At 33.1% G+C, this 141,238-nt stretch overlaps 15 protein-coding genes, 1 long non-coding RNA gene, 1 other non-coding gene and 1 pseudogene across 26 annotated transcripts; 7 read left to right on the forward strand and 11 right to left on the reverse strand.

Annotated features, from left to right (window-relative positions):
- Window positions 1-15,423: 15,423 nt before the first annotated feature.
- On the reverse strand, window positions 15,424-15,896 carry LOC112746851 (heavy metal-associated isoprenylated plant protein 27-like; annotated as a pseudogene).
- Window positions 15,897-23,344: 7,448 nt separating this feature from the next.
- Window positions 23,345-31,353, forward strand: LOC112747719 (vacuolar protein sorting-associated protein 35A-like). 2 transcript variants are annotated; one of them, XM_025795899.3, is made up of 21 exons: window positions 23,345-23,750; window positions 23,885-23,981; window positions 24,137-24,260; window positions 24,708-24,893; window positions 25,278-25,365; window positions 25,545-25,601; window positions 25,707-25,796; window positions 25,899-26,021; window positions 26,738-26,872; window positions 26,980-27,096; window positions 27,379-27,618; window positions 27,715-27,780; window positions 27,914-28,003; window positions 28,399-28,488; window positions 29,141-29,230; window positions 29,480-29,548; window positions 29,631-29,711; window positions 29,853-29,960; window positions 30,046-30,149; window positions 30,448-30,561; window positions 30,637-31,353. In XM_025795899.3, exons 1-21 carry the CDS (start codon window positions 23,661-23,663, stop codon window positions 30,860-30,862), a joined length of 2,385 nt encoding a protein of 794 aa, XP_025651684.1. In that variant the 5' UTR covers window positions 23,345-23,660; the 3' UTR covers window positions 30,863-31,353. The 2 variants fall into 2 exon arrangements, with proteins under 2 accessions (XP_025651684.1, XP_025651685.1); XM_025795900.2 differs by having other exon boundaries at window positions 23,385-23,750; window positions 25,466-25,601.
- Window positions 31,354-33,433: 2,080 nt separating this feature from the next.
- On the reverse strand, window positions 33,434-35,944 carry LOC112747724 (rac-like GTP-binding protein RHO1). Of its 2 annotated transcripts, none has more exons than XM_025795904.3 (8): window positions 35,720-35,944; window positions 35,215-35,477; window positions 34,890-34,977; window positions 34,692-34,801; window positions 34,540-34,603; window positions 34,085-34,149; window positions 33,941-34,006; window positions 33,434-33,851 (listed from the first exon to the last, which is right to left on the reverse strand). In XM_025795904.3, the coding sequence occupies exons 2-8, from the start codon at window positions 35,311-35,313 to the stop codon at window positions 33,750-33,752; spliced, it is 594 nt and encodes a 197-aa protein (XP_025651689.1). In that variant the 5' UTR covers window positions 35,314-35,477; window positions 35,720-35,944; the 3' UTR covers window positions 33,434-33,749. The 2 variants fall into 2 exon arrangements, with proteins under 2 accessions (XP_025651689.1, XP_072074589.1); XM_072218488.1 differs by having other exon boundaries at window positions 35,215-35,528; window positions 35,720-35,882.
- Window positions 35,945-37,195: 1,251 nt separating this feature from the next.
- LOC112747718 (beta-galactosidase 13-like) lies at window positions 37,196-42,555 on the forward strand. 2 transcript variants are annotated; one of them, XM_025795898.3, is made up of 19 exons: window positions 37,196-37,478; window positions 38,042-38,137; window positions 38,251-38,363; window positions 38,467-38,533; window positions 38,618-38,710; window positions 38,818-38,961; window positions 39,048-39,142; window positions 39,220-39,325; window positions 39,432-39,516; window positions 39,648-39,766; window positions 39,848-40,012; window positions 40,101-40,279; window positions 40,394-40,500; window positions 40,591-40,700; window positions 40,803-40,910; window positions 40,992-41,093; window positions 41,212-41,357; window positions 41,544-41,889; window positions 41,996-42,555. In XM_025795898.3, the coding sequence occupies exons 1-19, from the start codon at window positions 37,296-37,298 to the stop codon at window positions 42,119-42,121; spliced, it is 2,490 nt and encodes an 829-aa protein (XP_025651683.1). In that variant the 5' UTR covers window positions 37,196-37,295; the 3' UTR covers window positions 42,122-42,555. The 2 variants fall into 2 exon arrangements, with proteins under 2 accessions (XP_025651683.1, XP_072074588.1); XM_072218487.1 differs by having other exon boundaries at window positions 41,544-42,555.
- A 213-nt stretch (window positions 42,556-42,768) lies between these two features.
- LOC112747721 (3-dehydroquinate synthase, chloroplastic-like) lies at window positions 42,769-45,997 on the reverse strand. Its single transcript, XM_025795902.2, has 8 exons — window positions 45,460-45,997; window positions 44,828-44,978; window positions 44,573-44,740; window positions 44,189-44,415; window positions 43,755-43,878; window positions 43,433-43,495; window positions 43,173-43,316; window positions 42,769-43,088 (listed from the first exon to the last, which is right to left on the reverse strand). The coding sequence occupies exons 1-8, from the start codon at window positions 45,774-45,776 to the stop codon at window positions 42,957-42,959; spliced, it is 1,326 nt and encodes a 441-aa protein (XP_025651687.1). The 5' UTR covers window positions 45,777-45,997; the 3' UTR covers window positions 42,769-42,956.
- Window positions 45,998-47,726: 1,729 nt separating this feature from the next.
- LOC112747758 (protein GAMETE EXPRESSED 1-like) lies at window positions 47,727-49,963 on the reverse strand. The gene is made up of 6 exons (XM_025795947.2): window positions 49,641-49,963; window positions 48,826-49,413; window positions 48,627-48,753; window positions 48,327-48,513; window positions 48,072-48,219; window positions 47,727-47,985 (listed from the first exon to the last, which is right to left on the reverse strand). The coding sequence occupies exons 1-6, from the start codon at window positions 49,958-49,960 to the stop codon at window positions 47,727-47,729; spliced, it is 1,629 nt and encodes a 542-aa protein (XP_025651732.1). The 5' UTR covers window positions 49,961-49,963.
- Window positions 49,964-52,119: 2,156 nt separating this feature from the next.
- On the forward strand, window positions 52,120-53,843 carry LOC112747723 (L10-interacting MYB domain-containing protein-like). The gene is made up of 3 exons (XM_025795903.3): window positions 52,120-52,268; window positions 52,765-53,118; window positions 53,186-53,843. The coding sequence occupies exons 2-3, from the start codon at window positions 52,765-52,767 to the stop codon at window positions 53,735-53,737; spliced, it is 906 nt and encodes a 301-aa protein (XP_025651688.1). The 5' UTR covers window positions 52,120-52,268; the 3' UTR covers window positions 53,738-53,843.
- A 33-nt stretch (window positions 53,844-53,876) lies between these two features.
- Window positions 53,877-58,001, reverse strand: LOC112747720 (protein ALTERED PHOSPHATE STARVATION RESPONSE 1-like). The gene is made up of 4 exons (XM_025795901.3): window positions 56,842-58,001; window positions 56,464-56,675; window positions 55,854-56,077; window positions 53,877-55,092 (listed from the first exon to the last, which is right to left on the reverse strand). The coding sequence occupies exons 1-4, from the start codon at window positions 57,581-57,583 to the stop codon at window positions 54,309-54,311; spliced, it is 1,962 nt and encodes a 653-aa protein (XP_025651686.1). The 5' UTR covers window positions 57,584-58,001; the 3' UTR covers window positions 53,877-54,308.
- A 15,604-nt stretch (window positions 58,002-73,605) lies between these two features.
- Window positions 73,606-78,386, forward strand: LOC112747725 (L-ascorbate peroxidase 3-like). 2 transcript variants are annotated; one of them, XM_025795905.3, is made up of 9 exons: window positions 73,606-73,871; window positions 74,740-74,864; window positions 75,082-75,131; window positions 75,219-75,284; window positions 75,411-75,459; window positions 76,987-77,069; window positions 77,590-77,669; window positions 77,785-77,881; window positions 78,066-78,386. In XM_025795905.3, the coding sequence occupies exons 1-9, from the start codon at window positions 73,636-73,638 to the stop codon at window positions 78,240-78,242; spliced, it is 963 nt and encodes a 320-aa protein (XP_025651690.2). In that variant the 5' UTR covers window positions 73,606-73,635; the 3' UTR covers window positions 78,243-78,386. The 2 variants fall into 2 exon arrangements, with proteins under 2 accessions (XP_025651690.2, XP_025651692.3); XM_025795907.3 differs by having other exon boundaries at window positions 73,720-73,871; window positions 78,088-78,386.
- Window positions 78,387-78,405: 19 nt separating this feature from the next.
- Window positions 78,406-78,479, forward strand: TRNAI-AAU (transfer RNA isoleucine (anticodon AAU)). Its single transcript has one exon. It is a non-coding gene; the product is annotated as a tRNA-Ile (tRNA).
- A 3,893-nt stretch (window positions 78,480-82,372) lies between these two features.
- Window positions 82,373-89,115, reverse strand: LOC112747726 (histidine kinase 1-like). 4 transcript variants are annotated; one of them, XM_025795909.3, is made up of 13 exons: window positions 88,138-89,115; window positions 87,800-88,042; window positions 86,853-87,641; window positions 86,420-86,667; window positions 86,172-86,331; window positions 85,964-86,090; window positions 85,757-85,846; window positions 85,372-85,566; window positions 85,196-85,265; window positions 84,949-84,991; window positions 84,703-84,843; window positions 83,280-84,440; window positions 82,373-82,948 (listed from the first exon to the last, which is right to left on the reverse strand). In XM_025795909.3, exons 1-13 carry the CDS (start codon window positions 88,405-88,407, stop codon window positions 82,730-82,732), a joined length of 3,756 nt encoding a protein of 1,251 aa, XP_025651694.1. In that variant the 5' UTR covers window positions 88,408-89,115; the 3' UTR covers window positions 82,373-82,729. The 4 variants fall into 4 exon arrangements, with proteins under 4 accessions (XP_025651694.1, XP_025651693.1, XP_072074590.1 ...); XM_025795908.3 differs by having other exon boundaries at window positions 86,853-87,644; window positions 88,138-88,801; XM_072218489.1 differs by lacking the exon at window positions 85,757-85,846 and having other exon boundaries at window positions 88,138-88,705.
- Window positions 89,116-99,844: 10,729 nt separating this feature from the next.
- LOC112747728 (protein EARLY-RESPONSIVE TO DEHYDRATION 7, chloroplastic-like) lies at window positions 99,845-103,910 on the reverse strand. The gene is made up of 4 exons (XM_025795913.3): window positions 102,903-103,910; window positions 102,484-102,650; window positions 100,791-100,875; window positions 99,845-100,279 (listed from the first exon to the last, which is right to left on the reverse strand). Exons 1-4 carry the CDS (start codon window positions 103,871-103,873, stop codon window positions 100,090-100,092), a joined length of 1,413 nt encoding a protein of 470 aa, XP_025651698.1. The 5' UTR covers window positions 103,874-103,910; the 3' UTR covers window positions 99,845-100,089.
- Window positions 103,902-105,239, forward strand: LOC112747729 (uncharacterized). Its single transcript, XR_003174960.3, has 2 exons — window positions 103,902-104,036; window positions 104,300-105,239. It is a non-coding gene; the product is annotated as an uncharacterized lncRNA (long non-coding RNA).
- Window positions 104,189-110,496, reverse strand: LOC112747727 (alpha-mannosidase-like). The gene is made up of 28 exons (XM_025795911.3): window positions 110,244-110,496; window positions 110,077-110,160; window positions 109,857-109,945; window positions 109,603-109,777; window positions 109,381-109,500; window positions 109,220-109,303; window positions 109,035-109,106; window positions 108,686-108,900; window positions 108,515-108,608; window positions 108,079-108,246; window positions 107,887-107,976; window positions 107,591-107,656; window positions 107,454-107,510; window positions 107,153-107,372; window positions 106,794-106,933; window positions 106,549-106,608; window positions 106,400-106,459; window positions 106,239-106,310; window positions 106,103-106,150; window positions 105,903-106,022; window positions 105,757-105,822; window positions 105,549-105,661; window positions 105,368-105,452; window positions 105,103-105,213; window positions 104,907-105,002; window positions 104,768-104,815; window positions 104,597-104,665; window positions 104,189-104,478 (listed from the first exon to the last, which is right to left on the reverse strand). Exons 1-28 carry the CDS (start codon window positions 110,454-110,456, stop codon window positions 104,287-104,289), a joined length of 3,027 nt encoding a protein of 1,008 aa, XP_025651696.1. The 5' UTR covers window positions 110,457-110,496; the 3' UTR covers window positions 104,189-104,286.
- Window positions 110,497-112,900: 2,404 nt separating this feature from the next.
- On the reverse strand, window positions 112,901-116,380 carry LOC112747730 (MLO-like protein 4). 2 transcript variants are annotated; one of them, XM_025795914.2, is made up of 15 exons: window positions 116,082-116,380; window positions 115,947-116,004; window positions 115,639-115,865; window positions 115,436-115,552; window positions 115,278-115,341; window positions 115,062-115,165; window positions 114,824-114,898; window positions 114,641-114,726; window positions 114,358-114,407; window positions 114,235-114,275; window positions 113,982-114,152; window positions 113,837-113,872; window positions 113,669-113,736; window positions 113,431-113,491; window positions 112,901-113,349 (listed from the first exon to the last, which is right to left on the reverse strand). In XM_025795914.2, the coding sequence occupies exons 1-15, from the start codon at window positions 116,205-116,207 to the stop codon at window positions 113,035-113,037; spliced, it is 1,599 nt and encodes a 532-aa protein (XP_025651699.1). In that variant the 5' UTR covers window positions 116,208-116,380; the 3' UTR covers window positions 112,901-113,034. The 2 variants fall into 2 exon arrangements, with proteins under 2 accessions (XP_025651699.1, XP_072074591.1); XM_072218490.1 differs by having other exon boundaries at window positions 115,639-115,868; window positions 116,082-116,341.
- A 633-nt stretch (window positions 116,381-117,013) lies between these two features.
- LOC112747732 (thiosulfate sulfurtransferase 18-like) lies at window positions 117,014-118,642 on the reverse strand. The gene is made up of 5 exons (XM_025795918.3): window positions 118,170-118,642; window positions 117,958-118,037; window positions 117,789-117,859; window positions 117,655-117,708; window positions 117,014-117,482 (listed from the first exon to the last, which is right to left on the reverse strand). Exons 1-5 carry the CDS (start codon window positions 118,316-118,318, stop codon window positions 117,387-117,389), a joined length of 450 nt encoding a protein of 149 aa, XP_025651703.1. The 5' UTR covers window positions 118,319-118,642; the 3' UTR covers window positions 117,014-117,386.
- An 897-nt stretch (window positions 118,643-119,539) lies between these two features.
- LOC112747731 (protein NUCLEAR FUSION DEFECTIVE 4-like) lies at window positions 119,540-121,846 on the forward strand. Its single transcript, XM_025795917.3, has 3 exons — window positions 119,540-120,063; window positions 120,271-121,055; window positions 121,214-121,846. The coding sequence occupies exons 1-3, from the start codon at window positions 119,728-119,730 to the stop codon at window positions 121,677-121,679; spliced, it is 1,587 nt and encodes a 528-aa protein (XP_025651702.1). The 5' UTR covers window positions 119,540-119,727; the 3' UTR covers window positions 121,680-121,846.
- A 13,702-nt stretch (window positions 121,847-135,548) lies between these two features.
- LOC112747734 (thaumatin-like protein 1) lies at window positions 135,549-137,280 on the reverse strand. 2 transcript variants are annotated; one of them, XM_025795919.3, is made up of 3 exons: window positions 136,823-137,280; window positions 136,051-136,711; window positions 135,549-135,966 (listed from the first exon to the last, which is right to left on the reverse strand). In XM_025795919.3, exons 1-3 carry the CDS (start codon window positions 136,893-136,895, stop codon window positions 135,744-135,746), a joined length of 957 nt encoding a protein of 318 aa, XP_025651704.1. In that variant the 5' UTR covers window positions 136,896-137,280; the 3' UTR covers window positions 135,549-135,743. The 2 variants fall into 2 exon arrangements, with proteins under 2 accessions (XP_025651704.1, XP_025651705.1); XM_025795920.3 differs by lacking the exon at window positions 135,549-135,966 and having other exon boundaries at window positions 136,047-136,711; window positions 136,823-137,146.
- Window positions 137,281-141,238: the final 3,958 nt, after the last annotated feature.

A 141,238-nucleotide genomic window follows, 5' to 3' on the forward strand; every position in this document is an offset into this window, starting at 1 on the left:
ATGTATGAATTACATGTACTAAAATATGAAGAAAAAGATCAAATCAAATATACACCCATAACTTGCGAATTTTTACAGCTTTTGTTCTATATGTATCTATATATGTGTCTATATGTAAATTGTGAATTAACAAAAATACACCCAAAAGAACAGTGCTTTTACACCCATATTCTATAAAACTATACACCCAAAGAGTTATCCCCTGCTGCTGGTACCCGAACTGATAATTCATAACGTGTCCTTGATATTGGCTGGAATTTGAATGCACCGCTGATGCAACTTCAAACAGGTTTATCTGAATATAACACTCACACATTAGCTAAACTATTAACGAGAAAAATAAACTCAATCGCCACAAATTTAAAGAACATTACTTTTACCTCGCTTAAAACTTTCGTCTTCTTCTTTGTGGCATTTGCAATCTGTTTCTCCAACTTTGAACCTAGCCTGTTTTTTGGACGTCCTCTTGTTCGAATTCTTGGCGGGCTTTGAAGCTCGTTAACGGATTCCAAGTTGGCATCTTCGTGGGATAAAGAAGATGTCCCCTTCCTTTTGACTTTTAATGATTCCATCTCGGCCATGACGTTATCGTACGTGTAGCGACCCTCAATTTTAAAAATATAAATATAAATAAGTTATAATTTATTTTATAACATTATAATTCTTTATTTTTAGAAAATTATTTTTATTATTAGTAATTGAACTAATTTTATAATAATCTGAAATTAATCAAAACCATATTATTATTATTATTATTATTATTATTATTATTATTATTATTATTATTATTATTATTATTATAAAACATTGGATATAAACATCATGAGTATTATATGTACTATAAACTTATATAGTTTTGCTCCCTAGTGTTATAAAATCATTGTTGTTATTATATTACACTACGTTGTTGTTATTATTATTATTATTATTATTATTATTATTATTATTATTATTATTATTATTATTATTATTATTATTATTATTAATTATAAAGTATGGAAATGAAAGACGGTTTATGTTTTGGTATTAAGTTACATATATATCATTATTATTATCCACTAAAGACTATGCATAGACGTCCACTATAGTTTATCCTTATCATTATATATATATTATATTAATTTACTTCAGATATTATAAATATAATAATAATATCATTCTTATAGTAATGATTATATTGGTATGCTAACAAAAGGATTATGTAAAGCAGTAAAAGTGAGAACGGGAAAAAAGAAAGAAATGAAGGAGCATAACCGAGAGAGAGAAAGAGAGAAAACGGAAACCTCCACCAAACTTTTGGCTTCAATTTCTTGCCATCCGTAACTCCAATAAAAAATCTAATCCGGTAAAAGTATTCATATCTTCCTCCTCTACACGTTGGCACCACTTTTGGTCGGTAGAAGTTGACGGTGATGTAACTTTTCTATCCCTTGAGTTCGGCCAACAGGAGTTTTAGGAGGCACAGACGATTCTGGACGTTTTCTTCTTCGATAGCTCGATCAGAAAGCTTCTCCGGAGCTTTGAATATTTTGATTACGTACGAAGGTATGGTTTTGGTTTCTCATAGTTAATGTTTAATGTCACGTGAAAACTTAGGCTAGATGACCTTAAGATAGGAATGAACTGAGTGAATAATTGATGGATTGTGTATATGGTATAATATATGTGGTTTAGCTGTTATTAATAATTTGCTATTGAAGTTGGTTGGTTTTGGGAAAAGATTTAATATTGGTATTTGTTTGACTTTGAAATAATTTGTTACTGGAAATAATTTGAATGACTGAGAGGTGTTTGGTTTGGTAGTTGGGACCCTTGAAGGGTGGCAGAAATTCGAGTTTTAGAGGAGGTACTGCCAAAGTTTCTGTAAGAACTGAAGTTTTCGATTTAAAGTGATATTTTAAAAGAAAGAGATTATCATGTAGCTTGTGTATTTGAGATTATTAGTTGACCCTCTGTCGCAAGATGTGACCGGGCACTTTAACTCCCCGAATTCCCCCATGGGCATGCATATATATGAATATTGAATATTACATTTGAGCTTGGAGTTTAACTCCATGGAATACTATATTATTGAGCTTGGAGTGTGACTCCATGGAATATTATATTTGAGCTTGGAGTTTGACTCCATGGAATATTATTGAGCTTGGGGATGCGCGCACAGAGGGACTGTCCAATGGTTAACTACCAGGACTTGTCGGGTTGGCTGTATAACCGACAGATGAGACTTATCAGCCATAGGACAGGCATACATCATATGCATTTGTTTGCTTTGTTTGGGTGTGCATTGCTTTAGTTTGCTTAACTGTTAAATTCTGCTTATCTGCTACTTGTTCTACTTACTGTAAATGCTTCTCTATTTGTGTTTTCCTTGTCTGTAATGTTTGTCTATGTAATTAAGAGGCCCCTTGTCTGGAGAAGGAATGACGAGGGTTGTTCCACCAGTGATTCAGAGGATTAGAAGTGACAGAAAGTAGAAATGTTGGGTTAAAGTTAGATTCAGAACTAGAATACCTTAGACAATTTACCTAACTTCCGGTTTAGTTGAATTCTTAAGCTGAAATCTGAGTGTCGAAGTTCTAGGAATGCCTCTGGCTTTCCCGAGACCTTTTATATTAACTATGTGGGTACCTTTACCATACTGAGAACCTCCGGTTCTCATCCCATACTATGTTGTTGTTTTTCAGATGCAGATCGAGAGACACCTCGTTGAGCGTCTGGGTATTCTCCTTACGAGTGAAGAACTACCTTTTTGACTGTCATATTTTGATTTTGGGCTATGTATACATGTTTATAGAATCTCCATATGTACATTTTGTGTTTTGTCCCTCCTAGAGGTCGACTTGGAGATACAGGGGTTTACTTTGTGGTTTGACTTTTATTTTGGGTTGTATATATATAATCATATACTCTGGCCGGCCTTAGCTTCGCAGGTCGAGTCTGGAGCTTGCTATCTAAGTTTTGGAACTCTGATATGTATATATGTTTTCAGCTTCCTTTTGATTTTTCCTGTCCGTTTTACAAATATCCATGCGAGTGTGACACGATTTCCTATTTATCGTTTTTGATTAGCTTATCCTTCAAGGCTCCTAGATATGACTTCATCCAACTATATATATGTACATATCCTTTTCTTTTAGAAGTCGTAATACCTTGCCACCTCTGCTTTACGACTTAAGCGTAAGGCCCTGTGTGGTAGGGTGTTATAGTACGCACGGTGCAGAATTGCAGTCAGCTCCTCCAATTCGGATGCAAATTCGCAAATATTTTGCGAACGAAAAACCAATTGATCGAACCTCTTGCTTCTTGGCTCCATCAGTGGCTCGTCGTGGCTGCTCTTGATGTGTGTGTGTCGCCTCTTTACCTTCTTGCTCCATCGTTCCAGTATATATCTAGGGGACACTTGGCTTACTTGTTCGAAGCTTAACACGCTTAGTGCGTGATGGCACAGTATCCCTCTCGACTCAAATAATAAGCATTGGCATTTTACCTCGGCTGCAACTGAGTCGTAAGTAACCACGAACTTGTTGAATATTGAGCTGGAAACTTGTTCTCCGACTTCGTATACTGAATAGCCTAGAGCGGAATTCTTTAATCTGGTGATGCAATTCGCCTTTCCTCTGAATTGTGCTTGGACTTCCCTAAACTTTGCATGAGTGTACGCATCTTGAAACTGAGCTTCAATGGAGGATTTGGTTGCACACGGTATGACCGTATGAAAATCTGCAGCATCTGATTCTCTCTCTGCTTGCTCCCTGCTTCCGAGGCAATTATCGTATTGTTTGACGAACTGAATAAGCGAGCTGTTCCGGGTGATATACTTGTTAAAAAATGAATGCATGCTCTCGCTCCTTTGTGTGCTTCTCATCCCTGCCTAGAAGTGGTGATCCAGATAGATAGGAACCCATATGTGACGGTCTTCGTACAGATCTGCATAATACACCCAAACACAGACTGTAAATAACCATAGTACAGAAACTCTTTCGGAGCGTTTCCTCCCATGCAACGAAGCCAGCATTGAAATAACCATTTGAATGATTCAATTTCTTCGTTCTTGATCAAAGAGCATCCGAGAAGTGTTGACTGACTGTGGTAATTCACCCCGACAAAAGAACCACAGACCAAATTATACCTGAAACAAATTACCATAGTCCAGAATGCAAAATCATTAGATACACCCCAACAAATGCTTCGTATACACCCAATGAAACAACCAATATACACCTCTGCTGCGGATTCGTAAAAATAAATTAATTTAGCATCATAAACAGGGGCAGTTTGTTACCTGTTTGTATTGTAGGTGGTGTCGAATGAAATGACGTCTCTGAAATACTCAAAGGCAGCTCTGCTTCTTGCATCGGCCCAAAAAGCTAGCTTAATCGATTGATCCTCCTCGAATTCGAGCTCAAAAAAGAAATTTAGATTCTTCTCTTTCATTCTTAAGAAATATTTCCCGAATTTCTTTGCATCTTCTTGTTCGGAAACATTCTGCACTTCCCTGGTAATGTAATTCCTCACGTCCTTTTCGATAAAATTTAACTCGCGGTGACCCTCGGCAGCCGCAACAAATGATTGGTAGGTTTTGCTTGGTCTGATACCGGCCTCCTCGTTATTCTCTATCGTACGACGAATGGACATGCTTAGTTCCCTGTGCTATTTGAGCATCTCTGCTTTACTTGGACAGCAGGGGTGTGAATGATCGAGCACAACCTTTGAAATGATCCAAGCACCGACATCCTTCAATGTGTGTATATAAATTCTTGCAGGACAGTTTAGACCGGCCGTCGGATTGGTCTTCTCGGTCGGAGATATTTTAGATTTCTATTTTCCCTCTCTGCTACATGTAATCAGTTGATTCTTAATCTCGTTTTCCTTCCTATTTATGCACTGAACTCTTGTAGAGAAACCTGCAGCCTTGGCGTAGTTCCTGTAAAATTTTCCAGCATCTTCAAGGGTGGTAAAGGTCATTCCAACCTTCGGAACAAGCTCGTCATCAACAACCGAGAGAGGCTGCACAATACACCGTGTCAGAAACTATGAATACACCCATAGATATGATTCAAATACACCCAATCATGTCTAATATGATACACCCGAACCGCAACAACTCAACTACACAATGACCTTTAAAGCAATAAACTGTAAATACACAGGCTGCAGAATACACCATGTCAAAAACTAAAAACACACCCAATCATGTCTGATATAATACACCTGAACAACAACAACTCAATTAAAATAACAAAAAACCAGTAAAGTGTAGATACACCCACACTTCTAGAAAAAATACACCCCAAAAAAAATCTGATCTACACCCGAGCGTCTGCTATAAATTCCAGGTAATTAATCACAACTAATACATTGAATCGACAGATTCATGTTAACGTGTTAGTTTCACAGTCAATGTTCAGCAATTTTTCAACTACACAATGCTATACAAATTACAGAAAGAAAATTCATACTAATCTTATGTAAATCAAACCTCAGAAACTTCGTTAGATTCAAATTCATAATCCACTTCGCTTGGATTCAGCTGACAATCTGAGGTTGAATGATCCATTATCTTCAAAACGAGTTCAAACTTTGATTTCAGAAAACAGCAAATCAAAATAGAAAACGAAGCTCGAGTTGCAGAGAGAGAAAAAGGTAACGTAAACAAAGAACATACCAGTGAAAAAAAGAGAGGAAAAGAACGATGGAGAAGAAGGAGGGAAGACGCGCGAGAAGAAGAACAACCAAATCTCAAAATAACGAAAATGAAGAAGGAAACAAATATTTTAAATTCGGTAGTTAGATATACGTGGGATCTTATATAGCGCGTGTAATCAACGTATGTGGAGCAACGCGTATTTTGGTTTTATTGTTTAATGAACTTGTAAAGCATACAAGCCCTAATGGCTTGTATGCAGAGCTTTTCTGAAATCAAAATCAATTACAATAGAAACTTAAAACTAAGATTTCAAACTCAAATTAATAAAAAATCAACCAAGAGGATGAGGGTTCCATTAACTGGACCATTCTTTATTAATGACATGTATTTAATCTTTAGTCAAGGTTTAAGTCTATAAAATAATCCTGCCAATATTGTTGATTCTCAATTAATTATGCAGTTGGAATATCTCATAATATAAAGAGAGACTAAAAAATAAAATAGCATAACCATTTGAAACACAATGGCTCTATTTTTTTAGAAGTAATTTATTAAATATTTAAAACATCTTATAATGCTAAAAGTCTTTAGTATAGTTGCAACATATGAATGAAGAATGGTGAATACAGTGAATGGCCTGGGAACAGTACTGGTTCCCATCTTTCCTGTCATACTCATAGAAAGGTTTGCACATATGGAAGGCATACAAACTGCATACAATGAATGGTTTGTCGTGCATAATCTTTCCAACATTATCACTACAGATTGACACACTTGTTCACCCAAAGCCGTCATTGGCTTTTCCTAAATAATACCAAAAAACAAAGACGTAATTAATGTTATTTAATGTATCATTTAATCACTAAGATATTTGAATTCATAATACCATAAAATGAAGAAACCTCTCCATGCAACAATATATGTTGATTATTTGAATTAATCATTATATGTTACATAAGTTCAATCACAAATGAAAAAAATAACTTGAAAAGAAAACAAACATATATATACTCTAATGCATACTCTCACAGATCAAAACATGAGCAAAAGTAATTCCAAATCTTATTCACTATGTCTAACCAAAGCTTTGAAATGGAGAGTAACGGTAGTATTCAACCTGATTATCAATATTTGTTATTTTTCACACTTTTTTTTATCATAAAAACTTTAACCTAATACCCTCTTCTGCTGGAATGTCTTTCAAACATAGCATAATACACAAAGCAAACCATATAATTTCAAAAAGGATAAAAATAAAATACAAATCCTTATAACATATAGCTCGTATGAGCCTTAACCATTCAATGAAAAAATAACCTAAAGAACAATAGTCAATCAATCAATGATGAAGATGACAAATAGACCCTTTTCAGTGAAAATGCATAACATAAAAATATTTATCAATAGGTGCTAGGGCGATACAATGCTTTGATATGGAATTTTTAATAACTTGATTTTTTTATAGACAAATAATAATAAAAGAAAACTACAAACTTCAAGCTTCAGCTAGATGAGAAAAATTTTATGTATCTTCATGACAGGCTTTAGCAAATGACGAAAAACTTGAAGATAGCATTCATCCCCCATGAGTTCATAAAACAATCTGATAATTAATAACAGAGGATAACACATAATAGACATAAGTGTTTTTTTTTATCTCACATCAAGCTTGAAAATCATGTCTATATAAGTCATATAGTACTTACCTGACAATTATGCAAGGGTTGAAAGCATGCTATTACTCTAACAACAATTGTTGATCTGCCTTCAATTCCATTCGCATGTTTTAATGCACCCCAAAAGATATGCCACAATAGAGTATGGCAATGAAGGCAATGAACTAATAACTACAAAATAAAAAATAAACTAAAGTGAGAATGTGTATGGCAGTGTTAATGGAACCTATCATACCTGCGAAAACAAAGAATAATATGAGTTAGTTACTTTGTTATTTATGAAATGAAATTGTCTCAATTTGAGGATTCATTCATATCCATCATATATACCTTATTTGAGGCACAACTGAACCAAGCACCATCAGCAGAACCACCATGCCAGAGAAGGCTTTGCAAGGAAGAATGTGAACCTGAACCACCATTTTCTTTCTCCAAATCCTCCCTTCTCTTTCAATTATTACATTCAGGACTGCCATCATGGTTTCTTCACCTCCTTGCTTCTGTGGTGATATTATTTTCTTTTTTCTGAGGTTATGATAATGATAAAGATATGAAAAGATCACATAAACAGTTAAAATCAAAATATTTACCAAATTTCATTATCAAAACTCAAAAAGGAGATACCAAACCGTGTATCATAAACAGTAGAAGTTACCAAATCTAAGTCAATAATGTATTGGAAAAATAAGATTATAGAGAGGTGATATGAAATGAAAATCAAGATTTTAAAATATGGTTAAAAAACATATTAAAAAATATAATAGTAATGTCACTCTTAAATTAAAAGAATATAAAACCACTATTAGAAAAAATTAAAATAAAAAATAAACGCAATAACAAATCAATCAAATGCTGACTTCAAAAAGAAAGGAAGAAGACCGAACAAAAGGGATTGCAAGAAAGAAAGCAGTAGAGTAAGGGGTGCACAAAAGTGTGCATATTCACTTGTTATGAAGAAAGAAAGCCATAGTGTCAGGGATTGCAAGAAGTTAGAGTACCACAAATCTAAATGAAAGATTGGAGATCCCATAAATCTGGCTGTTGCAAGAAAATGTCTCTGGAAATCAAGCAGAGCTGCTGGATCTTGGACTCCGAAAGCTAAACCTTCTTGCCGGGGTTGCCCACGAATTTCCAGTAGCCAATTTGATTTTGCCTTCACGTACTCTGCTCCATTAATGGAGTGATGAAAAGAAAAAAATTGAAAAATATGATCTATGAGGATGATGAAAATGAATATATACTCTGAAAATACAAAGCCAGGACATCAAAAACTAAAGGAAAAATGATTAGTTCATGCTGCATTACTTAACAATCTCATTTGGTTTGTACATTGGATGCAAATTGAAGATAAAAGGGAAAGAGATTAAGACCTTTTGGCGAATTGCAAATAGAATCCCGGCAACAACAATGAGGTTATGGATTTACTGCATCAAAAGCTCCACACCAAGCAAAGACGCCTCTGCACAACAACAACATCATCATTTCAATTCTTACCAAAATTAGAACATATACATCAGATCAAATAATAAGGAACACACATAGCTCATCATCGCAAACCATTATGAATCTGTGACTGAACAAAGAGGAGTATGAGTAGGCATATCAAAATTAAAAATCGTATACGTTCATTTGAAGAAGACGACTACTTACATAAGCATAGAATACAACATTATCGCACCAAGACCGTTGATGGCCGCTTCTGGTGCTACAACTATGACTTCTCTTCCGTTCTATCTATTGCCATCCGAATCATCTCAGCCTCACCAAACTGCATGCCCATTGTTGTCGATGCCAGTATGCATCTCTCGCTCCTCCCTGTCATGTCTCTACTTCTTCCCTCTGCTTCCCCGCAACAAACACAATACCATAATGCATGTCACCATCAAGAAATCTCCGTTTGACAAAGAGAACACAGAGATAACAAAAATAAAAGAAAAGAAATGATGCAAAGAGATATATAGATCTGGGAGAAGAAAGACATGAGAGAAGATAGAGAAAGAAAGAGAGTTATGGTAAGAAGAAAATTGAAATTTGATTATTTGAGAGATGGTTTGAATGCTTGATAAGGTTGTGCATATTTAAAATTCAAATTTCATATCAAATTACATATAGATATAGTCAAAATTAAAAGGATGGACATTAGGAACATCTTGAAAATAAAGATGAATCCTTGTCTGGTTGCAAATCTAGTCTTTACGGACAGAAAGATAAAGACAAATATAAAATTATTATATCATTGTTGTGCTCTTTGCTTTCATAGTCTCATTGCATGTGCTCTTTGTGGCGGTGACTCAGTACCTTCCAGCGATCTGTTAGGTACCAGACAAATGACACAGCAAAATATAGAGATGAAAAATTAGAAATTTGTATAAAATATGGAAATAATTGAATAATTTTCTTTGAGAATTAACTTCTCTCTATCACAAGGAGACTACAATAACACTCTCTCTTGACAAAAGGAGAACACACTTCTCTCTATCAAATATAGGAGAAAACTACTCAAAGAAATCTTATGTTATTCTATCTGGATGACTTGATTGAAATGAATTAAAGAAAAACTCAATTTATAGGTGAGTCTCTTCAATATGAACCATCCATCAATTAGAGGTATATAATTCTTTTCTTTTTCAACCATTAAAATCCTAAGGTTATAAACTAGGATTGTTTATTACCTTTCATTTTATTTAGTTATTATTTATTTATTTATTTATTTTCTAAAATTAGCTTTACTAATTTTCACAATCTCCCACTTAAAGCTAATTTTGATAAATTTTCAAAATTCATGTTGCTTATGTATTCCATAGGCCGTATGAGGATCTACACCATTCAAACTTTTCTGTGTTGATTGGTTTTGTCATGGCATCTGCTAGGTTGTCTTTAGTGTGAATCTTCTGCATATCAACACTTCCTTCTTCTACTACTTCCCGAACAAAGTGATATTGTACTCCAATGTGTTTTGTTCTTGAATGAAAGGCAGGATTCCTTGCAATGTGCAAGGCACTCTGACTGTCACAATACACAGAAATCTTCTGTTGTTTGTGCCCGAGTTCTTCTATCAACCTTTGGATCCAAATAGCTTCCTTGCATGCTTGTGTAGCTGCCATATATTCAGCTTCTGTAGTAGATAAAGCCACAACAGTCTGTAATTTAGATAGCCAGCTTACATCTCCTCCTACAAGTGTAAACACATAGCCTGTAGTAGATTTTCGTTTATCAAGATCACCTACAAAGTCTGAATCGACATATCCATTGACAATGAATTCTGATCCTCCAAAACATAATGCAACATTCGAGGTTCCTTTGATGTATCTCAAGATCCTCTTAACAACATTCCAATGCTCTTTACCTGGATCTGCCATAAATCGACTTACTACCGCAACTGCTTGAGCAATATCTGGTCTTGTACAGATCATGGCATACATAAGGCTTTCCACTGCTGATGCATACGGTACTCGAGACATTTCCATCCTCTCTGCTTCACTACTAGGGCACATACTTGAGGATAATTTGAAATTCATAGGAAGTGGGGTTGAAATTGGCTTACATTCTTGCATATTGAAGCGTTGCAAGATCTTCTTCAAATAATTCTTTTGCGATAGCCAAATCTTCCTATCTTTTTTGTCTCGGTGAATTTGCATCCCTAAAATCTTGTTTGCTGGTCCCAAGTCTTTCATATCAAACTCCCTAGCCAACTGTGCCTTCAATTCTTGGATTTGATCTTTGTTGGGACCTACCACCAACATGTCATCCACATACAACAGCAGAATGATGAAATCATTATCACCAGACCTCTTGTAATAAGTACAATGATCTGAACTAAGTCTGTTGTATCCAAGGCTAATAATGAAAGAATCAAATCTCTTGTACCAACACCTTGGCGCCTGCTTTAGACTGTACAGAGATTTAGTTAACCTGCAAACCAAGTTTTCTTTTCCTTTTTCTTCAAAACCTTCTGGTTGGAGCATATATATCTCTTCTTCAAGTTCTCCATGAAGAAAAGCAGTCTTTACGTCTAATTGCTCTAGATGTAAATCAAATGCAGCACATATAGCCAAAACTACTCTAATAGTAGTTAGTCTCACCACCGGAAAAAATATTTCATTGAAGTCAATACCTTCTTTCTGAGCATATCCCTTGACAACCAATCTTGCACGATATCGTTCCACCTGATCATTACTATCTCGTTTGATCTTGTAAACCCATTTGTTACCAATGGCTTTCCGACCTGCTGGAAGTTCAACAAGTTTCCAGGTATGGTTCCTATGTAATGCCTCAATTTCTTCTTGCATTGCTGTCATCCACATAGAAGCATCTGGATTGCGCATAGCCTCCATAAAAGTTGTTGGTTCTCCATCTTCTGTCAAAAGACAATATGCATCATGGTTTGTCAAAACATAATTTGAGTGCCATGATGGTGTTCTTCTTTGTCGAGTGGATTGACGAACTTCTATGTCATTGGCCTCTGCTTCTTGTTCTTCGTGCTGTGGTTCTGCTTCAGAAAGATCACCTTCTCTGCATTTTTCATCTATTTGAACAGTGGTTATATCTTTAACAGTGCTGTCATTTTCTTGTTCCTTTTGCAATTCATCTTCTGCAAATATCACATCTCTACTGACAACTACCTTGCGGGCAGTGGGATCCCACAGGCGATACCCCTTAACTCCGTCAGTATAACCCAAGAATATACATTTTCTAGACTTTGGGTCCAGCTTTGTTCTTTCCTGGGAATTGTACATTACGTACACAGGACAACCAAATATATGTAAAGAAGAATAATTAGGTGGCTTACCTTGCCACATCTCCATTGGTGTCTTCAACCCAATTGCAGTTGATGGTGACCGATTTATCACATAACAGGCAGTTTTAACAGCTTCTGCCCAAAAAGACTTAGCTAAACCTGTAGTTTGCAACATAGCTCGTGCTCTTTCTAGGAGAGTCCGATTCATTCGCTCTGCTACACCATTTTGTTGAGGCGTATATGCAACTGTGAATTGCCGTTGAATACCTGCTTGCTTGCAAAATGTTAGAAAATCGCCATCGACATATTCTCCTCCATTATCTGTCCTTAAACACTTGATCTTCTTTCCAGATTCAAGTTCTAACTTTGCTTTAAACTCTTTGAACATCGCAAACACGTCTGACTTCTTCTTGATCGGGAACACCCATAGCCTCCTAGAGTAATCATCAATAAATGATACAAGATATTTTGCTCCTCCTAGGGACATCTCCGGCGATTCCCACACATCAGAATGAATCAACTCCAATATGTGCTTGCTCCGAGCAGTTGATCTACCAAACGTCAATCTATGTTGTTTGCTTGTAACGCAGTGCTTACAAAACGGTAAGTTTACCGATTTGAGCCCGGGAATGAGATTACGTTCTACAAGAATCTTCAAACCTCGTTCTGACATGTGGCCTAGTTTGCAATGCCATATCATCGTCATTTTTTCTTGGCTTGTTGAAGCAACTGATGCCTCTACTTCTTGCAAAGTATCTCCCACAAGCATATATAGATTTGCTGCAATCTTTTCTGCTTTTATTACCACAAGAGCTCCTTTAACAACTTTCAAGATCCCACCTTCAATATGGGTCTTGCAGCCAAGTTCATCCAGTTGCCCAATCGACAACAAGTTCTTCTTCAAGCCCTTCACATGTCTTACCCCTTGAAGTGAACGAATAGAACCATCAAACATTTTTATTTTGACAGTACCTATTCCAACAATTTCTAAGGCATGATCGTTTCCCATAAACACAGATCCTTCTAAGACAGGTTCATATGTACAAAACCAATCACGATGAGGAGTCATGTGCCATGTTGCTCCTGAATCAACAATCCAAACATCAGTGAGCTGTTTGCTGCCTTTAGAACCAATTGTTGCTTCGCCATACAGGATTTCTCCATCATCAGAGGTACTCGCAACACATCCTTGAGAACTTGATCCTTCTGTAACCTTCTCTATACTCTTCTTATTCCAACAATCTTTCTTGAAGTGCCCTCTCTTACCACAATTGTAGCATTTGATCTGCTTCTTACTTTGTGACTTTGGTCTACTTTGACTCCCACTGGAACCACGCTCCATTGATCTTCCTCTTGTCATCAACAAAGCCTCTGCTTGTTTTGAGCTCTCTAATCTATCTTCCTTATTCTTGCGCCTAGATTCTTCTTCAAGAACCGCAGCAGCCATGTCATCAAAAGAAAGATAATCAGTCAAAACATTATTAGTTAAGTTAATGATTAGCTGATCATATGAATCTGGTAGACTTTGAAGTAAGAGCTCTGCACGTTCATTTTCCACTATGGTATATTCCAACAATGAGAGTTGGGAAAATAGCGTATTTAGATTGTTGATGTGATCCGTTGCCGATGTGGACTCACTCATTCGAAGAGTATAAAGTCTTCTCTTCAAGAATATCTTGTTGTGAAGTGACTTGACTTCATATAATTTGGTGAGAGCATCCCAAATTTCCTTTGCTGTCTTTTTCTCTGCTACACTTGATAAAACTGAATCAGCTAGTGCCAAGTGTAAGTTTGCAACAGCATTGTTGTCCATCTCCTTCCATTTTTCATCTGTAATTCCAGTGGGTCTACCTTCAATTGTTGTCACGCAATTGTCTTTTCTCATAATGGCTTTTATCTTCAATTTCCATATGGAAAAATTACTCCCACTGAATTTCGGAATTTCATACTTTGCTGCCATTTTTTTTTAGACGGTAACTCGCAGCGAAAAAAAAAAATCTTAATCAGCAACCTTTGGCTCTGATACCACTGTTAGGTACCAGACAAATGACACAGCAAAATATAGAGATGAAAAATTAGAAATTTGTATAAAATATGGAAATAATTGAATAATTTTCTTTGAGAATTACAACTTCTCTCTATCACAAGGAGACTACAATAACACTCTCTCTTGACAAAAGGAGAACACACTTCTCTCTATCAAATATAGGAGAAAACTACTCAAAGAAATCTTATGTTATTCTATCTGGATGACTTGATTGAAATGAATTAAAGAAAAACTCAATTTATAGGTGAGTCTCTTCAATATGAACCATCCATCAATTAGAGGTATATAATTCTTTTCTTTTTCAACCATTAAAATCCTAAGGTTATAAACTAGGATTGTTTATTACCTTTCATTTTATTTAGTTATTATTTATTTATTTATTTATTTTCTAAAATTAGCTTTACTAATTTTCACACGATCTGCTCTCTTTCGTTGATTCCTCCTCCGTATCCATCCCTACAGCATTGAAGATCACCACAAACTCCACCGCACCCACTGCGACCACCACCGACGTAGCATGGTCCAACACTGCCATAGCATGGTCCACCACCGTAGCAGTCGCCATCTCATCCACTGCCGCAACCCTACCACCAGCGATAGCGTTGCCTCCACCGCGATGACTCCCCGAAAGGTTGGATCCATCAAGTACAGTGACATTCTCTGTCTTAGTGCGTACACTAACTCTATAATCTCCACTTCTGACTTAAATTAGGAACAGTAAGAATTAGAAGAAGAAGATGATGAATAAAAACTACTGAAGAAGAAGAAGAAGATTATACAAAAATAGAATCATTAAAAGGAGGAGAAAAAAAAGAAGAGAAACTGATGATGAAGAAGTAGAAGAACCGAAAAAGAGGAGAAAGAGATAAAATTGGAAACAAAGAAGGGAGAGAAATCCTTTTTTTAGTTTTAATTTTGTATTCAAAATTTAAAATTTGAAATTTTAGGAATGTGTGTACATGTAAATTGTAAAGCAAACTGAGAAAGGGAGATTAAAAAATTGGATACGGTCATGAAAAGTGTGGTGTAACGAAATTAGTTTGATGTAGGAATGTAATATAAGAATCATAATGATTGAAGACCTTTAAATTTTGGTGGATGAATACATATAATAGAAATTGAGAATAAATCTGGTAAAAGACAAGTAGGAATTCCACTATGAGAATAACCTTCTTTTATAGGATTAATTGGACTTTGTTATTGTGTTTAGGCTTGTTACTTTTTTTAGTTGTTACGTACTTATGCCACTTTGTAAAATGACACTGTACATGAAGCTCCACAAATGACATACACAGCATTGAATAACCAAGATACATCACATAACAGTGCAAGCATTGGGGTTCTCATCGCTGAAGGCGGTGGTGTACTTGACCTCAAAGGAGCTAGCACGTGCCAGTTGAGAAGCTTCTGGATCCAAGAGCACGTTCCTGACGTACCCAGGCGGAGCCTTTTTGTCATAAGCCTCTGGCGCATACGGGTGTGGAACGACGTCGTATGGTACATATGGCCAAAACTCTGCTTTCTTCCCAGTGCGCTGCCTCACGCGCTCTAACACTTTCTCTGGATCCACGTAACCCTTTACAGTTAACTTGCTCTACTTGGGTTCAACTTCCACTTCTGTCACGCCTTTCATCCCTTCCACTGATTTCTTCGCCCTTCTCTCGCACCCTTCGCAATCCATCTTCACCTTTATTTCCATTCCCTGTATTTGGTTCAGCTTTTTCTACTTTTGTGCTGTATTCCACACCATTTTTCACACACCTCTCCAATACTATCAAAAACACCCATTATTGTTTATTAGTTTTTACGTGCCTAATTAATCTAAGCTACCTAGTTTGCTTAGTTTATGAAATTTTTTATATAGTCCCAAATGAGCAATCATAAGATCAAATGCGGCCCTGCTTTTGGCAGAAGATTCTAGTGAAAAAAAAGTGAACCAGATTATTCTAGTGAAAATATTCTTTTTAAATTTTTTATTTTCTTTTATTTGCCGTGGTGAAAAGTGAAGACGATAAACCTACCCACCTATCGTCCATATAATCATCATCATCCAAGGTGAAAAGAAAAGAACAAGTTTGTAATTGACCTCAAACAATAATTGATGTCTAGTTTTAGTCTTCTAGTTATAACAATTTAATACGATTACCAACATTGATAAGGAGCTCAAGCACATGCATAAAAATAAATAAATAAATAGTTAATAGTTAAATTAGTTTCTTAAAGACATATTTAATACTGACAACCCTTGGACAGACCACAATGTTGTTGGCTTGGGCAGAATTACCGCCAAGGACTTACAGATTTACAAGAATCGAAACAATGCCTTTCAGTCTCTCCGAAATTGACTGTGTTGGAAACTACCGATAGGCAACAGTTTTAAAGTTAATTGTAATGCAAGCTTGTATCAGGATTCAAATTTAGCGGGATTTGGGTGTATTATTAGAGATTCTAAGAAAGATTGGGTCTCGGGCTGCTCTAGAAGCATTCCATCTAGTCTATCATCAGATGTGAATTATTTGATGCTTGAAGGGGGCTGGTTTTAGTTTAGGATTGCGGTTTGAGGGATATTCCTTGACATTCTGCCTATCATGCATGAGCTTACAAGTGGGTATTCATCTGAAGTAACAGATTTGGTTCACAAGATTCAGGAGCTTTTATCTCATTCTTGGCTTGTTCACGTTGAGTGGGTGTCCCGAGAAGCAAATAGAGCTGCGGATTGGATGGCTAGATATGGTGTCAAGAGTAACTCTAATCATGTTATTTGGTCTGAGCCTTGTGCTGATCTCCAACAAATTATTCGCTCGGATATAGGATAGTGTTGCTTTGTTTCTTTCCATGTTTAGACACAAAAAAAAATAGTTTCTTAAAGATAAGACATTTTTTTAATTCGTTCCTGAAAGATTTTTCAATCAAATTAGTCTTTCAAAGATTACGAATTAATTATATCTGTCCTTTGATTACTTTACTCACAATTTTCGTCAATAATTGATGATGTAAAATATTAACTGATAGCATACATGACATATAACATGTTCAATTAGACGTTAACTAAATATATTTACGAAAATCTATAAATTTAGTCACTATGTTATATTAGGAATAAGATTTTTGTAATTGAAGAAAATGACTAAATTAATAAATTTTCATAAACATATCTGATCAATATCCAATTAGACATATTAGGTGTTATATATGTTATCAATTAACGTTTTATAACATTAATCTTTGAAGAAAATTGTTAATGGAAAGACAGGAGGACAAATATGATTAATTCACAATCTTTTAATGATCAATTTGATTGAAAAAATATTTGAAAAATGAATTTAAAATTTTCAGAGACTAATTTGACTATTAACCCAAAAAATAAATGAAGAAGTTACGAGTTTTTGGATGAGAATTATAGAAACCCCCCAATTATGGCAATGACTAAAACCGAGTATAAAAAGTTAGAATTCTATATTCAAATCAAATTCATAATATTATTTCTATTGTCATAAGAACTTGCTAATGTTAACCCCAAAATAAAGTAAGAATAATGCATATGAGATGTGAATTGAAAAGAATGTATGAGTGTGTGAAAAAGTGAATAATGAGTAGCTAGTTTTGTATTAAAATTGTATACGTTGTTATGTATGTTAGATGAAAGTTTAAGTTAATCAAAAATTCAAATTTCAAGCTCATTTGATCACATACATCTTTATCTTTACTCTAATCCCATTACAACCTTTAGATAAGTCCTCATGATATTTGTATGCATGTATTGAATAATTGTTGATTGTTAGATGAAGAACAAATCTTAAAAAACTTGATTAGAGGAGAATTGAGTGAATCAACCCTAAACACTTGAGCGACTAAAGCGTATACACATTTGATGAAGAGTTCGATTAGTCAAATTTATATTTTCTCCTGTAATTTTTTCTTGTAAATTTGTACATTTTTTTTAATTTAATTCAATTGTAGATTTAACTTGACTGTGGTGGCTTGAATTAAGCTTTTAGTTTGAAACATAACCCGACGTAAAACATTAGCTAGATGAATTCGTTGTTATCCATTTTATTTGTTGTGTTACACAAACATTTTCTTATGCGATAAAATACATACTTTGAATGCTTATTCTATTTCATATATTTAGTTGACAAGTCATAAGAAATTATATGCCCGCATAATACAAAATAGAAATATAAACAAATAAATAGGACTCATCTCGTGTTGTTGAGAGAAATATAGTTTGCTTCGTTGGATCAAGCTAGTGACCACAACTATGGTGCTCTTCTGGCTGACATTTGGGTTTTGAGGCATCGAGCATGGACTGTGTCTAACATTCTAACTGCCTATTGTGAACTGCATGGACTCATGGGTGAGACTAGGGCAGTGTTACCGACCCAAAAGAATCACAAGACTAAAGAAAAATAATTATTTATATTCATAAATTTTGTAATAATTCTGCTACGTTACCAACAATATTTTTGTCAACATCTGCCAACTCTTATTTATAAGTATGTTTAATAAAAGTGTCTTTGTAGATGTATCTAATAAAAATATCTTTTTTATAGCTGTATTTAATAGAAGTGTCTTTATAGATATATTTTTTGGATGTGTCTCTTTATATATGTGTTTAAAATATAATAATTAATTATTATTGGCAATAAGTTGGCAGATAATATGTTGATACCTCATACTTTTTCATTTTGTAAATATTAACAAAAATATTTATTAAACAAAAACATTAATATTATATTTATAAAAAATGAGTTTTGTGTAACACAAATACTTAAATTTTAATTTTTTAATAAAATTTTTAAATAATTCTTACATTTTATCTTCAATCTCAATTCTATTATTTTTTTTCTTTCCAACTTTTTCATTTTTTAACAAAGATGCTTCTTTTTCTTCATGCACCACTGCATTGTATTTCTTCTTCTCGTTGTCATTTTCAATCGCCAACACTAAGTTCAATTGATTTGTGGTACTTCCTTTTTTCTTCTCCAAAGCTTCAATTACAGAGTCGGTGGAGGGATTCTTCTTTAAAACTTTTTTTTTCTTTTATCCTTTCCGGTATTATGGGGTGCGAATATGATATTGTTAGGGATTTGAATTTGTTCATTTGATTCCTAAGAAGGTTGAGTGGGATTTTTCCAAAAAGAATTATTGTCAGAAAATAAAAAAGCAAGGGCAATGCCTGCTTCCAGCAATGCGGCGGTGAAGAATGAGGAGAAAATGCTAACAGTGGGGGGGTGGGGGGAGGAAGGAGCTAAGTTGATTTGGAAAAAATTCTTTAATTTTTTTGTCTATTGTTTGAATTTGAGAATATACTGAGTCATAAATTCGGGTTTAGGTAGTAAAAAAAATAATCCTAAAATTGACGCGACGAGACAGAACAAAGAAGCACAATATCAACCTCAAATATGGTAAGAGTGGGAATCGATCCCAGGTGTAGCTTAATATGAGGCAAATTGATTTGTCACTCACACTTTGTCTCAACTACGTCTGTAGTGGGTTAATTAAGGGAGTTTGATTTTTTTTTTTTGTGTATTAAAGGAGTTTGATTTTGGTTTAAAGAAAATGTGTTAGTTGTTGGATTTTTTTGACATATTGGATAAAGTTTTTGTTAAGATTGGACTTTTTGTTGATTATTGAGTGTGGAAGGATCATTGTAGTTTTATTTTTATTTGTAGGATATATCAAAACTAAATTTTTGTAAGATTATAAAGGATTATCTTAGAATTTGTTTGGGTGTTGTTTTTGCGCGGTAAGTTTTGGGAGAGGTACATCTTGTTCGGACTAAGGTTGAGCTCGTTTCAATTTGGGTGGGATGAAGCATATGTGATATGTCGATTTTCAAAGAATGAAGGCGGTAAAAATCTGTAAAGACACTCTAATGTTCAAGTCAAAAAGAGTGTGAAATAAATATAGTGCAATTCAGAATGAATAGTGTTGAGTTTGGAAAACTTATGTCTAATTTAAATGATGATCAAACATTATTAAAACATTTATTAGAAAAATGTTAATTTGATATTTGCTTCAAATTGTTTGTATGATGGGTGTGTTAGTGTGTAGAAAATTAAAATGAGTTTCCTATTAGGTCAAAAGGCAATATGAGCTCAACTTGTTATTAATCAAGCCTTGTGCAAAATTAATATAAGTGGCTATGCATTGAAATGAAAGAAAGAAGATCCAAAGAGGCCCATGTCACAAGCGCACTAACCAATATTGAATGATCAAAAGAAGGAACCCAAAGGTTTTCAAAGCAAGCCACGGTTACCTACTACATTGTGGAATGGAATTCAAAATTTAAATTGATTAATTGTATGCATAGGTAATCGAAACTGAAAACTAAATTAGGTTTAATATTGCATTGAAAGCTTTGTATCTTCTCTCTCCTCTTTCTTTGCATTCGGTCATATCATTAGTCAGAAAAGAAGATGGAATAAAGAAGAAGTTATCAGAAGAAAAAGTAAAGTAACAGAGAAGCCTATGGAAGAAAGGTTATGAAGAAGGAAGATCTGAAAAAAGGCATGGCAAGATTTTTGCCATTGAAGGCAAGATTTGAAGAAGGGCTTTAAGATTTTCGAAGTCAAAAATAGAAGCAATCCGCCTCTGTCAGAGAGGAAGATTTTAGTTGCAAAAGTTCACTTCCATTTTTTGTTCATCAAAGAAAGAAAGTAGCCGCAGAGCTACACGTAGGAAGAAGCAAAAAATAGAAAGCAAGGAGCTGTCCTGGGATAGAGGTTCATCAAGGGTTCAAATTCATTTTTGGGGCCAAAGTCAAGATGAAAGGCTCAGATTGAAGAATTTTGGTGAAAAGGGTTGAGAGAGGTACATGTATGTTGGTTTTGTTTCGGTTTTCCCTCTCTCTTCTCTCTGTTCGAACCACTGCTACTCTGGGTTGGAGAAGAATTTGCTTGGTTGAATTGGTTTCAACCTTGGAAGCTTTCCCTTCTATATTAAGGGTGAACGGCCAAGGGTTGAGATCAAAGAGAGAAAGTGAAAAGCACAGATTTCTCATAGCTACTTAAGCTTCCTGAGTTCTTCTCCTTCAAAGATGTTCATTTTGTTTTCTTTTTCTTAGTATTATTTATCTGGGTCTCATGGTAAAAGACAAACATGGTGAGGTTTGTAAGAAAAAGCCAGTGAGAGGAAAAATGCAGTAATCAATATTAGAAAAAAAAGTCATAGATGTCTCAGAGTTTCTTTGTACATCTGTATGTTGTGTTTCATGATCTTGTGAGAATTCTCTTACAAGTTAGGTTAGCACTTTGCGGTTGAAAGCTAGGTTTTGAGTCCTAATCAAATTCAGATTGGGTGTAGAATATGGGTTTGTCTCTGATAGGGTTGGGTAGATCCTAGAAAAAGTATTGGTGTTTGTAATCTTGTAAAAGATAGTGAAATTCCATCATTGTTATGATAGAGACTGGATGTAAGCTGTATTGCACTTAACAGCTGAACTATGATACTTCTTGGTGTGATTCTCTCTTCTCTGCTTCTTCTCCGTTTCTGGTTCGCAGGAGACAAAATGAAAATTGTCTCTCAACTTGTTACGAGACAAAACAAAAATGTCTCTTAACTTGTTAAGAGACAAAAGTAAAAATATCTTCTAAAGTTCTTTTAAAAGTGAGAAAGTAATTTTTAGTAAAAAGGGAGGCTAAGATTCAACCCCTCTCTTAGTCATTGATTACTATAAAAAAACATATCTTTTTTCTATAGAATTTCTTTTTTATATAAAGTTGTTACACTATAGGTGTTTACTTCATGGACCTACTATTTCGGTAATCACTTTTAAATATTTGCAAATGATTCCATTATAGCTAAGATTTCGTACAATTAAATAGGCACATTTTATTTGTTTTCACCGAAGTTTCAATTTATAGATGTATTTGAGTTGAGTTATAACTAACAAATCAGGTGTCATTAAGTTGTAAAATTTTTTTTCAATAAAATTTATTTTTTTATTTTTTAGTGTATTTAAAAAAATTTAAAAAATAAAATTAAAAAACAGAGATGGATCCAGGAATCTAACAGTGGAGGGGCCGAAAATTAAAATATTATATAATCAAATATAATATTATATATTTGATAATAGATATAATTATAATTAATTTTTTAATTTAAAAAATTAATAAATATTTGTCAAATAAAAGAATTATCTCGGTTCTTATAATTTTTTCATAATTTTTTTGTTGTTTTATATCTAATAAAATATAAAATTATATATTTTTAAATATTTTATTAATTAATTTACTTTATTAAGTATTTATGTGACACTAAGTTATATTTTTATGTTTTATATCATTAAAAAATATGACATATAATAATATAAGTTAATTGCACTAACAATTTTGTTATGTGAATTTAAAATATATTAAAGTATTTTTATATAATAATAGGGATAAAAATTAATTAAAAAAGAATAAAAAAACAACTAAATAAAATTTAAAAAATAATATTATCATAAATAATATTAAAGTATTTTATATGATTATAAATGTTAAAATTAATCTTAAGAAAAGAAATGTAAAAAAAGAAATTTTGAATTAAATAAAAAATACAAATAATATATTCTAAAAAATACAAATAATATAAATATATGTAAAAAAATTTAAACCCTATTACATAAAGAATAATAACTTTTTTTTATCAAAAATAAAGATATTCGAACCCACAACTTCTTAATTGAGTATGGAAAAATTATGTCATTTGAACTATAGTTCATTAGCAAGAATAATAACTTTTTTTATTATTACTATATTATTAAATTTTATCCTATACAAGATATCTATTATAATAGTATATGAACTTTTAAAATTTGTTGGGAGCCAAGACCACTACTCTCCCCTTGAATCCGTCCCTGTTAAAAAACATATTTTTTTAACTATACATTATTTCTTGAAAGATTTTTTATTTAAAACAAGATGTTTTTAAACATTATAAATAAATAAAATTTTTATGTTGTGATATCCAATCATAATTATTAAATAAAATAATATTTTTATATAAAATATCTAAATATAAATTTATTTTTGTCCCCTTAAAATTTCACCCAAAGAGGTGAAACAAGTCCTTATTCATGCATAGCCTTATTTATCCTCGGTAGCTATTATTAAGATAATTGTTTAAGCAATAAAGGAATTTGTTGATGGTTCATATTCTAATTTATTTTGGTTCATATTCCTCTTTCTTATTTTAAAAAATTGCATAGTTTTATAAAGATTTTCTGAATTAATAATGCCTTATTAATCATTTCTTTAAAAAAACAATTTAATTCATTATTTTAAAATCAGAGTATTGTTAATCTGTGTTTTCTTCTTTACCAAAATTAACCCAACTCAAAGCGAAAGAGCTAATAATGGTCAAAGAGGGCGAGATCAAGAGGAAGAAGCATATTCTCCATTACGTACATCCCAAGCGGGACGCAAACACTCACAACTAGCTACCACGCACACACTCCTTCCACCGGCAGTTAGAGGGATCCAACAACCCACCCTCCTCCCTCAAACTCCATCACCACCACCGCCTCCGCCGCCGCACACAGTGAGGAAAAAATAAAAATTAACCATGTTAGACGGAACCGAAGACGAAGAGAAGTTTCTCGCCGCCGGAATCGCTGGCCTTCAGCAGAATTCCTTCTACATGCACCGCGCATTGGTAACTACTCTTTTAAACCCTAACCTCTCTCTCTCTTTGCCGCTTCTTCTTCCTTCTGTTCCACGCTAAATCCAGATTCGCCTCTTCGCAAATTAATCGCAATTCCTTTGGATCCAATTCCGATTCTATCTCAGGACTCCAACAATCTAAGAGATGCTCTCAAGTATTCCGCTCAGATGCTCTCCGAGCTCAGGACTTCCAAGCTTTCTCCTCACAAGTACTACGAACTCTGTCAGTTTTTCGCTCTCAGAACCCCCTTCACTTCTTTGATTTTTTGTTTATTTTCATAATTGGATCCTGAAATTGGTTATGCTGTTTTTTAATTGCGACCTTTGCTGTTCGTAATTTGCGTATCTATTGTGAATTTTTTTTTGGTGGGGCTTTAGACATGCGCGCATTTGATCAGTTGAGGAAGCTGGAGATGTTCTTCGAGGAAGAGACTCGTCGTGGTTGCTCCATTATTGATCTCTATGAGCTCGTCCAGCACGCCGGCAACATTTTGCCTCGACTGTAAGTCACAGTTGTTAGTTATTGTCTTTGCATTCATCTATTAGAAAATGCTTGTGATAGGACATTGTTCCCGAACGGTATCTTCTCTATTATAGTCACCATCGTGAAAATGTCTAGTTAGTTATGTATTTGATAAGCTTCACTTTTTTTTTTCAATTACTAATTTGAGTTATGTGCAATACGGCTGATACTTAAATGCTGATTTCTTCTAATTGCTCGTTGTTGGGTTTGATATTTCACAACGGTGAAAATAATTTCTCTTGCTAAGAAAACCAATGGCAAGTAAATTTCTGATTATTGCCTTGACATGTGTTTTACTAGTAAGCTGTCACATCAGTTTTGGATGAGAAGGGTTTTAGGTATTGAGGTTGCAGTGGTTTATGCATTATTTCTTTCATATTAATCTGCTTCTCACATATGATGTTTTAATTGTACAATCATGATCAGGTATCTCCTCTGTACAGTAGGATCCGTGTACATCAAATCAAAGGAAGCTCCTGCCAAGGATGTTCTAAAGGATCTTGTGGAGATGTGTCGTGGTATTCAGCACCCTGTTCGTGGACTCTTTCTCAGAAGTTATCTTTCTCAAGTTAGTAGGGACAAATTGCCGGATATTGGTTCTGAGTATGAAGGGTAAGCATTTTTTTTCCAACTTTGAAGTTATCGGAACAGAACAGACTAGGTGTTTCATGATATTTGCAATTTAGTTGATCATTCATTGGCTCTCTTTTGGCATGGTCATTTCTTTTGGTTTTGTCCAGAACAAGAGTCTAATCTGAATCCAATTTAAACTAGTATCTTACTGGTCCCTGCACTTTTGTGATGTTGATGATGATTTTAACTATTAGTGTGATTAGAGTATTGGGTCCTCCTTTTTGTTTATTTTTATTTGTTTCTCTTTCAAATAGTGTGTGTTTTACTTAGATATGGGGCAGTGGTGTTGTCATTCACTTTATTTTATGCTGCACCGATTTGAGATTGAACCAGATACGTGAATGTCTACTCTGTTATTTGTAGGGATGCTGATACTGTATCTGATGCTGTAGAGTTTGTACTCCAAAATTTCACAGAAATGAACAAACTTTGGGTGCGCATGCAACATCAGGTTGGTTAAATTGCCTGCAGAGTGTTTCTGCTCTCATGTTTGGACATGCATGTCGTCACAATAGTTGCATGTCATGAGGGCATGATTTCTGGTCACGCAGGTTTAGTAATGCATGTGAATCATTCATACTCTTAGCTGACCCTGAGTTGAGGCTTGCTGTCGGGCTTTCTGGTCTGCAGGGGCCTGCCCGGGAGAAGGAGAAACGGGAGAAAGAAAGGAGTGAGCTGCGCGATCTTGTAATATCTGAAGCCTGTAACTGGTTTAGTTGGCTGCAATGGGATTGTATACATGATCAAATGCTTATAGAAGGTTTTGCTTGCTTCTTTATCCTTATTTGTTAGGTTGGGAAGAATCTCCATGTTCTCAGTCAGATAGAGGGTGTTGATCTTGATATGTACAAAGATATTGTGCTTCCCAGAGTATTAGAGCAGGTCTTATTTGTTGCTTTGTTATTTCTATTTTGTTTGTCAAAGACATAATTCACTTTTTAACTGGATTTTTCTTTTTCCCTTGTGCTTGATTATCTTTGACAGGTTGTTAATTGCAAAGATGAGTTGGCCCAGTTTTACTTGATGGATTGCATAATTCAAGTCTTCCCTGATGAGTATCACTTGCAAACTCTTGATGTATTGTTGGGTGCTTGCCCTCAGCTTCAGGTTAGTGAACTTGGTTAAAAACACGAGGTTTTGTTCAATAAATAGAGTTGCAAAGAAGCTCCAAAAATGTATCAGCAAGATGATTACCCATAGAAAGATTTGACTAAACAGCTACAAAATAGCATGTGGACCCTCAATTTTTTAAAAACTGCTGCAGATGTTTCTGTAAGTCGATGCTGTTCAACTTGTAACTTGAGGAGTAGCTCATTTGGCATCTCCAAAATTTTACTTAATAATGTGATATGCAACAAATGGAAGCCAACCTAGTGATATTCTTAATGCATTTATTTGCAAATTATCTTACGGCCAATAAAGTATTTTGCATCAAATTCTATTTTCAGGATTTATGTTTTGCAGGTCTACAGAACTCAAAAATACCAGTTAACTTGTTTTAGTAAATTAGCATCTGCCTTTTCTGAGTGCTAGTTGTTACCTTTTATCTTGAGCACTAACCCCTTTAGGGAACCATTGTACATTACCTGTATTGTTTTAATATGTAGGCATATGAATGAATTTTACATCTAATAGTTTACAGTTGCTCCCCCATCTGGATCGATTGGAAATGTTTAAGCAAATGCTTAACAGTAGCTAATGTATATCTTGTTCAGAATTATGACATTATCCAAAATATATACGACAATTTTATGGTGTAAATCCTGTATGTATCGTCACTAAGTTGCTTTTTCATTTTTCTTTCTTATTATCTTTTCCCATAGCCGTCCGTTGATATCAAGACAGTACTGTCTCAATTAATGGAAAGGCTTTCACATTATGCTGCATCAAGTGCAGAGGTGTTGCCAGAATTTTTGCAAGTGGAAGCATTTGCCAAATTAAGCAATGCCATTGGCAGGGTATATTTGGACTTTTTGGTTTAATAAATGTCAGATGTTGGCATCATGCAGTGCCAACACGTGTGTCTCATTGATTGTGAAATACGAGGTCTTCCATTGTTATGCAGGTGATAGAGGCACAGCCTGACATGCCCACTCTTGGAGTTGTAACTTTATATTCATCTCTTCTCACATTCACTCTTCATGTTCACCCGGATCGACTTGATTATGCAGATCAAGTCCTGGTATGTTTCCATTCAAAATGGTTGTGTGCATGCATGTTAACTGCTCTTCTTACTAATTCATTTGATCAAAATTCAGCCATTGTCATTATTTCCTTAATTTGTGGTAATAACTAATAAAATACTTTAAAAAAGAATGAAAGAAACAATATCTTTGTTGAATTTTGTCATAAAATAGCATTATTGCATTTAATGGACAAGAACACTGTTCCTTTCATGGCAAGAAAAAAAAAAAATCCTTAATTCTGTCAAGGTCATGTCCTGATTGTATGTACCTCTTGTTAGGGAGCATGTGTGAGAAAACTCTCTGGCAAAGGGAAAATTGAAGACAGCAAGGCAACAAAGCAGGTTGTTGCTCTATTAAGTGCTCCATTAGAAAAATATAATGATATTATGACTGCCTTGAAGCTTTCAAATTATCCTCGTGTACTGGAATATCTCGATGTTCCAACTATTAGGGTCATGGCAACTGTTATTATTCAAAGCATTATGAAAAATGGAACTCGCATTTCTACTTCAGACAAGGTATATAGGTTATTTAATTGTCTTTTTTTTTTTTTTCATTTCACTTTCTTTTGTTGTTGTTGTAAGTATCTTACTACAACATTGCTTGGATTCTAGGTTGAAGCATTGTTTGAATTGATAAAGGGGCTTATCAAGGATTCTGACGGGACCTCAAATGACAAGGTCATTTAAGTTCAACAGCTAGTCATCTAGGGATATTTCTTAAAATCCTGGTTATTGTGAAAACACAATCCTTATTTGTTGGATCCTTTCTCAGTTTGGATTTTTTTTTAATCCCCCCTTTCCTCCCTTTTAGCTGGACGAAGATGACTTCAAAGAGGAGCAAAATTCTGTTGCCCGCCTAATCCAGATGTTTTATAATGATGATCCTGAAGAGATGCTTAAGGTGAATATACATGCATTAGCATGATGATAATTATGCTCATTTTTTCTGCCTGAAAGTCCATATATCTTTCTAACTGCAGTTAATAGTTTCGTCTGATTTCACTTCCTTCTTACTGTATTTTTTGTATTCATGCTGCTCGTGGGTTTTGCCCTTGCAAGTACTCAAATAAGTTTTTTACTTGCAAGCTGGATCTGGTGGCGAGTTAGTTTGTCACATTGAACTTTTCACCTTAATAATAAGTTGATAACTGTTCCTGGGCTCCTGTGAGTGGAACTTGTTATCTGTATTTTACTGTTATTATAGTTTGTTTTAACGGTATTTGAGATGAAATCAGTGAGTGGAAAGTTCAGCTTTTACTTTATGTTGTGTCATAATAGTTATCCACTGAATTGCAGATCATAGAAACTGTGAGGAAGCACATATTGGCTGGAGGACCAAAACGCTTGCCTTTCACTGTTCCACCTCTTGTTTTTTGTTCGTTAAAGGTTTGGTTGATCATATTGATTAGTTGTCTTCTTTTGTTATACCTTGTTTTCTGCTTAAACCGTGATGAATTGATGATGCTGTAAACAATAGCATAGATTAGATACCAAATTGAAAACCATAATGATAACAATAATGCGGTTGTGAACTAGTTGAGGATGGCTGGTGGAAAAACCGAATCACTTAAGCATTTTGGTGGTTTCATTTATAGGTTGGTTGTAACATTTCATTTATTTTATTAGATAATCATTTTGAGGCCCTGAAAATGCTACTAAGGCTTCTTATCTCACGGTAGATAGTGTATTTGGCATTGGCATTCTATTTGAGAACTCTGATAAACGGGGAAGCGCTGCCTAGCAAGCTGCAAGTTGTTGTCATATAACAGAAATTGTGATTTTTGTCTTCCTTTCCATTGCTAGATGATGAGAAATAATGGGAGCTCCATTTCTCATTCTGATTAGGTGGCATACATAACAAGCCATAATATCAATCATGCCAAATTACTATGACAACTATAAATTATCTGTTCATGCTCTCTTGATTTTCTTCATGAGAATGGCTGTTTTTGTATTTTGTATTTTTTATTTTTATACCTTAATTTACAAAGCCAAATACAAGAATTAATGCAGTATATATACTGTATTATATATGCAGTTGGTCAGACAGTTGCAAGGCCAAGAAGAAAATCCTTTTGGAGATGATGCATCAACAACACCAAAGAAAATTTTTCAGCTTTTAAACCAGGTAATTTTTCCCCCTAGAATGATTGGTGCTAGCCTAGTTGTACAATATGACTGAATATTTATTAATGTCGAGGGTGTGAGATTTGTTGGCGTTTTAGTATATACAGCAACTAATCATCCTTACAATTGAGTGATGTTTACATCTTATCTATTCTCTGCTTTGGCCTTTTGTTGAAGTTCAAATTGTTAAAATATTATGGGTTCATAGTTGGTCAATTGGTCTGCTGATACTTGTTCCTTTTTGTCTCAGATTATCGAGACTCTGTCCGGTATACCTGTGCCGGAATTGGCATTGCAGTTGTATTTGCAATGTGCTGAGGTACTGGAATATTCTTGGAGCACATCGAAATGGTATTTTGTAACTATAATACTAATATTATTTTGTTTTACCTTTCCAAAAGGCTGCAAATGACTGTGAGTTGGAACCCGTTGCTTACGAGTTTTTCACCCAAGCTTATATTCTATACGAAGAAGAGATTTCTGTGAGTCCAAACTATCTCCATTCCCTCCCCACATTCCTCTTCTTTCCCTTGTCTTTAGGGTAATTTCAGAAGAGAACCTTTCACATTGATGCATTTTATGGGTTACCCATGCTTAGTTATGCTTTTCCATTGTCATACTAGGATTCAAGAGCGCAGATCACGTGTATCCATTTAATAATAGGAACTCTTCAAAGGATGCATGTCTTTGGTGTTGAGAACAGGGATACTTTAACTCACAAGGCCACAGGGGTGATTATTTATACTGATATTTAAATAATGCTCATATATATTCTTCTACTAAATCTTAAATTTATTGTGCCTTTTCATTGGATAGTATTCAGCAAAGCTTCTGAAGAAGCCAGATCAGTGCCGAGCTGTGTATGCATGCTCACATCTGTTTTGGGTTGAAGATCATGATAACATGAAAGATGGAGAGAGGTGTGTTTCTATACGACATCTAGGAGACTTCGAACTCCTGATGAATTATTGTGTTTAAAATTTTTTAAGCATTTTTCACAGTGGTGGTTTATTTGAACTCAATTAGTTTTAGGTGAATTTCAGTGTTTTACATATCCTAAGTTAGTTGTTAAGATTGATTTTAACCAAAATATGTGGCAAAGGCATACAATACTTGGCCATGGGGAATGGTTGAAGAGAAATATGGGAATTAGTATATAAATTTATCTTTTGTGATCCTTAATTGTTTTTGTTATGTTCATACTTATTTTTGGACCAGAGTCTTGTTATGCCTCAAGCGGGCTTTAAGAATTGCAAATGCTGCACAACAAATGGCCAATGCAGCACGAGGTAGCACTGGATCAGTTATGCTCTTCATTGAGATATTGAACAAGTAAGATTGCTTCTGTAACCTTACTTCGCGTCACTTTCTTGTTGCTGGAATATTGATGTGCTGTGTGTTTACAAGGTATCTATACTTCTTTGAGAAGGGGAACCCACAAATCACCGTTGCTTCAATCCAGAGCCTAATTGAGTTAATCATGAACGAAATGCAAAGTGACTCTACGACATCAGATCCAGCTGCTGAGGCTTTCTTAGCTAGTACTATGCGATATGTACAATTCCAGAAACAGAAGGGTGGTGCAGTTGGTGAGAAGTATGAACCCATCAAGTATGAACCCATAAAGGCTTGACGCGCAGGTTTGATCCTGTTAGATTTGGAACTATTTGATCGTGGGATGTCTAGTGATTGTTTTCATTTATCTTTCGATTTCAACTGTGGGCCCACAAGTTTTGGTGTTCCTGATATTTTCTGACAGCAAAAACACTCGGCCATTTAGTTAGGATCAAGATGCACTATGTAACTCATGAGAGAATGAGTCGTTATTGAACTTTTGGTTGATCCTTTTTCAGGCCTTACATCAATTAAGAGAATTAGTTCGTAGTACAGTCGCTAGATTATTCCAGTTGTGCAAAAGGTTTACACGAAGTCGTGGTTGTCTAGTTTAGTCTACAGATTCAGAATTACTGTCCATATTTATGTCATTTGCGCTATGCACTATGGAATTGTGGATACCGTACCATTCTATTTTTTTTCGGTGGACTGGATACCATACCGTTGTTAGTGTTTGCTTCTTTGCCTAGTTTGTATTGGAATGGGCTAATAAAGTTTAGTCGAATGTAATTTTCTTCGGTTCCGCTACGTTACCAACAGTATATCTGCCAACTTCTGCCAACTCTTATTTATAATTGTGTTTCATGAAAGTGTGTTTATGGATGTGTCTAATAAAAATGTCTTTTTTATAACTGTGTTTAATAGAAGTGTCTTTATAGATATATTTTATGGATGTGTCTCTTTATATATGTATTTAAAATATATTAATTATTAGACACATCTACGAACACACTTCCATAAAACACAAATATAAATAAGAGTTGGCAGAAGTTGGCGAATAATATGTTGGTACCCTATACTTTTCCAATTTTCTTTTTCTTTTTCCTTTCTTTTCTCCTTTTTTTTAAACTATTATTATTATTTGTCTAGTTGTCTTACCAGTGGGGGGGAATAGAATGGTGGATGTATTTGGGTCATTGGGTGAATGTCAAACTTACCTTATCTCTCTTGTCAGTTCTCCGCACTAAACTAGTATTTATGCTCGGAATAATATTACGGAAATGCATTCTTTTAAAAATAAAATGAGCTAGTTTTTTAATTTTTTATTAAGAAATAAAAAATTATTATCTAACGATGTAATAAATTCTAAAGATTTTATCAAATTATACGTGGAGGGAGGAGATTCAATGTTGTCAATAATGTCATACCATACGGGTGAAGTTTCTACATCGTGAATTACAAACAGCTAAAATAACCAAAATTTTGGGTCGATCGGCGGGCGGTTTGTCAAATGATCAGGGGCAGGTCTTTGGTCGAACAATCTGTCTGGGTAGCACGGCAAATGGTTGGGTCAATAGGGTCAATCAGCGTGCATTTGCTTTGTTGTTCGACCGACTGTGTGTCACTTTGCTGTCAATAGGCAATCTATCCGGTGATCGGTCAGTTGGTTGGCCTATATTGGTCATGGGATGGTCGTTCGGTATAGGTCGACGTCAGCCGATCAAATAGTTGGTTGTTGTTAGTTACGCTCATTTCCAATCAAGGGCAATTCGTTGTCCAGATGTCGCTTGGCAATCTATGAGATTGCTAATCCGATGGTATGTCTGTTAGCATATGGTCGACTGACGTTGTTAGTGTGCGAGTCCGTGGGACTGTTGTCCTACCTCTCAAAATTCTTTTTGCATCAATATATAAAGGATTTTTTTCATTTGATATAAAAATAGAGATAAAAAGGATAAAAAAAATTCTTTAATTTTGGAGGAAAAACTATGTCATGACACATTTTGATTATAAAATGTAATATATAATGAATTTGATTAGATCATCATACCAAAATAAATAAATAAATAAGATTGATTGGATGTTAAGTTCTACATTAAATTAAGATGGTTCATGATACAAGAAATTGAGGGAGAGGTATTCTTATATACTCAGGAATTTAGTTTATGATTTTGTCCATTAAATTTCAAAAGAGGGAGGGAGGGAGGGAGAGAGAGAGAGAGAGAATAACTTCATTCTATAAAGTAAATAAAATTTCTCAATTGAGCAACATAATAATGCAATCGAAGATGTATGATGAAATTGTAGGTTAAGACAATAAAAGGAAGGCGATTAGTTTAGCAGTCGACTATTATATGTTTGGTTCCAATGTTCCATGATGGTAATCAAGTCTCTAATAACACGAAAAATACCTCTACACATTACATCAAATGAGTTTGTAATTTGCTCAGTGCACGTTACATACTACCTATGAAGCACGAATACTTCGCTGAGTTGTCGTGTCGGACACATTTCGGACACGACACTCATCGATACACGTGTCTGTTGTGTCCAACTGTGTCTTAATAAAAAATAAAAAATAAAAAAATTTTTGCCGGAAAAATACAGGGTAAAGAAACCCCAGCGGCATCACCATTCAAGGTAGGTGTGGTAGCTATTTGGTGCAATTTTCGTTGAACCATTGTCCATTGAACATTGAACATTTGGGCATGGTTTGGGTATAATAAGGGTGTCGAGTTCTTTTTATTATCGAAAAAGAAAGGATGAAATTTCTCATGCAATGCAGAGGGTGGAGTTTCAACAACTCCCAAAAGAAGAAAAAAGAAAGAGCTCCATAAGTCTAAGTCTTCCCCGGATGGCAACTGAATTATAGAGGTGGAAATACAAATAATTTAAATATTAATATATATCCAAGCAAACAAGGCGTTATCCTTAGTGGGATATTCCAGTCTTTGAATACATAAAATCAAAAGGTGGGAATCATAAAATGCAAATTTGACTATTAGAGTTGACAATAATTCCAAGAAAGCAAAGCAAGTTATACTCAAGGAGATGTAGAGTATTTGTCGGACGAACACCCACATACTCTTCTTCAACAACAAAAGAAATGATTGATGAAAATGAAGAGGGGCAGGACAATGCAGGTTGGTTGAACATAGGGCTGTCAAATCTTTAAACCTAGCCAATCACAATATCGAACACGCCTTTTGTCCTTTACCCTTCTTTTTCTTCTGCTTTGGTGGTTGAAGCACAACTCTTATGGCTGCATCAAACACTGCCTTCACATTCTGCAAAACACAAGTCAATTTCAAACTCAATTAGCATATTAACCTTAGGAGTGGGAAATAAATGTCAGAAAAAGATTCAAATTATGTACCTCCTGTGTTTTAGAACTGCATTCAATGTAAGCTGGTGCATTGATCAGCTTCCTAAGCTCCTCGCCCTTTAGGGGGATCCACGTGTCAGATTCGATTTGTTATATAACCAAGCAAGATTCAAAAGCACCAAAAGCAATGTTTACCTGAGCATTGGTAATGGGCACGGCACCAGGATGGTCTATGCAAAACTGCTTATCATCCCGAAGATCTGCATCATTGCAAAATCACAAAATGAAACTCTCACTTTTTTGGAATTTGTTTGGAGAAAGGGCCAACCTGTCTCCATTTACGCTGTACTAATGAAAGTTATGAAACCAACAGCCAACCAGAAACATCAAAGCATTGACCATAACTGGGTTCATTCAGATAATCGAAAGTTCCAAAGAAGTCAACATCTATTGCGTATGCATTATGAGAGGTTTAAGTTCTCATCCGATTTCATCATGTTCATAGCACAAACTGTATACATTTAAAAAGAAATAAACAAATCCTAAACGCTCTGTGATTCACGTAACATACAAAAACATGCTTGAAGGCAGCATCTAACAAAATCACAACATCACGATAGCAATATCACATTAGATGGTAATAAACTAACCGAGCTTCGTGCCAACCAGAATTATGGGGACACCAGGTGCATAATGCTTCAACTCTGGAATCCACTGGAAATGAAACATGAACATATTTATCAACAAATATTCATAAACACAATAAAACACAAGGAACACAATATCAGTGCAAGATAAGTACCTTCTTGGAGACATTCTCATAACTAGCCTTGCTTATGAGAGAGAAAGCCAATATGAACACATCGGCACCACGATAACTCAAAGGTCTCAATCTGTTGTAATCTTCTTGTCCTGTTCCCCAAATAACACAATAAATCTGGAAAGAACTTCCCAAATCACAGATTTCACACATTAAAATAACTTAATTATGCAACATTACCAGCAGTATCCCACAAGCCCAGGTTAACAATGCTTCCGTTGACAACCACATTTGCACTGAAATTGTCGAACACAGTTGGCACATAATCCTGTTCCAAAGCAAATTGCAGTGTAAATAACATTCAAACAAAATATCACCAATCCAAACACTTGAAAGGAATATTTAAACTCATTCAAAAAAATCATCATTTTTTATATATAAAAAAGTAGGCAAGTTCCATGGCTAAATTTCATAATTTCAAAATTTCATCACCACCCTAATACACCCAAAAACTAAATTTTCAACAAACAAAGAAAAATGCTGAAGACATGGAAGAAGAAATCACCGTTGGGAAGGTGTTGCTGGTGTAGGAAATTAGCAAGCATGTTTTTCCCACAGCTCCATCCCCAACAGTTACGCACTTAATGAACTTGGAAGCACTCATCTTTTCACCTTCTCTCTCACCAAAACCCCTCCAACAAACAAAAAAACGATAGCCTCAGATCTTTCACCTGAGGAACCAATGAATCACACAACCACACACTCTCTCTCCCTCCAATTTCACCTTCTCCTCCTCCACGTACTTTATCTTCTGCTTCAATTACGCATCTGTGCAGAGCAAAACCAAAATGCACTCACAAAAAGACGAAGAGGAAGCAGCTTCCATGAATGAACCACGAAATTTTCAAAAAACAAAAGAAAATACCGAACCCTAATCGTTAGGTAAAATGGGTAAAAAAAAAGAAAGGAAAATAGGAGAAATGTGGAAACCCTAACCCTTTTGGAGGAGAAGGAATTAAAAACGGTAATGGGTGTGGTGGAGACAGTGAAGAAAGAGAAAAAGACGAAACCTTTTTTTGGCCGATAAATTTTGCAGTTGAAGCGTTCGTTCGTTCACCCAATTCACCAACAAACTCGTAGCACTTGTGAGTTGTATTATTTATTTATTTATTTACTTACTATTTTTTGGTAATAAAAATTATTTATTTAGTTATTTTGGTAATAATAAAAAATTTGTCATCTTTTTTACAACTTTAACATGACGTTTTAATCGGAATAAATTTCGGATCCGGCCGGACTCAAATGAATTTGTGGCCAGGGACAGTTCATATTTTTGTTTGTTTTTAATTTTTATTAATTATTACATTTTGAAACTTATTTTATTTCAAATGAAAATGGAGGGAAAAGAATAAGATCGAATTGAAAAAGGGTGATGTGTGTAGGTGGATGATAATAAAGGCCAAACTAAAGAGATCCGTTAACTTCAAATTGTGCTATGCTTTTAGGCTATTAGCTTTATTTTGAATACAAACTTTTTGGTCAACAGAAAAGAATCTTCAACAATATTAGGTTAAAATTTGATGGAGGGAACTAGGGAGTTGAAAGTTAGGTTCAATCAGTTTAACAAGCATAGTATTGAGCTTCTTCACAATTTTGCTTTATTTACTTTCAACAAATCAAAATTTAAAAAGAGTGGGACATGCAATTTTTATTCATCTTTTTTATTTTTAAGCCTATACTACAATATATTTAACTTAGTGCGAATCTCAAATAAGTTATAGATTATAACATCATTGATTTACTAAAGATGTCATATGAATAAGAAATATTAATCGACAAAATTTTGTCTATACTATATTATTGTAAATTAAGATAAGTGATCATGAAAATTTGTAATTCTAAATATTTATGTGTTTTTTTTATATAAGATTTAGATATTATATTTTATATTAAGAAATATTAAAGGGAGTTAATTTGAGGTTTTAGTGTTAAAAAACAAAAGATAGAGAATTGACTTGTGTTAATTCAAATATAACTTAACATTTTTTATATTGACATTTTATCACTTTTAAATTTTTATGTATGATGTATTTTTACACTTTTAATTTTTATTATTAAATATTGCTAAATATTTTATAAATATTTATTTTTAAATGTTTAAATAACACGATTGCAATTTCATGCTTCCTATGCTGCCTTCAAATACAAATAAAATGAAACGAAATGGAACAAAAAGCAATCAAACTGCTTGACTAAAAACTTAATCCAGAAACAACAATATTTCAGGTGGGGATTTAAATTCCACGTGTGATGCAGAGAAGCCTCAACCATTCCAAAATTGTATGTTTTGACCAAGTCAGATTGTCAACAATAGCTAAATGTGAATTGGACAAACAAACTGAAATAATTGTCACACACACACACATTAGAAGCACCGAAATATTCTCCTAAGTCACATAATTGAAGGGCTAATCCGTGAGTTTTGATTACAATATAGTAGTGTTAATGGATGATCCTTCACATATACTCAAAAAACATAACATATCCTCTCCTGTTATGCACAAATTCTCTATGTTAGAATCTGAATTAAATGAGTTGTGTTTGAAGTTTTGACCATTTTTTTTGGGAGAGCTTTTTTGTTATGATATGATGTTGACTATTACAAGTAGAGGTTTGTTTCTCACAGCACTTGTTACACAGCTTTTTGTCTCAGTTGTTTCAAATGGTCCAGCCAAGGGTGTTACTTATGATGGGAAGTCATTGTTCATCAATGGCAGAAGAATGCTTCTCTTCTCTGGTTCAATTCATTATCCTCGTTGCCCCCCTGAGGTACACATAACACATGCATATTTGCCATATTGTCTATGTATATATAATAATGTCACTCCTATTTTTGATTAATAAACGAAAGAGAAAGTATAAGGAGCCAATGAAATATTTGTACAATGTGTACAATTGAGGTTTAGGGAGTATTAGAGATATAACCATTAGTATTACCTTTTCCCATCAGTTGAAGCTTTTGAGATGAGTGGTATTATGACATGGTATTAGAACTCTAGATCCGAAAGGTTAAAAGTTTGATCTTTGGTGAACCCCAAAATCAGTTTAAGCTTTTTGGGATGAGTGGTTTCGTGACCTAAGATGTTTATTATCCCCATTACTCGGATGGTTATTCTGGATAGTATGAGTAATGTTCATTTTGTAACTCAATAGCTCATTGTACATATTGTACACTCAAACCATTGGCTCCCTAGCAGTACTCTAAACGAAAAGTTATACATATATATTACATAAATTCAATAAATGCGAGTATAATTTACTTTTTAATTTTGACAAGGACATGGAGACTTACTATATGTTTCATTTGCTATACTTTCATCTATTTTGATTAGATGTGGCCAAATATTTTCAAGAAAGCCAAAGAAGGAGGGCTAAATGTGATTCAGACTTATGTCTTTTGGAATATTCATGAACCAGTACAAGGCCAAGTAATCATGTCTAAAGTGTTTAAGTACAAAGTTTGTGTAAGATTATTTTATTAATTATTCTTTTAAGTATGCTAATTAATGCTAATAGATTAGTGTTTCTTATCCTATTGCAGTTCAATTTTGAAGGAGACTATGATTTAGTGAAATATATAAAGACAATTGGGGAGAATGGTATGTATGCAACACTTAGAGTTGGGCCATTCATAGAGGCTGAATGGAATTATGGGTATGGAATGAAAGTTTAGTTTCTTAATTCTAACTTAATGATTGAAATTACTATATAATACCATTGATGCTCTTCTCAATTTGCATTGTTGGCAACATTTCAGAGGATTGCCAGTATGGTTAAAACATGTTCCCAACATTACATTCAGATCAGACAATGAACCTTTCATGGTAGTTGCTCTAACTTGTTGCTTTAAGTCACAGAATTTCTTCCTGAAATAGCATAAATGAACTTGATTGTATTTGTATATGCAGTATCACATGGAAAAGTTCACCAAAATGATCATAAAAAAGATGATGGATGAGAAGCTTTTTGCCTCTCAAGGAGGTCCAATTATTTTGTCACAGGTTAACAATTGAAGTGAGAATTAAATTGAAGTTCAAAAATAATAAGTATGTACCTTTGATCAGAACACAAGCTTTACATTTTCACTGCTGTTTTTCTTCTTTTTCAGATTGAAAATGAATATAACACAGTTCAAAAGGCATACAAAGAACACGGAACGGCGTATGTCCATTGGGCGGGAGACATGGCTGTTGGCCTAAACACTGGAGTTCCATGGATTATGTGCAAGCAATCAGATGCACCAGGTTCAGTGGTAGGTCATGCAGTTCCTCTATGATGGCTTCTTTTTTATCTTCTGAATGAAAAATTGATTGGAAGAAATCAACAACGGTTGCGCAGATAAATACTTGCAATGGAAGAAACTGTGGAGATACTTTTGTTGGCCCCAACAGTCCTAATAAACCAATATTATGGACTGAGAATTGGACAGCACAGTAAGTGTAACACTCAAGTGATGACATTAAAATGGTGCTAGGTACTTTATTCATTTGGAATCACTATCTCATTACAGGTATAGAGCATTTGGAGATCCTCCATCACAAAGAACTGCTGAAGACATTGCATTCTCCATTGCTAGATTCTTCTCTAAGAATGGAACTCTTGCTAACTATTATATGGTGAATAGCGTTTCAGTAATGGATGTTGCAAAGTTTAGCTGTGAAACTTAGAATCCAAAAAGATTTCCATTTCCAATAACACTTTTGTTTATCTTTTGCTTGACAGTATTATGGTGGAACCAATTTTGGACGAACAACGTCGTCTTTCATAACAACTCGGTACTATGATGAAGCTCCTCTTGATGAATATGGTTAGGCATGTTGGACTTGGACCCTCATAAAAATTTTATTTTGGTTGCTTTAGATTGCAGAATGAACCTTTATTTGGCACTCCATAATTCAGCTTTCTTCATGTCTGAGGTGCATTTGTTTGTGAATTTAGGACTGCAGAGGGAACCAAAATGGGGGCATCTGCGAAACTTGCACGACGCTTTGAAACTAAGCCAGAAAGCTTTATTGTGGGGAACTCCATCACTGCAAGAGTTCAGTGATGATACAGAGGTAGGCCTGTGAACTATGGAGTAGTTTACATCAGTGTCTTAGGCTGCATTGTTGCTTATTATGGGAATTCTTTGTTTGTAGGCCAGAGTTTATGAGGGGAAAGGAAACACATGCACTGCTTTCTTGTCCAACAACAACACTTTATTGGATGCAACTGTGGAATTTAGAGGAGTCAAATATTACCTGCCGCCGCGTTCTATAAGCATACTCCCCGACTGCAAAATAGTTGTCTACAACTCAAGAATGGTAGTATACACGTTCATGTTCTCATCTTCTAAGTTGTGAGCTTGATGCCAAGCTAAGCTTTAGTTCAATCTGATTCAATTTTACTTAGATTGTTTCCCAACACAATGAAAGAAGATACAAGGATTCAAATATTGCCAATAATCTCCAATGGACAATGTTCAAAGAGACCATTCCTACCCCAGATACTTCTCCTCTTAAATTTGTAGAGCCTTTGGAGCACTTCAGCACAACCAAGGATGATTCTGATTATCTATGGTTTACAACAAGGTAAGTGGAAATCCTTACCAGAATATCAAGAAATGGTTCTGAACTTCTCACTGGATTGACTTGCCTTTCCTTTCCTTTCAATGAATCTGTTGGTGTTCTTTCTCCATGGCGCAGTTTAAAGTTGGACGCTACTCAGTTAAACTCGGCAACTGGTCGCCTGGTGCTTGAAATAACATCCCTTGGTCACCTTTTGCATGCATTTGTGAATGGTGAATACATAGGTAATATTCTTTCTAAAGAGACTGTCCTCTACTCCAGGGCCTCATCTTCAATGTGGCCTTGACATCTCTCAATTTGCACTGTCATCATAGGATCTGGGCATGGGACCCTTATACGAAAGAATTTCGTCTTCAAAAAGCCGATATCCTTGAAGCCAGGAATAAATTACATATCAATCTTGGGTGCAACTGTTGGGTTCCCTGTAATACTTTCATAACTTCTTGTTGCCTCATTTATTATTCATTCTTTCCTCTCAAGCAGAGTGGTCTAGGAACTCAAAACATGTCTTTCTTAATCACTCTAGGATAGCGGATCCTATTTGGAGCACAGGGTCGCTGGTGTGCGCGCTATAACCCTGCTTGGCCTTAAAACTAGTCCTCTTGATCTGTCGAGAAAAGGATGGTCACATAAGGTGTGACAATAAGTACTTCACATGCACACAATTATTCCCTAGTGGATAGTTTTGAGACATAAAGTTACAATTGTGTTGCAGATCAGCTTAGATGGCGAAAAAAACAACATTTTCACAGAGCAGGGTTCTCAGAAGGTTAAGTGGACTAAAGCCGACAAGGGGGCGGCTCTTACATGGTACAAGGTATTCTTGTTTGGTAAAACATGATCATGTAACAAAGGAGAACATGAATTTGAAATCAAAATGATAGGTAAAGAACCAATTTATCTAATGCTTGAAATGTATGTTCCATCAATAACAGGCTAACTTTGATGCTCCTGAGGGAAATGACCCTGTTGCTATTCAAATGGAAACCATGTCCAAAGGCATGGTTTGGGTTAATGGAAAAAGCATTGGGCGTTATTGGCCATCGTACCTCTCTCCTCTAGGAAATCCTTCGCAGGGCATGTCAGTAATGTGCTATATAATATTACTTCCACCCACTTTTAAGTGTCATTTTTTGGATGTATTTGGAAACTGTTTCCAAATGCAGCCGAGAAATGACACTTAAAAGTGGGCAGACAGAACATGCAATCCGCAAGATATACAATAACATGAAACCTAAACTCTTATTTCAATATTTTTTGTTCCCAGATATCATATCCCAAGAGCTTTCTTGAAGCCAAAGGAAAATCTAATAGTTGTATTAGAGGAAATGGGAGGGAAAGTAGAGGGTATCAAGATCCAAACCGTCAATAGAGATACAATTTGCAGCATAGTAAGGGAAGATTATCCACCAAATGCGAAGACATGGAGGAGAGAGATGGGTGTGGTAAGCACCAAAATGAAGAATCCAAAACCAACAGCAAACTTGGCGTGTCCTGAGAACAAAATAATTACTCACGTTGAATTTGCAAGTTATGGTGATCCGGTAGGCGAGTGTGGACATTTGTTCCCTGGAAACTGCACTTCACCAAATAGCCAGAAGGTGGTTGAACAGGTAAAACAACTTAACCAACCTTTATGTTTTTTTTTTTTTAAATTTTACAACTCGCATGCAGGAATGCATTATATTCAGATGAAACATTCTTCATGTCATTGTGCAGTATTGCTTGGGAAAGGCAAAGTGTGCTGTGCCCCTGGACAAGAATATATTTGACAAGCAAGGAAAATTATGTCCAAATAACTTAAAGACTCTTGCTGTTCAAGCACACTGTGGCCACCAAACCTGATGCAGCAAAGTGGATGTGGATCCTCAAAAGTAAGATTCTCATTTTAAAGGGTAAATGAGGAATTTCATCATTGGATCAATAAAGAGAAGATGAGTCTTGCTTCTAAATTCATTGATCCAAAGGTAAAATTTGCTTACTTTATCCTCTAAAATGATATCTTCGCTTCAAAAGATCCTTGTCCACAGTGAATAGTCTATGTAAGGTAGGCACCAGGAGGATCAGAAAACAATGTCCAACACTGGTCTGACATTTTTACATGCAATCTTTTTGCAGATTTAGGTAGTCTATATGAATCCTTTTAGCCGTTGTTATGAGGCTATAATGTGATTTGGTTCATCACAGGCTAGGTAGAAAAGTTGGAAATTTTTGTCATGGCAAACCAGCAAATGTAACCATATTTCTCAAGAATGATAACCAATTATAATATTTATTTACTTGTGTACATCACAGTTCTTTTTCTATATTATCCACTTGAAATGAACACTGCCTATTTCCAAACACCACAAAGAATATGCAGCTGTAAAAGTTAGCTTCTATTAGAAACTTTGCCGAATCTTCATGACATTAGAATTAAAGTAACCATCTTTAGTCTTCAAGTCACCGTGTTCTGGAGCACATTTCAGCAAAGTTGTTAGCAACGAAAAATATGGGAATAATATGAGCTCTGCCCAGATAATAATTATTGACCAAGCCTCGATTTTTTAATGTAATACACTCTTGCTTGTATAATGGTAGTACAAAGTGTGACATAGCGAGAACACAGGAAAAAATACACGAGACTATCATGAGATACAAGCATCATTAAAAAGAATTGCAAATATATCATAACCCAAAATCAGGATTTACAGAATGCATGAAGAGTATCATCTAGTGCCTTTCTATCATAGTCCCCAGTGAAGACACAATTGCCCAGAGGACCCTTCAGAAGGATAAGTCTTAGCAACCCATCTGCTACCTTCTTATCAACCTGTCAAACCAAAACGAATCAACCATTGAACAAAACAAAAGAAAATCAAGCATGGAAAGAGTGGTAAAGTGTCGAGACCCTTACCGCCATCACAGATTTGAACATGTCCACCGTCATGATTTCAGGAGGTGTAGTAGGTAACTTAGCCTGTTTTAAAATGTCTCCAACTCGTTTCACAATCGAATCATCAATCCAACCTAAGCGATATGACATGTCAACAGCCATTACCTGTATACATAGACATACAATTTCCATTCACTATGAGAAAAAGTGGGCAAGAATAAAAACACAAATGTTCCTATTAAGGGTTCTATTTGAACTTTGAAAAATAAAGAATAAAATACCGTGCCAGCTGCAACAGCCTCTCCATGAAGCCACTGCCCATAGCCAACTCCAGTTTCTATTGCCTTTAGTGGCGCAAGAAAGAGAAAAAAAAGTTAGGAAATTACAGAAGAATATTCTTGACAACCTTCAGTACTAATTTTTTTTCAAACAATCCATGTTTTCCATATTTCTATTTACTCAATTTCAATTCTGATTACATTATCAGTTTTATACTTGCTCGAGAAGAAATATGCATTTATATCCTCAGTTATACAATTTTTCAGGATATCACATAGAATAATACAATACAATACAATAACCAGTAAAAAGAAAATCACTCACATGACCAAATGTATGACCCAGGTTTAATGTTGCTCTCATTCCACTTTCCTTCTCATCTAAGGAGACAACCTCAGCCTTGTTTTCACATGATCGCTTTATAGCATATGCCAGTGCCGCAGGATCTCTGTAAATGCAAGCACTAAATTGTTAGGAATGGAAGAATAGAAAACCACTACAGAAGAAACTGCACAACGTTGTGATGAAAAGTAAAAAGAAGACAAAGCGAAAAGCATGTGAAATGCAATAAGCAATGAGAAATTGTAAAATACAAACTCGAGAGTTGTGACACATTTTTTCCCTTCCCGCAAACAGCACATTTTCATATCACTTCCATGGTTCCACCAATAATATTATGACCCATGAGATGCTTCACCTCTTCTTACAAACTTCATATGCAGGATTGTTAAAGTACAGTACAGTACTTAAAAGTTTACCTTGCCATTAATGCCTGCATATTTTTCTCTTGCCACTCAAAAAATTCTGCATCCCTAATAAGCCCATACTTTATAACCTCTGCAAAACCTGATGCTAGCTCCCTATCTGGCAACGTATTCAATGTGTCTGTGTCAATAAGCACACATTGGGGTTGGTAAAAAGCACCAATTAGATTCTTTCCAAGACGATGATTTATCCCAGTTTTACCACCAACTGATGAATCAACCTGAGAAAAAAAAATACACAATCTAATGAATAGTGAAGAACAGTAACTTAGGAATTGGAAATCAGAACTATTACCATTAGATGGAGCAGCAGCAAAATCAATAGAGAATTAAAGAAAATCAAGAAAGGTGTGAGGGGGACAGAGAGAAGCAAAAGACCTGAGCCATAACAGTGGTAGGAATCTGAATAAAATTAACACCCCGTAGAAAGGATGCAGCAGCATAGCCACACATGTCTCCAATCACACCTCCTCCAAGGGCAACAAATGTACTGCGTCGGTCCAACCGTGACTCGATGGCCTTGTCAAAGACTTTCATAAGCGTATCCTATCAGTTGAATATGCAATCACCATTTACACAATTTCCCACGGGAGCCAATAAACACAAAAGTCAACTTTAACGAGAAAGACCTACCATGTCCTTGTACTGCTCGCCATCCGGCAAAATTACACTCTCGACTGAAACGTTTGGGTTTCCCTTTGTTAAAGCATCAATGACCTTGTCTAGATACAATGGTGCAACCGTGTTATTAGTGACCACAAGAACCCTCTTTCCATGGACATGCCTATCACACAACAACAAACTAGTAAGAACAGAGCACTTCAGAATAATATAAAATGAAATATAATCCCCCATCTGAATGGCAAGTTTGAGTTCTCAATCATATTTTTAGGTATGGGATAACACACTACATAATTAATTTGAGAACGGAGAAACCGGATATCAAATAATAATTAAATATACACTACAACAATACATCAATCAAAGGCATCCAAGTGTCCTATTGTGACACTAGCACAACCCTGATCAATACAATTATATGATTGCGATGAAGCATGGTTGACTGATATAAACTAATAATATGAATATCTTCCTTTTGTGCACAATTTTGGTCCATTGCAGTGACTTGGAACTTCCAACCAATACCGACATTTACATCATTTGAGCGATCAAGATTCAAAAACACAAATTTGGCAATAATTAAAGACAAGAAAAAAACTGGGGATGCCATAAATGAAAGAAAAGTTTGAATTTGAGAAATTCACCTCTGGAGAAGCTCGGGTTTGTGGAGCAAGGCGGATCCAATATAAATGGGGTAGCTGCGGTTGCCCAAATCGACGTCAACGATGGTGGGTTCATTCTTGGAAGTGACGGGATCCATAACTTGAGCTGAGCTAGCGCAAATCCTTGATTTCGAAAGAGGGACACTTTGACTGTGAGAACATCGTAATCCGAAGTGGGGTGGCACCAAGTTCGGTTTTTGAAGCGAGGAGACACGAGTGGGTAGCTTGGAGGCTGTTGTTGGGGCTGCGTGTTTGGCGGAGAGGGAAAGGGAGAATTGGGTGGCGGTGGAAGAAGCCATTGAAGGTCCTCAGGAGGAGTATGAGGTTGTTGATGATTGTGGGTTGGTGGGTGAAGAAGGTGCGAACATGATGAGTGTGTGAGATTGAAATAACAGAGCCTTTTTGTTTAAGACAAGACGAAGATCGGAAGGGTGTGTGGGACTGTATGGGTAGGTGAGGGACCTGAGTTGGTGAGTTAAAAATTAGACTATCAGTATGATTCTTTAATATAATAAATGATAGATGCATTATATTTTTTTTATCAATTTATCACATAAAATTTAAGAATAGTATTTATAGGTATAATTAACTATTATAGCGTCTCTATTTATAAAAAAATATTAAGTAAATAATAATTTTTGGAGGGAAGCTTCATTTATTTTGATAGAATTAGTAGTAAATAAAAGTTATATGAAAATTCAAAAAATAATGAATGCTTTATTATCTAAAATTACATCGTTTCTATACTCATGTGACAGTAAGTAAAATACACTCACTACTAGGGGTGGAAATAGGCCAGACCAGACCAGGCTTTGCTTTTAACAGGCCTGGCCTGTCATACAGTTGATTGGTCTGAGCCTGGCTTGCAGCCTGTTATAGGCTCTTTATAAAGTACTAGGTCTGGCCTGGCTTGAAGCCTGTTAAAAGGCCTGATAAGTTTTTTTTACAAAAATAAAAATATTATTTAAAAAATTATTTTTTAATAAAAATAGTTATATGTAATATGTCATATATTTAATATTTATAAAAAATTTTAGACTTTTAACATATTTAAAATATACAAAAATATTTATAATAAAATATAATAAAATTAAAATATCTCATAATTTTATTAATAATAAATAATTATTTATATATTTAATTATATTTTAACAGGCCCAGGCCGGCCTGACAGGCCTATAAGACTAATTAGTGAGCCTGGACCTGGCCTATTAATGTATTAAGGCTTTTAGAAGAGCTTGGGCCTGAGCCTGTACCTATTTTATAATAGGCCAGGCCAGGCTAGGCCAAACACAGGCCAGGCTGCAAGCCCCTGGCAGGCCGCCTGGCCTTTTTTCACTCCTACTCACCACTATAGATAACAAAATACATGGACAACTCTATTTCGTTTCGCACTATCTATTGACGGAATGACATATATGTCAGTCATGTCTACTATTTGCTATGGTACAGGACCTAATAAGTTTTTTTTTCAAAGACTAATTAGTCCGAAGTCGAAACCCTTGAAGACACAATTGTCACTTTATTTTAAAAACTAATTTGTCACAAACTTGAATATTTAAGAGTTTATTGTTGACCAATAAATTGTTGTATGAACAAGATGAGATTCGAATTCTAGACAAAAGAGTAACTATTCATGCTATAATAGTTTCCTTGAAAAAATAGTTAGACAATTTAACAAAGATGATTATTTATACAAAAAGATATGATTACATGAAAATGATAACCGAAAACTATTAGACCAATCAACATATTTGATTAAACTACTTAATATAATTAATATCATATTAATATTTTAACGGTTGTTTTCAAAGAAAAATACTAAAAAACTTGTTTTTAGCTATTACTTACCTATCAACTCAATTCTTTTAGTATAATTTTTTTAGTCTAATAATTCAACAACATATTTTATCTTATACTTTTAAATATTAAAGACTAAATAATAACAAAAAATAATAAATTTTGATGATCCTCTAAGATTCCTCATCTTCGAATACTAACAATTTCATATGAGTAGTGCATTTTAATATACTTGGTTTTTAAGTTTTTACCTTTCACGGTGAAAAAACTAGTAATCAACTTAAACTTGTTTATACTTTTATGTACATAACTCTAAAATCTAAATCATAGAATGTATACATGTATTTCTGCATCAAATTCAAGTCTTATACATATAGATAGATAATTCTTGAATGATGAAGTTCTACAATTCTTAATACAAACTAGCAATGCTTGTGGATCAAATTCAATCAAGGTGAGCGACTGTGACTGCGTCGACGGAGATTATATCTCATATCTGAAGAAGATGTGATTGAATACTCTCCAATTTGTTCTGGAATTGTATAGCTAGGATCATGAAGACAATCATCATCATCTGATAAATCAGTGTTTATCCACTGAAGCCAATTTATATCACTGTCTTCATCCAACAACTCTTTTTGCATTTGCATGCCGTTAACCTTTTCAACCAGAGTTAGTAGCAACTCATGGTTCAATTTTTCATAATCCCTACAAAATTTAATCTTCATAGGGTTATTGGATCAAGATTAGTCTTGTATAAATACCCAACATTGTTCTTTGTAAATATTAATCACCTGTATGTGAAAACTGCATATAGAAGTTGTATTACAGCAACTGCCATGAAGAATGATCTAACCATATTCACAATCAAGGTTTGTTGCTCAATGTTATCATAAGCAAATCGAAAAATGGATATTTCAATGAAGAATGTGCCACAAAGTCCTGAAATTAACCAATCACATTCACATTTAGCCAAGAACTTAGAATCAATCAATTAAATTTCTAGAGTCTAGACTAGAAAAACACATAACTAAGGCTTGATTACATACCTATGTATAACCGTGGCCTAACATTGTATGTTTGTTTTGTACTAGTTAACAAATAGATGACGAAGCTCGACATGGAATAGACGAAGAAAGCCTTGATTCCTCGCGATTCAAGCAACATTGCATTGTGCAGAGCAAAAAGCTTGTCTAAAGCCAGAAACATGCTTGCTTGCTTTGATTCAAAAGATTCCTGCAGAATAAAAAAATTGAGAACTTTAGATGAAAAAGTAAATATGAACATTGATACAAGGAATGGGAATAAACTACATAGTTTCTATATTCTAACTCTAAGAATTTGCAAACCTGAGCAGCCAATATTGTTTTAGAATTTTCCATTAAATGATCATGAAGTCCTTGAATCTGCTTCTGCCTCTGAATCAACTCTTCATGTTGCTTATGTCCATATTCAGCAAAGTGCTCTAAAGATTTTCTGCAGTATGATAAACAAAGTAAGTATAGTTTCCAAAAATGTCCTTGAATTCACATTTGAAAACTTATCTACCTGCTCTCTTCCATTGCTTTCGATTGAAACTCTGATAGAGAATTTAGACTCTTCAATGCCATGGATTGTCCATCTAGAACTAATTGTTGTTTATCTAAGGATTCTCCAGCCATATTCCCAATATCTTCAGCTTTTTCTTGTAAGATTGTCATCTTTGTTGACATAGCATCTCCAAGTTTTATAACCTCTCTCTCAATTTCAATGGCATCATCCCTTAACTTGTTTATTTCTTGCCCCAAATGAATGTAAGAGTCCTTGATCATTGCCACCCCATCTTCCAAATTCCTCTTCATACCTTCTTGTCCCTCCTTCAATTGTAATTGTGATGCTGAAATTTTCTTGGTTTGCTCATAAACACTTTCTGAATGCCTCAATACAGTATCTACATGATTCTCCAAACTTTTAGCAGTGTGAGCAACTTGTTGAGTATAAACATCAATTGAATTTAGGGAATCATGAATTTGGTTTGAACTTTGTAAAAGACGTTCTGATTTTTCATCCATGCTATCTAACTTATCCTCCACATACTGTGCTGAACTTTTCAGTTCCGTCACAAGCCTTTCAGTTTCATGCTTAAATGCATAAGCCCTAAAGAAACAAGGGGGGTACAAAACATTGGTTAACTATCACTCAATATTTTTCATCAATTCAAAAACTAGAGATATTAGATACAATGATAAAGTCTCAAGCTTTCTATCTTATCACTATTTTATTATATTTGGATTAAGATCATGAGACACTAACAAAAACAGTAAAAAAAATATAGGACAAATTGATAATGTAACCAAGATATTGTATGAGAAATTGCACTTAACTGTAACTGATGACAAATGGAATTTGTTTCCAAGTAAAATTCAAGGTAAACCTTATGAGCAAGATCATCCAAGTTTCTTAGACATTTAGCCATTGGAGATTTTGGATGACATTTGTCAAAGGGTGTTCTACCAGAGTCCCTTTGAAAGCAGTCACTAAGATGCCATGCAAGTCTTGACCTTTTCTCATTGTCAGCAAGAATCTCAGAACACCCTGCAAAGAGATGCTGATAAGCATTTAGCCAACATGAGTTAGAGTCAACCATTTTGTTCTTTGCATTCTCTACCAACTTCACTCCTTTGCTGTCATGGAAGCCTTCCATGGAGAACTCAGCAACAGAACCTATAGTAGTGCTGCCTTTGTTGGGAAAAGTTTCTTCTTTACTAAATGATGCTGATGATGATGAAAACCAACCCCATGACTCACATCCTAATGAGAAAGAGAGCAAACTAAAGAGTAGAAGATGGTAGCAATTATCCATTAAAGAATTTTATTGGTGTGATCATCATCATCATCATCATGGTTGATCGTGATATATTATGAATGGAGAGTCACGTTGGTTTGCAAAACAGTGCAAAGGTTTGTGCCTTTTCATGAATCCATGTAACTGGAAAATGGAGGGGAAAAGAAATCACCGCAATATATCAACAAATTAAATTCTCATGAATAAATATATGAATTTCTCGTGAATATTTTCATAGAAAATGTTATTTGCACGCCAAACTGTAATTTAAATTTCATGTTATAAATGTTATAAATGTATATATTGTTTAACTCATTTTAATGTATATTTTATATTTTAATATATATTTTATATAAGTAGTTGATTTTGATTTAAATTTTTTTATTAATTATTTTACTTTTTATATTTACAATAAATATTGAATGTAAAAAAAAAATAATATTAAATATTATCTATTTTATTTATTTAGAGTTATAATTAAATTTGATATAATTATAGTAAGTATCTAGAATTAATAATAACATGATATAATTTTAAGTTATATAATATAATAAAAAAATATAACAATTTATGTATGCTTCTTATATAGTAATAATATTATATATATATATATATATATATTTATATATCTCCTCTTTTAGCTCTTTCCTAAAAATATTGGCATATAATTAATGTCGATAACATATATATTGAGTAAGTATCTCTATTGAATCAATCATAAAGGTTAATAAAATATAATGGCATAAATTTCACCTAATTATAACAAGTATCTCCATTGAAAATATTTACTAATTATTATCCTGTATAATTAGTATATATATATATATATATAAGAATTAGTAGTGAATTATTACAATTATTTATCATCTAGAAAATTCGTACTCCGGACATAGAACTTCTTCTATTTATTATTTTTCATACCTAAGGGATACAAACTACGATTCTATCAACAGTATTACCTATGGTAGATTATGTAATGAAATAATTTAAAAAATAAAAGCAAGAATTATAAGGTTATGGAAAGTCACATCCAAATTTGACAAGAACAAGACGACTTATATAGAAATGGTTCTCATAAGGTAAGTTGATTATTTTTTATGATTTTTTCAAGTGATGCTAGGTCCATTTTATAAATATTTTTTGTTCATATTTTAACTTTATTTGATAAGTAAACCTTGCACGAATCAAAGACAGTGCGATTTTATAGATTTATAAGTGTGTGCTAATAGCCTTTATATTTAATTTGTTTTATAGTATGATAATAGCCAATATATTTGTTGGTAGATTTAACTATTACTATATTATTTATGATCACATTCAATATATATGTCGGATTTATTGAAAAAAAGTAGATTATTAAAACCGATTAATAACTATTGTAGAGTTAATTTAATTAACACTAGATTAAAAAAACAAACAATACATAACATATTACCTTTTTTATTAATCAAATTATTATAATTTAAATTAATTTTAAAAAAATAATTTAAAATTATAATTTCAATCTTATCACGTGTATGGCATGGGTAATTACACTTGTTTAGATGATTTATGAGTTTCAAAATTAATATAAAAATTAAACAAAAATAATTTATGAACATGAAAGATAAATTATTATTATTATATATGGAAGGATATATCTAAATTTTATGAATGAAATACAGATATGGAAATATAATATAGATGAAGTTGTCTATTACCACTTTTCAATTATGGTTTTGATTTTGATATATTGGTTGTTGAATTCATTTTTAGAATTCAGAAATATTATCACTTATTTTAGTTTTAATGTAAAAATTTACGTATAATTCTTTTTAATATGAAGTTAATAATAAAAAATTATTAGATGATTTAATAAATTTAATTAAATTATTATTTAACAATTTTTAATTATAAATTTGATATGAGAATAATTGTAAGTGAATTTTTATCTAATCTTAATTGTATCATCCAAATTTAATTTTAATTAAATTATTTTAATATGATAATTTAATTTCATTTATATGTTTTAAGAAATCATCATTAAAGAAATTTACTTTGCCCAAGTGGCTTGTTTGGAGTTTCCCTTCTTCGCAAACGGGTTTTGTTTTTGTTTTCCATGATTCTCAGCGCGTCCTCCATTGTTGTAATCTCATCGTAATGGGAAGATCGCGGGTTTCTCTCTAAGGTAATTTTACTTTCTTCCCTCTGCTTTAGGGTTTTCAATAGGAAAAAAAGAAACATTTTTTCTTAAATTATTTTATTTGAAATCATGATTCTATCAGAATATAATGCGTGACTCGATATGCATTTGCTACCCTTGCTTCTGAATGGTGTAAAGTTTCTGGCTTTTCCCCATTTCATGTTGTCTGCTATGCTTGCCTAGTGAATTGGCATGTTTGAATTGTTTGCAACTTTTGGCTGATCAATCACTTTTATGTATTGGAGACTGGAGAGTTCTTGACTTCATATACAGGAATTATCATCAGTTATAACTAGGTTACTTAAAAAAAAGTGGAGCATTTGGCCTTTTTCATTGATTTCAAGGTGTCAATGAATTATGGCAATGGAATTTAGGTTTTGAAATATTTGTTATTGTCTTGCATTCTTTCAGTTATTGATAAACATAGGTTCATTATTCATAGTCTTGTTATTGACATTCTCTTGCATGTGTGTGACTGTAGATGGCAGGTCATGTTACCAGATCAAAAAGACTGGAGGCTCAGCAGCAGGAACAGTCGAGGGCAAGGTGGACGACGCCACTCACCAAGATACTTGCAGAGCTGATGGTTGATCAAGTACAAAAAGGGAACAAACACAACAACTTATTCAACAAGAAAGCATGGAAATATATTTGTGATGGATTTTACAACAAAACAGGCTTGAAATGGGACAAGGAACAACTCAAGAACAGATATTCAGTGTTGAGGAGGCAGTATTCTACTGTGAAATCCATTCTTGATCAAAGTGATTTTAGTTGGAATGAAGCCACAGGGTCTATAACTGCCAGTGATGAAACTTGGGCTGAATACATCAAGGTGAGTTCCTTACTTATGTTTTCTGTTCTTGATGAAAATATTTTATTCACTGTTTTTGGAATTACAGAAACATGCTGATGCTGAGACACTAAGAACCAGTGGCTGCCCAATCTTCAAAGAACTATGCACAATATTCTCTGAGCCAGCAACTAATGGCAAGCATGAGCTTTTAACTGTATCCGAGGTTGATCATACTCCTAGACCTCTTTGTCCACAGCCCTTGAGGATGCATCAAGAAGAGTCTTTGTCCGGATCACAGGATGAGGATGATGCTAATGATCCTGAAACACCTCAACCTAGCACACCTGCTGCTGCAGCAACTTCCAACCGCAAAAGAGGGCGAAAAGGAATGAACGATGCCATCACAGAAGCAATATTGGAGATGGCTGCAGCTTCAAAGATGAGGGCAACTGCCATAGAGCAATATAATGCTAGATATAGTATGGCTGACTGTATTAAGGACTTGGATTTGATGCAAGGTGTTGATCAACAACTATATTTTGCCGCTTTAGATCTCTTCAGCAAACCTATTTTAAGGGAGATCTTTTTGTCTCTCAAAGACGATAAAAGATTAACATGGTTGCGTAGCAAATGTGCTAATGCATCCAATAGGAAATGACTACTTTGATCACAGCTTAATCCTAGGTGTTACAAAATTATAAACAGTTTGATCACAATATTGCTGATCTTTTAGTGTTAATATATTAAAGTTTGCATGACCAAAATATAGGCAACCATAGTAAAATTGGAGTTGATAATTTGGTCGTCTAATGCATTAATGACAATGCAAGTGAATTTTTTAACTTTTTCTGATTCCAAATAATGCCTCAGCTTAAGAAGCATGTTACATTCACTCAACATAAGCATATCCTAAAAGGAAAGCAAAACCATGGTTACAAACTTTTCCTCCTAATTTCAACATTTATCAAGTATGTGTTATATAAACAGCACAATGTAAACAAACCAAGTGAAATTCTAAGCCGAAGTTCATTCAGCTCCTTTGCCCAGCAAACTTTGCAGCTTCTGCTTCCACTGCTATGAGGATTCAGCACTAAAATGAGTCATACAAAAATACTGAGTGAAATTACATTGCACTCTTTCATTTGCCTTCCCGATAATATTACTAGGTGTAAGTACAATTTATAGATATGTTTTGCAAGGGGATCATCTATACATCCATGTCAATTCTCCTATGGCAATATTCTTTTCAATTCATGTTCCTGTCCAACAGCTTTGGCCTTGTTGTATACAGACTCAAAAACCTCAGTGCACAAATTTGAAAATCCCACAATTCCCTGAAAAACATGGGGGAATGACATCTGCAAGTTGTTCAATGTCATCGCCCGTGTTACGCTCACTGCCTTTTCATGTTTAGTCTTCTCTTCTTCGGCCTTCGCTCTCAAAGATTCCACCTTAGCACGCTTCTGGCTGACGGGGTCCTTGGTCCGCATGGTACCAGAGGACTCTGGCATGGAGTATGGACCATATTTGCACTCAAGAGATCGAAGCTGAACAACCTTCTTCTCGAGCTCTTTGAATGCAGAATCTGACCTCTTCTTTTGTTTATGCTCCTCTGTCTGTTGAACTACAATTGCATGAATAACAGTCAACAAGCTTTTAATTCCTTCGGATGCGACCTTGTCTGGTATGCGATCAACAGCGAGGTTCCATTCTTCACAGAGGGCATATATCTTTGACTCCTCGGTAGTTCTGCTCAGTGGGGTTCGGCCAAACTGGAAAAGGCTGAGCCTTAGCCAGCCTGTGAGGGATTGGATATAATCTCTGTGAGCCTTGAAGAGGTTGCAGAAGGATTGGTGCCATTGCTGTACTTCAACCTCAAGCTGAAGAGTCGACTGCCGATGAATCTCGGAAGTTGGGGTAGTCGATGGTATGGTATTGATGTATTCCAGCTGCTGAACTATGTGCTTTTGAACTTGATGGCATTCATACATGCTCCGCCACATGCACATTAATCTGCCAATGTAGGACACACCAGATTCTGAGTGAGAGTAATAACTCCATAATAATCAAAGGAAAAGAGTAAGATCAAGTTTCTTATATCTATATCTATTTTCTCTGATTCTAAAATCAGATAACAACATGCGAGCATTTTTTTTAACATGGGTAACAATCATCTCAAGAGATCTTATTATCTCATTTGAGAACTAGGTGAAATGGATATTAGAAATTCTATTTAAAATTTTTCCTTAATCAAAATGTTCCACTCTGTAATATAATTTACGTCATTGTGAAATGAATCATCAACCTAATAGGAACAGTGGTACAACATTCTTAATCCTCCAACACACAGTTATTGGCATGGTACTTCTTGTCAAAGTAAAACTAATCAAATAAAATACAAAAATAAATAACATCCCATCTTATCATATACTACATAATGATAAGGGATTTAGAAGCAATATATGCGATGATTTTAAGTTTGATTAAAAAAGAGACAACGGTACACGCAGTACTTATCATGGTCAAGGATGTTGGGAGAAGCACAAAATAAGACTGTATTATTACTGATACTGATCCTAGCAGTTGACTTTTCAACCCTCTCCCCTGACTCCATGAGAATTGAGATAAAGAATTTCAATGGCAACAACATGCAATCTCTTCTCAGTGCTTGATAGTTCTACAAGGCCACGCTAGATTCTACAGACTCAAAATCTAGGGATAAAATTGAAATGGACTCTCAAATATACTAAATCAGAAAAAATGAGAAGACTAACCCTTTGACAAGATCAATGAGTTGAGGGCAGAGCTCTATTTCTCTTAATTTGATGATTTCGGAGGAGGTGGTTTCAATGGCCTGCGAGGCAACTATCATCTGTGATTCTAATTTCTCGACCTCTTTCTTTGTCTTTTCCGTCTTCACATAGTCAGCCCTCTTCAACTCAAACTTCCTTAGCTGTGCTGCCTTCTTCTCATGCTCCATCTTTATTATCTTAGCATTCTGCACACAACAATGTGAAGTTAAATCAACAACAACAAAGTCTTGTCCCACTTTTTGGGGTCGGATACATGAATCAATCGACACCATTGCGTCCCCGGATATTAGGCGGAAATCATCACATAATCAATCAATCTAATATGAAATCAGGACTTACTCTTCAACTGATTTTAGATCTTATTAGAGAGGTTTTTCTGTTATCAATGTTGCCTTTGACACCAAAAAGGGAAATGCACAAAATAGACTAAAGAGAAGTCCTATTGGATGGGCAGACCCACATCAAGTTTATGCTCCAAAAAAGAGAAATCTTCATCATTTTCATCTACTTTTCTTTTTTCCTTTAATTATTTAAACATCCAAAGAAGCTGACTGAAAATCTATTTTCATACCTTAACCTCTTGGTACAATTTCTTCTCCCATGCATATAACCTCTCCACAGTTGAGCAGTGACCACCACTGCCGCCGCCGCCACTGCCAACAGTATTACCCCCAAAACCACCCACAGAAAGAGGATTTTCCTCAGCCAACTTGCCAAATCCATTCAGCTTCGGACTCGAACTCCATGTCAACAGCGACGGCCATCCATAACCATACACTTTACCTAGGATCAAACAAACAAACAGCAAGCACAACAAAATACACCCTTCAAAATTCAGAAAAGTTCATTTTTTTTTTGTTTTAAGAAAAAGACCAACTTGAACAATCAATGCGAATAATAAAAAAGAATAAAAGAAGCCCATTTTTTGTTAAATGCTTGTGATTCTTACTTCCTTTGCTCTGATGAGAAAAACCAGAACTTGGAACTTGAAGCAGCGACGAAACTTGTGAACCAGAATCAGCGGCTCTGAGAAAATACTCATCAAGCTCCTTTATAACTTCAACCAGATCTTTCGTGTTTCTTGAAACCACCATTGCAAGCTCGCTCTGTGTTCCCTTCGAGAACCCACTCACCATCGACGGCGGAGCCGTCACGCTTGCCGCCGCACCACCGCCTCCCCCCGCCATAACCACCACCTCCGACCCCGTCGTGGTGGTTGCCGCCTCCCACTCCTCCTCCGTCGCCGACCTCGAAGACGGCGGCGGCGGCGCCTGTTGCTGCTGATGCATGAACGGCTCCCAGAAATCCCAACCGGAAGTCGGCGGCGGCGGCGGAGGAGGCGGCGGCGGAAGAGGGGATGCAGTCATTGACGTCGTCCAAGTGTCGGAGCTCGGACTCATGGGAGGCGGAGGAGGCGGCATCGGAGCCGGAGCCCGCGGCGGAGGAGAGGGGAGAATAGGCTGAGGGTCCGGCGGAAGGTGGTGGTGAAGATGGTGAAAAACAACGGTTTCAGTTTCGGCGTTTGCGAACTGAAGCAAAGCAGAACCAGTGGCACGAAGCGAACGAATGTACATAACATGCGCAGCGGAAAAAGCGTGTCTTGCTTGAACAAATTGTTTCATGTAACGCTTCCTTGATTTGCAACGTGACACTGTCTCTTCTCTTTCTATCCTCGAATGGCAGCACCCCATCTTCTTCTTCCTCTTCCTTCTTCCCTCAAGAGATCAACTTGCTTCCGCACAAGACTAAAGCTCCTTGCTTTTTCTTTTTTTGCTGTTTAATATAAAAAATGGTATGCAGAAAAGTGTGTCTCAGTGAAGGGTGGTTCTCGTTCTGGAAAAAGTAGCCTCGAAGTGTGGCTCAAAGGCACTTTCTTTTTGGGGTCTAAGCCATTCTTCTTTCACAGTTCAGAGGTAGATATTTTTTTTTACTCTGGTTGAAACCAGTTGAATCTAAACTAGCATAGTGTGTTTAATGGAGCAGAGACAAGAAGAGAAAGGGGAAGGGGGAAGAGGTAAAAGGAGTGGTTGGGAATGGTACTTTTGTTTTTGAGGAGGAGGAAGGAGTAGTAAGTACTAAGCAGTAATAGTAGCAGACAGGGACAATGGAGCTTTGGGCAGAGAGCCTGCTCCATAAAGAGTTAAAGACACTAATTTTATTTTCACTAAGCATCAAAATTAATCCTTAAAAAATTTTAAATTGAATATTTTGATTTTTTTTTTAAATTTACTATTAACAAGTTTTTGTGATAGATTAACTTTTTAAACAAAAATAATTTATTTTATAATAATATTTATTAAAAATTAAGTTGATTTATATTTTAAAAATATAATAATATAAATTCTTTAAAACTTTTGATGTATTAAAAATATAAAAATTGTATTTTAATAATTTTTAATAAAATATTTTTTTATTATGTTCTTAATTTATATTTTTAAAACACAAATTAGTAAAATTTAAAATTAAATTATTTTACAATAAAATTTATTATAAATTTATTTGTCTAATATGTATATCAAACATTTTATTATAAGGAATAAAAAATTAAATTATCTCGTAAAAGTAATTCTCAATTATTTTTAAAAAAATATATAATTTATTAACGATAAAAATTTTTTATACAAAATTTATTAGAGATTAATTTAGATATATACTGTTTTATTTTGGTTTTAGAGGATAATGTTAACCAAAGTGTTTAGTACTTTAGTGAGAGACGAGTATGGAAAAAAATGGATATATCAGCCATAAATATTTTTGTTGTATTAAATAACAAGAAATATAGTAAATTGAAATATATTGGAGACTAAATATTTAAATTTATTTTTAAAAATTTTAAATTGGATAAATATTTATTGTTTAGAAGCTTTTGAGATAAGTTAATTTTTTATAAAAGGAAATTATTTATTTTATAATAATATCTTTTAAAAAATTTAATTATTTTGAAATAAAATTTATTGAGAATTTTATTTAATATATTTATTAAAAATAAAAACTATTTTATTTGACAAAAATAATTTTTAAAATAATAAAAAAAATTATTAAAAAGTCTAGTAAAAAAAATGCAAGAAATATATATATTTTTCTCCCACTTTGCTATTATAAATGTTAAAATTCAGTGTACATAACATGAAAGAACATGCATGGTGAGTATAATTTCTTAAGTTTTAATTTTTAGGAGCGTCATATATATGCAGTAATAACCATCAAAAAGTGAATTTAAATAGAATTAAGAATTATTCATCAAAAATAGAATCAGAATTAGGTGTTAATTTGCAACAGAGGAATACTCAAAGGTTTATGATCATTGATCTAGATAATTTTTCAATATTTTAAAAAATATCCTTTTAAATATTAAATAAAATTAAAATGAGCTTAATTATTGTTTTAAGAACAACATCCTCCCTCATAAGTCATAAGGTAGACCATTTTCTTTCCTATTATAATTGATAGCTAGATATTTGACAAGAAGTATTAGAGTAATATATATTTTAATAAATTTAACCTTTCATAATTCATACTATGATTATTAAATTTTTGTACATCTCTCGGTAGTGTCTTTACTGCTATATTTAAAGGAGAGATTAAGATGGAGAGATAAAAACAAAATACAGAAATAAAAAATTAAAATTAAATTAAATTTTATATTATATTTAATATAAAATATATAAAATTAAGTTATATCTTAATATTATATTTGATTTAAAATAAATATAAATATAAAATAAAAATATTTATTAAAATATTTTTAATTATTAAAAAAATATTGTTAAAATTTTAATTTTTATTTTTAGAATTTTTAATTTTTTATATTTTTATTTTTTGAAAATATTAAAAAAATTAAAATTTTGTATTTAATAATTAAAATTTTATTTTCAATCTCAAATTACTAAATACAATATTAAATTTTAATATCTTCTAATTTTTAAAACAAACATTACCTCCATGCCTCTCATAAATTTAATAACAAGAAGAGTTAAAAACTCATGAAAAGCATCGTGGTCGGATTGAGTCTGGACAGTGAGTCAGTGATACACTTCAATCTAATTGATCTACGGAAGACAGATTTAGTTTAGCTAATTACTTCGGAGTAATATGTGAAGTTTCAGTAAAATTTTATTTTCATCTTTCTTAAAATTCAGCCTTTTCGGTCTTTGTAGAGGAAGGAATATATGTATGTATTAATAAAATAATACAAGAAAAACGTCGAGAATCATCGAATTTAACGTCAACGATTACCAGCGAATTTTGTATTGGATACAAAATAGATTACATTTCTTAAAAATGTTTACCGTCAAATTTTATATTCTGATGCTAAATCCAACGGTAATTAATGACGCGAAATATGATATTATTGGCGCCATAATTACCGGTGAAATTTATCGTCGGATTTTGCTGACAGTAAATCGATTTAATAAAACGCTGTGTTTCACCAATTTACCGTCGGATTAAACTGGTTTAAAATTCAAATGCGAACCCTCTCCTTCACTTGTCCTCTCTCTCTCTCTCTCTCTCTCTCTTTCTCTCTCTCTCTCTCTCTCTCTCTCTCTCCTCGTGCTCCGCCATCGGAGGAGGTGCTGCTAGCGTTACCGTCACCTGCTAGAGCCTCTGGTGTTATCGTTGGGGAGGTTGGGAACGCTGCCGCTGTTTTTGGTAGCCACTGTCATCTGTGTCGCCGTCACTACTGGAAACACCATTGCTCCAGCATTCCGCAGCCACCATCAAAGATAAATTTGGCATAGATTTTTAATTTTATTAAGATTTTTATGTGAGTTTAGGGTTTTTGTTAAATAGTTTATGAAATTATTGATTAAATTAGTGTAATGAAATTTGTGATTAGGGTTTAGTATAGTTTTTTTTTTACTATTTTTCTTTTTTTTTTTGTGACTTTAGGGTTAGGTATTATTTCAAATTGTTGACTAAATAATGGTAATGGAGTTTGTGGTTAGGGTTTCGTTTGTGGTGTTTAGTTTTCTCTCTTTTTTAGTATAAGATTTTGTTATGTATTTTATTATCAAATTATTGATTAAAATAGGGTAATATAATTTTTTATTAGAATTTTTTTTATCTTAATTTAACGTAAATATAAATTATAATTAAGTTAATGTAGGTTAAGTAGGGTGAGATTAATAGTGTTTGACTTTGTGTAGTTTGTTTAATTAATTAGTTTCACCTTATGAGTTTAATAAGTTTTTTTTTTTATTAGGACAATGCTATTTCTCTGAAATTAATTGGATTTCGCTTCTTCTGTATTCTGTGCATCCGTGTTTCAAGTAGGTTTTCTATCTCTAACTATAATCAATTGTTTAAGCTTTATGTTCGACTTACTTTTCCTATGATAGCGTTCTAGGACGAAAGTAGGAGAAAGTCGCGTAGAGGCGCCTTTTCGAAATCCTTGTTTGTTAGAAAAGTGTGGAGTTATAAGGGATTGCGCACTAGAACGGTTAGGATTTGATATGTTATTGAATTTGTGTTTGTTCTAATATATGCTTGCAGTTATTTTCTTTGTAAAAATTGTTATATTTATTTGATGGATGTCTCTGAGTTAAGGGAAAATTCTACTAAAATTTCGTGCGATTTGTTTTAAAACTTGTTTGGTTTGCAGAATATTTTAATTATAGGGTATGCTCTGCCGGAAGTTGTAAAAACGTTAATAATTTTGTTTTGTTTGTCGAATTCTAGGGTATGTGATTCAAAATGATTCCAAGTTATCGTCTATGAATGTATGATAGAGATAACGATGGACGGGGCGATTAAAACTTAAATATTTTGAGAGGGTTGACGCATTTGTTGGGCATGTATTCAGCATGGAACCGTTTAGGTCTGAAGGGGTATCTAGGTATTCGTGTGAAAAGTGTTGGCTGACTAAGTGGTTAGGACCTACAGATATAACGCTTTACCTTTATCGTAACGGGTTCAAGGATGAGTATTGGATGTGGATGGAACACGGAGAATTGGACGAACAGGGAATTAACAGGTCTGGCTTGAATTTCAATAAGTTCGACTGTCAACTAATGAGGGTTCGGGTGGAAAGAGAACTAAACATGGAAGACATGATTTGGGAGGCTAACCAAGAGAGATATAATAAGATGGTGTTTGATGCAACAAATGTTACAGAGCAGGAAAAGGCTAAACAAGAGCCTAACTCAGAGATAAAGATATTTTATTATCTGTTAGAATTTGCTACGAGATCGTTGTTTAAAGGAAATGTTCATTCAGAGTTGCCTGCATGTGTTAGAATTATGACTATTAAGTTGAAGTCAAATCATACGCAAGAGTTTTTTATAAGTAGGCCACCCTTTGCAACGAACTAGTACCTATCGGGACCTCTGGTATCCCCCGAAACCACTACGAAGCAAAGAAGCTAGTTTTGAAATTGGGTCTAAATTCATTGAAAATTGATTGTTGTTTGAATAGGTGTACACTATATTACAAGGGGGATGTAGACCTAACTGAATGCAAAATCTGTAAATCATCGAGGTTATAAGTCAATTGAGAACAGATTGGTAAATGCCGGTTAAAGAGAGTTCCAATGAAATAGATGCACTACTTACCCTTAATCTCTAGGCTAAAACGATTGTATATATGCATTGATGAGTTCGGCCCCTTACATGACCTCGCATAGTAATAACAAGAGAGATGATGGAATCATGACACACTCGTCACATGGAGAAGCCTATAAGCATTTCGATCGGGTCCATTGATGAATGAATTTTTGCCGGTATAGAAATTATCGAGTAATCAGTCGTAGTATAGTCTAAACCGACGCAAAATCCATCATCAAACAATTCTACAATCTATAACCGAGAGTATTAGTCCCGAGTCGTTCTTCCCTAGGAATGCTATAAGGATGCATGTTATTGGTTAAGTGGTCTTTTGTGGCTTGAAGAGTGTGGCATAAAAGTGCTAATAAAAGAAAACAACAATCAATCAATATTAAAAGCCTTGGCCAAGGTTGAACATTGGAAGTTCCATCACTATAGCTTCCTTCAATTGTGATAACAAAGGAGTATTGCTTCACTTAGTTAACCCCTAATTATAGAGGAAAGTCAAGTAAAAGTAACTAACTTGAGTCACAAGTCCTAGTCTTACCCTAGGGAAGTCTAGCTTTAGTGCACTCTAAGTCAATTAGCAATTTTCAATCCTTAATCAACAATTGACATCCATTATTCAAGTGTCTCCAATGACTCAACCACTAGGCCAAGTGAGGGGATGCTACTCCATATCTAAAGTTGGCATTTTCTCAAACATTTGGAGAGCAAGAATGAAAGACATAGTAAAATTGAGAAGAGGTTTAGAATCAAAGTGATTCAACACAAGAGATTAACAAGAATCAACAATGAACAACAATGAAAATGAGATCTTCAATGAATTAATAGAATCCAAAACAACAAAGTTAAATCTAAGATCTATGAGAATTGAACAATTACAAACACTAATTGAGATTAGAGAAGATGATCTACAACATGAATAAAGTAAAGTGAGAGTTGCAATAGATCTCACCAAGGAATGGTTGAGAATTGAGAAAATGAAGATGAATCCTAGAGAGAGGTTGGAGTTTCTCTCTCTATAAATGTAACTAACTAAAAATATCTAAGAAAACTTGTTAAATGAGTCTATGGATGTGAATGTGTATTAATCCCCTTCAATCCTTGGTTCTTATATGCAATTTGGCGCCAAAGTTGGTTGTTGAAACCATCCAAAATCGCCAGGCACGTGTTGCAATAACAGAATCACGTGCGGACTACGACGCGTGCGCGCACGGTATGCGTGCGCGTCCCTGGTCGATTCTGCAATGTGCGCGCGGGCGTCTTGTGCGCGTGCGCGTGCTTAGTCGAGATCAATTCTTTGGCTTTTGTGCTTCTCTCCACTTGCATGCTTTCTTCCTTGCTCCTTTGATCCATGCCTAGCCTATTTCAACCCTGGAATTACTAGCAAACACATCAAGGCATCTTATGGAATCAAGGAGAAATTAGAATTCATCAAAATAAGGCTTAAAAAGCATGTTTTTACACTTAAGCACAAATACGGGAGAGATAACAAAACCATGCTAATTCATAGGCTAAATGCGAGAAAAGGTTATCAAAATACTCTAAATTCAATACAAGATAAACCCTAAAAATGGGGTTTATCATCCATCCTACATTTGCGAGCGAGTCGAGAAATGTTAGACTAGTTTTATGCTCTGACGGGTTCACACCGAATTTCAATTTCGGTAACACGTACTCTTGTTGGCCTGTAGTCGTAACACCATATAACATGAGTCCCAAAATATGCATGAAGGATCCGTACATGTTCCTAACTTGCATCATACCTGATCTAAGCAATCCAAATGTCAAAATAGATATCTTTTTGCATCCCTTGGTGGATGAGTTAAAGGACTTGTAGATCCAAGGTGTTGAAACATATGATATTTCGACGAAGACAAACTTCCAACTACATGCTGCGTACGAGATATTGTCAGGTTGGTCCATTTAAGGTCGTTTGGCATGTCCTATTTGTATAGAAGATACAAAGGCATTTTGGTTGACCAGTAGTGGTAAAAATTTACGGTTTGATTGCTATCGAAGATTACTCGACATGGATCATCCTTTTCGGTGTAATAAAGATTCGTTCAAAATAAATGCAATTGAACACCAAGAGACATCCGCGTAGATGAGTGATAGACAAGTTTGGCATCGTATCAGTAGAATCCCAAAAAACATTGAAAATAGGACAAGTTTGAGACCTCCGGGATATGGCAGGGAGCATAATTAGACTAAATAGAGTATATTTTGGGAGTCAACTTATTGGAGAAACAATTTGGTTCGACATTGTCTTGATGTGATGCACATTGAGAAAAACATGTTTGATAATATCATGCACACAGTAATGAACGATGAACGAACAAAGAATAACGATAAGACGCGGTTAGACTTGATGGACATTTGCAGGCAGCCAGATCTGAACTTAAGGAGACTTGATAACGGGCGGTGGAATAAACCAAATGCGATGTTTGCTCTAACAAAAGAATAGAGGCAAAATGTTTGTAGGTGGATTAGAGGATTGAGGTTTTCTGATGGTTATGCCTCTAACCTGAGTAGGTGTGCAAACGTGTGATAAGGTAGGCTTGCTGGGTTGAAGAGCCATGATTGTTACGTTTTCATTGAGTCTTTGCTTCTAGTCGCGTTCAGAGAACTTCCAACTAACGTCTGGATATCCCTCACAGCAACAAGACGAGTTCGATGATAATTAAAAAATTACATCGGAAGAAGAGGATGATGAACTAGAGGAAGAAGATGATGAATCTGATTAGGGTTAATGTAAATATAGTTCTATGATATGTATTTCTTTAAGAAACTTTGCATATTTGTAATATATATTTCATTGAATGTAAACATAGTTTTGTGAATGTAATATAGTTAGCATTGTTTTAAATATTTCAATTACCATCATTCGGTATTTGTATTTTAAATTTTTCGTACTTCACATAAGGTTTGAAGTACTATTTTAATCATTAATTATCAAGACACACAAGAAATAGACAGAAAAAGATAATTTAAAAAAAAATAAAAACACAACAGTTGAGATTACCGTCGGAATATTTCGATGGTAACATTAATTTTTTTTAATTTTAAATAATATTTCCCGTCGGTTTGACCGTTGTATGAATCCGGTGATAATATGGCAGGAAAATGAATGAAGTGACGCCAAATGTTACCGTCGGAAGACAGTAACATCCACCAAGATCTGCTTTTGTATTCACCATATTCCGTCACTAAATTCAATGGTAATTACCGTCGGACGAAAAAAATCTAACGATAATCATTTACCGACGAGTTTATACCGGTTGATGATTTTCGATAGCAAATTGATTACCATTGAATTTATTTGATGAATTCGACGATAAATTTGAGGATACTCAACGTTTTTCTTGTATTGAAAATTTAAAAAATTTCCAAAAAAATTAACACAAAAATAATAAAAACAACGCAATATAATCTATAACATAATTTAACTTAGATATAAAGATTTGTAATTTATTGATTAAAAAATCACATAAAGCTAAATATTATATATAAGATTATTCATATATTATCAATAATCATACTTTTTATGTTGATATTGTTAAAATCTCATATTAACAAAAGTATAAAACTAATAATTGCTAGAATTCTAATTTGGATCTTTATTGAAATAGAATAAAGAGTTATATTATAATTTTATATGTCATAGAATTTAGTAAGTCTCTATGATAGGTGATACATGTTTTAAATATTTGTGATACGAAAAGATCAAATATTTTTAAAAGTTATTAGTTTATTTTAATGTATTTTGATTTATGTTTATTTAGTTACTAGATTGGACTTTATGTTTATGGGCTTTAGGATTTTCTTTGTTTTAACCCAATAAGAGGTTATAAATAGCTCCTTAACTATTATAATCGTAGATTCAGTAATTAGAGGTTTGAAAACTTCTTTTTGGTTTCGTGAAAAAATCATGATGCGGACAAGTGAGGTTGAGTGAGTCTTCCCTCTCTTGTTGTATCAGAGAATTGGATAGAAGGTTGTGGAGTCTAATTCGATCTAATTCTCAAACTATGATGTGGACAAGTTAGGTTGAGGAATCTATTTCTTATTGCGTCAAGGAATTGCGTAAAAAATAGAGTGATTCTCTTTGTATTCAATTTCAATTTATCTTTTATTTTCTATTTTAATTTCAATGTATTTTTCGTATTCAGTTTAAATCCTTATCTTTTTGTTTATCTTCTTTCTTCTGTATCAATAGAGATGTAAAAATTGATTCAATCTTTGGGGTGAATTTGTTAAATAGACCAATTTTTTTTAAATGAACATGTAAAAATGAGACATTTAACAGATTCAGCAAAAATATATTACATAAATTAAAATAGAATGACTCATGAAATAAATAAATTGATCTGTTTAACATGTTTAAAATTGTTCTCATAATTTTTTCCTTTCTTTTATATCGTCTTTTGTTTGTTAACAATTTTTTTATTAATTTGACTCAAATATCTCAAATTCTAATTCAATAACTTCATAAATTATTTTATTTATGGAAGTTAAAAACGTGATGTGCAACAATATTGTATCATGGTGAGTAATCCACAAATGTAGAACCAGTGAATTTAGTAACCTGCAAAACGCAGGTTACGTTTTGACTGAGGTGATTTCAAAAAGGCTGCATGCACCACAAAACGCAGCTTCGAAATGTGTCTCTGTGCCCCCTGCATGCCAACACCTCGAAGCTCCAAAACGTAAGATGCGTTTGGCAGGTGCACAGTAAAATGCAACCTGCGTTTGGCAGTCTCCCCACCTGCATGTGTGACACGTGGAAAGGAAAGTGGTGGAGCCTGCCTATAAAACCAAAATGCAGGCCATCAGAGTTTCAGTTTCCCTTTCATATTACATGCTGTGAGTGAGATTTGAGAGTGAAAGGGTTGGGGTTAAGCGTGAAAGAGAGTAAGTTTGTGACGAGGAAGAATCAGTGAAGGTTTGAGGCTTTATTTAGTGAAGAAGGAAAAATGATTCGTAATTTTACTTTACTTAAGGAACACATTATTGAATATTTGAATCATCCTCAATTGGTGAGTATTTTTTTTTAAGTTTACGATAAATAAATATATTTATTTTTAAGTTTTTTATTGATATATTTTGACTAATAAATTTATTATTATTATTGTTGTTGTTGTGCCTATGATATGAATAATAGTTGTATTTTATCATACCGGTAGTCATAAAATATTATTATTATTATTATTATTATTATTATTATTATTATTATTATTATTATTATTATGTTGTTGTTGTTACTGTTATTATAATAATAATTTCTTAAGATAATAATAGTAATAATACTGTTTAGTTATCGTATTATTATTATTATTATTATTATTATTATTATTATTATTATTATTATTATGATGATGATGATGATGATGATGATGATGATGATGATGATGATGATGATGATGATGATGATGATAGAATACTGTATAATAATTATTATTATTTTTTAATAATTTATTATCATTTTTTAATAATTTATTATTATTATTTAGAATTTAATAATTATCTTTTTACTTATTGCAGGCTATCAGGAATTTGTTGCCCAGAAAACTCAATACACTAGATACCTTTAACGAGGTAGCGACAGAGGCACTAGCATTGACTGGGTTTCAACATGTTTCGCGAGTAGGTGAAATGAGAGGTCATGCTGCACTACTAAGTGCCTTGGTGGAATGTTGGAGGCCGGAGACGCACACACTTTACCTTCCGGTCGGTGAAGTGACAGTAACGTTGGAAGATGTGAACTATATTCTTGGTCTCCCGATTAACGGGGAGGCTGTTACTGGTAGATCAGACAGTAGTCACCAGTTTTTGGTGGAGAACTACATTGCCTATTTTGGTCAGGAGTCCGGTCCATAAGATCACGTGTTGAGGAAGGTTACTATCGCATGGGTTCGGAGGTGCAGAGACACTGAGCCTTGTGATACTTAGGAGTCTGTTGAGCGGTACGTTCGGGCGCACATTTTCTGCATGCTCAGAACAGTAGTGTTTCCGGATAAGTCAACCACTTTATTAAACTCGAAGTTTTTGCCGCTACTTCGAGATTTCCACCGAATTTCAGGATATAGTTGGGGGGCAGCCAGTTTGGCACACTTATACATAACGTTGTGTTGTGCTTCGCGATACAACTGTAAAGAGATGGACGGTCCACTGATATTGCTTTTTGTTTGGACATGGGAGCGTATGCCACTCTTGGCACCTATACCCCGCGATCAGCTCAGCAACGTCGGTATTCCACTTGCGCGAAGTATTGTTTTTTATTGTTGTTGTTGTTGTTGTTGTTGTTGTTGTTGTTGTTGTTGTTATTATTAATTTGTTATTCTTATTAATATTATTATTCTATTTTTTGTTAGGTGGAGTCATTGGCATCGACATACACGATATATACGGAGGCCTATTGCGCATTTTAGGCGAGGACTCGACGACATGGGAGTTGACGATGTAAGTTGTAACCATTAATGTCCAATGTTTTTATTCAGAAGAATAATTTTTCTAATAGGCCTCTTGGTAACTAATGTGCAGTTTATATGGCGGCCGTATATGGGAGAGTGGGTTTCGGATGTCCTTGCTGGCCAGTTGGTTATGCGCTCCACCCAGTCACGGCTAGTGTCCTTCGAGTGCATAGAATGGCACCCAACAGACTGAGTTAGGCGACAGTTCGGGATGCAACAGCTTCCACCATGTCCGGCGTTCGACCTTGGTCGTGATCATTGCACGTGGTTGACAGGAGCACAGAACCATGACTGGAGAGAGATTTACAGTCAATAGGTTAACTGGTGGAGATCTGACCGCTATAACACATTGCAGTTAGGCGAGAAGATTATTGACTTTCATCCTCTCCCAGTGTACTATGAGTGGTACACACAGCAGTATGGGATTCACCTGTGACTATCAGATAGAGTTGCAAGTGAAGAGGCTGGCGCCGATGAACCACAGAATGACAGAAGTAGTCTGTTGCAGTTGATCTTGTATTCAGTGTTGTATTCAAATTTGTATTCAGTGTCATATCTTATATATAGAAACTTCTGTTCGGTATTATTATTCTGACATATTTAACTTTGTTCTCGTATAACTCTGTTTGGCTCGAAATGTTTATTCTCTAAAAAATTAAATAACGAGATTACAAAAAAAGTAACATATAATTGTGAAGTAGGTCATAACAAAGTTACATTGAAAAGCTTAACCACTAATGACCTCTAGCGGAGCTTGGACTTGCGCGATGAGGACATGGCTGCGGCTATATCCCTCGCGTCCACATATAGTGCACTGGCGAGGACCACGCATATCACGCGAATCCATCTCATTCAAGTAGCAGGTTGACTTTGGTCTTCCTTTTGTCGCGCGCCTCAATGTCCAATTGGCGATCACCTTCACTCCTTCGTATCTATCCCACATAGATGGGTCACCCATCGGAACAAAATTGCCTCTGTACACCTTGCGAATTTCAAACATCTTGTACACATCGTACACGTACACTTGCCAATCAAGACGCTGGTTGGCACAACATGCAAGCACGTGGCGACATGAAAGTCGCTCGACCTGGAAATGGCCACAGTCTCAGTGTCGTTGTGCAAGGTTAACAGTGTAAATGGTACCATCTTACATTTCACGAACCTCAAACATCTCGTTGCGCCTGTCGAACCGGTTGACCACAATGTTTCCTTCACGTCGGAAGCTTTCTTCAACTTTCTTCGTTGCAAATTCTAAATATGTGAATCCGTTGCGGAGACGCTCATGATCCTCGGTACTCTCCCGAGTGAACAACTCATTCAGCCAATAGAAAGTTGACCGGACAAGGGCAGTCACAGGAAGGTTGTGTGCATCTTTCAAGACAGAATTTATGCACTCTACCAAGTTTGTCGTCATATGTCCCCAACGATGACCACCATCGAATGCCAACACCCATCTCTCAACACCGATCTCATCGCATCATTGAGTATATGCCTCACCCCGCTCTTTAAGCCTTTGATAGTTTTTGTTGTACTCCTACTCCGTCCTAGAATAGCCTGTTGAACAAACCATTTAATTATAAGCAGATGCCACAAATTTAGTACGAATAGAACCATAACAGCGAGTTGAAATACCTGTGTTCACCACGAGTTTATGCAAATATGGAGTCTTGAACCTCCTTAAGAAGTTGGATCCGATATGCCTAATGCAGTACATGTGCCACGCCCTTGGTGGTGACTATGCACCGTTACTGCGAGCTATTGCAGCATCGATGGAGGTATGGCAGTCAGAAATAATACCCACACCATCAATGGTAACAACATATCTTCGCAAATTGGTTAGGAAAAACTCCCATGCATCTGCTGTCTTGCCCTCGACAATCACAAATGCAATAGGCAGAATATTTTGATTCCCATATTGTTCAACCACTACCAGAAGTGCACCTTTATATTTTCCATACAGGTGCGTGCCATCAACCTACACTAGTGGCTTGCAGTGTCTGAATGCTACAATACACGGATAGAAGCTCCAAAAAATGCGGTGCATAACTCTTACACCTTGAACCTTCTCACTCTCACGGTAAACGGGGAGCATTTTATTTGAACACGAGACCTTGGCATCTTCACTGTCATTGCTTTCAACCATACTGATAGAGTCTGGTAAGAAACTTCTCAATCACCGAAAATTTTTGCGACAGCTTTCTGCTTTGCCAACCAAGCCTTGCAGTAACTCACAGTGTAGTTGAACATGCCTTAAACTTCTGCAATAACAGACTTCACCTTTATCGAGGGGTCTGCTTCGACCAACAGCCTAATGACATCTGCAATTGTGTCTGAGTCCAACTTGGCATGATCTTGTGAAATCGTGCCCATGGTATACGTGTGCTTGCCATTGTATCTCCTGATCTCCCAACAAGCTTTTTTTTCGAATCAAACTAGCTCGGATAAGCCAGTCGCACCCTGCACCATTCCCCTTGCATTTCGCATAGAATGTCTGCGGCTCAGACTCATACATACACATTGTAATCAACTCCTCTAGAGATGATGTAGCTTTTGATTGCAGATATCACCGACTCTCTCGAACCAAATTCCATTCCAACACTAAACTCGCCATCTTCTGCCGCAACGCTGCCTTTACCTACGACATGCGCACCACCATCAGTTAGACAAGGCAAATAAATTAAGCACTATACGAAACTTGAGTTAATAATCATAACATACCCATATTCGCATACTTAGGAAATTCCGGGACATGCATGGCTTCGAGATCTAGAGTCCACATAAAAGACAAAACACCAAACGAATGTTGGCTTACAATGGCATTCACTTCATTTTGCACCGCCGGATTGCCTGCCAAGTCTCTGTCATCGTTTTCATCATCGACTTCATAGTTAGCTTTGAATTCCTCTTCAACATTATTATCTTCTTCCCAATCTATATCCCTGAGCTCATCAACATTGACCTCGTCGCAAACCGTGCCCATCCCCTACTGCTGTTCAAACTCAACGTACAGTTCTATCATCGGCACGTGAGATCGGGTTTGTTGATAAACATACAACATCTGCTGCATACTGGCATCATCAGTGATGGGCATTATTTGAAACTGTATTAGCCCACCAAATACTTGCACAGGACTTCTGTATAAAAGATTGCTCACCCTTTTCAAAATGTGGCTTTGATTGTTATTAGAAAGATCATTTTATAACTCGACAAAACTCATGGTACATGGAATAGCAAATGACAACAGACATTCACAAACAAAAGTCACTCCTTCACGTGTGTTTGTTATAACCTCACCGTTATAATATACTCTCAAATTCGCAACACCTTCCATAACTTCAGCCTCAACCAACTTTATTTTTTTGACACAGTTATTTGCCAAAAAAGCACCCCACTAAGGACTTTATGCAAGAAAGAGTAAGAGGAGAAGTGAAGATGAAGATGAATGAAACTGGACTTCGTATTTATAGGCAAAGATGTGGATTTAAATATTATTTTGTGTACAAAATGCTACCTGCGTTTTGGGACTTCCAAAAATAAGTTTCTAACACTTACAAAATACAACCTGCATTTTGCGGGTTTAAAATTTTTTTTGAATTTTCTGACTACAAAAACGCAACCTGCTTTTAGCCTAAAACAAAATTTTAAAAAAATGAAAAACCCAAAAGGTAAGCTATATTTGGTGTATTTCAAAATTAAAAAAAATAAACAAGTATAAAACGCAACTTACAATTTTATATCTGATCCATAGCAATGCAATTTTTAAAATTCCTTCCATTTTATGGTGATACAGGTTGCTTCTTTTCATAACAAAAAAAACAGCCCAATAACTTATTAGAAAGACAGAAAATGGTCAAAAATTTATGTTTTTAGCTCAAAAATTATTTATTTTTAATTATTTAAATTAAAAACTATATATTTAAACCAAAAAAAAAATTGGTCTATTTATTAGCCCGATAAATTTTTCTTACATGGGCTAAGCCTCTATTTTGAAGATTTGTATATACTTGATATATAAATGATCTAGATAATTAAATCAACAAATTTAAAAGGGAAACTTAGAGGAATCAATCCTTTTGACATTCTTACTTTGTGAGATGAAAACCTTTGTATTACTCTATCTCTATTTATTCGAGGAGGAGGATCTTTATTCCGATATTGATGGATTTTTGTTTCCGTTTGTATAAATTCTAAACTTACAATTCAAATCGATTCTAATAATTCTTCCATAAGAAAGAATCCTTAAATCATAATTTCATATTAGAAGAAAAAATAGTACTATTAGTATACATATCAACCATTAAGTTATAAACTACTTGTTATTTCAAATTTTCAATTATATCTTTTCTACGTATATTTAAATAAAAGAATGAATTAATAAATCCCTTAATAGCTATTAATAATTTAATAGAAAAATATAGGTAGAGAATAAAAATATTAAACAATGTGAACAATAGATATATCAGATGTTCAATTCAATAAGTGTGTGAATAGTTATTCTAATATTAAAATTTAAGTGAATAATTTGATATATAATCTGTTTTTACTTGAACCAATTTTAAAATTCATTGTTTATAAAAATCATTGTTTACCTAACAAAATTCTAATTTAATACAATACACAAAAATAAGACTTGTAAGGATTGTTTGAAGCGAATCACTGAAAGACGATAAAGTTTTCCTGTTAATGCAGCAAAGCAAGTAATAATGAAATTAAAGGGAGAATGAAATGCTTTACTTGCAACGAAAACATACATCAGCATCTTCTTCTTCTTCCTCATCACTTTCTGTTGTTATAAAAACCCGAAAGCTGTCTTCATTCCGATCCATATATACATTGAGAATAATGGCGAAAGAGGGAGTAGCAGTTGACTTCGAGTACGCCAAGCAGATAGACAAGGCGCGTCGAGAACTACGCGCTCTTATCTCCTCCAGGAACTGCGCTCCTCTCATGCTCCGATTAGCGTACGTATTTCATATCACACATGTTTTAGAGATTCTTATGCAGTGAATTTCATATACAGTTAATATTTGATAAAAATTTAGCCAAATTAATTAAATTAATTAATTATTTTTAATTATTAATTTTATGTTAAATTAATTATATTTAAATTTTTATCTTAAAATTATTTTATTTTATATTTATTAATTATTTTTAAAATAAATATATAATATTAAATAGAAAAGTATATGGAACCAATTAATAATCAGTAAAAAATAGAATAACATAATTAATTATAATTAGTTTTATTAATTTATAATTTTATTTGTTTGTTAAATTATTATTGACCACGTTCAAAATATGAGAGAAGATACGCTAGTGTTAGGAGAGAATCACGGATTATTCATTAATTGATTCCATATAATTAATTATGTTTTATTAATGCGTAACACATGAAACATATAAATCATATCCAAAATCATCAAAAAACCATCTGTGTGCCTATCAGTAGCAACATCCGATTAAAGTCACCGGTGCCTCTGGTTTACCAGTTGGCTGATTCTTGGCTTATATAGAGTTGGTTCCCTAACATTATTGTTTTAAATATTATATACATATAATTATATATATTAAATTAAATAAAATAATTTTAAATTATTATTTTTTTAATATTATAGAATTCATATATACCATTCTAAGTTTTTTCACTAATCAAATCAAAGAAAAAAATTTAGGTACACAATTATGTAAAGTTGATAACCGAAAGTTATTAAATAATTTGATAAATTTAACTAAATTACTATTTAACGACTTTCCACTATTAACTTCACGTAAAATTAACTATATATGAATTTTTACATTCATGACTAAAGAATTAATTAATGTGCGTAGATGGCACGATGCTGGTACCTATGATGCAAAGACGAGAACAGGAGGTGCCAATGGTTCCATTAGGAATCAACAGGAATTGAATCACCAAGCTAACAGGGGCTTGGAAACAGCTGTTCAATTTTGTGGTAATTCAACCATCATCATCCATTCTCAACTTCTAATCTTTTATTTTTCTTTAATGTAATATCTAGTTATTTACACAAAAAATATTTGTATATAAAAATAATAGTTAAATTTTTTTAAATAAATTAATATATTTAACTAAATCATTTAATATAATTAATATAAAATTGGACTATATTTTAACTAACATCTTTACATAAAAATATTTATTTTGGGCAGAGGAAGTGAAGGCCAAATGTCCCAGAGTTTCATATGCAGATCTTTACCAGGTTAGATTGCTATATATTGAAGAAATTTGAGGCTTAATTTACATTTTTTGTATATATAAATATAAATTATGTATGTTTCATTATCAGCTAGCTGGTGTTATTGCGGTAGAGGTAACCGGGGGTCCAACAATTCGCTTTGTTCCTGGGAGAAAGGTATATACTATATATATACTATATACTATATGAGGCTATAATAATTAATGTTTTTTTTTGTTAACTAATTAATGGTTTAATACATGATTTGCTTAATTAATGTCATGTTTTATTTTCATTTACTAGGATTCACTGGAATCTCCACCAGAAGGGCGCCTTCCTGATGCTACAAAGGGTAATCAATTAACTAATATATAAAGTCATATTATAGGGTCTGTTGTATGAGTATGTATTTTATATTTTATGCCATATATAGTAGTGCTGTGTTGAATGTTTTTTACCATAACATGCCAATTAAATTTCCCATCTACTACCTCTGTCTTGTTAATTACTTCTCCATTACCTTAAAATACGTTAGTTTGAGACTCTTAGTATAAAATTAATATTTAGTACACATTAAATTATGAGTAATATTAAGAAATACTTAGCATCAACTTGATATTAAAAAGGAATCATTCTTTTTAAAAATATATTATATACATTAAAATTAATTAATATATTTATATATAAATATATGTGTAATTTAATTTATTTTTAAAATATATTTTATATTTTAATATATATTCTACACTAATAATTAATTTTAATATGTAATTGATTTAGGTGTTGTTGGATAATATATAACTTAGCATAAATTTACTGTATTAGTTAATAGGAGATGATTTCTTCATAGACTAATCATCCATAATCTTTAACTAATTTAGTTGTATAAGAGCAATATTATTAATTAGTACAGTAAATTTATGTTGAGTTATACTATCCAATAGATGTACACTTAACATAATTATTTTTAACGAAAATGTTTAATAATAAAAAATTAATAAAAAACAGTCAAATTTATTTATTTATTTTAAAATTTATTAATTTTAATAATAATTAATAAATATTGAATAAGATAAATTTTGACTATATTTTTTTATCTCTCCAGTATTACTGTATTTTTAAAATATTAATATCATTTTATTTGGAGACAAATATTTTGAACCAGAAAAATAATTCCTAAGAAATTGACTTCACTCGCATCTAATCTAATACAATCTTACCTAACCTCACCATTTTATTTTATATTCTTTGGCGAGCCTATCATATAGACTTATGTTGATTGTTGTTTATGTTCAAAGACCAATATACCTAGTACAACTGGCATCAATTTTTTTAATGTTACAGATCTCAACATATATAGACAATGATTTCATCCAATGCATGTCTGCCACGTACGTACTATATTTGGTTATGCTCCGATCTTGCTTTTTTGTTATCAATCTCACTAGGCACTCAATAAGTGCTACACTTCATATTAATTAATCATGATTAATTAATAATTATTTATTTTTTTTAAATATAAAATTAATAATTATTAATTATAATTAATTAAATAAAAATTGTTTATCTATATTTTTTGTTTCGTTATTAACTCTGCTCTTGTTAATTGCTATACAATAATACTCCAGAACTTTTTTAAGGAAAAAAATGAATTCAATTTTACCCTATCGGGTAAAAGATTGTGCGTTTTTTTTTTCCCTGGAATGCTAATATGATTTTTATTGGCAAGGCAATATCACAGTATAAAACAAAAATAATTTAGCCATTGAGTAATAATAGGTATCTGTTTCTACTTGACCATGTATGTCCAAATATTTACAACAATAATTATAGAAAAAAATATAATCATTTGATATATATACCAAAAAATAAATTTCAGATGCACAGCATTTAAGGGATGTCTTTTATCGCATGGGTCTCACTGATAAAGACATAGTGGCTTTATCCGGAGGCCATACATTGGTAAGTTCCAAAGCTATTCATATAGAGTATATATCTAAATTAAAAATATTATTTGTACACCAAAATCAGTCACTAAAATTAATTATTAATATATTTATATATAAATATATTTAATTTAATTTATTTTTAATGTATATTTATATTTTAATATATATTTTATACTGATAATTGATTTTGATGTATACATAATATAATCATATCTAAATAAAACCTTAAGAAAATTTCACATTTCCTCTCAATAAAATTTTGTTACATTAAAATTTTTCAATTTTATAAAAAGAAAACATAAATTTATATTTTAATCTAACCGGTTGTTTTTATCTAGACAAATAAATCTAATGTGACAAAAGCACTTACATGTTATAAAATTTAAAATTCTCAAATTTTTTTTTAGAAAAGAAAATATTAAATGTGAACTTTCTTGAGGAGCTATTTCCATATATATTCTTCCATGTATATAGTTGAATAATTAAAGGAGACATTATTTAACCTCAACTTCATTGTATTATTGATTGATAAGGGTAAAGCACATAAAGAACGCTCAGGCTTTGAAGGCCAATGGACAGAGAACCATTTGAAGTTTGATAACTCCTATTTTGTGTAATAACTATTTGCCATAATCTTTCATCTTGAATTGTTTAATCAATTAACCATGTATAATTGCTTTACATTGAAATCTCATCATCTCATAGAAATTGTTAAAACTAACAAACAGAGAGCTAATGGATTCAAAAGATTCATTCAAGCTTCCAACAGACAAGGTTCTAGTTGAGGATCCTGAGTTCCGCAAGTATGTAGTGCGTTACAAAAATGTAAGCTCACACAGTTAATTACTCTAATTAATTAGTAGTTGGAAACATTAATTTAAAACAGTTTATACAATCGTAATACTAGTTATTTTTGCTGTCATAGTTGATACGTAATTGAATGCACGTGTAAAATTATTTTATTACAGTTTGATGAGTAATTAATGATTTTAACTAACATTGTTGTTAGGATGAGGATGCTTTTTTCGCAGATTATGCAGAGTCACACAAGAAGCTCTCAGAGCTGGGGTTCAATCCAAATCGTGTTTCAGATAGCCGTATAGTCCATGGAGTTATAGGGTTTCTAGTTGCCTCAACTGTGATCGTGATGGGTTACTTAATTGAAATCAACAGAAAAAGCAAGTGATTATGTTGTCTTATTATTGTCTTTCTTTCCAGAAATATATGCTGATATTATATTAACACTCGTGTCATTTGTGAATTTCGCAATTTCAATTGTATGTGGGGGACCTTGTATTCATAATACAATCATAGTTTATTATTGTTTCAATCCATATCCATAAACAACTGGCCTATTAGCTCAGTTGGTTAGAGCGTCGTGCTAATAACGCGAAGGTCGCAGGTTCGAGACCTGCATGGGCCATTTTGTTCTTTTGCTTTTTCATTTGCTCCGTTTTTGACATTTTTGCTCTGTTTTCTTTTTGGACAGTTATTCTCTTTTTGTTCAAATTGCATTTACTATAAAAGGCCCAACAACCTTGTATCTTTTAATTCAGAAGTTAGCCCAATACCGTTTAGACAGAAAAAAAAAAAGCTCATGATAATTCTGTTTTTTTTTTTAATCGTAGAAAGATTAACCTTTTCATATGTGGACTCAAAACAAAAAAATATGGGCGAAGACCTAACATGGACTACGAAATACTTTTTAACACTTTGTGCCTTAAAACACCCAACTCCGCCTATGTTACACTTGCGGTACATAGCCGGTCCCAAGCCCGGATAAAGGAGGAGGGTTGTGTTAGGTCTTCGGCAACCAACGTAAAAATATAGCCGAACCCCCCATGACATGAATCAAAGACATTATTGCGCTAAAGCTAGGTCGTTATCCGGAAGTAACGCGCCGTATGGCTCGAGTACGGTGTCAAAGCAAGAGCCGCTGCATCGGTGCCCGGATGTAGTGTTAAATGAGCAAGGGTTCTCGCGTTTTCGTGAACGGACGAGGGTAAATAAGCTAGTTCACAAAGGAAAAGGTAAAGGTCGAAGCGACAAAAGGTTGAGATTTGGGACATGGAACATAGGCACTCTAACAGGAAAGTCCATGGAGGTGGTGGATACCATGACAAGGAGGAAGATTAACATTATGTGCCTACAAGAAACGAAATGGGTTGGTGCAAAGGCTAGGGAGTTGGATTCTTCTGGTTTCAAACTTTGGTATACAGGAAAGGTGAAGAATAGGAATGGAGTTGGAATAATTGTGGATAAGCAGTGGAAGAAGGACGTAGTTGATGTCAAGAGGGTGGGAGATCGGATCATCTCTATCAAACTCGTGGTGGAGGGAGGTGCTTTTCATGTGATTAGCGCCTATGCACCGCAAGTGGGTTCAGACGAACAACACAAGATAAGGTTTTGGGAGGATCTAGAGAGTTTAGTTCAAGGCATATCTTTGGGAGATAAGATTTTCTTAGGAGGAGATTTAAATGGCCATGTTGGGAGAAAAGTGACTGGATATGGGAGTATTCACGGAGGCCATGGTTTCGGGGTGATCAATGCCGAGGGTAAAACTATTTTGGACTTTTCCTCAACTTTTGATCTTCTCATCGCAAATACATGTTTTAAAAAGAGAGACGAACATCTTATAACCTATAAGAGTGGCATGACAAGCTCTCAAATCGACTTCTTCTTGTTGAGGAGAATCGACCGGAAATTTTGCATTAACTGTAAAATTATCCCGGGAGAGAGTTTGACAACACAACATAGGGTGCTCGTCATGAATTTTCGCGTTGAGCAAAAGTTGAGGAAAAGACATCATACGAAGAACCCAAGGACGAGGTGGTGGCGGATGAAAGGTGAGGAACAAAGAAGCTTCCTAAGACGGGTAGGAGAAGAGGCAAGGTGGGATGGGAATGGAAGCGCGGAAGAGATGTGGAGGGAGATGGCAGAAGTTATTAGAAGAACAGCAAAAGAAAGTTTTGGTGAATCTAAAGGAATAGGACCAAGAGACAAGGAGTCCTGGTGGTGGAATGCGAGTATACAAGAAAAGATAAAGATAAAAAGAGAATGCTTTAAAGAGTGGTCTTTATGCCGCAATGCAGATAACTGGGAAAAATATAAGGCGGCTAAGAAAGAGACAAAAGTGGCTGTAAGTGAAGCAAGAACAAGAGCATATGAGGGTCTCTACCAGTCTTTGGACACGAAAGAAGGAGAAAAAGGTATATATAGAATTGTAAAGAGCCGGGAAAGAAGAACGAGAGATTTGGATCAGGTTAAGTGCATAAAGGATAAGGATGGAGAGGTGTTGGCTCAAGAGGAGAAGATTAATGAAAGGTGGAAGAGCTACTTCTACGAGTTATTTAATGAGGGACAGAAGACTCTTCCGAGCCTTGGTCGATTATGCACAAGGGAAGAAGATCAAAACTTTGACTACTATCGAAGGATTCGAGACTTCGAGGTAAAAGAGGCTCTAAAGCAGATGAAAAATGGCAGGGCAGTAGGACCTGATAATATCCCGATTGAGGTTTGGAAGGGTCTTGGAGGAAAAGGCATCAACTGGTTAACCAAGCTTTTTAATGAGATTTTAAGGTCAAAGAAGATGCCTGATGAGTGGAGAAAGAGCACCTTGGTACCTATCTACAAGAATAAGGGGGATATACAAAGTTGCGGAAATTATAGAGGGATTAAGCTTATGAGTCATACTATGAAGTTATGGGAAAGGGTGATAGAACGGAGGTTGAGAAAAGAGACACAAGTAACAGAGAACCAATTTGGATTTATGCCAGGCAGATCTACCACTGAAGCGATATACCTATTAAGAAGGATGATGGAGAGGTATCGTAGTAATAAAAGGGATCTACACATGGTGTTTATTGATTTGGAAAAAGCGTATGATAGGGTACCAAGGGAGGTCTTATGGAAGGTTTTAGAAAAGAGGAGAGTAAGGATCGCATATATTCGGGCAATTAAAGACATGTATGATGAGGCCACAACTAGTGTGAAGACTCAAGGTGGTGTGACAGAGGAATTCCCTATTGGTATAGGATTACACCAGGGATCATCCTTAAGTTCATACCTTTTCACATTAGTCTTGGAAGTACTCACAGAGCACATCCAAGAGCCTGTGCCATGGTGCATGCTTTTTGCCGATGATATCGTCCTTATGGGAGAGTCAAGGGAAGACCTAAATAAGAAGTTGGAGTTATGGAGAGAAGCTCTAGAAGTGTATGGTCTGTGCATAAGCCGTAGCAAGACGGAATATATGGAATGTAAGTTCAGTCTGAGAAGGGAAAACTCCAATATAGAGGTGAAAATTGGAGAGAACACCTTACGAAAAGTTAAAAGTTTTAAGTATCTTGGGTGCATCATACATGATAATGGAGAGATTGAATATGATGTAAATCATAGGATCCAAGCAGGTTGGTCAAAATGGCGGAGTGCATCTGGTTTTATATGCGACAAAAAAGTGCCTTTAAAACTTAAAGGTAAATTCTATCGCACCGCTATAAGACCGGCTATGCTGTATGGTACGGAGTGTTGGGCGGCTAAAGGAGAGCACAAACATAAGCTGAGTGTGGCAGAGATGAAGATGTTGAGATGGATGAGTGGTCACACGCGATTGGATAAAATAAGGAATGAAGATATAAGGGAGAGAGTTGGAGTAGCACCCATTGTGGAAAAGATGGTTGAATCGCGTCTCAGGTGGTTTGGACATGTGAGAAGAAGACCGATAGAACATCCAGTCAGGAGGGTGGATGAGATGGAAGATGGACAAAGGGCGAAAGGCAGAGGAAGACCTAAGAAGACCATCCATGAGGTGGTCAAACGAGATCTACATGTAAACGGTCTCTCTGTAGACATGATACATGACAGAGCACAATGGCGTCGTTTGATTCATGTAGCCGACCCCACTTAGTGGGATAAGGCTTTGTTGTTGTTGTTGTTGTTGTTTTGTTTGTTGTGCCTTAAAACACCCTTACCAAGTTACCATCACTAATATAAGCCTTATATATTCCTAATTACTCCTATTGAATAGAAATTAATCTCTATGATTATTACCTACAAGGCTACAAATTTTTGAATATCAAGGATAAGAACTAAAGAACAAGTCATTTTCTCCTTAAATGGTATTGACTATTTGAATTGCCTATTATATCATAGCATCTCATTGTAAATTATGTCTTCATAGATTCAACCATGTATGGTAGAATATAATTGGACGAAATTTGTTATTTTTCTTTCTTTTATTTCAATAATAAATATATCCATCTGAAACTCTATTTGTTGTCTTGAATCTAATGAGGTACAAGAACAGGAAATAAAACCTTCTCAAAAGTAACATTCTTCCATAATTAAAACTCAAAATATATATGCTTGCATTGCAAAGATTTATTCCAGCGGGCCCCTACTCCTTTTACTTGTGTCTCTGCAGTAATATGCAATAACAAGAAAAGCATCAAGCTTAAGACAATTACTGTTACTAGTGAAGTGAACTATTATGTCAGGAAAATTGGACTATATATAGTTCTTGAGATCATACATATCACAGCTATGATTTCAACCGTCACAAAAAAAGAAAAAAAAAAAGAGCTAACCACTATAAGGTAAAAGCTTCTATACAACTATTTATAGGCTTGTTTTCTAAGGCAACCCTTTGTTATCTTAGGCTCTCTATTTCTGAAGTCATGATGTTTTTCTTTTGGTGAGTGAAAGTATGGTGGACACCATTTGCTTGAAGTCAATTGGCTTTGTTAAGTAAGCATCCATGCCAACTTCAAGGCATTTGGCTTCATCACATGACATTGCATGAGCTGTAAGGGCAACAATTGGAATATGCAATCCTGTTCCCACTTCTGATTTCCTTATTGCTTTTGTTGCTTCATAACCATCCATCTTTGGCATCTTGTTTTTCACAAAGACACAAAGAATCAGAACATTTAGGCTATATAATTCACTATGATATTTAAGCTTGTGAAAAAAACAAAGAAGAAGAAAAAACTACCTAATATGCATGTATGTATGTAAGTATTTATGTATGTTACAATTTCGGTGTACCAGTATTATCAATTGTTCTAAATTAAGATTGGCAATCGCAATCACAACCACAATTGTTGCAATAATATTTGCAATTACATTGCAAGAAATTAACCATAGCCACAATTTTAAACCATATCCTAAGTTATTAAATATAACAGTATAAACATATTATCTTTTTTTTCCCCCTACTTCATACCTGACAATCCATTAGGATCAAGTCATATGGTGAAGTCAAAATCTCTGTTTGAGATCTCATGTTTCTTTCCTTCTGGAGAGAATCCCTTCTGCAGTCATCAACACCTAGCTTGCAATGGAGAGCATCTACTGCTTGTTGTCCATCACCTACAGCAACAACAGAAGCTCCCATTTTCTCAAGCATTATGGTTGCTACCCTTTGAAGCACAGGAGTATCTTCTGCAAGCAATATCCTCAGGCCTTCAAGAGAATTTTTTCCATTGACCACATTATTATTTGGGCCGGCGGCCCTATGTGTTTCGCCACATTCAGAATCTCCACCTTGAGATGGTTCTTTAGTGGACAGTGATTTAGGGTCACTTTCTTCAATGGCATGTTTGGAAGAACTGGGGCTACTCTGACATGACTCTTCTTTCCTTGCATTGTTAGTATCTTCCAAATGTTCATTGGTTAATCCAACTAAGCAGTTATTGATCTTGTATGTTGATGATGCGGGTGATCTAGCCACCAATTCAATTTGTTTATCTCCATCGACACTAACAGGATTAGAACCAACCGTTTCGGAAGTGTCCGAATCATCAGAGCTACCAGCATCAAAATGAGTAGAATCAATCTCAAGAAATTCATGCAACTCGCCCTCTTTTGTAGTGGTCCTTGGACCAATCATATTATTTCTCTTTTGCAGCTCAAGATTTCTCTCCTTTATGACTGCTTCCAAAATGTGAACCATTTTCGCTTTATAAAGGGGTTTGTTGACCATCAAAACATTCCCTTTCCGACGAATCTCCATCTTTATGTTATTGGATGTGTCATGATTTAGCATCCACACAAACCTTGCTCTCCCAAAGTATCTATGAAGGAAGTTAAGCTGTTCCTTCCATATGTCTGTGCTCAAGTCAAGTAGCCCAATGTCCACAACAATGACGAAAACCGGTTTCTTCATGTCTTGTATGCTGAGTAATTTAGACTTCAATCCCTCGGTTACTGGATAATGTGCATCGAAGTTATTGTTATTATGGACTGGACTTCTTGCATGAAAGAGTTCCCTCAAAACCTGTGTTAGTCCATTCCATTCAGATGCTTCTATAGTGCAAACCCCATTTTTCTGTAACCACTTGGAAGTAATCAAGCGACTCATGTTGCCATGCAGTGCAAGAAGTACCTGCATTGAAACTTCTTACTTAAGAAATGCTTGTTATCCTTAAAGTGATTTTCTTTTATATCAGTTCGCATAAGGTTATACTTCCATATAAGACTTAAACTTTATATATGAGTCATTTTTTTCCCCGAAAATGTTTGTTATATTTTATCTACAACTCAACATAAGGCAGTAAAACATTCTTCCTCATATCTATATCAACATCAATATAATTTTTTTCTTTTCTCAAATATTATTTGCCAAGGAAAATAGTGATTCTACTCACCACTAAGCTATTGTCAGTAAAATCCAATGCATAATGTTGCTCTGTGACATCAGTAGGTGTACTGAGAACTAAGCATAATCTCATGAGTGTTCCTTGGCCCTCCTTTTTGACAACCTTGATATCTCCGCCCATCTTATTGACCTGCCACCCAACAGAAGTAATTAGAAATCATATTTCAAACTCACAACATGAGTGGTGATTGTATTGTGTTTGTGTGAAATTTGACACATCAAGGATCATACTCACCAAGTTTCTGACAATGCAGAGACCAAGACCAGTGCCTCCATGCCTGAAATGATCAAACGCTTCAGAACTCGATAAATCATAGCATTCAAAATGTTATCTAAACTGTTGGAGATAAATTTCATATTAACTTTTTAGTTTCATAGCAATCTCATAGGATAATATCATGACCCATGACTAGCTGTTAGCTAAGTAGTAAGTAACTTATAGAAGACTTTATCTTGAATTTCTTGAACATTTAAATACTTACAATCGAGTAGTTGATGGATCAGCTTGCTCAAAGCTTTCAAACACAGAATCCCATTTACTTGGGTCAATGCCTATGAAAATGTAATAGAATTCATATGGATGAATGAGGCATATAACATATAGAAAGAAACCATAGTTGTAGATATAGTATTCCAGACAATAGTTTCAGGTTCATACCACAGCCTGTGTCATCAACTTCAAACCAAAGTATCACTTTGTTATCTCTCTTAGTTGTTCTCTTTTCATTGTTTGCATTTTGCTTCTCTCTAGCCTTTTGTATACACCGTGATTTCTTCTGTTCAAGTGGAAAAATTGGACTACCATTGCAAGAATTTGGGTATTCGCACCATCCTCGCAGAATGATGTGACCAGCTGCAACACATAGTAAGACACACAATACTCAATGTTTAACCTCATTCCAATGTTTAAATGTGATTTGCAACATTCGGGCATGTATTTAGAAGTCATTTTCAATAAACCAATTATAAATTTCTTTGAGATTTTTGTTTATTATTAATATTCCAACTAGGTAAACTATTCCAATTATAAAGGTTTGGCTTACATGGAGTAAACTTTATTGAATTGTTGATCAAATTTGTAAAAATTTGAACCACCCTAGCAGAATCACCCCTTACTACCTTTGGCATTTCATCTGCAGGAAAATGGGCATGACTAGATGCATCAAAAGCTTGTTAAAAAGTACTTCTCATGATCTACTTTTAGGGTGTGTTTAGGAATTGAAATGTATCATGAAATTATGAATACATACCAGACAGATCTAAAACAGTCTCTACATTGTGGTTAATGCACTGGACAGAAAACATATCTACAAGCCCTTCAAGTTCACGACCCAAGTCAAATTCTGCATCTTCTAGGACTAGTTTTCCTGATTCCACCTACATTAATTAACTATTAGGAAGCTTTTGGGAAGTGCAATTTTGTTAGTGTTGAACAGAAAGCTTAGCGTATATCTCAACCTTGCTAAGATCCAAGATGTTGTTAAGAAGACGGAGTAGTGCAGTTGAGCATTTTCTTATTTGAGTAACTGTTGAGTATTGTTCATTTGTGAGACAGTCATCAGATATAAGAATGTCAAGCAACCCAATTACTGCTGCCATCGGTGTCCTTAATTCATGACTGCAATGAATCCAAAATCAAAACTCACAAACACACCTTAAATTATAAACTTTTGAATAAATCAGCCTCATACTTGAAAAAAACTTACCTCATGTTCGCAAGAAATTGGCTTTTGTAGTTGCTTGAAGCCTCTGCCTTTCTTCTTGCTTCCAGCTGACTTATCAATGCTGCTCTTAGTTTCATTTCCTTCGACACTCCATTCGTCAATATCAAAATGCAAACACATCCAATAACTAGAATGCATAATGATGCAGATATTAGAATAACCAAAGTTTTGAAGGCTCTTTCATCAACCTGCCCCATGATATACTTTCTTGGTATGATGATTACCCCCACCTGCAAAGAATAGGTCATTAATTCATATGATATTCTACAATAGGATAGTAGCTAAATTAATAGGGTGAAATAGTGATCACTTACTATATTCTACATTTAAAGATGCCTTTGAAATTTTAAAAGTGGTGTTATGAATACGAATTAGGATCAAATATAAGGAAAGCAAAAGTGTCTTAAAACTTTACCAAAGGAAGTCTCTTCAAGTTTAGGAAGAAAGAGTCAATGTAATATTGCTGGTGGCCTAGCTTGGCATTTTCTACATGAACCTCATGACTAGGAGGAGAATGGTTTCCATAAGCTCTCTGCAACCACTCAGCACCAAGTTTGATCACTTCATTTTCGCAATCAACCGCCATCTTAAGCGTTGGATGCTTTGTTGAATTTGTCAGCAGAGGTGCATTTGTGGAAGTTGCAAGCAAGTAACCCTCTTGTGAAGTCAAGTACATGTGACCACTGTGCATCTCAACTAGCTCCTTCATCAGCTGTCCAACGCTATAAAGCGCCGTTGTGACACCCACAACTGCCATAATACTCTTATTAGAAGAATCCCAAACAGGTAATGCTGCTGAAAGCAATGGCGAATCAGTGAACTTGCTCACTGCAACATGCCATGAGGCCACACCATCAGGTACTTGTGAAAGGCCAGCTATGTTGATTAAGTCTTCCGGTGCAATCTTCATAGCTTTCCCAATCTTATCCCCAGTGACAGGATCAAGCGGCTCACGGTACCAAATTGCTGATTTGTTACCATGAATGGCCTTATCATTCCAAGCCTGATGCGCCGAAAAGGAATTCATCTCATTAGCAACCATAGAGTAATTCGAGAGATCCGAATAGATGTAAGATGTGTTGTTATCCTTAAGATCTCTATGGAAAGCTTGGACAAATCCATTCTTATAATTGATGGTTATGGAGTTCAGAGCTTTCTTACTAGAAAACAATGCCCATGTTATAGCCCTCATTGCTTCATACAGCTGCTAGAGTTGGAACAATCAAGACATTAACAAGTTTATATGGTAAGTGCTGACATTGTATCAAACATGTTAAGTGCTAACAACATGGTCCCAACTAATAACATGGAAAGAAAGAGTTTAATTTTGAATGAAATAGTAAGAAACTAATTAAGGCGAACCTCAACTTGCTCTGCTTGATTAACAGGGTTGCTGTAACGCCTGATCACATACTGAGAAAGCTTCACCTGAGCCGTGGTGATCTCGGCCGTAGAATTCAGAATGTTCCACATCCTCAAGATTGGGCGTTGAAGAAGCTCGTAACGCAGATCATATGCCAGGGTTTTGAGTGATTTTGTTGTGTAAATCTTGGTGAAATGCCATGTTAGAATAGTAAGTAGCCCTATCAAGATTGCTAGCATCACCTGCACAAAAACAAAATCAGGTTCTACTTCTACTACTCTTCATATTTCAATTTCAATTATCTATAAATTAGGGTCAAATTTCAATTATGACATACCATGATTGCTAGGCGAACAACAAAGACACTGTAGTAGGATGAGAGGCAATGGCTACTACTTGCATATTGGAATGCTTCTTTTTCAACATCTCTATGGAAGATTCTTCTGCCACTTGGTGGTGGTGGTAGTGTGGTTGTGGTGGTTGTGTTCCAATTCCATGAAGGTGCAAAACCGCATAATCTATCAAACACATGCTTGCACTTATTATTGCTTCCCATTTGAGAACATGCAGAACCTTCAGAACAGGTTTCATATCTGTCTTCTGCCATATATAACTAACTTCTTCAGCTTTTCAGGTAACAACACATTCAAAGTTCATACAATCTTCTAAGCTTTCAGAAAAAGAAGAAAAAAAAGTTCACACTCCTCACTACTCACTACTATGCTTTCAGTTTCTGTATCTTCAATATAAATACAAGCACATGTAATATTATAAAGACGAGTCTAGATTACTAATCCGTTAAGTAAGTGTCGGGTTTTGAATTTATTAGCCAACAACAAATTTTCAAATAGAGTTATGATTCATGACAAATTAGTCCTTGATGCTTTTAAACCGTGGAATGATTCATGACAAATTAGTCCTTGATGCTTTTAAACCGTGGAATACTATGAGAAACTAAAAATAAAGACAAAGAATTCTATATTTTATTATAATAATATGTTACAGACATGAAAAAGCAAGGAAGAATAATATAATGTTGATGGATATTGATGTTGGAATATTGAGGTTTAAATGCATTTAAATATTTAATTGCAAAATGATGTACTATTTTCATGGTCATTGATTGTAGACTACTAATATAGTAATGGAATTTTTTGCCTATAATAAAAGTAAACAAATTTTACAGAATTAACTATTATTTCTTATCCACATGATTTAACATCGAGAACTTATTTAAGAGAAAATGAGTTTTGCAATATTGAAAGGAATCAATGGTTACTAGAATATAAAATGTTTAGTAGTATAAAAACTTATAATTGATGATGACATGAAAAGTAAATTATATATATATTGACAATATCTAAGATTATGCACTAATTCTTTTTACTATTTAAATTATATGATATACTTAAAATATAAATATGATGTTATCCGTTTCTCAATATAAGTATGACAAGTTGAAGGTAGAAGATAAAATGTCAGTTAACAAATAACCACTTTTAACAAGTTGAACTATTGTGATGTGTCATTTGGCACTTGTTAGTGCAAGAGCAAGAGGCTAATTGGTGGTGTTAATTAAGTGAGTTGTTTAATTTTGTTATGTATCAGCAACCACAATGTTCATGGCTTGACAAGATACTGCATTTCTCAGTGAGTTAAACAAATCTTCCAAAGTTACAAAAAAAATTTTAAAAATAAAAAAGTCCAAGTGTTAGTATGTATACTAGAACAAATTGCATTTTCTTATTTGAACCACTTTACCTTTAATTGTGAGATGTTGACAAGGGAGAAGGCTAGAAGGTAGGGATGTTATATGGAGTTAAGAGTATTTTTTTATATTTTATTTATAACCTTAAAAATCCACTCAATTCTTGTATTAGTAACTAAGACCTATTTTATTTTGATTTTATTTTGGGAATCTTAAAGGAATTATATCTCTTTTTTTTTTTTTTTTTGAATCATTTCCATGGTATTAGTATTGATTCCAAATTAGTCAAGGAATTGAATTTAGTTTAATAATTTAATTATGTGATGATAAATTAAAGAGAAAATTCCACTCCCCTTTCTTACGAGATGTTAAAATGACACTTCTTTTTCTTTTATTTTATAAATGTACATTTCCCTCCCTTCTAACTTTTAAAAAATCTCATCTTTAATCCATTTTATATTTTTTGTGTTAACTAATATTAACTTTATCTATTTTTTAAGAAAAATAAAATTATTTTTTAAAAAAATATTCATTAGCAAAAATTTTATTTTTTATCATTAAATTTTGCTTATCAAAATATCCTTTAATAAATTAATTTTTTATTGATTAAATTGTATTTTTACCAAAATAATTTTAAAAAAAATAATAATTAAATTATTTTTTCTAAGATACCTACCCTTCAATAATTTTTTAATTATTAAATTGTGATTTTACCAAAATTTTTGTTAACAATTATTTTTATATTTTACTATTAATTTTTTGATATCAATATATATTATTTTAACATTAAATAAAAAAATCTTACCACTGTTAATATGTATAACAATTAATATATATTGATATTGAAAAATAATTTTACTAAAATTTTTTTATTTAATATTAAAATAATATATATAGATATAAAAAAATTAATAATAAAATATAAAAAAATTGTTAACAAAAATTTTGGTAAAATTATAATTTAATAATTAAAAAATTATTGAAGGATATTTTAGAAAAAAATATAATTATTAATTTTTTTAAAAATACAATTTAATCAATAAAAGAATAATTTATTAAAGGGTATTTTGGTAAGCAAAATTTAATGATAAAAAATTAAATTTTTGTTAATGGTATTTTTTAAAAAAACAATTTATTTTTTCTTAAAATATGAATAAAATTAACATTAATTAACACAAAAAGTTTAAAATGGATTAAAATTTTTTTTTAAGTTAAAAAAGAGAAGAATATACATTTATAAAATAAAAAAAAAGTGTCATTTTAACATCTCACAAAAAAAAAAAAAGAGAAATGAAATTTTCTCTAAATTAAATTGATATTTTGTAAGTGTGATATAAACAAATCCTATGTTCACTTGTGAGTTGTGTCATTTCGCACTTGTAATGTAAGGGCTTGGTTTTATTAAGTGGCAATATTTATTCGGTATCCACATTGATAACAAAATGCTTGTGGCTTTTATCAGATGCCACATTTGTCAGCCACCTCCTCCTCTTGATTTGCCCAATCCAACCATTTGAACCACAACAAAAACAACCTATAACCCAGCAACTAGGGGCATGGTCCAGCCCGGTTTGAAGATCTGGCTCGGGTCTAAATATTTTATGGACTAATTTGGTGTGATTTTACTGGGCCTAGAGTTTGGTAAAGATTTTAAAAATAGATCTTGTCATTATTTCGGATCGGGTTCGGGTCATTCGAAATCGGCCCGGTAGTCCGATCATCATACACAATTAATATTTTGTGTATTAGTGATAGATGATGGCTATTCTTATGTAGAATTTACGTAATGTAAACTTTAATATTTTGTGTTATTAGTTATTATAAGACTATAAGTTAATGTTTTATGTTTAAAATGCATAAAATTTTAAACTAATTAATGCATAATATTGTGTTATTTGTATTGATTTAAATATTTCATGTTATTAGACAATATTAGTATTGATTATGGTTATGTTTTAATTTTAGAAGAGAGTTGGTTATTGTTATATTTTTCTAAGTGAATTTTACCATATCAAATAATAGTTGGAGTCTTGAAAATTTGGATATTTTCACATGCTAACTTATAAGAAGGTATCAAGGTAATGTAATGTTAATGGTTCGATTTTTACCCGATTTTTATCCGATATAATCGTGACCCGAAAATGTATAGATTTCATCGAGTTTAGGGTTGGATTCGAGTCTAATAAATAGGTTCGGTATATATTTCGGGTCGGATCTAAATCACATCAAACTCAATTTCACCCGACTCATATACACCCCTAAAAGCCATGCAGCCCAAAAAGTTTTCTAATGTTTTGTTTGGATGGTATGTTGGTAAATAATGATAGGAAATAAATAAATAATAGTCAACTTATTCATCCGTTTAAATAAGTGTCAAAAATTTAAATTTTATTTTATGTATGTAACAATTTAATAGTCCACGATAGATTTACGACGGATTAGTTTTTAATCAAGAACGTAGGCAACTAAATTAACTCGCTTGATTTAATCGAATAACCAATTCACTAATCTACTTAAATAAATATAAAAAATTTAAATTATATTTTATATACACAATAATTTAAATAACGATAAATATTTAAATAAAATTCGCATTCGTAATGAATTAGTTCTTAATCCCATCGAACTGAAAAATATCATGGTAAATATGAAGTGGAAGCGTGTATGGTGGCCCACTCTTCCAATTCATAAGTATTGCGAAGAATTTCTCAATGTAGAGTTATATGGTGAGTGAGAATCCGTTGTTTTTGGAGAAAGGTACTTTATAGCACTTGTTTATAACCGAATTTTCTTTCTTGTCTTGGAAGCGAATCTTCGTTGAATTCAATGAACTTATTACTTTCACGAGTAAAAATATTATATATTGAAGTTCATTTGAAAAAATAGATTAACAAAATCTTTTTATACACCGACTTTGAATTTATGAGGTGTGGTCTCTTTTCAAGGGAGCAATCATTGTTCATCCCATTTGAGTTTGGAGGCTAAGAGACAATGCATGCCTTTGGCACCACGTCATTGGATCCGAATCTCTTCATGAAACTAACAAACAATATATAGAATCCATCTTTAAAAAATAAAATAAAATAACTATTTAGTAAAAATATTTTTATCTAATAAAAATAAAGATTTAACTAACAAATATTTTAAAGATATATGATAAAGTTATCAATTAAATTTTTTTTATAGAAATACTACAAAATTTAAATTTTTAATATATTTATTATGTATTTATTAAAATAAATTATTTAAAACTTTTTATTATTAATAACTTTAACTTGTGTTTTTTAGAATACAAATTAATTAGATCCTAAAAATAATTTAAAATACTTAAATAATTTAATTTATTTAATTAAATTATTTAATATAATATATATTTGTTCGTACTTGATATAAGATTTTTAAATTAATAAGTTATTGAGATTCTAATCTGTAGTAAATTGAAATTAGGCCGGAAAGACAATTTGTGAACACACTTCGATCCTTAAATTAGTAGTGCTTTAGACGATAATTTTGTTTAATTGTATATTACATGCTCAATTTTTTTCATTTATTACACTTTTTCGATAATTATTTTTAGATATTTATTATTTTTAATGTATTGCTTTAATGTCATAAATTAACAATGTTTCGAGTTATTAAATTTATATTTTTAAATGATATATTTATTAAACTTCATTAAACTAGTAACGTAATAGACTTGTTTAATCGATATTATGAAACAATGATTCTTATCTAAAATAATATTAATATTTTAATTATTATTTTCATATGAAAATATCTATCTTTTAAAAGCTATATATGAAAAGAAAATCTTGTTTGGTACATGTATATATTAGTCTTCTTAAGTGTATGCTAGATTGCTAGTTGACCCACGCCACAATGATGTGCCATCATTTATGTGAAGCGATATCTGTATATGCACATTTCAATATAATACCTTTTTGGCAATCCATGTTCAGACTTCAGATATATGGAACTTATGGAATGAAATATGAACCAACACGGATGCTTTACAACTTCAATAATTAATTTCTGACTTCTATATATGCTATGATTTTTTTTTTTTCGTCATACTTGTGATACCCCATACTATTACCTCATTCTAAGCTAAAAGTCCACCAAATGATAACCCTCGAGCAAATGTAAAAGTATTCAATAATTAACACAACTTATAGCTTGTGTTTTAGTTGTAATTTTTATTTTCAACATATACATTTAATAATCATGCACAAAATGTGTCATATTAGTCAACATATTTAACTTCATTTATCATTGATTCAAAATTTCCATAAATACAAATGTTTAATTAGATCATAATATACAATTCTTTTATAGTAGTGTGGATAGCAACTAAACTCAATACACACACGCAATATACTAAAAATAATCAACCATTACATATTTTTATATAAAAACATACGTTATATATATATATGGCAATTTACTATAATAAATAAAATGAAAACCAATTTTATCAAAATGCACAAAATGAAAAATAGATACTAAAATGCATTTTTTTCATAATCTATGTAAACTGCGGCAGGAGTTCCGCAATTTATAGAATACACGTAATTCGCTATAGGGGTGTCGCGGTTTACGTGTGGACGTGAATTGTGCATAAACCGTGAGAAGGGTGTAGCGGTTTATGCATTACTATAAATACGCTGAATGGGTCTCGTGAATTACATTTGTGCTGAAAGAAAAAGTATTCTAGAGAGAGAAGTAGTGGTTTTCTAGAGAATGGAAAAGAGAAAAAAGTGTGGTTAAGTAGTTGAGTTGAGATCGGAGTCGAGACCATAGCGGAGACACACAGTCTATACAGGCTCAACGGCGTTGCGCACGTGGTTGGGGGCATAAACGAAGAGGTTAGCATTATAATTTTTAGTTAATGTATTTTATATAATATTGTTCGTATTTTTCGTTGTTTTGGTTATTTTTAGTTTTGTTATTGTTAGTTAATGTATTTAAATTTAGATTTAAATTATTATTTTAATCAAAAAATATGGTATTTAAATTATTATTTTAATCGTTTATGTCTTTCATTAAATTTGGTGATTAGAAAATAGGAAGTGTTTATTACCAGTTTAAACTTTAAAATTGTAGCTATGTGGTAGATGATTATAAATTACTGTTGGATTTTTTATATGTTTAGTTTATTATGTGACATGCTCCAGCCGACTAGGTGTATATATAGTGTTCGGAGGTAGCAGAACATGCCTCTGCATGACAGGATTGTATCATATTTGGAGAGGGCGGATTTGTACCACCTGGCGAGGCTCAATGCCAGGTGGTTCTGGTTGGAGGAGCCCTTAGTTAGTGCTTTCATTGAGAGGTGACGTCCTGAAACACATACCTTTCATATGCCCTTTGGAGAGTGCACTATCACGCTGCAGGATGTAGCATACCAGTTGGGACTACCCGTGGATGGTTTACCTATATCTGGGTGCCTTAATGATTTTCACCGAGGAGCACAGTCGGTTATGGCATGCATGTACTTTCTTGATATACTTCGCCGTCATTGAGTGGCACCAGGTGGATAGGGTGCTGCCACAGCTAGGTGGCGTTCAGCACGAGCCTGAGCCAGCCTCGAACATTGATTTGCTCCATGCCAATGATGGGAGGGGTGGAGACAGATGGTTCCCGAGCTACTACCAGCTATGACACCTTAGTTGGCAGAACAGGGTCGATGCTGTCCTGAGTATCCCCCGGGTGCTTGATCCCGGGCCGTCCGCAGACTTTCTACAATGGTGGTACAGAGTTGCACTTAGGTTTCTGTCACCAAATTCCTTGATTGCCGATCCTAGGGCCGAAGAAATCTCACATGATGTTGTTCAGAGGGGGTCATCACAGGCTCCTTCGAGGGTGCCCATGCCAGACGTGCCAATTGACAGGCGTGTTGAGCGGCGATGATGTGTTGGTACCCGAGCTACAAACCAGGAGTGACGATGGCTGGATGACATGATCCAGGATGACAGATCCAGCGGCGATGGAGTCGGACATGCCGATCACCGTGTCCGGCGTGGCCGTCCTCAGCGTCGGGGTGGTTCATCAGGGGGGACATCTGCTGGTCTTGGTGATAGACTCGCTGAGCATGCAAGGGCGGAGACCCAGGAGGTTCTTCTTACACATGTTTCTAGCTCCTCCCAGATATACCATGACATCCATGGCCAGATGTATGATGACCTGGCGGGTCCAACTTTCATGATGGATATGGACCACGAGGTTGGAAGTTCACAGTTCTATTCCGACTTTGCAGATCTCATTCGGGATGACCCTCCACATTTTCAGCACCAGACCCCACAGAATCAGGTGCCTGAGACCCAGCCCCAGATGGACGTTGCGCAGGGATACCGCCCAGATATGGATGATATGCAGTGGTACTAGCCGCAGATATCTGACCCTCATGGATTCCAGCCCCAACTACATGTAGACCTGAATGAGCCTGTTGGGAGTCCGTATGACAGTTGGTTGGGCATGGGAGGGACGCCTGCATCTGCATATGGCGTGGGCATGCCGGTTGATCCTTCAGCACAGCAGCGTCAGAGGTCCGCCAAAGTGAGACGGGCCGCTCGATGTGGTACAGGGTCGCATCTCCTGGGCGCATTTGGACATGACTCTGACGACTAAGATGAGGACAGGCAGGAGCCGTAGCTTACTATTTTATGTTTCCATTGATGATACTTATGTATGTCGGTTTTACCATGTACTTTTGTATTATATGTGTTTGTATTTAGTTTATTTCCATTAAATTAGGTGTATCTAATGTATGTTTTTTGTTAACCATACACTTTGTTTTATGTTTATATAAATTGTATACTAATGCATAAACCGCTACACCCCTCTCGCGGTTTATGCACAATTCACGCCCACACGTAAACCGCGACATCCCTATTGTGGTTTATGCTCGCTCCTCTTTACACGTAATCCGCGACACCCCTATAACGAATTACACATATTTTGTAAATCGCGGAACTCCTGACGCAGTTTACATAAATTATAAAAAAAATACATTTTGATATCCATTTTTCATTTTGTGCATTCTAGTAAAATTGGTTTCTATTTTATTTATTATAGTAAATTGTCCATATATATATATACAAAAAATTAAATACCAAGCTAGCTTACTACTCGTATAAATGTATGTTAAAAATGAGTTAAATAATGTATAATATGTAGTGGTGTATATATATAAAAAATTCTGTCACCAAATTAATTATTCATATAAATACACATTAAAAATATGTAAAAATAATGTATATATGTGTGTGCGCGCATATGTTTTGGCTTATTTTTGGTATCAACTTAATTTAATTTGTATAAATTTCACTAAATTTTTATCTAACAATTCTCAGATATCAATTTCATGTGAAATTGAATACACCTGAGTTTCCACCAATAGTATTTTATGATAAGTGGTGGTAGCTAGTAATGAATACGTGATCTTTGATCACAAATATTTAGAAGCATGCGAATGTGGGTACATTAAAGAAAACCATAGTTGGTAAAATGTGGGCCTATTAGGAGTGCACTTGGTGTGTCGTCTAAGATGAAATGAAACAATATAATCTCTAGAATTACAACAAACCTTTGTGCTCCAACTCACCAATCCACACAGGAACCTCTTTCATGGTGTATCTCTAAAATTTAGTAGAAGATAGAGAATTTAAGCACTAGGGTTAAACCCTTTTTAATGGTGTGTGTTGTGGAAAAGAAAAGAAAAGGTTTGAATTGCTTTGTGACACAAATTTTCTATTGTATTCTATTTCCATTGTGTCGCTATAAAACATGACCTAATATGTAACGAAAAAATAAAATGCATGCAATATAATAATAATGACCTAATTATGATAAACAATATCATATATATATAAAATAAAAATTATATAATGTTCGTCGTTAGTACAAACAAGTGGAGAACTTTAATTTCCTTTGCCTACTAAACTCATCTTTCTCTTGTTTCTTTTTCTTAAAAAGAGAACTTCTATTAATCTTTTCTCAACTTGTTTTATTTATATTTTTTTTCTTCAAGATAGATAAGGCAATAATAATCAAGTAAATTATTAGTTTATAAGAATAGATTAACGTTGAAAGTGTATATAATATTAATTCATTTTTCCAATTTGTTGAAATCCATGAAAGATATAGCCACTTAAAATAGTCTTTGAATTACTATATTAATGACAAGCATATTGGCAACAACCCAGCAAAACAAATAGCTATATAGATATGCAAAATCTTAGGGCACCATCACAATAGTGGATGGATAAAGGGACCAAATTTAGTGACACATACATAGCCCACTTATAATCAAATCAAGTTTTGATAAGTTCTATTCCAAGGATGAAGATACCAATTTTTTTGGGGGTCAAAGAAGGAATTAAATTCCCGAGGACCGTAAGCTCTAACGAGTGGCAACACTAGCTTTTGAGTGTTCCATTCATTCTTGATTATATTATAGGAAGAATTTTAAGTGTATCGAAAATATCAGTGTTCCAATTGTTTTAACTGTTGATCTGAATTATAAAAAATATATATAATATATATTAATTGAAATCAACGGTTAAAACAACTGAAATACCGTTGTTTTTCGATACATTTAAAATTTTTTCTATACTATATAGGTTTTTCATGACCGAAAAAAAATACTATATAATTTTTGTTGAAAGGATTTTTTAGGCATTTTCAATGACAATTACAAAAGTCATGATTTATTTATGGATACAAGCATGTCTATGTTTTTTTTTAAAAATGGTTGACTCTTGTCCTACACTAGGAATAAGAAAATACCTCACTCCGGTGTTCTTAATATTTTTAAATAAGTCAAGCTATCCAACACCACAATTATATGTAGAAATCACTAACCTACTTGCTAGTAAAAATTAAAAAAAATCTCATTCTATTATTATTATTTTGAAAAAGTCATTTTAAAATTTTTCATAATTTTTTAGTGTTTTAATAATTTTGACTACTAAATCCATTTTTTAAAATATAATATCAACTTTTTCTTAATTAATTTATGAGTGTTTCAGAATATTCATAGATAAAAATAATAATTACTTTTATTTTCTAAAAAAGTTCAAGCAATCCAAGGTCACAATCATATTTACCAGTAACAAACTTGCTGGTAAAAATTTAGCATACTGCGTTTTAGGCTTAGCATAATAGTATGAAATTAACATGGGTCTAGTTAGGTACCAGATATGAATATGATACATGTTACAATATAAATAATAATAAAGGGGACATAGTTTCCACACAGAAGTAAGATTTGATTCGCTGCAAAGACTTTAGAATATTATCTTACATTGAAAAATTGATGAGAGGCTGTGTGGTACACATTCAAAAGGGATTAGATAAGTTGGTTCTCCAATAATGCTTTACCCTTCCCAAACCCCTTAAAAAGATTATTATTAAGCATATCTAACAGCAAATTATATTATTCCATAGGCCATAGGGCACTAACTATGCCCATACCCTAATTCCCCAAATGTGAATCACGTATAGGTGAAGTCCAAGAGTTGCTTGGTCCACCACTGATATGATCCTCCCTCCAATGTCAATTTTCGTTTCAGATTGTGACATGTGGAGATGCTTGCTTAAATTATAGATGCACTAATGATAGATATGATTACAATTTATATCTTCTAGAAAATTCATTTTGCTCTTACGTAATATGATAAAGATGTCACACAATTAAAAAACAAAAGTAGAGCTTATCTTCAGAAAATGTGAACCATTTGGAACCCTTGTTACTTACGGTGGAAAAGTAAGTTTAAGTAAAGGAAAATACAATTTAGTATTTGTTTTGCAAACCTAAATGTCACATAATCTTATTATTTATGTCATTGTCTCAACTGATATAGAAGGAAGGAGCCAGTAAGGATCAAATGAGTGTTTAAATCATCATCAATATCACACTGCAAAATATCACATCAGAAAATGTTGAATAAATAAGATTAGGTGAAAAAAGAGTAGCCAAAGATAGTTAACAATAAAGTTAAAGATCAAAGTGCAAAAATATCGCACTAGAAAAAGCAATGTATTAAGATTAGGTGACAATAAATCTCGTATTTATATCAATCTGAGTAGATCCAAATACTGAAAATAACATGAGAAAATGATGTGTAACTACCTTAAGTGATAATGAAAGTACAAACTAATTAGGGCTGATTTTCCAGCACTCAGCTGTGCAATATCTTCCAATGTTCTAAGCACATTGAAATTGGAGTAGAAACTAAAGGTAGCATAATATTCCTCGTTCCACAGAAAGTGAAAGTGGTATGATACTATAAACGCACTTTGGAAACAACTTATGCCAACAAAGGATACATGCAGCTCAGAATCAAATGTAAACTTCATTAAAATTTCTAACATTCATCCCTAAACATTAGTGAATTTTTTTTCATGCCACAAGAGAAATAAATACAATAGCCACACTTTACACATGTACATGAATACACTAAAAGCAACAAATGATATGTTTATGTTCTCAACTTCTCATGTTCTCTCCGAGAAAAAAGTAGGTAATGGAAAGCTGACATAAGCTTTACATAAAATTAAATTCAACTAATCTTCGCATAATTACTTGGAACTTTTGGCCTTAAATTCCTCAGCTGCAGCTTTAAGACCAGTTTTGGCGAGGGAGGTAGGTTTAAGAGCACTCTTAGGGTTAAGAGCTTTCCTAATCTTGACAGCAGCCCAAGCAGCACTCAAAGCATGACCAGCAGCACCAAGCCCTTCCTTTGTCGCCTCAGCAGCCTGATCTCCATATCTGCAGTATAAAAATGTCCAATATCACTTCCGAACTGTTAGAGAACGAATGGAAATTCAACCACACATCTAATGTCAATGAAAATAAAACACCAAAAAGATTTCCTAGAATGGATGTCGTTCTCTAAGTTGTAAAAGAAATTTCATCTGGACTCACATCAGAAAGGAAATCAAGGAAAGAATTTTGCCTATAACAATTTAACAATACACCAAAATGCAATCCTTATATAATTTTAAAGCTCTGCTGGTTTCTTTTGTTGGTAATTTTCTTATAAAATTACACCAAATTCAATGCAATCCTTGAGCTCTGGGTATTTGATGCAGGATTTTACATGCCACAGTGAAATTACTGGTGTACTATATGCCCCCATAATATCATAACAGTAGAATAGCCAGAGAGCATGAGCTTTTAAGTTTAGGAAATACAGATGATACAATCAACATATTAAAATCCTAATAATATACCTATTTTATGATCTAGAATTCTAGATTATACATCAAAGAAACTTTACCTATGATTGACAAGCTCAGTTGTTACATCGGATGATGTTGACATTACATTTCTTCCAGCTACTTCGACAGCATCACACACTTTATCTGTTTACAAGAAAACAAAAACACAAAACAGTATGTAAATTTGGAAATTCAAACTTTTCCAGGATAGATCTATCACAGGAAAAATTAGCAGTGTAATAGTAGTTAGGTTGGTAAAATATGAAGTACCAACAGAATCATCGCCAGTTGATCTTAAAATTACTAATATAAAATTGTGCAGCCAGATAAATATAAATGATTACAGACAAACAGATTTATGGCAAGGCTGGAAAGCCCTAACAATACCTAAATGCAGATCAAGGAGATTAGATGAAAAGCAAATGATTACGGGAATAAAAAAAGGGCAGCCCCGTGCAAAACATCCTGCATTACACAAGGTCCATGAAAGGACCGCACCCAAATGGGAGAATGTAAAACATCTAACCCAATGCAGACATCAGTGGTTGATTGACTTGAACCTGTGACCTTCATATCACATGCCGGCATCTCCACAATTTCTCTAATGTTCTCTTTCAAATGCTTAAGGGCTTATTTGGGTGAACTTTTAAGAAAAGATCTTATAGAAAAGTAAAAGTAATTTTATGTTTGGATAACTCATGCAAAAAGATCTTTTTATTTTATCAATTATATTTGGGTATAACCATATAAAAATAGTTTTTTGTTTATTTGTTATGTGAAAAACATCTTTCTTTTAAAGAAAAAAGATCTTTTAAAAAAAGATGTAAATTGTAACTTTTCAAAAAATATGTTTTTTTTTTTTAATTTTTCTAGTACTTTTACTTTTACTACTAAAAATTTACCAAACACGCTAAAAAATAAAAAAAAGATCTTTTTTCGTTGAAAATTTTTTTTTATCAACTTAATGATGCCCAAACAAGCACTAAATGATTAATCAAAACTAAAAAATGGCACATAATCTAACTGACTCTGATCTAACAATTCAGCATCATAGACAAAACACCAGCATTCTCAAACTCCAAACAATTAATGTAGTTTACACGTCTCTGTAATCAAATTATAGATTCTGATTGCAAAATAACCCAATGATAAGGGATTGACAAAGTAAACATGAAACAATCATTATGATATTCCAATGGCATCATCCTCTGTTGTAAGCACATATATGAGTGACAAACTCGGTGTACACTAAAATATTTTTCAATCTCATGCTAAACTTCACAACTATTTGAAAACAAATAAGATAACTCTACATCTAAAATATCCTTTAGATGATGCAATATAATTACAAGGGTAAAATAAATATAATACGCAGCCAACAACGTTACACCTAAACAGATTGTAACATTTACCAAAACAACTCCTATATAGGCAAACATCCCATTTCCACCTCATTCAGTTTCTGTTATATTCCTATAAATGTATAACAAATAGAAAGCATGAACTTTGAAGCCCACAAAAAGAAAATTCTTAAGAAGCTAACAGTTATATCTTATTTTCTTTTATTTGTCCAGAGAAGATAGAGGGTCATCTACTTATTCCCTTCGTCCCATATAGTAACTAGGAAGATATTTCGTGTTTAGCTATAGGATAGAGTGTGCAACTCCAAGCAGCAAGCAATATTTTGCTGATTTTGCTGGTGCATATTGATTAACAATATCAAATACAAGCAACAATGTAACTTTGACTTACTGAATCCATCCAATGATGCAAGCACAACTTCCCCTGGGAGCATGCTGAAGAACTTCTTTCCTGCTTTTGAGTTTGCCAATGAACTGGCGAAGAATCCAGAGACTTTCAGGACACCGGACAGGAACCCATTTGCCACCTTCTCTGTCATTTTACTCACTCTCTTAACCCTTAAAAGAAAAACAGAAAAGAAAAAGAGTGTCAAGTATATAAATAGCTCAAAACTGATAAACAAGAAGAAAAGACAAGTATAACAACTCTAACTTCTTTGGCTACAAAACATTAGCTAGAAAACAACAATCACAAAAGATTGAGACACTTTAAAATACTACTTTAAATAGCAAGAGATTTAAAAAATGAAACTTTGAGCAAAGAAAGAACAACATTATTACAATAACAAGATCATATAACACCAAACAAACCTTCTAATCCGCTTCATGGTTTCAGGGCTAACTTGAGCCTGCGAGCGAGGGCTCATCCTCTTCTTCATAACCTCGTTCCCCCATTTCAACCTCTCCACAGTCACATCCCCACACCAAAGAATCCCCTTGATCACGTGCCCGGAACCCGCCGCAATCATCCTCGCCGCGGTTCCACTATAATCCTCCACATTTGGGGCCAGCGTGGTCCAATACGCAGCGCTTCGCTCCTCCAACATCTCCTTCTTCTTGGCCGAATCTAAATCCTTTGGCGAAGTCTCCTTCGCCAATGAACCATCTAGAACCTCCCCTTTTTTCTTCGAACTCTCAGAAACCTTCTGCACCGAGAAATTGCTACAGCTCTGCAAAACCGCGTCCAGCTCCCTCAACAATCCCTCTTGCCCCTTCGACGCAATCGTCAACCCATAGCTCAGCAGATCGGAACCGCTCTTATCTTTCCCGCGGCTACGCTGATCTTCTTCGTCGGAATCGGAATCGGATTCGGATCCCTTGGGGGGTCGGAAGGAGAAAAAGTAGTGAGAGTCGTCAACCTTGACGGCGGTTTCGTCCTTGGCGAGGGGCCATTGGATCTCGTCGGCAACGCGGGCGTAAACGGCGACGGCGCTGTCACCCTGCCGGAGGCGGATGATGGAGAAGTCGCCGGAAGCGAGCTCGACGCTGTAGTGGGTGTCGATGAGGTTGAGGATGGCGCCGGGGATCCTGATGAGGACCTCCTCGGTAGCGGCCGGTGGAGCAGACGGCGAATGAACACTGCCATCGCTGCTTCCGGTGTCATTTCGGGGAAATAGGGTTTGGACAAGGTCGCTGAGGTCATCAACGTCAAGGGAAGGGTAGAGAGAACTCTGCTGTTGATAATTAGGTTTTTGGAAGGACGAATTGGCTTCGGGGTTGGAATCGATTACTTCTGGGTAGAGAGAGTTTCTGGGTTTAGGTTTTTGGGAGAGGGAATCCATTGATGAACGAGATCGAAATTCGGAAACTTGTCACTTCAGTAACACTCTCACCCAGGTGTGGATATTCATATTGTTGTTCTTTTTGCGAGGGAAGCAAGCTGGACCAATCGAAAACTGACGCGTGGCGCCAACTCATTTTCTGAAGCTTCCCGCCCGAATACCGGTATGAACTTTATCTTATTTTATTTCTGCTTACAGTTATGTTACGCGCTTCGGAAACAGAAACACGTTCCTTTTTTATTTTATTTTTTTTATCTTAAGTGTTAAGAAAAAACATCCTAAATAAAATGGTGATATGATATTGTTGGACCGACATTAATAATCTCAATTTTGCTTTTGTATTATTATTCATAAGATGCTGATTTTTGTTTTAACGAAGATCCTTGTACTAATTAATGTTATGTACATTGTTTTCAAAATTTCAAGAGGAATGTACGTATTTCCATGGGGCCAAGCTCAACAAGAAGATGGAAACTGTTAACAGGTCCACCTTTAAGTGGTGGTGGTGGTTGTTGCCCCTTGTCGCCCTCAACCTTCCATGTCTTCTTCTTCATGTTTGACTTCTCTTGGTTTGCTGATAAACTAACCTCCTTTAATTCCTTTATCTACAAAATGTTTGAGGAAAAAGCACTAATTACCAATCAAACATTTAAACAAAACTGTTCTTCACTTGGACGGGAAAAATTTCACATTGTACTCATCTATGGGAGAGTGTTAAGTTACCTTTTTTGAGGCAAACATTCTCTTCAATTTAACTTTGGCCAAACTTGAATAGTGAGCATCTTCACCTTGCTGGTTTAGCATTGAAAAAACATGAGGCAAACTTTGAGTAATTTGGTAGCAGAAAGAAAGTTAGCATCAAGTGATTCCTGCTAATTAGTTATAATAGTTTACCTCATATAGATGTGCCAAACGGAGGAGCACACTGCCATCATCCAATTCCTGCAAAATGCATCGAGTAAGAGAGCGTGCGTACGAATTGCGCGCGCACGGGTGCAATGCAAGAGCAGAAAACTATTGTAGCTAAGTGTACCTCAAGAGTTATCAAAGCAACATTGGGAGGCAAGCTGTAATTTGGGTCCATCAAAGTTCCTTTGCTCAAATACGAGGACTTCCAATTTCCTATGTTCTGATCAATTATTCAACATCGAATATATGTTATATGGCAAATTGGCAATGAAATGTAGCATAACATATCAAGTAAATCATGTCATAGTATGAAGGCATACCTCGTGTGTAAAAGCCAATAAGAGTGGGGAGTAAACTTCCTGACCAGTTGAACGGCGCCACCGGGAACCATCTCCTAGTTTGTGGATGCCCATGTAATAGTTTCCTCTTACCTAATACAAAGAATGATTTTACTTCAGAGTGATTTACAATTATCTGCATTTCAGTCAAACATATATATGCCTTAACATGAACATTCTTTTTTCATTGAATCAATTAGCTAGGAGGATGTGTAAAAATATAAACTAATCGGTGATGTTGGCATACTGTTAGCCCTTGGCATTTATCATCTATGCAAACTTGTTCATCAAGTGATTCGCCTACTCCTCTGCCATCCTCGGTGAGCATGCGCCTTGTGTGGTAAGAAAAATAAGCTATGAGTGAGTGTTCTGCATACAATGAAATCTTACTGAAATAACATGTAATTTCATGTTGTTTGGTATTGTACCTATGAAGCATTAGTTCCACCTCACCATCTCTAATGCTCGCGCCACCAGTGGCACGATCAACTAGGACTGAGAATTCAGACTTCTTATCCTTAATATAAATTCCTAAATTAAGCTGCAAAGGGAGACACAAGTAAAGATAAAACATTTTTAGAAAAACCAAATACCAATCATTAGCAACATGAAAAATAAATTGAGTGAAGGCCTTACTGGATAATAGTTTCCTGCTACAGGTTGATTAACTTCAAGGGGCCAATCTTCCCTATAACCTCGAACCTGCATAACCATTTTTTTCGGTTTACATCACCGGATTCTTCTTTGTCAATGGAAGAAAAGTTGTGTAATTAAGAGTTTACCCGTTTGAGAAAATCTCTTCCATTAGAATCAGTATAAAATTCCTTGTTTGTAACCATATTTGATGTCATTTGTGTGATCACCTCTTTCCCAACTTCATCATCTGTGGGAATTGGACCAATCTGCACAAATGAATTTGTCTTAAACTCATTACCTTATCTGTTCATAATCCAAACAAAGGCATAGTGCTAAAGTGACTTACAGTGTATTCAACTTCAGCATGCTCTTTATCTATGTAGAGCCTAGTGACCTATCATAAACAAATAATAAGCCAATCATGCAACTCATCTTAAGAACAAAACTCTCACATAAATTGATATATAATAAGATTTTCTAACCTGGTAAATCCAAGAACTAATATTCTGATGTACCTCATGAACTAGTGGTCCTTGAACTACCTTGTAGGACACCTGTATTATATCATATTAATCCACAATATCTTGCATAAAAAAGTAAAGCCTTATAACATTTAAGTTTTGGTACACTAGCTGAAACTTACTGATCTTGAAACAATACTTGGAGAGGATCCATTAGGCCGGAATATATATGCACCAGAAGCCTAGAGAAAAAACACACACTGATATTAAAGAACACTCTTTTGGTTTAATTGTCATTGGAATGAGTACTCTGTGAATCAAATTCAAATACCTGATCCGACTCGTCGCTAGAGCCATACCAGAGATAGCTTTGCTGAATTGGTATATCAACCTGGAAAATTTGGTTTGTCAACCAGAACCTTTTCTTTGATGCATGAATTTGTTGAAGGCCAATTTTCATTAACAAATAAATATTGTAGAATTTTTTTGGTTGTGAAATTTATCATGAATGACACCTCAATAATTAAAAAAAAATGGAAATTCTTGTTTGCCTTATAAACATGCAAATTTACTTACTCCAGTTCTTGAATTATACATCCTTTCAAGTTTTCCAGACTTGGAAGAAAAGGACATCTTCAAATTTCCGGGTCCTAATTCAATGGTCTTGTTTTTCTGAATGATTGAATGTGATGAGACAAATCCATTTCTACCTTTGCCTACTCAAATTTCAAGACAATATACAAAGGCATATCAGAAGCAGAAAATATAGATGAGAAACAGAACTGGGAACTTTTTTTTTTTTTTTACAAACATTGAATTATGTAACTCAACATTAACGAAAGTAACAACCTTTTAGCCTTACTGCTTATATGATCATCCAAAAGAATCAATTCGATTGAATACAGTTCATGAATCAAAATTAAACTCGCACATACCTTTTCCCAGTGCTCTAGAAATGAAGTATGTAGTCCATCCAAGAGGAGGCACTGACACCTGAAACAGAAGCCAGTATTTTGGGGCTTGCTTTGGTGAGAATCCTAAATAGGCCTTGACATATAATTCTCTTAAATTTCTTGTAACATTATCCACTTCCACATATTGTGTTTCGACCTTATTCCCGAACGAATCTTCGACAACAAGATTAGCATCATTAACCTAAAAGCAGAGAATAGTTCTAGTCTCATTGTGCAAAAATGTACAAAGTAACCACAATAATATAAGCAAACATATACTCACTGGTATTCTGATAATATCAGAACGATTCCATCCAAGTGGATTATATACCACTAACACCTGGAATCAAGCATTAAGATATGATAATAAAATTACAAAAATTTAACCAACATTCATAAACAAAAATGTAATAACATTACCAAACTTTTTCCTTGAAGATTATTGTCTGATGTTGGTGGGCAGTAACTGATATTGAGTAGTTGACACTGATAAAATCAAATGACAGATTAGAAAGCAAAATATGAGGATCAACTTCATAATCTTCAAAAACACATTTTACATAAGTTGGATAATCAAGTACTAAAAATGAATGTCAATGCAACATGTTTATATATATATGATTTTGCAGGGCACATAGACAAGACAGTTGACTGCTTAAATCATTCAGTTAAGATGAGTTTGTTCCATAACCGTAGTATGATTTGGAATTAGTTACCTGGGAAAATACCGATGCAGGTGTTGAGTGATGAACTCCAGGATTCTTGCTAGCAAGATTAGCCAAAGAAGAACTAATGACAGCTTCAGCCTATATGAAACCAATGTGGAGAATTATATTACTGGAAAACAAATTCTAATGTAGGACACAAAAATAGATTATGATCATTTTTCAAAATTTGATGCTGCTGACCTTAGATGCTCCAATAGCGAGCCTTTTCATGTAGTCATTAGTTGTATGCTGCTTGGCAGTACCAGAAATAGCATCATGATGCTGTGCAATTGCTAGAGCATCTCCAAGGTCATAAATCTGGCTTACTGTGGTTTTCTTTCCAGCCAAGAATTCAAGTTGACGCGCTGTCTATATCGAAAAATTGAAATATTGGCAATGATCATTTGTTCAGAATTGTTGTATTTTGAGGACCAAACAAAGAAATGATTTCAGGTTCAAATCTTCTATAAGATTGAAAATGCTAAAAGCTGCTGTTAGTTGCTTCTTTTACATATTCTTTTGCAATTCTTCTTAATTTTTAAGAAATATATACAAATACATAAAGACTGATTTTATTTTCTCCGAGTAAAATAAGAATCAAAGAAGTGTGAAATCATTAAACCGATGTGAATCATACCAAGTAGTATCCACTCAGCATCCTAACATATCTCTTAAATGCAGGGCGACTGCTGAAATATCCTGTCCAATAAGCATTTACTCTATCTGCATACCTAAAAAAAATAAATCATCATCAATAATAAGAGCATGAGCTGCTTCATTAAGAAAAGAACCTTAAACAGATCCTTACGGAAAGTAGTCGTCAGTTTTCAGAGGCCATGATTGGTTTGCTGCATTTTTAGCATCAGTGTAAAGTGATGGTGTAGAATACAAAGCATTCACTCTGCCATCCTTATTAACATGGTGAATTAGTTTATCCATTTGCTTGAACCAAGTTTCTGCATATTGGTATTGGAAATCATCGCCCATTGTCCACATAACATGGTTTGTTCTAGTCACATTTGCCTATTATATGTACAAGCAAACTTTAAACTTTAAACACACTTCCTTTTATATTTATTCAATTTTGAATGGCAGGAATGAACATTAAGAAAATTGCACTATGCATTAGCATAAGATCTTGTAGATAATGGGATTACTTGTGCAACAGCAGCAGCAATGAAGTCCTCAACTCGATCTTTAACATAGTAATCAAATAGATGAGGATCATCCTGAAAATTGCATACAGATTGTAACATAGCATGAATGAGCCTCTTGGTTTAACAAAATATCTGCAATAATCCAAAAGGTTTCAACTTTCAAGTAGTAGATAGAATGTTAGAACCTGGATGGGATCATAGGTATCATCGATTTCAAAATGAAAACCTGCTGGTGGACTATAATGAACCGGAAAAGCATTGGCAAAAATCTGCAGAAAACAATCAACAGAATTAGTCATTTTTAAGCTAAAGAAATGATTGAGAGTACACAAGTTCCAATCAAGACCTGTGCTGAAGATTCAAATGTTTTGGATCCACGCCACACAACTTCGAGAGATTTATCAACTTTTCGCTTATCTCTATCCTGATAATCAATCCTAGCAAAGTGTAGAGATTCAAACCCAAGCTGCAAGAACAGTATCAAATCAAAGTTTTCATTTTTGTTCAGAACAACCACTCTCACAATTAGGATTTAATACACTTAACATTCCAATTGAAGACAACACACCTCAGCACCAAGGAGATAAGCTTGAACAGCAGAATGCCCAAATGGATCAATCTGCCACCCGGCTCGAGGGACCTTGTTGAAGTGTTTCTTGATGAAGAGATGACCAAATGTAGTTTGATCAATCATGTCTATGTAATGGGTGGTTGCTTCATCATGCATGCACCAACCACCGTTTCTGCCATCATCACAATCACATTCATTCCTCATTGACATCAAAGATAACTAACTAACTAACTAACTAAATAATTGCATACATGAATTCTAGCTGCCCTGCATCCACAAGCTTTCTCACTATTGCTTGTGTCTCTTGATTTTGTTCTACCCACCATCTATTGAAAAATGCCTGCCATAGTATACCATTCATGTTAATAGAGCAGTTAGATGACACTTTAGTCAAGTTTGTCAAATCATTTAATCAACTTTACACGAAGTTAACTGCAGATAAGTTTTCAACATATACTATATATATATTACCACTTCAGCAAACACAAATTTCCTATTTGGGTCCTTCTGCAGTGACATAACCACAGAGTCCAGCACATTCTCAACACATGCCACCTGAAAAACATTCAAACACAATACACCAATGAGGCTAGAAACTAAAAGAACAATGCAAGTAACTGTATGAGACTAAGAGGAACCTGAATAGTTCTGTTTGATCCAACATAGTATTGGTCAACAGTTTTGAGCCAACCAACATCATCATGGGAATGTGGAACAAGATGAACATTGATTTTGCCTGGGACTACACCTGCTCCAGTGTTGTGCTTTGCAGAAATCACTACTCTGCAATATAAACAAAACAATGAGAGAGCATTTAGATACTCTGAAACTGGTTTCGTTCTCTTTCCCATTTCCAAACCCAGAAAACTTGATAGTGAATACAAAAAGCCAAAGCCTTTTATGGGGAAGTTTTATTAGCATTTAATGTGTATTTTGTATTTATTTTTAATGTATATTTTATATTATAATGTATATTCTACTAATGAATAATTTTAGTATACACCTAATATGATTGTTTAGTTTAATATATCTGTTTGATATGCAAAATTAATTATGCTATATAGTATAGATTTAACATGCTCTATTGTTTAGAAATGAATTAGATAATATGTAAAAATATTATACAAAACATTCGACTAGCAATTTGTATATGATTTATATAATTATTCGAAAAATACAAAAAAATACAATTTTAATGTACATAATAATTATATTTAACCATTATTTTTTAACTTAATTGAGTAACAGTATGTACTAAATTTGATTAATGAAGAAATTTAAAAATTTTTTTAATAGTATATTAAAATTTATTTAAAGTTTATAACAGTTGATAATATATGAGTATATGACACATTAATATTCTATAGAAATTTAATTATTTTTTATATTATAAAATTGCAAAATTATTATGTATGTAAAATTATTGAAGTGATACAAATACAAAGAGTAATATATATGACAAAAATTTATTTTTTATTATATATTTAGATCAATTTTTATATGATATAAATAAATATATAGATGCAATTTTACCAATTTAAATAGTTTGATGATATATCTTCTTATTAACTGTAGAGAATAGTTGTGATAATAATCTAATTGGATAAGAATAAATTTATTTATTGTTGAAATAGTTAAATCACTTAATATAAAAATGTTATAATAAAATAATATCATAGTATATTACTATATTATATATGTGATTGCTTTTGATTTTATTTAGTTTGATATTAAATTGGTTTAGGTTCATCTTTATCAGATTGATTTTGCAATTATATTTAGATTTTATTCTTTAACCTTATAAGTAGGTTGTTCTTATCATATACAAAACACACATTTCACCCAACTAAATAATATAAAATTTATCTCAAATTTTTATTTTTCTTTTACAACCATATTTTATTATTTTCTCTGTATGAACTTCATATATTCTTATGTCAAAATAAACAAAAATTATCATATATTTTTTTAATTGAAAGTTTAAATGCAATCAATTTTACGTAAAGTTAATAACTAAAAATTATTAAATAATTTTATTAATTTACCTAAATTTTTATCTAATAATTTTTACCCATTAATTTCACATGAGGTTGTTTGTTTTCTTTATACAAAAAGAGAGAAGGATGGAATTTTCAAGAAGAAGTAAGTTTAGAATTGCATTTATTGTAAATAATTACTATGTCTGTTAAGAAATGTACTTTACTTCTATAACTGTTATGTTAATTGAAAAGGTTGTCCCAGTCCTACTCAAAATAATGACTACATCATCTTTGACACCTTCTAACTATGACTAGTGGCCCAACTCCCCTTGTCGTCTTTAAATTTTTTTTGCGTTTGTTTATACAGACGGAAGAATAAAAAGAGATATAAAATTATATTTATCAGATGAGATATAAATAAAAATATAATATTTAAAGATATAAAATTTATATATTTTATATTTATTTTAATAAATAAAAAATATTAATAAAAAATATATTTTTTATTTTTTTATAATTATATTTTGAATTTAACTAACTTATTTTTTAAAAATATATTTTAAAAATATAATATAATTTTTTTATAATAATTGTTATAAAAAATTTTTTATGATATACTTAATTTATATCTTTATACCATAAGTTAACAAAATTTTTATATTTTTTAAATTTTTTAAATAAAATATTAATTTTTATATTTTTATTTTTTATTTTTAGTATCTTATTTTATCATATTTTCGGAATAAATACAGCCCTACTTTCTTTTGTGCACAGTTTATGATGCATGGATTAAGTTATTGAAGCTCACGATTTACAAGGCCAAAAAGTGGTATATAGGAGTCACATGAATATGCATAGACGGTGATTGAGGAATTATATGAAGCAGTTACGTGTAATTTATATTATTGTAGTGAGCAACTTAACTAACATGTGAAAGGAATTGTCGTGTCTTGTGTGTCCTTACTAAACTTTGATTAATGTGCATGGCTTTCATTGCCACGCTACATGTTCACGGATTCCTCTAATTTCTAACTTGAAGAAAGGAAAATGCACACATGTCTAAGAGTTTTGCAAAATCTCACTTATTTACTTTATTTTTCAGGCGCGTATGTTTCACAGTTTCAGTGTATAAATGAATCTCTTTGCACTACCTCACATTAAAAATGGCTAATCATAAGTTTTTTTTTTTAATTATAATGAGAACTAGTCTCAGTTTGCTGTTAAAAAAAATTATTTTGGGATATACTTGGATATTATTGTTAAATTTTGATTAAGGGAAGTAAAAATAGCTTTAATTTATATTATAAGACCATATATTTTTATAATTTAATTTTAATATATTGACAGTGTAAAATATTTTAATTATAATCACATCCATTTTTTTGGATGTAATAATGCTAAGTTCTCCAAATCAATTCATCACAATTTTCACAATGTTAACAAAATAATCTCAAGAAAGTGGAAGAGGATATGAATCATCATCATCATCATCATGACTAAGAAATGGTTCATTTCTTTGTCTTCTGGAAGTGACATAATCAAAATGATGATGAGAGTAAGAATAATCATGTTTAGTTCCAGAGGAGGTTCCTTCCCCACTGATTAACTTGTCCATTGCATTGTTGATACCAGAATCCGATGATGGAGATGTTTCAGAAACCAGTGCTTGAGGGGAACTCTGTTTGTGCTTCACTCTTCTCTGCCATTTAGACAGTGATTCTCTCACATTCTCTGACACCACTGACTTCTTGAACCTTGACCCCATCTGCATTCACATAACCAACCATTTTGAGAACAACTTCTAATAATGTAGAACAACAACATGAACAACAAGAATCTCCTTAACCTGTGTGATGATAACATATAGAGGAAATGTTATGAAGCTGCACCATACTTGTGAGACTACCCTGTAGAATAGTTATCAAAAGAAACAAAATTTGTTATATGGTAGAAACTCACGTGTAGTTATCTTCATATGAAGTTGCTAATTGAGAAATAAATTGTTATCTAACATCTGTCAACTATCAACTTCACATGAAGAAAACTGTATTGAGAAACAAGTTTAACAACAAATGTATATGTACCCGAATGATAAGCGGATTGCAATAAAGGTTTTGTTTTTCATGAAACAAGAAGGTTCTTTGATTTCCCACTGCAACTCAAAAGATTATGCAATGAAATGTTATGGTTAGTAGTTAGTAGTTTGCGCGCGAAGTTTTACACAGTCGTCTAATCATATAACGTTATCTTACCAAGGACCACAAGAAAGATGCCATCTCAAACGCATTCTGCAAGATTACAAGAAGAGGAAAACATGAACAGATTAAGAGAATTTTATGTATAAGCAATAATGGAAGGTAGAAAATGGAAGCAGAATTTATGATAATACATACTGACCAAGAAGGATATCAAGTGTATTAAGCGCAACAAAAACCTTGGCTTTCCAAACCAAAAGAGTTCATCTCTCAAATTAAACTGATGAGGCTTAACATAAGGGCAACGATCTACTATTTCAGTAGCCAACTTTACCACCACTCGGTGCAATTTAGTACCAATTATGAGTATCAACTGAATAAACAAGTTAGTTGGTAGAGTGTAAAAGATAGATTGTAAGTGAATAAGTCACAACATACATCATGTTAGGACTTACAATTGCTGGAACAAAGGAAAGCCAAAAGTAAAAGTTGCTTCCTGAATGAGAGTAGAAAAATTTAGACCATCATTTTCTCAACAAGAAGCTTTTGATCCAAGTTTTATACTCCCAGCAACTTACCATGAAAATTTAGAAATATGCAGCATATGGCATATATCCAGAGAAGCACACTGTCAAAAGTCCAAATGAAAGCTATCAATTTCTTACTTCCAAAAACAATAAAACAAAGAGATTCAATATAAAGGTAGCCTTCAATGTGCTAGCTTTGATAATCATATGCATGTTTGCAATATATACTTAATCATATCTTTATTCAATTATAATTAAGCTAAGTCCAACTATACAGTTACTAAATTTGTTAACTAATTAAAGAAAGGCTCCAAATGCATCTTAGAGCAATTACCTAACACCAACAATGTCACGAAATTCATCATCCATGCTTCGAAGCATATAGTTGTGGAAATCATATGTCAGGGGAAGTTCATGATTCTACAGAACACCAGAAGAAAAGTATATACATATAGCAATAAGAAAATGCAGAAACATTAGCTTCTTCATATGTTTTCAAGAACAAAAGAATACTGACAGTAATGAAGCCTAAGCGCAACGCCATGTAATCAGCACAGTTGATAGAACTCCAGAATTGGCGGCTGAAGCATAGCTGCAAGCAATGTAGGATCATCAATGTCAGTATATGAGATGCTATTTTCCTTTGATTGTGTTGACCCTTTCACAATGAATTGCTAATACCATGTTTTAGTCCTCTAAACAAACACTACGTTAAAAGATAAAACAAGAAAAGAAAGAAAGGGTATGTAGAATACCAGCCAAACAAGAACTTTGTGATTACTCCAGGGATGGGATGTTTGGTGAAAGACGAACGTTGTAAGCCGATTCAATCTTATGCTTGATGTAGTTTGTGGAGTACCTAAACTAACAGAATTTGATAGGAGTTACTTAAACAAAAAAGAAAGATCAGAAATAACAAATTAAACTAATTATCAGCTCAATGAAAAGTTATATAATGTGAAAGTAGTAACCTTGCAAGCTTTGTTGTAAAGCCATAGTCTTTGCTTCATTTTCCCATGTTCTCCAGCTATATATCTGAATGAAACTAAAAGACATAAATATTAGTATCTAATAACCACAAAATAGGAAAAGCAAGAAGAAAGTTTTGATCATTGACTGCTGAATCAACCTTGATCATGGCCAAGGCAACAGCAACAAAGCTATATGTAACATGTGTGATTGCAAGAACAAACATAAAGCGATGAAGCTGCTCAAGGCTCTCATAAGAAGCCAATGATTCATGTCCCTACAAGAAGAAGCAAAGTCACAAACTTTTAGAATTGAAAGAAACTAGATTGCTTGCATTAGCTGATTAAGAATTGAAAGTAGTACCTCAGGACAATAATTTCGGAGGCCAATGTGGAGTTTCTCTTTGGAATCACTGTTATTATAGTGTGAAGTATGCCAGAAAATATTGTGTTGCACTGCTGTTCCAGAAATGTCTTTGACTGCACAAGGGAAGAACATGCTGCTTAATGCTGATGATTTGACACAAATCTTCGCCACAAAGATAATCCAATGACCCATGATCAATGACAGCAGCCCAAACAGCATTAATTCTGCTTCAAATGGACATCAAAATTTGATAGTAAGTTTTACACATTTTGAAATGTTTATGGGAATAGTACTATGTATATTACCTTCTTGGATCTTTTCCAGAGCAGAAAGCAGAGATTTTCTCTTGGTTCTGGCCATCCACTACATGAAAAACTCATTAGAAATTCTTGGATCACACACACAGTGACAATGGAAAAAAAGGGAAGATCTTGATTCACCTTAAGAAACTTCTTTAATGTGCCATGAAACAAGAAACTAAGAGAAACAAGAATAGTGACAACAGTTGCCACAGCCCAAGTTGGTGTTTCTGACAAGGATCTTTCTTCTCCGATTGGTTCCATCATAATCCCAATAAGATTTTGTCACGAAACTTGAAAGTAGTAATCACAATAACAATAACAATTGATGGTATGGAGTATGGTGTCTTGAATGCAATGAAGAACATGCATTAATTAATGTGGATGTGTAGTTGGTGACACAAAATTGTGTCCCCAGAAAGATTAAAAATGGAGCATATGCATGTGATGTTGTTTTCACGTAGCAGTTAAAGTTGCAGTTGGGCAGCATTATGGTCCCATTAACTGATCTTCCTACCCTTCTCAGTCACTATCAACTTGGATCTGTAACCATCATTCAATAATATTATTATGATTACTTTTTGACCAATATGGCAATGCCCCATGCTATAGATCCAACATGCATGGACCAATTTTGTGAATATGTGTATAGCCAACCCAATAATTTTATAATTATTAATTAATTGTTATTTTTATCATATTTCTTTTACTGTTATTATTATTTGATCTTTTATAAGAAAAAAAAATTGTCGGTTATTATTTTTTGCCTTTTTCATGCTGCCTATTAACAAAGTTATCTTTCTAAAACTGATGCAAAAATCACAATTACCAGAACAAATGTAACTATTAACTATCCTATTTAAGAGACAACAAAGATTAAATTCTACACATTTTTTTAATCATAAAAAATATCATATCATAAAACTATTTCTTTCAAACAACTTAAGCTAATAAAAAGAGTATATAGATAGTTAAATTTTATTACCCTCTCTCACTCAATATTCCCTTTTGGGTTTATATGAAAACTATCTTACTGGGAAATGCTTAGTTCCAAATTAATCTGATTCTCATCCTTGTACTAATTAGTCCAATGAATCCCATTTGAAAAGTTCAAACAATTCCAAGTCTATACAGAGTTTGATCCATGAGCTACATGATGTTATTCTGATATTCTTCAAGGTTGCTGGTCCTCTTTCTAAAAGGTCTATATTTACTATAGAAACAAAAAAGAGTTACAACCTTCAAAGTAACAGTACTATTCAACATAAATGTTGTAAGCAGAACTGTTACAAAAAGTTATAACCCTGATTCAGATGACTTCCACAAGTAATTAATGAGTATTGTGTATGCCAAACACTTTGGATACAAACAATTAACAAAAAAAAACTACATATTTCAATTGTACAAGTCAAAGATGAAGAACATGTTCCTATCATCAACTACACTTTAGAGATCCTCTTTCCCTAATGATGATTTCACTGGAAACTTGTTTTTGACCCACTCCATATAACCTCCTCCCATGTCCTTCACATCCTTGTAGCCCTACAAATTCACATCAAACACAAAATTATTAGTCTTCTCATTCATGAAAGCACATACACAACATGATAATACAACCCTATAATACACAAATAAGCATAGCCTCTGCTATATATTTGAGGCAGAGTGATAATGGCTTTTACATTATCTAATATGAGGGATGAACTACACTTACATCAGCAACAAGATCGGTAGTTGCATACAGAGATCTCACTCCACTTTGACAACCCTAAAATACAGACCAGAAAATGTTAGAGAAAAAAAAACAACAAACTGAAAATCCAAAATGAGGAGGAAGATAAGAGTTACCACAACGAGATGGTCTTCTTTGTTGCAAACAGATGAAACCTCTTTTAGAAAGTCTGGATTCTTGACCTTACCTGCACCCCAAAATCAAAACTTGAATAATCTCAATTCATTGAAGTCCTACCATTGTTATGATGATGATAAGATTAAAGAAAAAGAAAAAGATTGTTACCCTTGGGTGTATCCAACATGTATGGAATGTTAACGACCTTAGCAGCATCTACATGCCCTTTTCTAAACTCCTCCACAGTTCTATTATACCAAAAAACATTGAGTTTCCTTATTAGTTACTTATTTGATTAGAAAGAATAAACACGAATGTGTCATAAAATTTCTTATCCAAAAAGTTTAAACCAAAAGGAAAAGACATGTAAACAGTTTGACCTGACATCGAGATAAAGGTAGCCGGTGTTGATAAGGCCCTTGGCAGCAGCAACATTAACGGTGACAACATTGACTCCTAAGCAACACAACAGAAAGTGAAGGAGAAGAACAAGGGACAGCAACCAACGAGGTACAATTAGAAGAGCCATATGGAACCGTAAACAATAGTGGATATTTATATAGCTAGAGAGAATGATGAAGTTGAACGAGCATATATACTAGTAATATATATGTTAATGTTAGTAGATACATGAAGATATGGATGTTGAATAAGGGAGGTATATCTAGGGGCTGTGTTGCTTGGTTTGAAGCAGTTAAGTTTCTATATCCATCACAGGGTACCGCACACTACACCAGCAGCTGTTTGCCAAAAAAAACAAGATGCTTTAGCTTTTGGTTGACCCCTCTCTCCATTGGATTATTTTATTTCACTACAAGACCGATATAATCATTCATGTTGTCTCTTCTTGTCTGTTTAAACTTTTAAAATGAGTAGTATTTATCGATACAATTATTTTATCAATAAAATAAAAAATATTATTATTTTTTAGCATTAAAAAACTAATAATTATCTAAATGGCTTTTTTTTTCAGGTTCTGTAAATTAATTGGAATAAATTACTCACAAAAATAAACCAAAAAATAAAACGAAGAATTTGATATTGTAACGACAAGGATAAGATATTAAATATATTTTAGAAAAAATTTAAACGATTTATTTTATTTTTTATATATAATTAAAAAAATAAAATATTTTTATAGTTAAAATTTTTTGATTTTTATGTCAAGTGATTTTTTTTGTATTTTTTGTAAATAATCGAAATGTTTTTAAAGAATGAAGAAAATAATTTTTGTTTCAAATTATATATATATATATATATATATATATATATATTTAAAATAATTATCTAATATATATGCTAGATGCACAGCAGTAAAATGATGGACAAGCGGAGAACGCGTATCCTAAGACGCGCCGAGGAATAGACACAGCTTGTACCAAAAAATTATTTAATTTGGAAACTTGGCATTGGTCAAAACCACCCACCCACTCACACTCACTACTCACGGAAATGCAAAACCATGCTCCTTTTTATCAAAATCCAGGTTCTAATTTGTATCAATCAAACACGTGTCATATATTAATATGTAATCCTATCTTATTAAGAAATAATAATAGAGGAGTACTAGGACAACAACTTTTATAATTTATAACCATTAAATAACTATTAATAATGATTTTAATAGTGTGAAATTTATGTGAAATTTTATTTAATAATTTTTTTTTTGCTAGCCAGAATTTAATGAAATTACTGTCCCAAAACTTTTCCATAATTAATAATATCAGACATACTCCTATACTTGACAAGAATAGTCATAGTCTCATAGTCATGGTATTGATGCATGAAGATAAATAACCCTCTGTCACGTAATCATAATAATAAATTGATGATCCCACAATTTGGTATTCAGCGACTTAACGAGTGAATGGGGACATATAAATAAATGAGTGGCACCGTTAAAGAGCCATCAGAACCAAATTACAGAAAGAGATTATAATGTCGTTATTTGCCAGGGTTGTAGGTGGAGAAGAAGGTGGAAAATGGATAGGACTAGTAACCGCCATATGGGTTCAAGCAATATGTGGAAACAACTACACTTTCGCCAACTACTCCGATGTTTTGAAGTCCCTAATGTCTCTATCACAGATGCAACTCAACAATCTCTCTGTTGCTAAGGATGTTGGCAAGGCCTTTGGTCTTCTCTCTGGTCTTGCTTCTCATCACTTCTCTACTTCACTTATTCTCATTATTGGAGCCACCATGGGATTCATTGGTTATGGTCTTCAATACCTTGTTGTCAGCCAAACAATTACTCCACTCCCTTATTGGCTGGTAAGTAATTAACTACTTACTGTTAATTAACACCGGTCAGATTAAGCTTTTGAAATAAGTAATTTACTATTATTGTCATGGAATTACTCGTCTCAAAAATTTAAACGGGTAAGAGGAGGTAACATGAATAATTACAAGTCTTTTGAATATAGAGTTAAATATTATGTCATGAAACCACTCATTTTAAAAGTTTAAACTGTGTTGCAGATGTGTGTATTCTTGTGTATGGGGGGAAACAGCACAACATGGATGAACACAGCAGTTCTTGTTACTTGTATGAGGAACTTCCCGAAGAACAGAGGACCAATTTCTGGGATTCTAAAGGGTTATGTTGGACTCAGCACTGCAATCTTCACTGACATATGTTCTGCGTTGTTCTCCTCAGACCCTTCCAAGTTTCTGCTAATGCTTACCATTGTTCCTGCCGTCATTTGCTGCATTGCTGCTGTTTTCCTTCGCGAAACGCCGCCGGCTTCCACTTGTGCTCAAGAGAAGAAAGAAGCTCAGTTCCTCAACACATTCAACTTCATTGCTGTCATGGTAGCTGTTTATCTTTTAGCCTTTGATGTTAGCGGAATTCATGGCCATGTTTTTTCCTTGATTTTCACAGCTGGGCTTCTTATCCTATTGGTCATGCCGCTTCTTGTGCCTTTGTATGTGATCATCTTCAATAGTACTGATCTAGACGAAGAACAACAAATTCATGAAGCGTTGCTTGATGGGGACAAGAAGGTGGAGGAAGTTGAAATTATAAAACAAAAGCCTGTTATAGGGGAGGAACATAGCATAGGTGAAATGGTGAGAACCATTGAATTTTGGATCATGTTTGTGTCTTTCCTTTGTGGAGTAGGAACAGGAATGTGTGTGATGAACATGGGGCAGATGGGAGAAGCACTTGGTTACTCCGATGTTTCAATCTTCATTTCCTTCATTAGCATATGGGGTTTCTTCGGACGCATTGTTTCTGGCTCGCTCTCAGAATACTACATCAGGCAAGTTCTTTTCTGTCTTCATATGAAGTTGTTAAATAATTTGACATGTTTGATTAAATTATTATCTAACAGTTCTTAACTAGCAACTTCACATCTGCAAATGAGTTTCCATCTTCTAGGATACAGAACAAATATTGAGATTAAGTTTAATATTGCAGAAAATCAGGGATGCCAAGGCTAGTATGGAATGCAGGTGCACAAATCCTTATGAGTATAGGGTACATTGCATTGGCTATGGCATTGCCAGGGTCACTATACATAGGTTCAATGGTAGTGGGAATATGCTATGGAGTTTACTTTACAATAACACCAGCAGCAGCTTCAGAGTTATTTGGGCTTAAATACTATGGCATAGTATACAACATTCTAATTCTGAACCTTCCTATTGGCTCATTCATCTTCTCTGGCCTCATTGCTGGCTACCTATATGATGTTGAAGCCACAAGTGTGCCTGGTGGGGGCAACACTTGCATTGGTGCACATTGTTATAGGCTTGTTTATGTCATTATGGCTTTTGCTTCTCTATTTGGCTGTGTCTTGGATGTGCTTCTTGCTGTTAGAACAAATAAGGTTTATTACAACATCTATCAAGACACAAGAAGCCTTGCCAATTCAATCCAATAGCGCAGGACATGCTCAATGCTTTAGGGTTTTATGTTAAAACACTTGCAAAATTGTCGATATATGTATCATTTGATAATATTCATAAATGTTATTTTTAACTCCAAACTCATATGATTTGCCAGTATTGGTATTAATAACTATTTATATAACAAGCGGTTTTATGTTTATTTCAGAGTTTTTTACAATATTTTTTAGCAAGCATAAGTCAAAAGCTATTATTTAAGAATTTAATGATTCTGGGCCTAGGGAGGACAAAACTCCCCGAGACGCAAGGATCCCTGCGGAAATTGTCTCGAATGGGATTCGAGTGGGATCCCCGCCCTGTCCCCGTCTCCGCTATTCCTCGAAATTTATAAATTTTTTTAATTATTTTTAATAATTTATTTCATATATGTTTTTTAGTCATTTCATACACACATATATAGAAACCCAAATCTCATAATCTTCATTTGCATAACCTTTTTTTAATTCAGAGATCTCTAACGCTGTCCATACTCCATCCAACCCCTCTGCAGCCACCCTCTCGCCATTCTCCTTCTCACCGCATCGTCACACTTCACCGTGCCATCACCTTCACCGCGTCGTGCTTTCTATTTGCAGCGTTCCTTTTCATAACTCTGCTGTCGTGTTCATTTTTTTGTCTGTTGCTACGTCTCCCACATCGTCCACTGTTTTGTCCTCTGGCTCGTCGTTGCGTGCTCCAACTATGTCATTTCGAAAGAAACCACCATCGTATCATTTAATTTTTTGTATAAAATTTTGCAGTTTTTGTATAAGTTAGATATGTGCAGCTCTATTCATATAGAAATTAATAATTAGTTATAATTATTATGTAGACGGAGAATAGAATGTCGCGGAGAATAATGACAGTGAAAAATAATGATGGAAGCAATATTCCTCAACGGAAATGAAAAACAAATGAGGGCGGAAATGGAGACCAGGAGCCATCCCCTGCCTCCATCCTTCCCCCTTAACATTCTATCTGGGCGAAATTTTTGGTTTATTTCTCTTTGTGCTTTATTGCTATTATTTGTTTTTGTACAAACATCCTTTACGGTTTAGGTTTTTGGCATCGGCTCTTTTTATCTGGGCCGACAGCCTATGATTAAAAGCCCATGCAGATTGAAATAGAAAGGTATGGGCTAAGGGGATATATCGGACCTGGGCTTCATTAATTGTTTATCTTCTTAAGCATGTTTTCCACTTTTATGACATCCAGAAAGGAAAAAACCCCCTTAAATTTTCAATTTAATATATATATATATATATTAATATATATGGGTCATGTTAACGTTTGGCTGTGTTATTTACTGTCTCGGAATAAAAAATTGATATAAAAACGCACATCGAAAATATTTGATAACAAAGAAAATATGAGAAAGTATGGGAGTTAATAAAATATTTGTACAATGTATACAATGAAAGTTTAGAGAGTATTAGAGATATAATCATTAGTGTTACCTTTCTCTATCAAAGTAAACTTCTGAGATAAATGGTATCATGACATGATACTAAAATTCTAAATTTAAAAAGTCAAGAGTTCGATTTTTGTGTCTTTATCGGATACACATACACAAATACAGATATAATCATATAAATAAATACATATAGTTTGTTTAGTTATTAAGATACTAATAAAGAGACATAAACATATTTCTCATTAAAAATCATTTTTATCCTTATTGTTGTTGGTGATAAAAGGAGAAAGTGAAATTAAAAAATTTTGAAGGGACAAAATTGTAATAAAAATTTATCTTATGTATAATATATATGTGATCTAACTTTTTGGCATCATACTAAATACATCTATTTTGTATGTTGTTGTATATCAACATATCTTTTTAAAATTTGTATTTTATTAAGAAAATAGTAAATGTATTACTATATCGCATCTCTAATAGGCATGGATAACAACAACACAGAAAAGAGAACACAGATACTTATAAGTGAAAGTAATATTATTAATGGATTTGGATTCTCTAAAGTTTGAATTTCACTTTAAAGAGTAAAGTGTGATCTTTTACCATTTATTTTATAAGTAGGACCAAGAATAAATATGAGAGAAAAACCATTCAAGGGTAGAAAATTACACTTTACCCTCTAAAATATAAATTTAAAATTTAGACGATCCAAATTTATAGAAAATTTGAGAGGGGGTAAATGTAAATTTTTTTAACAATTATGCTATTTGTACAACAAAATTTAATTACTTGTATAAAATATATATTGGAATATGAAAAATATATATATTGATTAAAAAATATAGGTTTTACTATTAAAAGCTAGAGATGAATTGTAATGGTCACTTAAATTGTTACCCTGAATTGGATTCTTCTTCCTTGACTATATATGAAATGAATATTCATGCACACATTAACTTTATTGTTCCTCTGGAATCAAGAGGATACTTGTAAGCAGTAGACACTTTTGACCTTATCGTTATATTGCATTGCAAATAAATAAAGGAAAAGTATAGGGTAGCAACATATTATCTGTCAACTTCTATCAACTCTTATTTATATTTGGGTTTTATGGAAGTATGTTCATAGATGTGTCTAATAATTAATATATTTTAAATATATATATAAAGAGATACATCCAGAAAATATATCTATAAAGACATTTTTATTAAACATAGTTATAAAAAAGATATTTTTATTAGACACATCTACGAACATACTTCTATGAAATACAAATACACAATTATAAATAAGAGTTGGTAGAAGTTGACAGATACGCTGTTGATAACGTAACGGAACCGATAAATAAATGATACGTAAGGTGGTTGTCTTGAGTCTTGTTTGAATTATTAACTCTTTTTTTTTTCTTATGCATGATCTTTTTGACCCTTTTCCATCTGAAGATGAACATGTCCTATACAAATGGTAGTGGTATAACTGTTGCTGCTTTGTTAATGGGGAAAAATGTTGTGTCATAGTGATAGCAATGTCACTTTTTTGTTATATAGATAAAAATGAGAGCTATAGATAGAAAAGAGTTCCACGTGAGATAGGAGTCATATATAAGACTTCAAATTCAAATAATATCTATGTTTATAATATGGATGCTAAGATATTTCATATATGACCAAAAGCAATTTTTTGCATTCAGTCATGGTTGCAATATTAATGTTGAATATTCTCCTAAGATCCAAATTTATTCTTCTCCAATTGGATGGACACAAAGGAATCGCAATACCTAGTACGTCGTATATATAATGCACTCCCATTATTCATTTACCTTAGCCTGGCTTGCTTTTTTGTGTGGTCAAAGATTGTGTTTGTAGTGCATTTTGGGAAAAGGAAAAGAGAAAAATTTATCACAAAACACTTTTATGACAAGTAACATTTATGTTCCTCATACATTCATTATTGGTGTATGAATGTATGACGAAAAAAAGATCATTATTATTATTATTATTATTATTATTATTATTATTATTATTATTGTTCTTTTTCTTAATCAAAGAATTGCATCTTAATTAGTTCTCCTATTAATTTTAAGTTTAATTATTATATCGGTTTCTATAATTTCATTTAACTTTAAATTAAGTTTTTATATTTTTTTTTAATTAGGTTCCTATATTATATCAAATTTTGTAACTAAGTCCCTATCGTGACAAAAACGTTAGAATTAACAGAATATTCTATTAAATTATACAAAATATTCAATCAAGTGTTAAATATATTTATTTTGATTAATAAAATATTTTATTAATTTCAATATTTTTATTACAACAGATATTTAATTATAATACAAAATCTGATATGATATATGAACTTAATTAAAAATATATATATAAAGATCTAATTAAAAATTTAGTAAAATTATAGAATTGAGAGAATAATTAAAACTTAATTTTATTGCATTGAATATGGTTAACTTGGACAAATAATAGATCATCAAATCGTTATTAATAGGCATTACTATTTTATCTTACGAGAAAAATGTTAAAAAGTCATTAGAATTTATTATTTTTTATCGTAAGTTAATCATCAATATTAAAACTATGGATTAAAACTATGTTATTGAATCACTAGACTAAAAAAAATCAAATTAATAACTAAGAGTGATAACTAAAAATAATAAATTTTAATGGTCTTTTAGCATTTTTGATCTTGTAGTTACGTCATATAAAGCTCAAATGAAGATAAAAATTTGAGCCGCAAAGGTATTGTATGGTGTTATCATACATATATAAGCTTTTCTTTTAACGACAATTGTTCATATATATCATCCAACAAAAGCAAAAAGAGAGAAAAAAAAAAGCTTTCAATTTTAATTTGTTTGGAAACATTATAGCTGGTACGATGATTGTGATTAAACGTGACTGTGTGTATGCTTCTTGTCGTTTCCTCTAGCTAGCTAGCTAGTATATATGATATATCAAACTATAAAATGTATTACATTCATGTAATTTAGGTGTATATAGTTACGTGCATCATTAATTAATTAATAAAGTTCTAACTTGTTAAGAACGTAATCAAATTATTATATTTTACTTTATAATTAAATGGTGTGTATATATGCATGAAATTTCATATCTGGACGATTGTTTAATTAGCTTTTGTTAAGGTGATGCTAGCTACTTCTTGATTATTCATTATCTTGATTATTCATCAAAGTTTTTCAAGTAATTTGATTTATCTGTCCTCCACCAAAGGGATGAAGGTGAGTTGAGTCAAAAGCAAAGCTAGCTAGCAAGTATTATTCTAGGTAAAAATCCAAGTGCAGTCGACTTCACGTGAAGTTGATAACTGAGAATCGTTAGATAATTTAACTGATTTGACTAAATTTTTATCTAAGAACTCTCAACTATCAATTTCACGTAAAATCGCCTGCATCTGAGTTTTCACCATTATTCTATTGGTTGAAATAATCTTGAGTTCAATACTAGTGGCAGATTTATTATGCTGTTGCTTTTCTATTGTAATTTAGATTATGCATGGACTTGACTTGGCATTCTTAGCTGTTACGGAAGCCGCTATATATTAATTTGGAAATAAAGATTTTTAGAATTAGTTTTTTTAGTTTATAATTTGTTAATTTTTTAATTTTTCTTTTCCCATTTTAATATTTATCATCCACTATATATTTTATTGGCTGATCATTATTGATTATAAAAAAGTTGGTTAAAGAAAAGTTGATCATCAAATAAAATTGATATCAGTTTACATTATTTTGCTTATTAATAAATATATATAATAATATCTTATATGCTAAAAATTAAGGAAGATGCTAAAGATAAAGCAAATCAAAGACAATTCACACGTTTGGTTTTCTTGAGAAAGAGCAAACCCTTAATTTCAAGATGGGATATGAGGGATTTCTAATTGACGATGATTCAATAAATCGATAATAGAGGTATCTGAAAGAGATTATTTGATACCTAAATTGATAATAGTTTAAGAGATATAAAAATTATGATTAAATAGCATATTATAGACGTATACTTAAACTATTTATTTATAGTATTTGCATGAGAGATTTTACAAAGACCTGAATAAGATTTTTTTTAATTTAGCGCTTGATCTAGTATACAGATGCGAGTTAGGATTATAGTTATTAGAACTTAGAACTGATTCCGACTGATTTTGTCAAATTTTGTTTGATTTTTTTTTAAACAGTCAAAATATTAGACTGGATCGATTTAAGATACGATTAACTGATTTTTCAATAGAATTATTATTGAATTTAGCAACTATAATTAAAACGTTTGGTGTGAAGTAACATGGCCCTAAATATGCCATGCATGTTAGGTTGGGCTACTTAATGTAATATATTCATTGATAATTGAAGAACTTGATCAAATATAATTAAATGTAAGATTTTGTTTTAACATGAGAGTGGTGTTATTTGAAAATTAAATGAAAAGCTTTATAAAATGTGTTACTACAAAATGGGGACAGAAAAGTAGAGAATCATGAATTGCAATTTTGGCAAGCTGAGCTGGAGATTCTGCAGTTGAGTGAACCTAGTTGAACTCTTTCCTCAATTATCATCTCCTCATTACTTGGCAAAATCAATTATAATTCAAAACTTTAGTCATATTATTGCATTATATAGCCTTGCTTCTTGCTTTTGGGGTAATAACTTATTGGTGCCATATCTAGCAAATAATCTCTTCCCATTTTATATCTTTTTGGTTATTGCTTTCTTCTCAATTTTAATTTGTTCTCCAAAGTTTTTTATTTTGTTATTTATTAGTAGTAAAAGTACATCAAACCTAGACCTAGTAACATAATGCTTAATAAACTAACCTAAGATCTTGACCAACAAAAACTAATTAATACAAAGCAAAATATATGAAATAAAAATCCAAAAAAAAAACTAAAATCTATATAATTGGAATATCATAAAGACCAACACATTTTTATGAAACTAGATTTGTTTGCAAATTGCAATTGCTGCCTTTGGCGTGAAGAAACATTGAAAAGGGGAGTAGCTTCTTTCATATGACTACTGCTCACATGGTTTTGTACTTTTGTTATCCCAAAAGGTCTCCATTTTCGTGAAAGAATCTCACTAGGACTTCCATCGCTTTCTATTTCTATGCAACTGCAAAATGGAATCTTATTTAGCTCACTATTCACGTAAATAAGTTTTTATTATAAGATGTTTATATATTTGATTAAATTATCTGATACAATACACATATTTACACTTCAGATTTTATTTTGATATGATTGGATAATACAATAACTAGGGTGCAGGAAATGTAATTTCGAATTGAAAAAATCTCAAGAGTCAACAAGTTTATTTTTAGTCAAACATACACCTTTATTCACCAGTTCAAAACTTTTAGTCAAACAGTCTTTTTTATATTTTTAGTATACATTTTAAATTTATTGATTAAAAAAATAATAAATTATAATTTGGCAATTATATATGCTATTCATCAAATGCATTTACTCGATCTGTTCAGAGTTTTCATGATTCTTTTGGTCCCCTTACTCCCTTCACCTGTTGAACAAGGAAACTAAATTTCATTATAAATAATGATCTATATATACGGGAGGATCCTTTAATTTATTTGCAGTTCTCATTTTAGATTATTAGAAGTTAAACCTTTTTTAGGCACATATATAGTAGTAAGTTATATATGAATCTTGAATCTATAATATAACGTAACATCATGCAAACTACCTACTCTTTGATTTTAGCTAAGGAACGTTCACCTTTTTTAATTTTTTTCTCTCTTTACTAAACTTGTATCTATATCTATATCTGTATGCATGATTACATATTTATATTTATTATATAATGTGGATTAATTTTTGTAATCACTTTTTGTAAAATCAATACAATTTTAAAAAATTTATATTTCTGTAATAATATTATTATGGATAAAAACACTAGTGAAAACTATTTTGACCTAATATAGCCTAAACAATTTTGATTAACATACGGTGATTTCATCAGTTTTATTAACTTTGAATTGGTTCATCACTTGTTGAAACTTATTAGAAAATAATTCTATCATCCAAAATTCTTATTAAGATTCGGTGAATCAGCCAATTTTATTAATCCGAACTAAGCATGACAACACCACTTAAATTTGCAGCACTTATAAATTAGAATATATATATATATATATATAAAATAAAATAATTAATAATATTGTTTGATATTGTATTATTTTTTATTTTTTGTTAAATTTTGCCAGTTTGCCACCCATAATCCGAACTGATTCATTTACTTGAAACTTGTATTAGAAAATAATTCCAAATGTTGCAGTTCAAACTTGTGAGTTGTGACCTCAATGTGACAAACCTTACATGCCTTACATCAAGCAAGGCAGCCGTTGATCAAAGTTTTGAGTTATTATCTGACACGTTTTACATATATTATATAGTTAAATAAGATAAAGTAGTTTAATTTATATAATATTTTATTAAATTTAAAATTGATAATTTGATCAATAATTTATTCATTAAATTAAATCTATCACTTCAATATTTTTTACCAACGGCAAGAGATATGTAATTTATAATATTACAATACAATATAACTGTGCAACCGAATTATAATAATTACACGAGGTAATTTAATTATTTGTTATTATTATCATAATTATTTTTCTAAGTTTATTTTACGCCTTGAATCGTGAATTTTAATTATGATTAAGCTAGCTCTTAGTTAACTAGATGTCACACTTTCACCTTTTTCGTGGACATTCTTGCTTTATAATATTTGGTTGGTCCCTAAAGAATTCTCGGTGTGGTTGTTTCTTTCTTTCTTCATCATCATATCATGATGACATTTCATGAAAAGGCCTTCGAAAAATACGTATAATAAATAAATTAAAGAAATGCTTCTATGTAGCTGTTTGTATGCAATTGTCCATTTATGATGATATCATATCCTTCTCAACCAATTAAATTAAATGATAACTTTTTTTGTGGATGATGGAACCAATCTTGATATATATCCCATATCACCATTTAATTTGATCCCCAGAAATATCTACCATCTCCATAAATATCTTCTACATTTCTGCCAGCTTCACATAATTGAGTTTAACAGTTCTTATTATGTCTTCTTGTTAGTAATTACATTACACCGTTCATTCTTGATTTAACTTTAAGATTTTTAATTCCTGCACCACTAATTGAAATGGAACTAATATTTTTTTGATAATCAGGACTAGAAATTCAAATATTTATTACTAGTTATTTTTTTTAATTATAGAATCAATTAACGTAACTGTCTAGTCACCAAAAAATTAACGTAACTGTCAATCAAATTAACTAAAAAATAATAGATACTTCATAATTAATAATACCACACATATTAATTTCTATGTTAATAAATTAGATCACATATATAGAATTCTGTCACAATTTTCTACTCATGACGATGCTGCCATATTTTATTTACAGAGACTCATTTTTTAAATTAGTCTTCAAATAATTTTTTTAGTCGTATTAGTTTTTAAAAGATAAAATGTAAGTCAAATTATATTTTCCATCAGTTGGATGATAACGTATCATGCCACGTGGCAGGTCAGTGTACACTTGACATTTAAAGAGTTTTTTATAATTAAAATAATCTTTGAAAGTCCAAATGTAAATTATTTTTATCCCTAAAATTTTAAAAATTAATCAAACTAGTCTTTATATAATTTTTTTATTTTTTCTTCATAATATTAAATTTAAAATATTTTTTGATACTACTAATTTTAATAGAATGCAATTGACAAACAAAACATTAGTAATTGTATCTTTTTTTCTTAAAATTTTTTTCAATAAAATTATCTCTCTTTTAATTCTTCTCAAAATCTCTCTTATTCTTTTCTATTCTAAAATCTTTTTCTTACATTATTACATTTTGGTGGAATATATATACTCAAAATTGAAATGTATGTATTTATTAACCTAAACGAAGTTATATGCTCAAAATAAAATTTATGTATGTTAACCTAAACAAAGTTATACCACTATTTTTTTCTACTACATCTTTTTTTTTCTATTAAGGTATTACTTACATATAGGATGTAATCATAGTAATACTTAGAGCTAAAATTCAAGAAGATCCACAAATTTTACTTCAATTCTAAATTTTACAAAATATTAAAAATTTGTTGCTTTATTATTATTATTATTATTATTATTATTATTATTATTATGCTAAACGAATTGCTTCTTAAGTGTAATACATGCAAATATCATAATAAATTTGTGAGTGTTTCATATGTTTGAGATAGATTATATAATTTTTCTTTTAATTTCATAAATCAATGAGATAAAATAAAATAGGAAATATTATACCTATGCATAACACAGGCTACTCCACACTAGTACATTATATAAATAGATATGCTTCGTATTAAAATAAAATTCCTTGTGTTTTAAATGAAATATTTAAAAAATTATATTAGAATATTAAGATTCAAAAAGTGATTCCATAAATTAATTTTTCAATTATTGAGTTTTACTATATAAATTAAACAATAATAAAAATTATAATTTTAAAAATTTAAAAGATTTAAATTTTAAAATAATTATTACTATATTATTTAGTAAAATTTAAAATATTAAATTTTTAAATATATAATCAACAATAATTTGATAAACTTATTTAAATGAAAAAATTACAATTTGAAAATGTAAAATTTTAAAATATAAATGACAAAATAACTTTATAAAAATTTAATTATTTTTATTATTTTATGTAAAGAAAATTTTGTTTATTAAGGTTTAAAAAATAATATTAAAATTAGTAGTATCAAAAATATTATAAATTTAATATTATAAAAAAATTATATAAGGACTAGTTTGATTAATTTTTAAAATTTTAGAAATGAAAATGACTTACGTCTGGACTTTTAAGGACTATTTTTATTATAAAAACCTTTTTTACATGTCAAGTGACATGTGTCACTGATCTGCCACGTCATCGTGCCACGTGGCACTTAATGTGACACGTCATCATTCAACTGACGAAAGGATTATTTGACTTACATTTTATCTTTCAGGGACTAATATGACTAAAAAAATTATTTAATGACTAATTTAAAAAATAAATAATTTTTTAGGAATAAATTTGAGTATTAACCCTTTATTTAACTCTTAAATTAATTATTACTATATATATATATCCCTTTGATGCAAGAATATAATTATATTTTTTATTATTATATAGCTTTTATAAGTAAGTATTAAACCGTCATAGTCACATCTAATAACCAAATAAACAACTCTCGTTATCTTATAAACTGTGTTTGGTTACGATGACATAATAAAATAAGATATTAAAATAAGACACAAAAATAAAAATATAAAAAATTAATATTTTTATATTTTATTTAATGATAAATTAAATATAAAAAATAAATTATAAAAGTTCAATCAAAATTTGTTATTATATTTTATACAAAAACTTTAGAAAAAAAATATGATGATAAAATATATAATTATAAAAAAAGTAATAAAAAATAAAAAATAAATCGTATCTTTTGTTAATATTTTTTTGTTTTTTTTAATAGAAAAGACACAAAATAATATGTTAATTTAGTATCTTTGAACACAATATGTGTGTTTATGTTTTATCTGTCAAATATAATTTTATGTCTCTTAGGGTAACGTTTGTTTACAAAAACATAACACTGAGACAAGGACACAGAGATATAAAATTATGTCTGACAGATAAGACATGAACAGAAATATTGTGTCCAGAGACACTGAATTAGTATATTTTATGTCCATCCAGGAAGGACACAACTTTTTTTTGGTTATTTTTATTAATTTTTTACAATTATATTTTTTTACTATTATATTTTTCTTTTAAAATTTTTTGGATGAAGAAAATGAGAATAAATTATATTTTCATAATTTGTTCTAATTTATCACCAAACAGAATACAAAAACACAAAATTTTGTATCTCTATCTTTTGTATCTTATTTTTAGCGTCTTGTCTTATCTTGTTCTCAGAAACAAACATAACCTTACATATACTCTCACCACTGACAGACCAGCACTAACGTCGCCATCTCTAACCTCTTTTTCAAGCCCAAATCACAAAAACTTGCTTTAGGTACCTCTAAAAAACACATTATATTCTTGAATTTTTTAGATAAAATTTCCATATTTAGCAAAATTTTTTACATAAAAACATACATGGTATACTATGTAAAAATTACTAAACTTCAACTTTACAACATTAAATTGTGTTTCTCTTAAAATTTAGAACCTTGCTAAAGAGCTTGTTTAGAATGCTAGGAATTAGAATTCACTCAAGAGTTGAATTTTGGTTTTTGCTTTGGAACAACTAAAAATGAATGATTTGAATTCCTTTGAGAATTTCAATTTCCATTTTTCCTTCATTTGTAAATCAGACCAAAAAGGATCCAATTTTCAAATCACCTCTCACACTCTTTAAACGTGAATTCTATTCCATTAATATATTATAGTTATTCCAAATCATGAAATTGAATTTTAAATAAAAATAAATTCTTTTCTTAAAAAAAAATAAAATTCTTTTCTCATATTAAATGGTTTCCAAACAAGCTAAAAGGTAATAGTTAAAAGCATTATAAAAAATCATTAAAAAATATTTTTCAGAAACCTTTTATATTTCTAACACATTGAATAAAAAAATTTCAATAACTCCACACCCTTAAAACCTGTTCTAATTAAATCCCTTAATTTAGTGCGTTAATCAAGGTTTTGAAAATCGGTTCAAATTGGTCAGTCGAACCAATCAAATCAGAAACCGTTAATAAATACAGTTCGGACAGAAGAGAAAACTGTTAAATTCAAGAACTGAAGTAGAACCGTCGAATCGGTCAAAAACTGGTCGATCGAACCGAATTGTGACCTGGCAAATTTTTTAATTTTTGCCCAAAACGCTGCGTTTTGCCCCCAGAAGAACCCTAGCCTTCAGTCTTCACTCTTCAGTTCTTCACCCAGACAACACTCTTGAGCCTCCACCCTCCAGCCCTCCACTCTCACCTCTCACTCTCAGTTACCATGCCTCCAATCTCCACTCTGAGCTTTCGGCGCACCCTCCGTCCAGCCACCGTCACGGTCGCAAGTTCCGTGGAAGTCACTCACCGTCGCAAGTTCTTTGAGCCAGCTTGAAAATTCGCACAGCCTTGTCCGTCACGAAGTCAACCGTGGAAATTATAGCCGCAGCCACCGCCGCCACTTCTGGTCGTCGCGAAGTGTCTTTCCACTGGCACCAGCCCTGTTCGACCCTTCCACCCCAGCCACTGTTCTTGTTGCCGTCAGCTCTGCATTCTTTACTGTCTTCCACTAATCCTAGGTATAAATCTAATTTGTTGTAATAATAATTGTTGAAGTAACTCCTCTTATTAACTAGCATGCATCAGAGAAGTATTCTTATATGTGACTGAAAATCATGCTTAGTTACATAATCTAATTTGTAAAACGAAGAAGAATATGAACCATTCAAGAGGAAAAGGGAATATTTTACAGGTCCAAAATCCAAATGGCTATCATAGCATAACTGTCATGATTTCTACATAAACCTTGATTTGTTTAGATGCATTAGTTAGAGTTCTTTATTAAATAATTAATTTTTTGGTGCTGGTTGCTGATTAATTCTTTGGTGCTAGTTGCTTAAAGCATTATTAACTATTAAGCGATTAATTGTTTAAACTGATTGTTTAGTGCTGACTGCTTAAACTGATTGTTTAAAGCATGATTAAATGATTAATTTTTTGGTGCTGACTGCTTGAAACATTATTAAATGATTAATTGTTGAAGCTGATTGCTTGAAGTATGATTAATTGTTATAGTTTATTGTTGAAACCTTGATAATTGATTAGTTGTTAGGTTTAGGGTTGCTTGCTGATTTGGCATTGAATCATTAATAAATTGATTAGTTGTTAGATTGTATTATTATGGTAGATTTTGATGATTGATGACAAACTTGAATCAGTTAGATATTAGTATTTTATGTTTGATTGGTTATTTTTGTTATTTGACTTGAGTTTGTATTTAAATGAGATCATAACATTCTAGTTTATGTAGTATTTTTAATTTAGATGATATTTTAAAATTTATATTAGAGTATAATTATGTTTTAACGTATTTATTTATATTTTATTATTATTTTATTATAAAATAATTTTTTCGATTTAACTACGATCGAATCGATTAAACTTATAAACCAATAAACTAATAACTAAAACGGTTCGATAACCGATTTGTTTCAGAACCTTGGTGTTAATAAATAATTGTACTTGCCATTTTTCTTTGAAATTTCCTATCATAAAGGTGATGGGCCTCAAAACCCACTAAATCGAGTAAACATTAATTTCTAAGACAAGCATTGCCAATCACATTCTAATCGAGGGAATGTCCTTGGTTCCCCAACCCAACCCTACCTTCCATTTCCAAAGGTTCACAATTAAAGAATGATTAGTATTTCAAATAACACTAATTAAATAACAATTCCGCAACAAATTAATGATTGAAATTCTTTTATACTTTACATAGTAATTCAATTCATCAATCATATATGATGCCACTAATCCCATTTTCTCCAAAAGGAAGATAAGGATGCAAGATGTCACTTTGAAGAGTGTCACGAATATACTAAGCTAGCAAAAGAGAAAGAAAGAAAGCAACCGCCACCAAAATTGATCCCCCAAAAGGCTTGCTTCTTGTGGACGCCGACCCGGTGGCCGTAGCCATATCCGCTAGCCATGATGTGGAACCTAGTGCCGACTGCTCCACCGACGAACCTGACCCCGACCCTAAATCCGAACCCGAATCTGAACCCGCTGCCTTGGGGGATGAATCCGTAGAAGATTTTAGACTACATTAAAAAACATGTACACATTAACTCATTTGATAGTGTATTAAAATTAAATTTACTTAAAAAATGAAATGATTTGTTTACCTCGGAGAAGAGGGACAAAATGTGATGGTGTAATCAGCATCGGAGCAAGTGAAAGTGCTGGTGGCATCATCATAAGCATAGCTATAAGATTTGGGGCATGCACTCTTGAACATTTCAGAGTACACAGATGGCTTACACGTGTTAGGGTTTCCGAATTCTCCGTCGCAGCAATACTCCGGTTTCTTGAATGCATCACACGCGCTGCGGCACGCGTCACCGCCCTCCACTCGAAGCTCCGACGGGCACCGCTTGTTTAAGTCAGCGCCGCATCCCGTGGCGCCGCACGAGCCGGTGCCGCCGCTGGCCTCCACCATCATGGGGAGATTGTAGCCGTCGACGAGGCTGACGTCGTAGTAGTCCATGGAACCGGTGCCGAGAGTGAACTCGGCGAGGGTGGCCGGAGGAGAGGCTCCGCCTCCGTTGCAGTTGATCTCGCCGGAGCCGCAGTCGGCGGTGGCGCATGTTCCTTTGCCTTGATCGTCGAATTTGCAATCGGTTCTGCCCCAGAATCTTCCCGACCAGCCCGTAGGAGCTTGGAAACTCTTTGTGGAACCCTTTGAGAGCTCGAAACCTGTGCTTCCGATATCTGGTTTGCCCAAGATCCCTGGCCATACTGTGTGATCGCACTTGTTTACGAACGTGAATGTTGCACCTGAAACCCCTGCACAGAACGGAAAAACAGAGCAATCCCGACTGAGTTAGTTTCTTAGTTTAGTTTCTTCATTCTTCAGCTGACCCAGGTTTTGTGATCCAAAAAATTATAGAGCTTTACCTTTAAGGAGGAGGAAAAGGAAGAAAGTGAAGAAGGGCTGAGAAGAATGTCGGTGGTAGGAAAACAGAGCCATTGTTGATTATGATCACTCTGTTTCTGGGGAGAAAAAAACAGAGCGGGGTGAGATTGAGAAGCGAGTGGGAAGGGGAATCTGAGAGGAAGAGGGTGCATCGTTATTTATAAGGGTCAAGGGAGAATCCAACCGCCTTATTAGTTGGTGCACGGTGACACAGGGAAAAGTGTTGAGGCAGTTTCGGCTTTACCTTCCAAATTATTTTCATTTTTTTTCTCATTGAATAAGCAAGTGTAAATGTCGGTTAAAACTTAAAACATCTGCCCCTTTAGCTGTTCATTCTCTTCTGTGTAATTTCAGTTTATCTGTTAACCGTTAACGATGGCAAATTTGGATTTATACCGTGTTTAAGCTTTTTACCGCCATTAGCAATCACTTAGTACGTAGTTAATAATTATATATTTATATATAAATACATATCTAATTTAATTTATTTTTAGTATGTATTTTATATTTTAATATATATTTTATATTAATAATTAATTATAATAATTAATTTTAATATATATCTAATATGATTATTTTTATATTTATATTATTAATTAATTTTTTTATCTTTTATAAAAAATATTTGTCGTTTAACATTTCCTAACAATTATTAATACCAAGAACAATTACATTCAATTACCACTAACAACATCGAATTATATCATTTGGATTAAGGTTTAAATAAAAATCGTCTTTTATTTTTGAAAATGTTTAAATTGGTTCCTTAAAAATATAAATCATAAATTTTCATTTGTTCCTAATTCAACTACCGTTAACATAATGCTAAGGAAAGTTTAGAGAGCAATAATTTTATTAAATTATTACCAACATATAAATAGAAAAAAAAAAGTGAATAATCTTACGTTATTGAATGAAATTTCACACCATTAAAAATATTATTAATGACTACTTAATGACTACAAATCACAAAAATTACTGACCCCTAACACTCCTCTAATACTAAAATAGAATGCTAAATATCGGCATGACATCTCTAATAGTTAAAAGATATAACTAAGATTTTAATATGACTACATAGATATCTAAATTTGTTAACTTAATTCGTTTTAATTAATTGGTATTTTATTTGTGTAGATACTAAAATGTGTGCATTTAACCAATTTAGCACACTTATTTGATCATACTTTAAGTTTAGTCACGTTACCTTATTATTGAAAATGTCATGTTGGCCCTATAATATTTTAGGTCAGCGATAGTTAAATTAGGAATAAACGAAACTTTATCATTTATAAATTCATCAACTAATATGATTATTTTGAAAAGTTATGTGTACTATTCTAATTATAAACGATAAGAATTTCAATGATCAAATTAGACATTATCTCTATTTGGATAATTAAAATTACTCAATTATCATATTTTGTATCAGCACACAATGGTTAAGACAGTGGGGGAAAGGAGAAAACAAAATTAAATGGCACCAACATTTTTTATTTGACTTAGAATTTACTTTGTTGACTCGTTCTTCTTGTTAAAAAGTAAAAGAAAAATAGAAGTAAATAATAAAAATATTAAATAATATGAATAATAAATATAGCAGATATTTAATTTATTAAATATATAAATAATTATTTTAATATTAAAATTTAAGTGAATATTTTATAATATATTTTATTTTATTTCAATTGAATTAATTTTAAAATTTATTATTTATATTGTCAAAAGAATTATTAGTTAACTGACATGTTCCAAAGTAAAAACGTATTGGTTTCCTTTTTAGCTCTTTCATGTTCAATATATGTGTTTGCTCATTATGTTTTTTTTTTTTAAATATAAGCGAACACAAAAAAAGAGCTGGACCAAAAATAAAAAATGAAAAGGAGAGATGCATTGTTGGAGAAAAATAACTGGATGAGAAGCAGTGGTGTGGTGTTGGGTATGAATTTTGTCCACGTGTTAACAATAGACACTATGCTTACCAACCAACTCAAATAGGATATGGTACCGACAACTATCACCGGTTTCATTTCTTTTGTGCTAAAGTCCCTTACAAATTTGGATTGGGTTAAGTATGTGTAACTCAACCTTCTAACATTAGAGAAGAAAAGAGAAACACTTCTAACCAAATTGGGTTTTCAATTTAGGTTAGTCGATGGATCAATTAATTCATCTATTTAAATAAATATAAAAAATTTAAATTATATTTTGTGTATGTAATAATTTATTAGTTAATAATAAATTTTTAAATAGAATTTAAATTTATAATAAATTAATTTTTTATATGTTAAATCAAAAGATAACTTAGAAAAAAAACTTTTGACTCTTTTCATTAACAGATTACAAATACGTATAGACTGAAAATGAGTCAATAAGCTCATAAGCCAACTCAAGTTCGACTCATTAATAGCTTGATAAGCTAAATTTGCGAGTTGGTCAGCCGAGCTTGAATTTGGATAAACTCAACTCATTAGCTTGTGAGTTGGCTCGATTATATATAATATTAAAAGTATAGATTAAATAGATATAAGATATGCGTATTAATAATTTAATATATATATATAATATAATATAATATAATATAATTTTACATATATATTAATATTTTTAATTGTTTAAAATTTTATAATTATTTTTTATATATAATTTTGATGTAGAACATAAATAAAAAATTTATATTTGATAGATAGATAATATATTAAAATTTTTTAATATTTTTTAATATATATAAATTATAATTTATTGATATAAAATTATAGATTATGTTCCTATATATTATTTGAACAAGCTCATGATCTCGAGCTAACTCGTGAACTTTCGTTGAGCCGAATTTGAGCTTACAAAATAGGCACAATTGTTAATGAGTCGAGTCGTGATCTAAATTTAATTTTTGTGAGTCGAACTTGAACTTAGTATAACTCGACTCAACTCGATTCACTTTCAATCCTAAATACTAGAGTAATATTGAACAAGCATTTCATAACGCACATAACCTAATTACTTTTCTCATCAAGTTTAATGTCACTCGTCCAAAATAAAAAATCATAGGCACTTGTGAATTTCATTGTGTTTGACTCTTGTGAATTTTGGGTGATATATCCAAATCAAATTATTAATATTTGCGCCCGACATGTAGATGTAATAACTAATAACGGGGCAAATCATTGGGCCTTCTAAATAGTATTTGCATAAGATCCATTGCTTCTGTTATTACTTTCTGATTTTTATGGTGCATGATCGTTAGGTGTACTGTGCAGTAATTAGACAAAGCAATATCCTTTCATTTTCGTCCACGCATAAATAATTGGATGTAACTAACTTTATCAATGGAAGCAAGATCTATCTTCAATGTAATCTAGCCAACAAACCGAATATTGTGTTTTTTCTTTTTTCCTACAAGTTAATTCTACTTATATTTGATAAAGTTCTTCAATTGTAATGAATAGTATTTTTATACTTTATGTAATTAAATTCAGTATGGTTTTAAATTAATAAAAAAAATTGTAATTACATTTTATTTTATGTTATTTATATGTATTGTACGTATATACATGTCTCAATAACATTTCTAAATTTAATTTTTATGCATGTAAAATTGCGTTACATCACACTAACAAAAATAACTATATTTTATATTAACCGCATAAATTATCATTTAATAGAATAGTTATTTTACACTTTTAAATTTCAATGCATCAAAATTAAACTTGATAATAATAATAAGCAATACCTATATTAAAAGAACAAAAAAAGATGACTGGGCACATGCATGATGAAGATTGGCTCTTTGCTAAAATTTCCCAATCAACATATCTAATTGACACTTAACCCATGAACCCCAAAATCTCCAATAGTCTCTTTCTGTCTGATGAAGAACCATATGTACGTGGACATTGGAGAAGACAAGTGATTGTGCTTGAAGGTCAACGACTTCACATGTTTATGTCTGCAATTTACATCTAAATGTCACAAAATTAAACGATTGAACCCTTTACACAGCATGGATGACTAAGTACTATTATTTAATTTGTGTGCATGAATGCAACTTAAATACATATAGTTTTGGAAATTCAATATCAAGTGGTTCAACCCAACCCATCTTTTATCGTAAAGATACACACTTTAACGACCAATTTAGAAGATTCATCATCAGTTCCTTCAATAATTTAGTAGCCACTGTGGACTACGTACTATGTCAATTTATGCGAACGTGGAATTGATGATTTCTATGTATGGATCAGATAATGCTATATATATATACCCGTACATATCATATATATTATATTAAATAATTTAATTAAACACCCATTTTTCTCTACCTTCAAATAAATAAAAAGAGCTAGCTAGCTATGGGTGCTTATAGATTTTAAGGTTTGTGTCTGGAATGATTTTCAACT

This window comes from Arachis hypogaea, chromosome 15 (assembly GCF_003086295.3).
Source record: "Arachis hypogaea cultivar Tifrunner chromosome 15, arahy.Tifrunner.gnm2.J5K5, whole genome shotgun sequence".
In the NCBI taxonomy this organism is placed as follows: domain Eukaryota; kingdom Viridiplantae; phylum Streptophyta; class Magnoliopsida; order Fabales; family Fabaceae; genus Arachis; species Arachis hypogaea.

Coding starts and splice junctions, on each gene's coding strand:
- LOC112747724 (XM_025795904.3), bottom strand. CDS start 35,313: ATGAGTGCTTCCAAGTTCATTAAGTGCGTAACTGTTGGGGATGGAGCT. Junction 34,802..34,889: donor GGGCTTGTGGGATACTGCTG/GTAATGTTGCAT, acceptor TTTGGGGAACAG/GACAAGAAGATTACAACAGA. Junction 34,007..34,084: donor TGCCCATTACCAATGCTCAG/GTAAACATTGCT, acceptor ATCCCCCTAAAG/GGCGAGGAGCTTAGGAAGCT.
- LOC112747732 (XM_025795918.3), bottom strand. CDS start 118,318: ATGGCTCTTCTAATTGTACCTCGTTGGTTGCTGTCCCTTGTTCTTCTC. Junction 117,709..117,788: donor AAGAAGACCATCTCGTTGTG/GTAACTCTTATC, acceptor TCTGTATTTTAG/GGTTGTCAAAGTGGAGTGAG. Junction 117,483..117,654: donor CTACCGATCTTGTTGCTGAT/GTAAGTGTAGTT, acceptor GTGAATTTGTAG/GGCTACAAGGATGTGAAGGA.
- LOC112747758 (XM_025795947.2), bottom strand. CDS start 49,960: ATGGAAGGCTTCCATGACAGCAAAGGAGTGAAGTTGGTAGAGAATGCA. Junction 48,754..48,825: donor AAAGCAATGGAAGAGAGCAG/GTAGATAAGTTT, acceptor ATCATACTGCAG/AAAATCTTTAGAGCACTTTG. Junction 47,986..48,071: donor TATGCAGTTTTCACATACAG/GTGATTAATATT, acceptor TAAATTTTGTAG/GGATTATGAAAAATTGAACC.
- LOC112747723 (XM_025795903.3), top strand. CDS start 52,765: ATGGCAGGTCATGTTACCAGATCAAAAAGACTGGAGGCTCAGCAGCAG. Junction 53,119..53,185: donor CTTGGGCTGAATACATCAAG/GTGAGTTCCTTA, acceptor TTGGAATTACAG/AAACATGCTGATGCTGAGAC.
- LOC112747727 (XM_025795911.3), bottom strand. CDS start 110,456: ATGGGAAAGAGAACGAAACCAGTTTCAGAGTATCTAAATGCTCTCTCA. Junction 107,511..107,590: donor ATCTTCAAGGAAAAAGTTTG/GTAATGTTATTA, acceptor GCTTGATTCCAG/GTGTTAGTGGTATATAATCC. Junction 104,479..104,596: donor GAATGTTTGCCTCAAAAAAG/GTAACTTAACAC, acceptor AACATTTTGTAG/ATAAAGGAATTAAAGGAGGT.
- LOC112747721 (XM_025795902.2), bottom strand. CDS start 45,776: ATGGCTTCTTCCACCGCCACCCAATTCTCCCTTTCCCTCTCCGCCAAA. Junction 44,416..44,572: donor CTACCACTGTTATGGCTCAG/GTCTTTTGCTTC, acceptor TTTTTTTCTCAG/GTTGATTCATCAGTTGGTGG. Junction 43,496..43,754: donor TGGGTCATACATTTGGTCAT/GTGAGTGATTTT, acceptor GCGCCACTAAAG/GCAATAGAAACTGGAGTTGG.
- LOC112747725 (XM_025795905.3), top strand. CDS start 73,636: ATGCTTTACTTGCAACGAAAACATACATCAGCATCTTCTTCTTCTTCC. Junction 75,132..75,218: donor CATATGCAGATCTTTACCAG/GTTAGATTGCTA, acceptor TTTCATTATCAG/CTAGCTGGTGTTATTGCGGT. Junction 77,070..77,589: donor TATCCGGAGGCCATACATTG/GTAAGTTCCAAA, acceptor TTGATTGATAAG/GGTAAAGCACATAAAGAACG.
- LOC112747719 (XM_025795899.3), top strand. CDS start 23,661: ATGTTAGACGGAACCGAAGACGAAGAGAAGTTTCTCGCCGCCGGAATC. Junction 24,894..25,277: donor ATTGGTTCTGAGTATGAAGG/GTAAGCATTTTT, acceptor TGTTATTTGTAG/GGATGCTGATACTGTATCTG. Junction 28,004..28,398: donor ATCCTGAAGAGATGCTTAAG/GTGAATATACAT, acceptor ACTGAATTGCAG/ATCATAGAAACTGTGAGGAA.
- LOC112747718 (XM_072218487.1), top strand. CDS start 37,296: ATGATGTTGACTATTACAAGTAGAGGTTTGTTTCTCACAGCACTTGTT. Junction 40,013..40,100: donor TTGTCTACAACTCAAGAATG/GTAGTATACACG, acceptor AATTTTACTTAG/ATTGTTTCCCAACACAATGA. Junction 40,501..40,590: donor TGTGAATGGTGAATACATAG/GTAATATTCTTT, acceptor CTGTCATCATAG/GATCTGGGCATGGGACCCTT.
- LOC112747731 (XM_025795917.3), top strand. CDS start 119,728: ATGTCGTTATTTGCCAGGGTTGTAGGTGGAGAAGAAGGTGGAAAATGG. Junction 120,064..120,270: donor CTCCACTCCCTTATTGGCTG/GTAAGTAATTAA, acceptor ACTGTGTTGCAG/ATGTGTGTATTCTTGTGTAT. Junction 121,056..121,213: donor CTCTCAGAATACTACATCAG/GCAAGTTCTTTT, acceptor TTAATATTGCAG/AAAATCAGGGATGCCAAGGC.
- LOC112747730 (XM_072218490.1), bottom strand. CDS start 116,207: ATGATGGAACCAATCGGAGAAGAAAGATCCTTGTCAGAAACACCAACT. Junction 115,166..115,277: donor TTTACAACAAAGCTTGCAAG/GTTACTACTTTC, acceptor CTGTTAGTTTAG/GTACTCCACAAACTACATCA. Junction 114,153..114,234: donor TTTCCTTTGTTCCAGCAATT/GTAAGTCCTAAC, acceptor TTGTTTATTCAG/TTGATACTCATAATTGGTAC.
- LOC112747728 (XM_025795913.3), bottom strand. CDS start 103,873: ATGGATTCCCTCTCCCAAAAACCTAAACCCAGAAACTCTCTCTACCCA. Junction 102,651..102,902: donor ACCATGAAGCGGATTAGAAG/GTTTGTTTGGTG, acceptor TTTTCTTTTAAG/GGTTAAGAGAGTGAGTAAAA. Junction 100,876..102,483: donor TGCATCATTGGATGGATTCA/GTAAGTCAAAGT, acceptor TCTTGTAAACAG/ATAAAGTGTGTGATGCTGTC.
- LOC112747726 (XM_025795908.3), bottom strand. CDS start 88,407: ATGGCAGAAGACAGATATGAAACCTGTTCTGAAGGTTCTGCATGTTCT. Junction 87,645..87,799: donor ATCAAGCAGAGCAAGTTGAG/GTTCGCCTTAAT, acceptor TTCCAACTCTAG/CAGCTGTATGAAGCAATGAG. Junction 86,668..86,852: donor ACTTGAAGAGACTTCCTTTG/GTAAAGTTTTAA, acceptor TATTCTTTGCAG/GTGGGGGTAATCATCATACC.
- LOC112747734 (XM_025795919.3), bottom strand. CDS start 136,895: ATGGCTCTGTTTTCCTACCACCGACATTCTTCTCAGCCCTTCTTCACT. Junction 136,712..136,822: donor CCTTTTCCTCCTCCTTAAAG/GTAAAGCTCTAT, acceptor CGTTCTGTGCAG/GGGTTTCAGGTGCAACATTC. Junction 135,967..136,050: donor TTTTGTCCCTCTTCTCCGAG/GTAAACAAATCA, acceptor TTTTTAATGTAG/TCTAAAATCTTCTACGGATT.
- LOC112747720 (XM_025795901.3), bottom strand. CDS start 57,583: ATGGGGTGCTGCCATTCGAGGATAGAAAGAGAAGAGACAGTGTCACGT. Junction 56,078..56,463: donor AATTGTACCAAGAGGTTAAG/GTATGAAAATAG, acceptor TGTTGTGTGCAG/AATGCTAAGATAATAAAGAT. Junction 55,093..55,853: donor CTCATTGATCTTGTCAAAGG/GTTAGTCTTCTC, acceptor CTACATTGGCAG/ATTAATGTGCATGTGGCGGA.